Source organism: Neopelma chrysocephalum, unplaced genomic scaffold (genome assembly GCF_003984885.1).
Source record: "Neopelma chrysocephalum unplaced genomic scaffold, ASM398488v2 Primary Assembly neopelma1_69, whole genome shotgun sequence".
In the NCBI taxonomy this organism is placed as follows: domain Eukaryota; kingdom Metazoa; phylum Chordata; class Aves; order Passeriformes; family Pipridae; genus Neopelma; species Neopelma chrysocephalum.
In genome coordinates this window covers 10,528-154,706 of record NW_020897729.1, presented here as the reverse complement: position 1 = coordinate 154,706, position 144,179 = coordinate 10,528, and the positions used below count along the sequence as shown (strand labels likewise).

Genomic DNA, 144,179 nt, shown 5'->3' with positions numbered 1-144,179 from the left:
TTTCTTCATTCTTACAACATACCTGCAGGTGCTAAGTGTCAAATTAATATTAAAGGTTTGGCTTAGAAGCATCTGATTTTAACTTGCAAGCAATTCCTGCATCTCTGTATTCTATACACTGGGAAGATGTCAGTGTTTTCATGTGCCTGCTGCATCAACAAAGATATTTGGGGACCATTGTAAGTGCTCTCTACCGCAGGCATCATCCAAAAGTTCAGAACATTTCATAAACACTAACTAAGCCTTTCAGGCATCCACAGTGAAGTATTATGACCTCCATGTCACAGATGGAAACACTGAGGTTGTGACTTGCCAATGGACAACATTATTTCTATTTCTGCTTCTGGCACCAGTTTATAGAGTGTCCTGGCACTGGTCCCTGCACCAAGCACCTCCCTGGTGTGGGCAACACTTTTCCACATGCTTCCCAAACCTTGCACCAGGCCTGCTCCCAACAGGAGACAAAGACACAGGACTCATCACATCAGGAAAGGAGCACAGCTCTGGCAGCTCATGTGATGCCTTTTCTGAGAGGCTGGCAGCCTTCAGGGCTTCTACTGGAAGCCTGGAGTCCAGGGCTGTACCTGTTCTTCAAAGAGGAAAGTGTCAAAGAGGAAAGTTTAAATCCCAGCCCACAGGGAACACAGGCGTATCTATGCAGAAATACAGCAGAACCTCCTTGAATTAGCTTTTAAGCCTTTTTAAAAACACTTCTCCCCACTTTTCTCCATGTTAACCAGTCTAGCAGCACTGCTAGCACCAATTTAGAGCTATGAGAAACATTTATCAGCAGCCATTCTTCCAATAACTAAGTGAAAGGCTGTATGAAGCCATGCTGTTACCAAAGAGAGGCACTTACCCCAACTCAAAGCTTATTTTATGCTCATGAGCTTATACGCTGATTTCCTCCTCTGCTACAAGCTGTTTAAAGGGTTTCTAACTTAAAATGGAAAACGGCTTTTTACAGCTTTAAAGTCACAACAGAAAGCTCCACATGCCCAGCATGTCTAGCCAACACACACAGAGCAAGACAACCAGAATGCAGCATCTTCTTATGCAGCTTCATAACACCTTCCTGCCTGAGGAGAGTCTTCCTTCATTCCTTACTTTCCCCTCCTGCCTGGCTTAGCTTTTCTAAGTCCCTCAAGCATTATCTCAGCATTGCTGCTTCATTCTGGTGGGCAAGGATGCTTCTAGAGGTGCTCAAGGGCTTTAGCATCCCCAGAGCTCTGCGCAACTAACCTGTAGCCTGCAGCCTTCCTTTTCCCAGGCAGACAGATGTTGAGTTCAGCTGAAGCTATTAGGGAAGACAAACCAGGTTTCCATGGTTATGGGAGCCTGAGCTACTCATCTCAGAGAAAAATGCAATGCACGAACCACTGTTAGGAAGAAGCAGAAACAAGGCCAGACTTATGGGCAGCTGCATAGTACAGCTTCTTGATGTTTTACATGTGAGCAAAAAAAACCCAACCAACCAAAAACCTACTTTCTTTACAATCTGGATATATGTGGACTTAGATAGCAACAGTGTCTTCTACACGTTCCACTGCACTTCTGCTGTGACAGTATCTGCAGTACAGATGGGCAGGGTTTTGTTTCTGGCCCTTGCTCACCTGATGGGGGAGCCTTACTATCCCCTAAAGGAGGTCCGTGCTGCAGGATGAGGCATTTTTTTATTACCAGAGAGAGTAAACTATCTACAGATCTGAGCTGCTGGTCTCTCAGGCAAGATGAAGCAGGTGCAGGCTGCTCTCCGGCTGGGAAGGCAAAATCTGCAGGTGTGAATTTGCAAATCTGTCCCATTAAGTCAGAAGATTTGAGCTCAGTGTGCTGTAAAAATACACACACAAAGCCACAGACCTCTCTCTCCCCTCCTCTAAGCAAAGCATAACATCCTTTCCTTCATGTTGTCCTGAAAGTAAAATAGTTCATGATCAAAAGCCTGTGCTGCTTCAAACTGAAACACTGATGAGGCTGAGGATGCAGATACAATGTGGAAGTGACAACTGCAGAGCCCCAGCAGATTTCTGAGGCAGTGACTCTCCAGGGCAGAGAACATCACAGCCTCAATCCCATTTATGGTGCTAGAATAGCATCACAGCCATGTTAATTCCCAGGCAAGGAACTTATTCTTTCGGAGCAGAATAAAACAGATTTCAGGCTTATTTGAGGAGTTCAAATCAGGGACAGTTGATCACCTTTCCCCATTCCCCTCCTATATTTCTCTCTACAGCTACGCAGTGCTTGCCTGTCCTGACACCAGAGCAGCCCAGGCTTAGCAACACCTATGCCTGGTAATCACACTCCTCTAAACAACACCTTGGAAATGTGTGAATCCTGCACTGGCAAAGCCTGTCTGAACAAGCAGCCACCCAACACCGAAGCTCATGACCTCTTGCCAGGGCAGGTACCATGTGCTCCATCAGCAGTGGGCACTGCCCACGCACACTCCCAGCTTGTTTCATTCCCCGAAGCCACTGTCCCACTGCATAGCACAGGGGTACCAGCAGCTAATGAATGCTGGAACAGAGACACTTACCCAATATGAAAACAGATCAAGATAAGCCCAATTACTTTTCCATAGTGTTTGACCCTGATCTGCAATTAACAAATCAATTAAAATACCATTTTCCCTTCTTCTGAAGAGAGCCTAGCTGTCACCATCAATAATGCTATACCATAGTCTCTAGGACTTTCCAGAAGAGCACAAAACAAGGTTTGAGGGGAAGAAATTCAAAAGCATGCAAGAATGAGGACATTCTTCTCCTATTTCAGGGCAGCTTGAGCTGTATCAACCACTCAGGGATGACTTCACTTTCTAAAGAGTCACCCATGGGACACTAATTTGTTTGACAAATGAGACTCTGTGGGGTGCAAAAGTATAAACACACATAAGATGCCAAGACAGTGCTCAGATCCACACTAAAACTTCTGCAAAGTGCCTTGCCAGAAAATAGGCTTTCAAAGATCCATATTCTGTAGGACAAACAATGATTTTGTAATTTCTTTGGCCACACTGTACTGTATATTGCAGCAGACCTAAGCAGTCTCATCATAACCACACAAAAGAATTACTGGAGCTCAGCACCTGCCTATCAGGGTGTCTTAGGCAAATTGCTTGCAGAGGCAGACATTTGAGACTCTGCTTAAAATATATTTGCCTTAGCAAGGGTTATTCCTAAACAATTAGTGCCTCTCTCCTCAAAGCTGTACATTATTCATTTAGTTTCTCTGAGGCACCTGAGAAGGATGCAAGGTATGTGCATACAAGTCTTAGGCAATTCAAATTTGGGGTAGGGATTTGATGCTGTTCTTTCTCCAGTTATCTCAAGAGTGGATAGAAAGTCATCGCTAAAACTCTGCTGGCCAAAGGCATTCGACTTGCTTGTGAACTGCTCAAGCTACGCAGCATCAAATACATGGGGGTTTTAATTTTGTCTAGTCTGCCATTAACTGCAATGGCTTATGTGCCATTAAGTCTTATCTGCTTGACCTTCTCACACTCAAATCCCTGCAATAAAAAAATACAGTAGTTCCTGCCACTTGCAACTAAACTTGATCCCTCTTCTCTGTGCATTCCAACCAAGTACGTTGTAACAACTCAACGGGAACGCCTCAGGATACTCAGGTGTATCTGCGGATGTTTCTTTTCTTCTCTTAGCAGAAAGTCCAGGAAAGCCACGTGCACAGAGAGCACTGCTGCTCTGTGAGGAGCTGCAGGTCCTCACCAAAGGAAATGCCCCTTCTCCTACTGGTTACAACCCTCAACTCAGCTTGGTTTTGGTCAGTGACCTCCAGGTCTCTCTCAAATATCCAAAGGGCTCTGGCTCTCCCAACCCTTGATAAAGCTGGAATAGGGAATAAACTCTCCTGGTCTGGACAGATAGGGATACCAAATGTCCCTGTCCCACTGGGCATTCCTGCTACTGCCTGGCACGATAGCAAGCAGGATGGCCTACAGATGAGTGAAGGTTTGGGTTGTCATGCCTGTTTCCTCAAATGATTGTGCAGAGACTGAAAGGAGAGAAACTCTAAATCTATCAGATACTTCTCAATATAATCCTTCCATATAATATGCTAATAAGTAGTAGTTCAAAATAAATCAATGAACCCAAGTAACCAACAGAGGAAGTGATTTCTTGAAACATCCATTAATGTCTTGTTGCTTGAGCTGCAGAGAAGACCTGGCAAATGCATAAATATATAAATGTATAAACAGCTATACGTAGTGTTTCCTATTCAAAAATAAGCATGAAGGATGAAGTGCAGCAGCGAGCTAGCCTGTAATGCTAGTACTCAGTGACTGGGAGTGCTGGCACCCTCTTTTCTGTCATTCACACAGGGCCAGAGAGTAAGTCAGTCTCTACATGGTTAAACAGTTTTCCAGAAGCAGTGCTGGCACAGGGCAAGGCAGCAATAGAAGCACAACTCTCCTGTCCCACAGCACATATCACAGAGCTGACACTTTTGATAGCTTTTCTCCCGAGGCTCTGTACATCAGCCAGGGTTTGTCTCAGCAGGGCTGCAGATCTGGGAGGAGGCAAGCCCCTCACAGCATGGCCCTGCATCCAGCTCGAACCCAAACAAGAGCTAGGCAACTCCAAAACCCACCCAGCATCCCACTCTCCATCTGCACACCCCAACCTTTGCTGGAGAGGTTCCCAACCAGGTACTCCCACAAGCAATGAGGGGTTGCCACAATGCAATACACTTACAGAGCAGCCAAGTACAGACCATTGTTCCACGAGACCCTGGGCTAGGAAAAGCCTGTGAAAAAACTGAGATTGCACCAGCTGTATGACTAGTTCATACAGCAGCAGGAGCACCCGGGAGCCCTGTACAGGCTCAGGTATCCCAGTTTTTAGCCCAGGATAAACTTGCTTTTCATTTGTCCCTGTGGAGCAAGGACCACCACCCACACTCCAACTGGAGCACAGTCCTTTGGTTTTGAGATACAAAGAAAGCATCCAGAACTTAAACTAATACTCCATGGTCCTGACAACCTACAGTTCACACAAGGAATATAACTACAATAGCATTCTCATGTCTACCCTGAGCTTCTGCCTAGTTTCTAAGCAGAACTTAACACAACCAGGCTTTTTGGACTTACACAAGAAACAGATTGGCACTTGAATGCAATCCCTGAAGATAACCAGCCAGCAGGACAGATTTACACAAATTTAAGAAGTCATTTCTGCTGGCATACATTGCTTTTTGAAGAAAGCACACACTATAAAACAGTCCTTATCTTGAACCTTTTCCTTCAAGTTTTGAGAAGTGTCTTCCCATTTGTTTGTTGCTTTTCGATACTATCTGAGCAGAAATTAGACAGCAGCTGATGTTGTGAACACTGTGCATAGATCTTTGAGAAATATCCATCTTCCATACAGAGCAATCAACCATGAGACACTGAACCACAGAGTGAACAGTTTCAATTTAGAGTAAAAGCAAAAACTAAATCTGCCTACATGTTCCTTTTATTTTCTAGATTAAGTCTAGGCTTTCTAACAAATTATTGAATTGCTACAGTTCAAAAAAACTGGGGGACCAGGAAAGCTGTATTATCTTTTTGCAAAGTATATCCTTATGTGTAGGCTACAGAAATAAACACTGTAATTTGATAAATCCTTTTCCATAACAGAGAGCAATATCACCTACATATAGATACTTCTACTGGTATCCCTTTCTATTAATTTCTTGGGATGCCAGGTCCTACCTACTGAAAGGCACATCCTAATGAACATGCACTCACCTCTGAATTGCTGAGCAGTTCACACCCATCTCTGGGAAGAACACACATTTAAGTCTGCATTATGTAACCATTTTCCAGCAGGTAGGTTGGTTTTGAAGTTGCAGTTCAAAGGCTGGCTTTGAAGGATGGGTTATGCCTCCAAAAGCACAACCTCCATGCTTGCTACCCTGACCAAAGGCACAGCTCTGTCCTCAGCGTACTCCTCTTCTGTGTCAGTGCTACTCCTTCGGGGAGGCTGATGCTTGGAGGCAGTCAAGACCTTTGCAGGTACTAAACTCCAGTCTATAAGGACCACAGTACTCCTAGGGGAGTGGTCAGGATGCTGCAGGTGGAGGAAGAAATTGAACACCCTAGAGACGTAGGTTTCTCTTAACTCAAGAAAAATCTTCATTTAAAACTAAGAACTGCATCCTGTAATCTCTTTCTATATACACTGAGATATTTACATAGCTGGGTCAAAATCAGAGAACATTTCCTCCAAGCCCCTAAACCCCAGGAATCATAAGTGCTAGAGGCATGTGCTGACGTGCTGTTGTTCTATTTCTTTATGCCAAAGGAGGGCAATAATATCCTCACTCAGAGAAATCATCTGCTTATGAACCAGGTCCAGAGATGCTTCCTCAACAAGCCCTCAGACTTTCTGTATTATTGAGAATTGTCTTTTGGACCTCTACCCCCAACCTGCCCCTCCAATTATGCAAGACCAACCCTGCATTTTCCAACAATGAGACAGTCTCATCAGGGTAACTGCAGTGAAGTGTCATACAGGGCCAAATAAGAATGTTCTGACATCTTCAACTAACCCAAAAATAGTTGAAGAATACTTTTAATAAATTCAGCTGCCTTTCCCTACTAACACACTGCTTCTAACTTGTGGTTCACAGCCCCATTCTCTTATTCAGGGAAAATCCCTGAAGAACTACATCTTTCACATTGCAATAAGGAGTCTCCCTGTCGTTCATTAAAGATATGAATTTTCTGATGTTCTAGCTCAGAGTATCATGGAAAAGATGTTTTATTCCTGTCCTAGAATGAGTTATCCTAGCACTTTCAAGGGTGACCTTGAGCAAGTTACTTCTACTCTGTGCCTCATTTTCCTTTGTAACACTGATAAAGCTCTTGGCTTCCTTTTTGTAGCACTGACACCCATGAATGCGAAGAGCTGTGCAACAATTTAGTGCTGCATGTCACAAAGGCTGGTGTTTCACCAGGCAGACTGATTTGAGGGGAAGACAGAATGGATTCCAGCTGCCAGACTCAGCTCCAGAAGCCATGTGTCATTAGGAAAAAATATTGAAGTCGATGAGAATGAAGCTTTTGACCTCTTTTGGCAAAACATTAAATGTCATATGAACATATGTCACCTGAACATCCTTGAGATACTGAGCTGCTTTTGAACAGAAGTATCAAAACAAAGCAATTCAATGTTGAATTGACTTCATGTCCCACAAATTTCCTATTCCATCTTTTCTTACTCTGGAGAGCTGCTAGTACTGAAAGATTTGAACTTTTCAGGAAATGGGTCTTTCAAATGTTATTCAAGTCTACACCAGACCTGAAAGGCTCTGCCTATGCTAACATTTCTAGTTGACTTCTGGGACAGTTGTTGAATATACAAGGTGAGCTGCATTACCCCAAATGTGCTCTTACACCATAAGGAGCTGACATCGCTTGTTCCTGACTGGGCTTTGCAACAGAACAAAATGCACCATTTTCAGAAAAGGATTTTTGTTTCTTGGGGTTCTACCCTATACTGGTGAAATGGCTACATTATTCAAACAGACAATATCATGTATAGAGCATTAGAGGCTTTACCTTTGCTTGAGCACCAGCAGTGTAAGATGCATTAAATTCCTGAGATGTTGACTTGAGAGGTGCCAGTTCTATTGCTGGCACAGGTAGGTGTGCCAGGACAGGTGTGACAGCAGAAGTCAAAGGGAACATGACAAGGCAAATACAGGAAAAGCATCCACTGATACAGGTACTTATTGGTTTGAGCCCCTTGTTTCTCAATGGCAAATGTACACTTCTATGTAACTAACTAACTAGTGGTGTGCCCTCAGCAGGGTTTGGTGAGATGGACTCATTGATCTCTCTGGAACAGTCCCAAATGCATCTATCACCCACAAAACTAGTACCTGAGAGACCTCAAACAATAAAAATCTCTCCCAAACCTATAATTCAAAATTCCTAATCCTCTCCCCTCATGGAAAGGTGATTAAAACTAGCCACCTGTTAGAAGCACACACATCCACACACAGCCCTGGATATCTTCCTCCAGTGATGAGCCATAAGGAAAAAAAAGGAAAAAATCATCCAAAGAATAATATTCTTTAACATCATTTCACTATGTTGCCTTTTCTATTACTGCAAATATTTGTCTTTGAAGATCTTTTTCTGCATGAAAAATTAGATTTACTGTGCGTGGAAACTTTGCAGATTAGACCAAACCAACTACACTATTTTAAACTTAAAATAAGGTCACTATAATAATTTTATAAAATGTGTAGATTTTAAAATTAAGAGTTGGATTATATGCACGATTCATAACATTTTCATAGCTCTATAAAGATTCTTTGACATTTAAAAGTACAAAATGTTTTATGTTACAGAAATGTTATACTGAAGGATTTCAGTCCCACCAGGAACTGCCTACCAATCAGATCTTATTAGCAGGAAAAAAATTAATATTATCTTTTACACAGAAGTCTAGTGTACCCTGCAAAATGGTGCAAATGAACGAACAAGTCCTTCAGTCCCAGTTAATGGAAACATTACACATGCAGCACAAAACGTGAAGAGGGCAGTGACGCACACCACCATTCGATCACATGCACTTGTAACTTCATTTACCATTCAAGGTAATTTTCATCCACCAGGCTCACAGCAAACCAACTATAAAGCAATTATGGGATCGCAATCTTCTGCCATCCCAATCATTGCAAGATGGTACAGCAGGTATTGGAGCTGACAGCACAGGAGGAGAAAAAGGTGTTATGAAATGCCAGGTGATTAGCAATCGTAACAAAAAAGGGACAATTATGTAGACTGCTACTTCAATCCCTTCGTCTGTGTTTCTGTAAGGATGTGCCTCTGGGATACAGTATATAGATCAACCTCTGGAATACATCAAACTTACAGAAACACTTCTCAGACCCCACGTTTTTCTAGTGTCTTCTGCATCACTATCTTTGCTAGGAACAAGATCAGGGCTGAGGCAAAGAAGGAACGTTACCATATCAGACTCACATCAGAATAATGCTGAAACACACAGGCCTCACAACAGCTAGGGGGAAAAAACAAAAAACGTAGATGCAACATGATACAATGATGCTACAACAGTAATCACCAGAAGAGAAAAAAAAGGTGGAACAGAGGTTTCCTTGTGTTCTTGTCTATCTTGTCAAGCAGGTCAGATGCACTTTCATCCTTCTATAATCTTTGACCACCATTTAGGCTGCTGCACCACTAATGCATCCCTCCAGGCCTGACACTATGATCTTACCTACTATTATTAAACACTGCTGCTTTATTTATTGCTGAAGTGTTGAAAAACTATTAGGATTCATGATCCAAAAAAACCCTAGTAAACTTCACCTTTTCTAGTTATGATGGCAGCTAGCATGGGATGCATGTCTCCAGTTAAAAGTCATCTGAGGTGTTTCAGGAACACCTTTGAGCTATGAACTTCAGAAAAAGATAGAGAGAGAAGCTAATATCACCCCTAACTAAGCTAGAGGTGCTTTAGTAGTAAAATGGTTCCAAACCTTTTGGATTAGCTGGAGAAAACAAAATATCAGTGCCTTGGTTTCAGGGCTGTGTTACCCACCAATCTTCATTCCATTCAGCAGCACAGAGGATTTAAAACCAATTTCAACACATGAAAATTCAGAGGTAGGATTTAACCGAGGAGTTATGCTACTCTGTACTGTCCTCTTCCTTATCACCAACAAGCCCTCCTTCCAAAGCTCCCTGAGCTCTCAGGCCAACAACACATCAGCTACTGGGTAACCCTGAGATTAGCTCAGCTGGTTGCAGCGTGGTGCTATCAATGCCAAGGTTGTGAGTTCAATCCCCCTTTAAGAGCTGGACTTGATGATCCTCGTGGGTTGCTTCCAACTCAGAATATTCTGTGATTCTGTGATCCAACCACTCCCAAACTGCAAATGCTACCCAGGCAAGGTCTCAGATCAGCAGGGTAAGGTGCTGAAGCCATACTGGGTTCCTAATAAAACTCCTACCTAAGGTAATAAAGACCTCAACCCCAGAGCACACACATAAACACGTACTGTCCAGACACCAGCCTCCCATTTAACATAAAGTACAGAGACACACGGACACACAGCCCCCATGCACAGCAACTCCACTAAGCAGAGGTTTCTGTACCCATCCTCCCACTACAGAGTACAGACACAAGGGGCTGAACCCAGATGATTTACAAGCTGGTATATTGGACTTGGCACAGCTGTGTGAAACTCTGGCTCTCCATCCCCACACTCTTTTGCCAGCAGGGGTTGAGCTGACAGCCAAGGAAGGGGTTTCTTTTCCAGAAGAGCAGGAGGTGATTTATTGCCTCATGTAGCTGTGACTAGCCCCTCTAGGAACAGATGACACTTCAGTATGCCTTTCAGCAAAAAAGAAAGATGCAATACCAGATCCATTCAGGCTTGTCTTACATGAAGCGACTCCACTGCCTATGCTTTGATATTTCTGATTGCTCCATCACTATCTCAGGGCATTCAGCAGCCATTGGCTGATAGCCACCTTGGTCACTGTTTCTGGTACCATGCAACATCACTATAAATATATGTCATTCATAGCCATCAGTGCCAACTGGGGCTATTCTGGGACATGGGGCGAAAGCCACACAGTTCATAAACCAAGACAGTGTGATCTGGTTTGAATGATGCTTTTTTGGTAAAGCTACAAAATTATCCATCCAGAGAGGTCAGTTCTTCATGGAACTAAACAGTTTCATACGGCCTTGCACAACATTTGAGCCAATAACCACTGGCAAAGAAAGGGTAAAACATTTGTAGCTGACATCGTCTGCACAGAAATACTTGATATAGTAAATTGTAACACTTGCAATTTAGTGACCAGTTCTGTTGCTGTTTCCTAGGGAAAAAATAAGTTTTAAAGTTTTCAATGAAGCATTACTGTTTGTTAACAGAATATATAACAATAACATAACTAATTAATAATGGTATTATTCCCCAAAGAAATTATTTCAAAACAATTTCAAACTAAAACATGTTATTTAGGCTGATGTCCAGTGTTTTTGAAGAGAAGAACACACAAGATTTCCTGACAATGTGGCTCTCCTTTCTGGCAAACAGCACTGTTTCTCTTTTACAAAGGAAGCTAAAATGGAAACTTAGAAACAACTATTTTTCCCATCAACTTAACCTCCATACTTCAACAGATAGAAGAGCTATAAGGTTGATTAGAGAAATAGTACAAGAGCTAAAAGTACTGATAAAGCTTTATGCTCCCTATGTACCTCCACCTGGAAAGGCCTTAAAAGCATCCCATAAAATCCACAATCCCTCAGAAATCAGTAAGAGTTGGCTATTGTGATACCTTCTTACAAGAACAGCACACAGTAAAGTTGTTTAGCTTAAAAACATGAGTTTCTGCTCTCAGCTGTGCTGTTCATACCACCACGGGTGTTGACAAACTCTCATGAATCCAAGGCAGGATCCATCAGAAAGTGCAGAGTCTGGGAAGCTCTTGAGAGGCCCAAATGGTAAGAAAAATACTGGGTTCAATCCAGTTCAGCAGAGAAACTTCAGAAAATGGGATTTTCTGCAAAATAAGAGATCTGATTTTTAGTCAGCTCCATTGCAAACAAGAGAGAGAAGTGGTAGATGCTTCCTTCAGTGTTCCTGGTATGCAAAGAACTTTCATACATTATCCTGTGCTAGGTCACTGACTCCTCTGAGGCTCAAGACCTGATACTAAGGAGAGGGACTGTCCATAGGCAGGGAAACGGCAGAAGATGAAATCCTCACACATCTGAGGGGCCAGGATGAAGAACCAAGCACCAAGCACACCTGCTGGGTGCCACAGCCAGGCTCCAAGCCAAAGCCCAACTTACAGAACTGATATGAAGGTACAGGGGAGAGACAGAATTGAGACACATCCACCTACATGGTCCTAATATTCTCCAAGCCAATAACCCACCAAGCTACTTTCAAGATCAGTTGGAGCTGCATCCAGGACATGCTCTGTTTGGCTTGGATAACTAAATTACCATGCAGCTTCTGGGTAATAAAGATGACCTCAGGAATACAAGAGCAGCAAGGTAGCTATATACCAGCCTTGCCTTTGAGATTACTGAATATAAACTCATATTCCACAGGAGCATAAATGCATTACAGTGATGGTGATGCCAGCTTTAACAGTGCTCAGATCCAGTGAGACTCTTGTGTATTCACTGTTCCTGAAAACCTTTAAATGAAAAAGGAACTGCCTGTGTTTTCACATATACAGTGGTATGCCTATAACAGGCCATCAGTCAGAACATTCCCACCATTTGGTTGACTGGCACAGCACAGAGCACTGCTTGCACTAGAAGATTTCCATGCATGCAAAGCTCAGCATCAGCCTCAATTCCCTGTTCTCAATTTCACAGACAGTAGAACACAAGGCTAAATTCTGCACTCGGATCTCTGTCGTCAACCTTAGGGTGGTGCCACAGAAGGGACAATTTAATAAAAACCATTATTTTCTTACTATAAATAATTAAGATTTTAAACACATTCTGTTCTTTGTCTCTGCATACTGCCCACGGCTGTATGCTTCAGTATGTCAGGTTTATCCTCACTATTTCTGGGAAGCTTCTAATCAAAGGAGGTGGAAAATTCATCCCTAGTGCCTTTTTTTTTTCATTTTTAAACAAACAAATAAAAACTCAGAGTCTTGCTGTTCCTGGATGTTGGGGGTTTTTGACAGGGGAACGCGCTATAAACACAGTTTAGGTCGGAGAGAGCCTGAAATGCATGTTACTGAGAGATGAATCATACAAATAAAACTGACAGGTAAATCTAGATATCTGGCACTATGTTTAGTGGTAATGCCAAGACATGTCTCAGCATAGACCCACTTGTTAGACATGTAATTCATAGTCATTTTTAAGACAGGGTGGATGTTCCGACTTTTGAAGATATTATAAAGCAATTTTAATAGCAGTTGCTAACACAAAGCCCTCAAAGCTATATAATTTGTACCAATAAAGGAAATTGCCTTCAAAGTGGCAGGAAGAAAGTAAAATAAGCCGTAACTGTTTGTTATTTTAGTACCACCTTGAACCAATATAAAATTACTTCTCAAAACCTTTACTACTTCTTAAGTGGTTAATAATTGAGGTCTAAAGTCATTTAAATAGGTCTTACATCATATAATCAGCATTATTTCCATTGTGTTTTCAGTTCAGTAAGGCATTAGAGACCTGGCCTTTGCCTACCGACCAAATAATGCATTTATCTACACAAGTGCAAATCCAGAACAGCTCCACTAACTTCGTTGAAAATCTTGACTGGAAGAGGAGACTCAGGACAGTAATTTTTAAACTTCTCTGCTGATTTCTCCCTCACTTCTCATATTGGAACAAAATGGTTACAATTTGCAGTATGAAATTTCTCCGCTGGGGCACACTGATAGGAATAAAAAGTTTAAAAATTAACAGCTGGCTTTGTCAATGCAATTATTTGATAACGTATGGCACCGGTTAATGGGCAGTCTCAGAACACCAGGAGCGCTGGTCAATACTAAAAGGGAATATGAATTCAAGGCCAGAAATAATCTCAAAAGCTCATATGCAGCCTTCAAAGAGATCAAATAAGCTAGAAATATCATAAAAAGCAGGTCTTTCTACTGTCAACCCAGTTATGCTGCAATGGCTTGTTAGTATCAAAATAGGAAATCCATGTCTTTCTTCATCTATAATTAACTTTTTTTTCTATATATACTAGAAGGTGCTGGATTCTAAATTTTTCCTCATTTTGTTGGTTGTGCTGCTGTTTCCCTCCTGTTTACAGTATGGTGGAGTCACTAGCATGTATAAGACTGAATTTGAGGTTATTCTAAAGTGGCAGTGAAATGGACATTTTTGCATGATAGCGAGCATGGTGCATGCAAGGATTCTTAGATGGAGAATGAATTCATACTTATGTCTTCCAGACAAAGTTTCAGAAAACTAAACTGAATCCCAAAATAATACCGTCTATGATGAAACAGTAATTCTGGATATGTGGAATATTTTGATGTTTGTTCCTTACCTTTCTAAAGCCACTGCTGCAAAATATTCTCAACTGAAAGTCAGACAAGCTTTATACTCGCTGATGCGCTCCCATAAAACACACATTCAGGACTACACATCAATAAAGGATGAAATGCTGAGGGTGTTCTTCAAAGCAGAAGTTTATTCTACTGCTGAATTTCATACAGATTTGATCTTTCAAACTGCACAGACACCTGTAATTCCACCCCACTCCAAATAAAGCAGAGCTAAACAACAGCCACAACATCTGGATCCCACTCTTCAATGCCCCAAGTAATGATAAACACTCAGAAATGAGAAGGTAGTAGAGACCAGCATGCAAAAGGGAGTAGGAAGAGGCAGGATAAAGAATCTGGAACCAGATTTAGAGTTCAAGCTCCTCAGTAGGGTCATATCAGAGACCAGAGTCAGCTGGAAAATACCTCAAGGTTTCTAGTTCAACATTTGCTTGAGTAGTGATTATCCCAACACTTAACCATGCCCATCCTACCAATAACCTTGTCTGTGTGGATTTGGGGAGAAAAATACACAGTGATAGCACTTTACATTGGAATAAACATGGCATAAGAGACTTAGTGACCTGATGGGCTTCAGTCTTCCTGGAGAGGCCTTCATCCTTGTCAGCCTCTTCTGGAGATAGCATTAAATGCCAAGAAAGTGTTTTTGCATTAATAATACATTCTCAGCAACTGAGAAGGAAGGCAACTTTCCCTTATTATACCGATAAAACATTCAGCACTTCTGGAGGATTTATGAAGAAAATCCAAGTGGCTACATTCAGCAAATTAACCTTACCTATTGAAGGCTGATGGCAGATAAAGCCAGCCTTAAGCCAGTCTCCAACAGGGGGATGAAACGCAAGAGGAAGAAGCACAGCTCAAGAAGAGCCGTTTTCCAAATTAGAAATGCTATTCCATGCTCCCCTGATTTCTTGCTTTGCACATGCTATTAAAAATAGCAAGTAAAAACGCCTTACTTCTCAAAGTACACATCCTGATGCACACACAGCCCTCCCTCAGCCACGTGGCTCACGGCACGCCGCAGTATTGCTCCCGCACTCTATTGAGCAGCCATCATCTCAAGCCACAAGATCTCTACTGAAACATGACGACACCATAAATGGTTTAATTCAATCTGAAGGAAAAAGCCATAGCTTTCAATGTGTGTCCTGCGTAAGTATCAAATCATAAGGTTCATCCAAACCTGAGACCTGGGAGAAGAAACTCAATGAATTAGCACGATGATTTGTACTCTTATTGAGTATAAAGAACACTTTGAAAAAGCAGGGATATAGGAGATATATTAAAAGGAAACATCCTTGTATCACTGACAGGAAAATAGTAAACTCTTTCTTCAATCATTTTAGTATAACAGCATTATTAAAGCCTTTATACTTTGAGTGAAAGCATTAATTATTATGCCCATCAGGAATATTTTTCATTGTCAGTTTGCCTTTTACCATGCTAATAAACATGAAGCTTTGCATGTAAAAATTAATCATGTTACCTCATTTATAGGTTAAAAGACACAGACTAAAACAGTTTCTGCAATTCTTCCTAAATAACTAGCTTTTGCATATCAAGTTTTATGGCACATTAGAAATGAATGCAATTCACACAGGATTTGAATAGCTGAGTAGATAGAGAGGGAAAGACAAGAGCAGATAAGAAAAGTCTTGTGATAAGCTAAGCCCCCTTTTTTTTTTTTAAAAAAAAAAAAGCTTTAAAAAAATCAAGGTTTTTTTTTAAATTACTGGACCCCAAATGACATAAGGATGAAACAGCTGTATCCAAGTCATTACTCAAAGTATCCACAGATTATGCTTCCAGCCACTATATGAATAAATGATACGTCAGAACAACTTAAAGCATTAAAAACAAACAAACAAACAAAACATTTTCAATTTCTCCAGCATTTCATTCAGCCCAAAAGCAGCATCCACACCTCCCACATAACTTGTGGAAGTGGATTAGAGGACTTGCTCCTTGGGTATTTTCGTAAGAGCCAGATGACCAAGTCCTCCACCAATTTTTTTAAGATTTTAGACTATTATTAGAGTCCTCTTTCCCCTTTGTTTAGTAACATGGTGGGTTTGTAGGTATGAAGGAACATGAGCATGGCCACTTACTTTTCCCTCCTCATTATGAGGCCCATTAGAGCACACACACTTTCTGGGTACCATGTCTACTTCCCCCGGCATCAGATAGTCTTGGGTCACCCTTCTCATTCAGAAGCTGCAGGTGCCCATCCAGATTATTTCAGCAGCTACCAAATAATGGTTAATAAAGGTATTAGACCATTATCTGCTCTTCTAGGTGGCAGCATATAGCCAAGGTTTGCTCATTTGCAAGTACCACATAGCAACCTTAGCTCTTACCATCTTAGAGCACTTCCAGGACAGTCATGTTTGTGTTGAGTTTAACATGATTTCTAAAGTGAGGAGAACAGACATTTCTCTCCCTTTCTGAAATGCATTAAAGAAAAGTATGAAAGCAGAGTTAGCTCAGTGCTTTACACTCTCCTCCCTCATCTTTCAGCAGAGATCTAATGTGAGGCACAGGACCAAAGTAACCTTTCACAGCACCCCACTCCAGCCTCAGGGATAAGGTCAGACAATTAAAGTGTTCCCCTGCTATACAGAAAACTGATACCCATATTGAAATGCATGGCATAGGGGAGATACTAAAGAAAAGATCAGGCCATTTATTTACATCCCCAAACTTGCTACCCTATGTCAAACTTCAAGCAGCCAGTTTGAGAACGGTAAGACTCAGTAATATGCCCTGGATCTCACACGGCACATCTCTGTGAAAGGCTGAGAGCACAGAGCTGCCTCCTCTACAGAAAATGTGCTGCCTCTGACCATCCTGACATAAATGAAAGTATTCCCCTAGCAAAGTAAACAGTTTCATAGCAAAAGTAACTGTGTCACTACTTTGTTTCCATTACAAACAAGTATGCAAGATGAATTGTGTGACCCAGACTTTACCAAAGCAATCTGCATTACTCCAACACACATGCAACAGTAAATCCTGCAGACTCACCTCTAACAAATACAGGACGTGTCAGGAAGATGCATTATGAGGTACATTTTGACGTGGGCATTCCAAACAACTTCAGGACATGAGCCATGGCTGGGATCTCTAAGATCTTTTCTTTGATCATTGAAGAAAGCCATGAAGGTGGGAACAGTGCACAGCAATCTCCAGAACTCCATGTTCTTACTTGCCACCCTCTCTCACCTTGTCCACAAAGCCCGTCTTCAATCCTACCACTCCTCAGCTCTTGTTGGGTTTTGATCACAAGTTCTTCAAGGTGAAGATTCTGCCCTTTACAGGCATAGTGTGAAGGCAGCTGCACAGAGAAAGCTGGTTCACAATTCTGGGGCTGGACAAGGAGACTTCAGAGCAGCTCCAGTGGGGAGGGATGGATCAAACCACATTGCTGATTCCCATATCCACAAGATGGCAAGATGCAAAAAGCTCAGACCAGTTTGACAGACCCAGGAAGAGTAACTATGCCCTAGGTAAATGGAATCTTACTGCTGGTTTACAAGATCTCACTTACAGGCCTGAACATCACACATCTATGAACAGCAGCATTATGGCTTTTCCACAAAAGCAAAAATCCTGCTCCCAGCTTTGTGACTGAGAAGAGAACATGACTCAGGCAGCACTTCTGTGGCAGCATCTGCCTAGGACAGTCACACTGCAGAGATGTCCTCTGCAGACATCTCCTCCAAGGCCTGCTGCTTTGGGACCCTCAGAAGAAGAGAGCTATAAGGCCAGGTCCCCTGGCTGCTACCACACAGCCTTCTGAGCACGAGGATGGGGTTCCTGTGGAAAGACCCACTGCATGAAGAATGTCTCTCCAACCTGAGATTACTGTCCAACAGGGAAGGACCAGGGCTCAGAGAACTGACAAGAGCACCTCCACGTCTCAGTCAACAGTGTGCTTTAGATTTGCTGTCCCCGTAGACCAGCTGACAAGAACAAGCCCTGCTGTATTTCCTAGCTAACAGAATGCATTCTACGCTGTCAGCAGCCCGCCCTGCACCCAGGCAGTGCAACTGCCCCAGAGCCACCAGCACCCAGCACTGACTTCCAGGGAGACCAGAGAGCACCAAAAACTGGCTGGGCCCCTGAAGAAGGTTCAGTCAGACAGCTTTATCCTGCCCCCCATACAATACAGACAGATCAAGACCCCAATCCCCACCTCAGCTAAGATAAAAGTAGTAATATGTGTTTTCTGGCAGTGAGGGAGAAAGGGATTTCCCTGTGTCTTCAGGAGAACAGGCAAAGGTATAGCACTGTCAGAGGAAAGGAGTCCTCCCTGCAGCAAGGCTAGCCCTGCAGTCCCTCTCTACTCCATCCAGAAGCCCAGGGATACATTCCACACTGTGCAGCTTGACTCTTGCTCGGCTGATTTCTTTCGCAGCCTCTGAGTCTGAACATCCCTGCGTGACGTTCCTTCCTCTGCTAAGCATCTTTCTAGCTGTGACTGAAGAACCTGGCAAGTGACCAAGTATTCTTTAACCTCCACATTAACTATTGTTAGCTTTGGCAAAGCCCAGCTCCTGGGATGCCTGGTGTGGTATCGCTTACTGCTGCAGCCTACAGGAACTGCTGTAGTGGCGAGATTCAAGAACAGGGATCAGGTAGCAGATGCAAAACAGAGCTCTCACCCACAGTGCCCTCCATTCCCCCATTGCCTAATGAGCTTTGGGAACAGCTACAACTTTTAAGCTTCTTACTTGTGGAAAAGGTTTGGAGACAGTGAATGTGCAGAACAGAGTAAATCAAAGAAGCTGTAAGTTAGATGAGGCCAAATGCTACTTTTAGACCACCAAGATGCGTTGGTAACATGGCAGTTCCAGAGAGTGCTATTTATCTTTTAGGAGCCCTGAAGAGATAAAGATGTTCAGCTCCAGCCAGCTTTGACTGTTGGAAGATGGCACAGGCTGCACCACCTCCTCAGCCCACATCAGAACTCTCTTGGCTTGCATTCTTACTGCTACAGTTCTAACAGTAAAGTCCTCAGTCCTGCATCCCACTGCACAAAAACTAGAATATGTCCTTCCCTCTTTCTCATGAATAATTCCAACCAGTGAAATCAGTTATGGTTGCTCTGGGCAGCACCAGAGATGGTTCTCTAGCCCCGTTTTTACAGAGGACTGCAGGCTTTGCAAAGCATCAGCACCAGCCACATTTGGACAACCAAGTTGTACCAGGATGGCAAATCCTAGGCACAAATGTCCACAGCAGTCATCAGGGACAGCTGAATTCAGGGACCAGAAGGCAGGTTTTCTTAAACAGACTATGTTGCTTAATATAGCACACACTCTTCCCCAGTATCTGCACAACGCTGAGTTTGAGATGTTCTAAGATCTGCACCAAGGAAGACTGGAGGGGTGGGAGAAAGACTGCAGGAGAAAGCATTTAAAAAGTGAGATGATTTTGGAGAAACATTGTATGCAAGCAGCAATCTCATAACATAGGACTCGCAATGCAGAGGCCTGGTTAGTAATGAAAATAAAACGTAAACAAGTGCTTAGTAAGGCAATGCAGTTGCAAGTCCATCTAGGATTAGTCACAAAAAATGAAAACGTGAGTTTAGGCTGGCTCATACCTTCCCTCTGGGGAGACATCCTGCATTGTGCTTCACTATACATGTACACAAAATTAGTCTGCTAGACCTGTGCACCACAGGCCTTCTCATGCTTCTCCAACATTATGTGAGTTTCAAAAATTACTTCAGTGCCAACACAATTGGATCCCTGCCGTGAGAAGTCTTCTGCCTTCTCATTTTTTCATTGAGATGCCAAAGTTCCTTGTGTACTTCCTTTAAGGTCATCTCTGTTTGGGACCTGTCCCACTTTGGTGCCTTGATTTCTGTGGGGTTTGCTCTCGACAGCCCTTCTTTTTACACAGATAGGGGAAACCCAGAGAGTATTTGTTCCCTACCTCTACCTCATGAAAGAAAATCTCTAGCAACAGAAAACCGCTGAGAATTTTTTGCACAAAATTCTCAGAGTAGGGACTCTTGGGGTCTTCTCACTCCTGCTATCTCCTCCACCAAAGCCAAGCAAAAGGAAACATGGATTGCTGTGGAGCCCATCTTGCAACTAATAAACACAAGTTCCAGTGGTCTGACAAGCTGCCTCATTCAGATGCTCATTGCCGACTCCAGCAGCAACTGCATCATAACAGTTTCTGTTTGCACAACATGGGAATTGGGTGACGGTCTCTCTGGGGGTACTTTTGACACCAGCTAGCTGGACCTTTCTTATTTTATTGCAGATGTTTTCTTTCTGCCCCTTGTACAACTCCTCCAGCTACATAAGCTCCATCAGAAGTTCCATGGAGAGTCTTTTACCTGCTTGTGTAGTGCATGACAAGGCACGTAATGTGTTATACTAAAGTCACAGTCCATTTGTTTCGCATCAAGACATGTTCTAGTAGGACATTCAAAAGGCAAAGGTGGCCCATCTCAGGTTAACTGTGAAAACAGCATGGATAATAAAAAAAAAATATTTGAGGCTAACATGACTGCTGTGAGCTTTTTAATTTAAGTAAAGTTTTTGCAGATACACTTTTTTAAGAGGTACTTACCTGTCCTCATGCCCTGGAAATTCTATCGATCACTGCCCACAAGAAACTGTACTTTATAGGACATACTGCCTCCTTATGATTGAAATAGCTTCCTTCCTTAATCAGCATATAATCAGATATTCCCACACAGGAGAACTATAGCCGTGATTGACAAGATAGTTACAAAAATAAACCTGAGGTTTAAATATAGCTTGCTCGTCTCCCTGGAAGGTATGTAGTATTGTGTTATACAAGTCTACCATAATTTTCCTTGAATTAATGTAGTCCATATTGTCCCACCGCCTTGATCGCTATCAATTAAACAGCTACCAGATTTGTGTTATACAGGAGAACAGGCAGCTATGTTGAGTGGGAATGGCAACTCGCCTTTCTTCTGCATGGACTGACTTACCATCAATATTTCATTGGCAATTAAGATGATGATGAACATGTACAGATTTTGAGTTCACGTACCAGTTGAATGTGTGATTTCCAAAGCAATTGTAGAGGTAGATAGGTAAATAAGCACGCAGGACTACATAGCTATGTATGGAAACAAAATACATATGCTCAACCTGAAGGGATATACGTGGATGAGGTATCTCTGTATGCGAACACACGAGCTAGGCAGGCAATATTTAATGATCTCGTCTTTCCAGGATGGACAGTTCAACAGCACAATACTCATTGCATTTCTCCCAATCTATCATTATGTTCTGATGTGATAAATATGCAATGTAACGAGGGCAGAGCTCTATAGCCCTGTTCTCGTTTCAGAAAAAAAAAAAATTTTTAAACCCATTCTAATCATGAAATGCTTTTCATCTGTTAAAAACCTCTCCATTGCTGACTGGCTAAAAAAACACGGGACAGACCTCATATTTATTATGCAAATCCTTAGCATTAAGAAAACAAATCACCAACTAACATCTGTCTCGCCCTAAAGGAAAATAAATAAATTAAAGAAAAAAAAACAGCCACCCCTTTCCCTCACTCCCTACGCAGCGGGCCGAGCACCCCGCGGGATCGGCAGGGACGCGCCTCCCGCCCGCTCCCCGCCGGTGCTGCAATGTCCCCAGCACAGCGGCAGCCTCGGCCGCCCGGCCCCGCACCAGCCCGGCCACTGCGGTCCTTTCGCCGCCGCCCCCCCTGCGCCCGACCCACCTTTCCCTTCCATCGCGGAGCCTTGCGAGCGCCGGGAAGTTGCGGGAAGACGCGCTCCCTCCTCAGCCGAGAGCCCGGCGGGCAGAGCCGGCCGCCGCTGCCTGCTCCGCGGTGGGAGACGGCGCTGTCACAGCCCCGGAGCTGCAAGCAAGCAACCGGCGGGGGGGAGACGGCGTGAGCCGCCGGGCCCCCCCCGCAGCCCCGCGGGGCGCGGGCGGAGCGGGGCGCGGCCGCGGGGGGAGCGCGTTACCTGTGCGCCGGCGGGAGCTGTCCCTGGCCGAGCGGTGCTGCGGGGGCGAGTGGCTCCGCGGCCCGCCGCGCTGCCTGGCACCGCCCGCATGCGCGCCCCGCCCGCGCCCCGCCCCCGCACCGCGGCACCGCCGGGCCCCCGGTGCGGGATCCGCTGCGAGCGAGAGAGCGAGCGAGGGAAGGAGGAGCAGCGGCCGCGCGGCGGGACCGGCCGCGCCGCGTCCCCCTCCCCCGTCCCGTACCCCGGAGAGCGGGAGCGCTGCGTTACACAACGCGGTGGTGCCGGCGGGAGTCCCGCTGGAGCATCCTCCCCGCGCCGGGCGCACCGGCCGTGGCCCGCGTACCGGGAGGCGGCATCGGCGCCGCACAGCTCCGCGCACGGCCCGGCGGCTGCGGGAGAACCGGCCGGTGCCCGCGGGTGCTGTGCGAACCCCCAGACCGCAACTCCCGCACCGATCAGGTCAGGGGGATCGCTGCGCTCGCCCCCAGCCCTGTATCCTGCAAGCCAAGCTGAGCCCACGCACCTGCAGACACGGAGAGGAGCTCTCAGTAGTTGCTCAGTCTCAGGTTCAGGCCTTCTCTGGATATGTTGTTTCAAGATTAATTATGCTGATTCATAAAACATCCACCTCACGGCAAGTTTATGCTTTTCTGATTTCACATCCAGCCACTAGATTTCACTCACCCTCTAACTCATTAATAATGTAAGGAGTGCCCTGCTAATAAGTTATTAAAACATTCATACCAGGATCAAGCCACTTTTTTGGAGAACAAAGAGTTCGTCCTTAAGTTAATCCCTGTAAGAAAGTTTCTCCACACCAGTATTATTCCTGTACCTCTTAGGAGTTTTTGAAGATTTGTAACTTTGGTGCAATGGGGATGGTAAAACCCAGTTTTGTGCTCATTTTTATAATTTGTGCTACTGAAAAAGCAGCTCAAGGCATCCACTGTGCTGAGAGCTGCACACACAGAGGATATATGGCTCTGGCACTATGTAAGTTTCTAAGTACAGGAACAGTAATTCCTCTCTCCTACTGTTCCTTTATACATCCTGGTGTTTATGTTCTCCTCCTCACCTACAGCTCGGGACTAGCAAACCAGTCAGTGGTTATATACTCTCTCATGCTTTTCATTCTAAACCACTGCAATCCATCCTGCAGACACTACTCACGGGCACCCCCATCCCTAAGCAGAACCCTGAGTTTGGGTATGGAAGTGAACATTGCACATGTGATCCCACGTTAGCACATGGTCCAGCCAGTTCCGAGCAACACCTGCTCAAATCTCAGCTGCCACCCCACAAGTCAGAGATGGCATACTAGTGCAGGAACAGGCCCCTAAAAATCAACTAGAAACAGTCCAGGATGAAGACTCAGCACATAAAATTCTCATTTCAACTGGCTCCTACCCATTTACTAGGTCCTATGTTATTGTGAAGAATAAGATTAGGGTTTTTTAATTTTAGGTACTGTAGGTGAGTTGCAAGTCAAACTTCACTACAGAACTTATGAAGCAGACTTAGAATTTATGATTTGTCTAGAAGGTCAAAGTAAATGTCTATTGTTTCTTCAGTTCCTTCACTGACTGATGGAATCCTATTTCCTCATTGCTATGCCTTTACCTACCATCAATGCTAAATTGACCAGACTGCACTTCCAGGGTCAACTTGTGTGCTTTTTCTGAAAAACAACACAACAATGACTCTTTCAAGGTCTGTCAGTCCTCACTGATGTTCCAAAACACAATCAAAATATACGCCAGAGTTCTCAGTCAGTTTCCTAAAACTCTTGGACTCAAGTTACCAACTTGCATAGGTTAAAGGCAGATTCCTCTGAGGCAAACTCTCAGAGGACATTAAGGTTCCTGGCATCCAAGTTCAAGAACAACTTTCAACAGAAAGAAGAGAGGGCAAAGAAAACTTTTAAGGTACAGCTGGGCTGATTACCAAGAACGCAATCTGAGATATCATTTGTAATAGCAGGCACTGGACCAATGAACCAAGAGCCTCCTTTCAAAGCTGTGTGCTCCTCAGAAAGCTAACAGCCATCAATAATTCAGCTTCACAGAAAAATCTGGGAAACAGTTCCTAGCTGCAGGCATCAGACTGAGCTCCACTGCCATGAGAATACATGAAGACCAAGTTTCCCAAATACTGAAAATATATTTTTCCAATGTCCTAAAATGGATAGCCATAACATTGGCAAATGTAAGTAGAGGTTTGTTTTCCTTGTGGAGGAGAAAATGAATTAGTTCACAGGGCCCACCCTTGGAGAGCAAGGTAAAATTAACATTTCTGTTATTTTTTTGTTTTGCTTCTGAGCTGTGAAGCATTTCTTCCTTTAAGGTAACAGTGGTAGAAACATAGTTCAAGCAAAACACCCAAACCCATTAATCCACACACATTCATCTTCAAACATAGTTTATCAGAGATCTTTCCGGGTCTCATCTGGGACATCATGATTTCCCTTCCAGATCATGAAACCATCACAAGGCCTTAACATACATGTTCTTAAAAAGCCATCTTAAAGAGAGAAGTCCCTCCCTATACTCCTTCAAGGCTTCTTTCCTCAGTGCAAAGAAGTAAATTAAAGGGAACAAATCCAGTGAATATTTTCCCTCTCTTGCCATTTACAGGTCACCTTTCAAATTATTTATCAGTAGAAAGTAACATTATATTGCCTGTGCTCTACTCTACATTTCAACTGTGCATCCTGCATTAAAATACCAGCTCAAGTTAGATCACTGTTTCTCCTCTAGTCTCTCAGGAAAGTCAGATCTGTGCCTACTCAGGCTTTACAAGTATCACACATCAAATAACAACACACATTAATGGCATCTCGGTAGCACATCAAGTTCTCCTCCAAACCACAGCAAGAGAAAGCATTGCAGTGCTCAGGAGATGCAGATGTGCTGAGCCTGGACTCCTTCCCACCCACACCTTTTAAGCCAAGGTGGAAGGACAACATTTGAAGCACCATACCAAGTCCACAGAGTTGCCAAGGTTGCTTCCTTTATGTGTTCAATCTTCAGGAGTAAGCTGAAATCACAGTACAAATAAGAAGGTGGCTCAATCCAAGTACAAACCAGCCCATGCAGACCCTGCTCTTCATAATGCCTCAGCATATCCTTAGCCCCTGTCATGGCAAGGAGATGGCTATTTGGGAAAGGCAGAGTTATTCTGTCTGGATGTTAGTCCCGAGTGGTTTCTGTGGGGCTGTAAACATAGGGCTTCTTCATGGCCCCCTGCATTGCTGTTTGATCAGCAGGGCTTTTGCTCAGCATGCTCTGCTGGAGACCTGCCCACCCCACCAGACCAACTCACACTGAACACCAGTTCTGGAGCTACTCCCTGACCCCAGTGGTAGCAGGGCAGTGTGTAAGGCTGTACTGGTGAGGTAAGGTTCTACTTGATGGGGAAGAGCTCAGCCCGTACAGGTGAGAGGGAACAGCAAGGGCTCAGCATGGCTGCTCTCACACAGTGCTCCAGACAGAAATAGAGATGGTAGCCTTCAGCCCTTGAGGAACTTGCTGCTTCCCTTCTTGATGGTGGATGCTGGGCAGAGCCCACTGCCTCCTGCACTCAGTGTTGCCTGCCCCCTTTCTGTACCCTGCCTCTGGAAGTAGTTAGGTTAGAAAGAGCCCTGAGCACAGACTTGATAAAGCCAAGTGGCCGTTTTGGCACTGCCGCAGACAGTAAGCCCACATGATAATCATACATGGTCTCCCAGCTGCTGCTGCTCCTGGCCATCTGCTACCCTGGCACAGCGCCTCCTTTTCTAAGAGGAAACCTCCATTCACGAGGGCAGAGACACCAGCCAGCCTGCAAGGCTGCGCACATTACCACACGTGCTGCCATGTCTACATGTGGTATTTCTGCATGAGACTGGAGGGAGTAGATCACCAGTGGTGGGATATCATCTGCCTAGTCCCAGTTGCTAGTGATGACCAGCCAAAATGGCAACAAACTCAACTTCAGCACCCAGAACAGAGCTCCCAGCTAGAGACAGAGCTGCTTTCACTGCATGTGACAGAATAGCATCTGTCCTGTCCAAAGTTTAAAGACAGACCATGTTTCTTAAAGACAATGAACAGCTCAATCAAAAAGAGCTGCACTGAGTTCTGACTACTAATCTTCATGTTCAGCATGGGTCTAACCTCCAACCAACTGCAATGGGGAGCAAGACTCAGCCAAGTGCTTCTGAAAGCCCTTTTGGACTCTGAAACATCTACTCCAAAAAAACCACTGAGCATCATTAGCTAGCTGCCATCAATAGCCAGAAGAACAGATTCCTTAAGAGAGAAAACAGCTCTGTACCACACCATGCTCAGATGTCAACATGCCGTGAGCTGTGCTCAGATAAGCACAAGCCAGAGCAGCAGGTTCCAAAAAAGTAGGCCATGACACAGCAGCAGCAGGAAGGACCTCTAACACTAGTGAGAAAGCAAAGAACACAGTGGGGGGAAAGAGGAGTAAACAGAGACTAGAAGCTTTTAACAATATAGGTAGGGTAAAATACAAAGAACATTCTACAAGCTGTAATCCATCACCTTGAGGATGATGTAGGTAGCTTCTGATTACGAACAAAACACCAATAACTACATCATCAGCTGATGTCACTTCCTTACATCACCCAAGTAGTTTCCGGAAGCATAGAGTAAGTGCATTAGAGCTGATGTGTGAAATAAAGACCAAAGTAAGCCACAACTTTTGAGCTAGCACAGACAGTTAATTACGTAAAATTATTGATTAAATGTTGTTGAGATTAATCAGTCAGTATTATATTAATAAAGGAAAAAGCACTAATGTCACAAAAGTACCAAAACAAGGGAGGTTTTGCAATCACTTACTACTAAGTCAAAAATTAGTATGGAAGAAAATCATGGATGGAGGGTACCATCATTGTATTGACACAGAGGAATTGTGTGTCAATACAAGGAAGGTCCTTCTGAACACAAGCATCAGGCTGGTAGGAACACCAGCTTCCTTGTGCTACTATTCTTCATAAATATCCATATACATCCATTTACGTTAACAAGAGTCTTGATGTTGATTTTAATGGTAGTTGAATCTGACACAGACAGCTCAACTCCCAGTTTTAGTTTTCTGTGGGATCCTGAGCACCCCAAGCTCCTCGAAGGCCATAGAAGATGGAGGTTGTTCTCAGTCCTTGCAGGAAAATGTTTGTCTTTTCACAGACCCTCTGAACTCCACCACAGGCTTCTAGTTATTCAGTATAATAAATGACTTTGTCACCTCCTCATCCAGATGGGGACAGAGAGGAAGGTGTCTGAAATCAGGTTGCTATACCATTATAAAAGCTTAAAACTTGCATGAAAGTAGATAAAATATGAAAATAAGCTGCAAAATGGAGCTACTTAAACACTAGCCCCTTTTTGACTTGATTAGAAAAGGTAATTACATGCATGTGGAATACTTTATGCAAGGCAAAAAAATTTTACAGGGCAGAGGCAGGAAAGAGCTTCCTGCTGACAGCTCAGCCCTCCTAAGAGCCAGGTGTCTGAATTCTTGCAGAGAATAGACTATTTACCTTAAAATCCTATTTGCCTATGCCTATTTCCCACAATTAGAAAAAAATCTATTAGCTCATTGCTACTCTACAGCCATCAGGGTTGAGTAACATTCATATTCTTTTATCTTCTATGTCAAGAACTCATAGCAAGCTGACCCCTGCTGAGGCCCAAATCCCAGGAGGCAACTTCTTTGCTTTATTCCTACCTGGTAAGAGCCACTTCTAGAACACTGATCTCTTCCCTCAAACACCACAGTTCTTTGAGACACCACTAAGGTGGCTATTTAATGCCAGCCGACACACCCCAAAATGCGAAGCACATGCCAGACTGCTCCAGTGACCCTAAGGTAGGGGACAACAGAGCCTTAGGCACAAAGAATCATTTTCTATCCAGCTCTAACATCTTTTTCTACTTGTCTGTGTTTACTCAGTTCATTTTAATGCTGTGTTTTCCAGAACGTTAGAAAATAACAAATGCAATAAAACCTGCAGAGCCAAGACCATTATCATCAGCGTATTCATAGTAGAGCTTTCCCATGCCTCAGGGACTTGGATCTCTCTGTGATATTTCAAGCTGAAACTCAGAGTTTGTTCAAATACAAGGGACAGATAAGCACTGCTTGATACCAGCACCACTGACAGCCTTTTGGCTGGACCAGTTCAGAGCTTAAGCTCCTCTTGGCATGTATCATGAAAAATACTGAGAAATTAAATTCAAATGCAACAGAAAACAAGGGGAAGAGAAGTGAAGAAGGGAGAATGACAAAAGCAGAGGGCAATCCTACTTGAACTAGCTCAAACTGAACAGCTGCAAAAGTGGGAAGACCAGTGTGTGAAGCTGCTCACCTTCACACTAGATGTTACATCAGTCAGTGACACAAATTTTAAGCACTTGAACAGTCATGATAAAGGCAAGAAACATTCACATGCTTAACCTGAAATTATCTGTATGATCCACAGAGCATCTTCATCCCTGACAGAAAAGGCTGCAGGCCAAGGAGACTGTTCTTCATGCTTGCAGGAGAAATTTGGTTTCTGAAGTATTTAACCTTGCCTGGGTGAAGCCTGATCCCTCAAGCCATTTTGACCCACACCAGATTCCAGCAGCTCTGCAGTGCAAAGAGGTGATGCTGCTTTATGCTCCAGCATCTTAAGTGGTATATAAGCTATTTAGTGAAAATACTAATCCTTGTGGCCACCTTGATGACATTTCCCTTGGAGGTAGAGGGGTCTGGCACAGACAGGAAAGCCCAGAATATTCATGGCTGTAATTTAAAGTTCAGAGAACCCTATTTTCCAACCATCACAGTATCCAGAGATGCACTTGACTTGCCACCTGTTCCCAAGTCTGCTGAACACTAGGCAGAGGCAGTCTTCAATGCCTTATTTACTAGGACTGCCAAGATACTGCCTGCCTCTGCTCTACTCTGCTGATATTTCGCTTTTAGGAAAGCTTGGTTGGTTGGTTTGATTTGCTTATATACAGAAATAGCAATTTATTAAGCCTTTCCTTCCTTGATTGATGAAGTCTCATTGAGCCTATCTCAGAAGTTTGGGCTCCAACTAAGCCAAACAGTATGAAAATCAACATGCCTGGCCCTGAAAGGATGAACACCATTTGGAGGCTCTTGCTTGCTCACCCCTTTGCAGTTGTGGCCACAGCATGGCCAAAAGGGGCAGAGGAGTTCAGCTGCATCACCCATCTGCACAACCCAACCACACGACTTTAACCCAGGCCTTGCAAAGCATGACTGCTTAGAAGGAGCTCATCTGATGAGAGCAACCCTCCTTCTTGACACAGGTGGAATAAACATAGCAACCTATATATTTTCTAAACTTTGCAGTGGCATCTTCAAAGTTAAATATAAATGTAGAAAATAGTGGAGATTCAAGAAAGAATCTAGGATTACACTCAGTGTAGCCAGCAAGTTACTTCAATCCTGTTCACTCTATAGCAGTTCTCCATCTCTGCTCTGTTGCAGACCTTTGAGCAAAGGATGAAGCAAGACTGAGATCATGGGCAGCATTTGTAACATGCTGCCTGTTAGATGTTCAAATAGACCGCAGCCAGTGTAGCCCTGAGTTGGAAGAACCACATGTTTCTGCAGAGAGTCTCCCTTTATTCTACTGAGGCCAACACATGTTAAGTATGAGAGGCTGATTTTCTATGAAGGAGAGATGCCCAGAATGGGTCTTTTAAAGAGCCAAGGCCAGAAAACACTCAACTTACTGCCTAGACAAGATCAGAAAGACTCATGTTTCTCTGCTCATCTTCCAGCCCTGCCCTTGAAGATCCTGCTGTGGCCCAGGAGCCAGGCAATAGCAGAGCTTTTGTCAGGACAGGAGTCATGTTGAATTGAAACACCCTGGGTCAGTGCTGCACACATCTGCCATGCAGACCACAGCTGGCCATGACAGCCAGCTAAGAGGTTATGTCAAGGAGCACAGTCCTGCTGCTGCTCAACCCAGCCATGTCTAAAGCTGATCTCCATGGGCTCCAGGAGGATCAGATTGGAATCCCTATTGCCCTTTCCCTTCATCTCACTTTCTACTGCATATAAAATTTGCCTTTCCTGCCCAGCATTTCTATAACTTTCTTCTCAGCTCAGTGATGGGGAAAAAGTCTATTTCTGTTTCTTAGTCAAAGTGGTTACCTTTCAAAATTAAAATACCAGAACTAAGCAACAGCTTTAGCAAACAGTGCTAAGAGGACATTCCTCTCTTGTCAGAGGACCAACTGCACAGAGAATGGTGGGAAAACAAAAAAAAAACCAGCTCCTTGGGCATTTTTTACAGTATTTACTGCATAAGGAGTTGCCTTTGAAGAAACACCAACTCCAAGTGACATTTTTTCTGAGCTAGGAAAAGTATCGCCATGAAAGCAACTTCATCTTAGACAGAAGGAGTCTGTGATCCCTCTCATCGAGCGGGGAAAAAACCGTGTTGGTAACAGAAAAGATGCCAGTGAAAGTTTGTGTGGTGTGGGAGAAGGAACCTTACACAGCAGTATGCATTAAAATAGCTGTGACCTGAGAATCCAGTGCCATATTAAAGGCAAATGACATGCAAGTTGAGGGTCTGACAGTGTCACTTGTCAATGGAAAGCAGGAATGGTCTGGAAGTGAGGAGACACTGAAAAGCTCTGCTCTAGACTGATTGAAACAAATAGCTGGACCTACACAGAGATCTTCACAACATACCTCTCTCCTCCTGCTTTCATACTGAGGAGAGGGGACAAGGCAACCACAAAGGCAATTTACTGCTTGGATGAGATCGGTCAAATAAGATGTAAAGGGAGGAAAGAGTCCAAGGACAGAGTAATAAGGGACACATGGGACACATGAACAAATTTAGATTGGAAAAGGCCAAAGGGAAGAACAGCATCCTCCAGGGAACACTGTGGAAGACACTCTAGAGAGGAAAGGGAAGAACAGAGCAGTAACATCCCAGGTGACGAGAGTAAGGACACGAGAGGAAAGAAGGGCTGACCTATGAAGGCACTTTGCAAGTCAAGGTGCAGAGATGGGATGTATTTAGAGAAACATGTGGGGGCTTGAACAGCAAGTTTGTTTTTTTAAGGAATAGCTGCCAGAAGAGAGGGTGGGATGAAGGGGAAGAATAACAGCATGGATAGGAATAGATACAGGGAGTCTGGGAGACAGGAGAAGGTGCTGGCGTTCATATTGGAGACAAGGACATGAAAGGAGAGCACATCAACTTGCATTTCTTTTTAAACTTAGAAGAAGTAGAAGAGATTTTGGTCAGAAAAAGAAATTAAAGCAGAGGAGGAAGGTTTGGACTGACTCAAGGTGGCAGGGAGCCAGTTGTGACAGAATACCATGCCAGCAAGAAAGCTAGAGAAGCAAAACTATTTAGTCAGCAAGGTGGCAAAACTGAAAAAGTTTAGCACACTCAGCATGGCAATACGGTTTGAGACCCTCCAAGTAACAGGAACAGAAGCCAAGGCTAGAGTGAATCAGGACTGGGAATCAACATATGCAGTGGGATGAGAAGGCAAGAGGTTCAGGATGAGGAGATCAGCTGTAGCAAACAAGAGACAGACAGCAAGAAAACAAGAAGATGCAATGTCAAGGCTGAGAGCACTAGAAACACCAAGTGATGGGATGTGCAGCCAACTGCCAGCAGAAAAAAAAAAGCCAGCAAGAGGGAAAAGCAATGGGGTTGCTTTCCAGCAGGAAGATGTTTTCCTGTTTGCACCAAGAAACACCAACTGTCAAAGGACTCCAAAATAAAAGATTTGCTGGAAACACTGCTTGATCCTGAAGATTTCCCATGTTGCAAATATCTAAGCAACAAAATAACATCCTCAGTGCAGTGCTCAGAATGCCACCTCTAAGGCGACAGCATCAGGTAGGAGTCATGTTGAACTGAAACACCCTGGGCCAGTGTGTGCAGACTCCTTCCCAACGCAGAACTCAGACTGTGAGCTCCAGCTAAGCCATCTCCTCCGTTCCCTGGCTGCAGCCCTCCTACGTGCACGAAGCACTGCAATTCTGGCATCTGCCCAAAGACACGAGCTGCCTTTGCCACATGGAGGAAAGCTCATCTCCCTGCCCGTTGCCACCTGCTATTCTTCCCCTTCCTGCAGCACCCATTCTTTCCTTGTTATTTTTCACTCCTCCCCCTTCCCTCCTTCTCCTACGAGGCGCCAGGACGAGCCTCCTTCCCCAGACATAGCAGAGCATCGTTGTCTCGCAGCTGCCCCACGGCTCCGCAGTGTCCTGGTCCAGCAGGGAGCCCAGCTGGGAGCGCGCAGCCCCTTGGCAGGAACCGACAGCCTCCCGAGGCTGTGCGTGAGCCTCCGCCCTCTCCTGGTTGGAACAGGAATTCCCGAGCTCGGCTTCGCCCACCCCCTGCGCTGTGCCCAGGAGAGTGCTTCACAAGAGTTAATGTTATCCTTAGTTTAACAGTTCTTGTGAAGCTGCAGGTCTGCACAGGATACAGATTTTACACCTTTTTGAGTATGTATATTGTAAATGCATATTAGCATTTCTCAAATGCCTTTCCGGTAGATCACATATAGGCACTGTGATAAAAGCCCATTGTAAATTGAGACGCTCAGCTATGCGTGGAGCTGCTCCAAGCACACCCATTATCCTCCAGCCTGTATCCCAAATCCTAAAATACAATTATCCTTAAATAAGTCTCTCCTTAGCTACTGGAGCCAGGTTTGTGCAGTACATGGAGAATGCTGCCTCTTTATTTTCCCTTTAGCAGTTCTTATTCTCATGTGCATGTTTAGGTGGGTCTCACAATAAAGTCTTAGTTCATCTCAGGTTTGGGGAAGCTAGATAAACTGGGTAACAGTTTTTCTTTAGGACCCGGTGCTCCAAATGTCAGATAGCCTAAAATCCCTGCCTTTTGGACCAAATTAGGTAACAAGCACATAGCCCCCTTTTAGGCACTACTGCAAACACATGCACAGGCAGCTTCATTCCCATCCCACACTAGGGGAGCTTTTGCCAGAGATGGGATATTCACAGAATATTTTGAGTTGGAAGGGACCCACAAAGATCATCAGGATCTTAAGCCCACATGGGGATTGAATCCACAACTTTGGCAATATTAGCACCATGCTCCAACCAACTGAGCCATCCCACTCCCCCAAGTACTGAATTTTCAGGACATGGACTGCTTCACCCAGCTCTCCCATAGCAGTACACAAGGAGTCCTGTCACAGTTGACACTATCTATTTCTCTTACTGGACTGGATCATTCTCTTTACCATCCCAATTTGCTTAAATTGGCATCACATAACAGTTCACTCACATGCAGTCTGTGAGAATTCAAAGAAAGCAAATGCAGGAATCCAGGTCACGCCAAACCACTCGATAACCAACTTCTCACTTACAAACAGTGAAAACACCAGAAGACTCCTGTTGCAATGTCAGCGGCAACACAGCACTACCACACATGTATATTTATTTAAAAGCATTACAGATATTGCCACAAACAAGGAGTTCCAAGTGTTACATATGCGCAAGGGGGCAATCGCCCATTATTTCTGCCTGATCCTGGCCTCAAAATCCCTATCCTGATTAAATTACTGAGGGTAGGATTATCAGCAGGATAATCAGATGCAGTGTCTAATCTGGATAACCCCGCATTACTGGGCCTCACAACACAAGATTTCACTGACCACACAGCCAGGGCATTCCAGAGCATTACATCTCATTTCCACCACTTAAAAGATTCAAACACCCTAGAGACTTGAGCAGAGGGGAAGGCTAAGGAACATACTCACAATTTCAGTCAAACGCAATAGAATTTGCATAACTGCTGGGATTCCAAGAGCCCTCAGACTCAGCACAACCAGGACTTCAGAGCAATCACTTATCTGAGCATCTCATTGCATGTATACAGGCTCCAGAATCTACACCTTTGGTTTTTTTAATAAAGCCTCAAGATCTCAACCCATCTGTCAGGAGCAGCTACATGCAGTTTCATCTGACTGAAAGCAATGGCACTGTCCAAACAGCTTTTTTTGGTCTGGGTACCTCCCTTGACCCTCCTTCATTTCCTTGGCCTTAGCCTTGCCAGATAACATACACTTTTGTAGGCAGCCATGAAAATTCCAACAGGGAGAACCTGAGGTTAGGGACAAGATCTAGAAGTAAGAATTATCTTACAGTTGGAGGACTTCAGTATCTCAATTGTCAAAATTTCTTGCCTATCACCTGCATGTAATTGCTCATCCCCAGTCTAGCTTCCTCTCAGCCGAGACTTTCCTCCCCATATTTATACAAGTTTCTCAATCTGGAACAGAAGGTAGGAGCTTAGTGATGCTCTGAAAAGAAGATACAGCTTTGGGAATCTGAACTTGGCTAGCTCTCATCACACAGCAAGCAGGGCTTTTGTTCAGTGACAAAATGGCCTGGATAGGGCACAAAGACAGAAAATGAACCTGATCTTTCACCAAGTCCTCCATTGTTCCCAGACAGCATGAGAGAGTATTTTAAAATCTTTTCTGCAGAGCTGCACAGTCTGAACTCCTGTTCTGCTCAAAAAATGAATCACTTAGAGGCTTTCATCACCTTATCAAAGTCTCTAGTGGCCCCTACCTGCCCTCCTATGAAGAGTTTGATCTCCTTTTAGGAAAGAAGATAAAGCTGTCCTTGAGCAAAGCTGCTTTTCAGTGAAGTATTGTGCTGTTTTTGTGAGAACCGACACATCCAGGTGTCCCTCAAACACGTATCTCTCAATAGTTGCAGATCAGATTTTTTCCAAGCAGCTCACAGAAAATAGATTGTAGGCATTTGATGTCTCTTTGAAGGGCACATTAGAAACGTGATTCATGATGTAGATGTCTAGATGACATTTCTGATGCTTCATAACTGTGTGGGTCCATCTTATCTTCAATTACAAGGGCAAACAGGGAAAAGACAAGTGGTAAGGAAGAAGTTGAGCTGAGAAAAAATGAAAACATTGCTGGCTGCCTTCAGTTCCTACTCATTGCCAAAAGCAAGGTCGTGCAATACTATCTTCCTGCATTGTTAAAAATCTCAAAGGTAAAAGGGCACTATCATTTCAAGAATAAAAATGGCTGCATGAAACAATCTTATCTCCCACTAGTGATGATGGCTTTTTACCCAGGATAGCCACATCATCCAGCAATTATGAAAATCCACAAGATCTGGAGCATCACTGCTGATTTAGCTCATCTCCATATAGAAATCAACAGCCCTTATTCACTAAGTATCAGTGATGGGAAACAGGAACAGCAGCTGGCTGGAGTTAAACACCAAGAAGTGAGCACATTTATAATGAGAACGTTCATCATGCATTTTATACACCTTAGGTAAAACAAGAGCAGATTAAAAAAACACCTTTCCTGTTAGATTTTCAGATTCAACCGGAGGTGGGAATTCAGAAAAGAGAAACTCCCATTCTACCACCTGTAATGGAAACTGGTAGTTTGGAGAAATATGTCGAAGGAAGAATAAACATTCAATTAAAAAAAAATGTCTAAAGGCAGTTGCTAGAGCCTCATAGAAGGCATAGCACAGGAGAAAGAAGGAGGTGGCTTTGCTTTTCATGCTCTATCATTAAAACACCAAAATGAGAACTAATTTCTGCCTATTTCCACTGATGTGCTACTCAGGCCATGCAGAGAGCAATGACAATGAATCTACCACCTGCCTGAGAGACCTGCCTAAAACTCTTTTTTAGGACCGACAGAATGAGCCTCTCCAGAACTCAGTGGATTTAATTCTTTGGAGCTTCGTTTGCATTTTTAACAAGTCACCCATAGGGAAACTCTCCCTTGGTTCCACAGCCTCAAGACAGTTCACAAAAGGACTTCACTAAGAAATCAGACAGCAACTGCTCTCATGCTCTCATCTCCGTGTCTAGAGTCAGCAAAGACGGACAGGATAATCACACTGCTTAGCAATGCTCACAGGTGAGGAGAGATGTAATGACAGGAGAGAAACTGTGGTCCAAGCAATAATCCTTCTCCAGAACAGAACTTTGCTTTTCCAGGCCATACTTCTTTCTTTAAGAAAGTTAAAGAAATGAGGCAGTGTAGCATGGTGAGGAATTGGTCTTTAAAACACAAGAAGCCCAAATCAGGCTGTACTGGGTGGGGACTCACTGATAGTGATACACTGGAGAGCATATTGTTGCACAGTTTCAGCTTTTAAAAAGATGGAGACTGTGGAGGCAATAAGGACTTTGAGAATACAGCCTGGGACACTTGTGCATTAGCATTAAAAAGTACACCTGTGCTCTGCTGATGATTCTCACACTACTTGGGTCAGTGAAGTCATTACTGCAAGCATTTCAGGCAGGGATAATCCAAAGTCAACCCACAGACAACGTGCTCCTCAGGATCTCTAACCAAGCCACAGAATTGGTTTGTGTTCCCAGCTGGGGCAACCTCCCAGCATCACAGCAGGCACCTCTACAAGGCAACCCTGAAGCACCCAGCTAACAGAAACAGGGCTCACACACATACTTGCACACAAACTGTGTTCAGGTGAGCACCCTGTAGGACAAACACAAAGCACATGGACCACAAGACTTTGCAGGCTTATGCTCCCTCAGCTTGCAGCATAAAAGAATGCACCTTTCCTAGCAATCTGAAACATAAGCCAAGAGAACACTCTGCCTTCCTTCCATGACATCTCACAAGGGTTTACAACCACCTGCTAGCACCCAGCTTACTAGTGATATTATTCAGCTGACTGTGTGCTAGGATATGCCCTTTCTTTTCACTCTGAGCACACAATTCCTCACAGAGAGATGTGTGCAGGTGGTGTCAGCTGTGCAGTGTTACCACATACAGAACCAATACCTTCAGACAACTTAAGCCCAGCAGCATTTCCAAGACTCTTCGGCTTCAAGATCTCCTGCTCAGCTCCAGAAACCAGACTCCTCCAGACAGCACTTCTGCAAGGCATTCACACTAACTTCTCCTTGTTTTGCTTCCTTGATGCTTTCCTAGGGAAGGAGCAGGCAGCAGGACAGTTGCCGCTTCAAATTCCCAGAACATTGCCTCAGGCTCTCTAGGCACCCCAGCTCCTGGCATACATAAGCAAACCCTGTCCTTTCATCTTAGCTCACAAGGCTGCTTGCAGCTCTGCTGTTATCTCTAGATGATAAGAAGAAATGGTAATGCGAGAAAGGTGAGCACAGACATCCATCCAAATGAGGGTTTGCCTTTTCCACCATTTCACAGCTCCAGATCTATCCCTTTCCTGACCACAGGGTCTGCCCAAAGCTCCCCAGGGGCCAGACCCGAGACACAGAGCTGTTTTTTACACCATACACAGATCCAGATTAGTACTATATAAAGGTTCACCTACTTCTCAGTCCATCGCTGACCTTCCTCCGACTGCAGCCTCAATCCAGTCACCCCTAGAGCACAGAGACACACCAGCATGAATTTCCTAATGCTCCCTTTCCTTCTTTATAACCTTGCTCTGTCTCATGGCTGCTAACACAAATCCCCCTCACCTGGGCTGCTGCTGTGCCCAGCCTTGCTGAGCAGTCAGTTTGCTGTGCTGGGACCAGCTGGGGAGGGTAAACCTTCCCAGGCACAGCGATGGCCAGGTGTGCCATGAAGGTCAGGGCTGCCCTGCAGAATGAAATAAGAAAACTAAGGGGTTTTTTTCTCCTATTTCACTTTTCTGTATATGACAGAGGGGGAAGGAGGTCAGTACTGTGATGAAGTTCAGTCATCACTGCAACTGCTCCAGCTTGCAGACGGAATAAGAAGGTGATCCCAGACCCTCAGGGCCTGCCTGTCATAACAGTGGTCTCACTCCATGTGTCAGAACAGACGAATTGGCTTTTAGCATGAGCACATTCCAGGTCTGATCACTGGAGGTCCTGAGGACATGTAGCTCTTGTTAATCTGGTGTGAGCAGCAGGTTCTTAGCTACCAGGGCAGTCAGCTTCAGGCTGGTAAGCAGCTGGTTAGTGCCTGAGAATGTTGGATGGAGCATGGGAGTGCTCAGGAGCTACGCAGGAAGATGTAACAACCACATGGTTCTGCCTGAGAGCTGACTAAGGGCCATGTACCTTCTCTGGTCTGAATCAAATCAGGAATTGGTAGGCACTAAGCAGATGAGGGGGGCAGAACCCAGTAAGCTGGGCTTGGAGATAGCCCAGGATAGCCCACCTGTCCTTGAGTATGTGGGCAACACACATTTATCTGCAAAAGAGAGGTACTCTTTTCTTAATTTTGGCTGCTACTACCCTCTGCAGTTTCAGCAACTTTTTTTTCATAATATATGCTAACCACAAAAAAAATACAGAAAATATTAGGAATAATAGAGGAGTCAATCCTGTTTCTTTGCTGTTTGAGCAGGTGTGCTCTCTGGTGAGCATTAAGGTTTGCATAAGGAACATTAGAGCTGCACTTAGCAGTTTCAACCACTGCATTTCCCACTATCGATTGCCACCATTCAAGCCCAGCTTTAATGCCTGACAGCAGACATAAGCTATGAGGCAGCTATGTCCCCACTGGGAGCAATGATATATTATCACTCTCTTCAAATGAACCTGGAGAAATACTATATATATTTAACAGAAGTTTCTATCTCTAACTGACTGCAAAGGAATTTCAGTGGTTGCAGAAGTGCAAACCAACATAATCTCTCTGTGACTAGACTGAAAATCAGGTACTAAAAATGAGCTATGCATACAAGAGATTATTTCGCGAACACATTCATTAATTTGTGTTGCTATTCTGTCCTCATGCCCTTCTCTTGATCTTTTGAATTCAGGTTGGCGAGCACGGACATTTGCTGAAGTACTGGGTGTAAAATTGACAACAGCAGATATCTTCCCCCTCATCACCCTCACCTCAAAATAGTGTTTTCAGCATATATCTTCCTCATCATCACCCTGACCTCAAAATAATGTTTATTCTTGCCATACATGTGAAGGGACAAGGCCATGGGCAAATGAGACCACAAGGCTATTTCCAGTAAGAACTGGGAGGCTGTAATACTGCTGTGAGACTTTACTAGCTTTGTAAGCAGAGTGGATGTTTCCCATCTGGCAAATTCCATGCAGCTGAGTGATACCTGACCTGGCTCTAAAAGAGCTCTTCGCAGAAATGGGAGCTGCATGCGGTCCCCTTTAGTGCCATGGAATGAAAGAGCAGATCAGCTCATGTACAGGGCTGCCTCACCTGGGAGTGCTGGGCTGGTCCTGCGTGGGGCTGTGCTGTTCAGGTGTTGAATATCCCCAGGAAAAGACCCAGGTCTTATTTCCAAGCCAAGCACAGAGCATTGGGAGAGCGAGACAGATACACCTCATCTCCTCCCAGCTGGCAATGGCCCTTGGCTCCCAGCCAGAGTTCTTCAGGCTCACAGGGTGCCTTGTTGAGGGAAGTGCTCAGTGAGAGAGTGGCAGCTATTGAAGAAGAAATGGCATTTGGATCTTAGAAACCTTTTTACAGTCAGGTCAGAGGCTGACCGGGCCCAGGCAGCTGTTGGGGTGAGTTATTATATGACAATGACATTAAACAAGTATTTGAGGGACCAGGTCTGTGCCAGCAAGCACCAGCGATGCTGGACGGGCATGACTCAGATGTCTAAATGCCTCGCTGGTCCCTTAGACATCAGATCTGGTTGCACAAATAGTCATGTTAACTCAGTTCTTTATGATAAATAAATCCCATTCCCAGTCATAAACTTCAGCAATTCATAATCCCTCAGCTTTGTGCAAAGATGTTTCATTCTTCAAGGCATGTGAAGCTGTACAGCTGCACATTCATGCCTGAAATGTAAAGTGAGCAGTCATTGATTTGGTCACTGAGACAGCTGGACTCCAAAGAGACACAACCACCCCGACCTACCAACTGCTCTGCTGGGCTGAAACCAGAGCCCCTCAGCCAAGGAGGGGCAGCTGTGTCTGTCCCCAGCACCTCCAGACCACACCTCAAATCTCTCCTGTGTGTGCCCAGGTATGAAGGCTCAGAGGGGCAGGAAAAGCAAACCAGGCAGGACCCTGTTCCACAAACACCATGAAGATCCCATGGCATATTTTATGGGAGTTACTAAACATGCCTCATCCTTCCACTGTTGCTGTACTGACTTCTTTTTAATTTGAGAAAAAAGTATGAAGGTGAGAAACACTTCAGAGAGTCCTTCGCTGTTCAGGAGAATTTTTAAAACACTAATATAGCAAGAAACTGGAAGACTAAAAGTTCAAGGATTTTACATATGCACCCACATACAAACCACTGCTGTGCCTGGTGCTCAGTGGAGCAGTTAGACACGGGTTTGCATTTGCCTCCAAGACTGCATCTTTCCAAAGTTATCACAGCTGTATAGCCAGAACAAAACCCCTTCCAAACAGAGCACAACAAAGTAAGATTCCTTATGAGTTGGCAGCTGGGCAGGAAATCCGAGTCTACCACAACGTTAAAACTGATCATGTGAAGCTTCTTTTCAGTCTCAGCCCTGCTCTGTGGAAGGGCTGTGCATGATGTACTGCTTTTTAGGTGGTTTTGGGTTTTTCCCCACTCTTTTTCTCTTGATCTGTTATTCAGAAATGGCTTTCAAACTCAAGCACTGACTGTATTCAATCAGTCTCACAACAGTGCACAGTAGAGAAACTGCAGGTTGCAGGTACAACAGCAGGTACAACAGCACCTGCTGAAGAGTCCATCAGCCTGCTCACACTTACACTGCTCCCGCACCCTGCAGCATCACTCCAGCTCTCCACACAGCCACACTACTGAGTTTCCACCTGCTCAATGAGCTGGAAAGTTAACAATCTGGAGGGTTCACTCAGTTTCCTCCATATCTTGCTTTTACTTGGGAGAGCGTGATTTCTGTGCGTGCTGGACCAGTATGCCCTGGCAGCCTGGGTAGCACTGTGTATCAGAACAACAACCAGTGCCTCTGAATTATTTACTCCAACTCATGTGAACTTGCATTTCTCTTCCTTTTTTGCCCAGTCACCATGGTGCTTGCTGCTCCACAAGTAAGCTGGAGAGACAGGTGACACAGATGATAAGGTTGCTCTAGGTGATTATAACAAAATACGACAAGGCATTTATGCAGCTCCATTCAGCAGCATTTAATTTAATTTCATTTGAGTTCATTACTGTGTAGCAGAACACCTCTGGAGAATTTTTTAAAGATGCTTTGGGGCAGGCTGGGTGCAGTGGTGAAACAGACTGGAGGAACCATTTGAGCCACACTTCTTTCCTTATCTCCTGGTGTGCTGAATTTCACATTTTGCCTTCAGTGGGTTTTGATGCTGAAAAGAGCCATGCCTTGGGGAAAGAACAAGTGACGAACTAGTTGTGTACTACTGACCTGGTAACATATGCCTTGGTGGACTTACCAGTCCTTAGACACAATAGGCTGGTGGGATTCAGGACAGTTGGGCTCCAGTTCTAGAGTCTCCTTTAAGTGATGGGTTCGTGCTTTTTTCTAGAAACTTTCTGTAATGACTTTCCACCATTGTTCCCTCCTTTTAACTAGTAGCAGAGATGATGTTAGTGCAACCAGTTGAAGTATTCCACAAGATAACGTGCATATGTGCCCATAGCAGTCCAGTGGTTAAAGACAAGACTTGTCAATCCCAGTTTTACCACCAGTGATTAACAAAATAATGTAATAAATACAGCACTGTGTACATCAAGCAAGAGCTGCCAGAACCATTAGCAAATAGAGGAAACCTGTGGGAGAAGCTAAATGAAAGTTGCAGCTTTGAGGGTTTTTTCTTATAACAGCCCATTTGCCTGTTATAGGGTGTTAGAAAGTGTGGGTCTGGGGGTAGGTCAGACATGCTCTGGAGCCTAAACGTCAAAAGCACCAGTGTTGGTGATTTTGACTGTAGTGGTGGCTGAAATGCACAACAAAAGTGGCTCCTCAAATCCTGTATCAATAATTAATAGGAGAGGATCCTCACAGGACAATCACAGCTGAATGCACGTGTACTGAAAACGATGGGAGGTAGAGAGGAAACGTCCTTTGCAGAGACACTGTTGCTGGTCCTTGTTCCTCATTCCCCCAACTCTTGTGTAACTTAATATGGCTGCAAAGGAGGTGTAAGATACGTTGAAGGGCCTTGCAGGCACTGAGTGTTTCCCTAAGCAATTATGGAGTGCCATGAATCACTGGACTCACTGCAGGCTTTCCCTAAGGGCCATCTTTGCCAGGCAAGATCCAGCCTCACTTCCTGATAGCTCCACAAATGGTTTCTTGTCATAGAAGCTGCAACCAGTTGCTGCAGCTGTGGTGATGCTGCAGAGATTGGGGTCAGTGCAAGGGGAGAGTGTGTTCCAACCACTCCAGCTCTGCCATCTTTGCCAGGCTAGTCCTAAGACAGTTCTGGTCTCCATCCCTCATAGTGGTGGAAGGCAGAAGAGCCCCAGCAGCTGTCAGGGACAGTGGCTGCTGCATGACACGCATGATACAAGACACAAGAGTGCCTTTATGGTAGCACTAGTCATGGAGATTTCTCCTAGTCACTTCACAAGTCACCATGCTGGTAGGGCAGGTTAGACTTCGCAGTGGCCTCCCTGCAGGAAGGATTTTCTTCTTCATGCTGTTTCAGAGTAGCCAAGTGAAGTTCTCTCTTGAAGTGTCAGTTGTAGGAAGCTGTCCCCTGGCCTGCCATCATCGGCATATGCAGACCCAGCCAGCACCCTTCACACACAACCAGCCAAAGTCTGCTCTGAGAGCACTGACTTCAGACAGGAGCAGACTAACCCCGCAAGAGATGCTGAAGGCTGGTTTGCGCAGAAGCACCTTGGCGTTTGTTCTCTGATCAGCTGAAGCCCTCAGAAGTGGCAATTATTATACCAGGTGCATAAGCCTTAGCATGCAGGAGGCAGAAGAACACAAAGGTCTCTAGCGCTTCAGGAAATATGCCCATTCCTTTCTTCTCCACAGTTCTGTGGTGAATTGGCTGAATAAATCATAAGGTCCTCTCCTTGTCCCATCAATATCATGATAGGGTGTAAAGCAATAGGGAGACCTGGGGACAAAGCCATTTGAATGAAGTGCTTAACATCCTAGGCCAAAGCTATGATTTGCAGCCACTGAAGTGGTCAAAAGCAGCTCATCTCTTTCCTCTCCACCTCCCCAAAAGAAAGCTAAAAGTAAGGGGTCAGAGGGGATTGAGAATCAGGGAGAAAAGTGGCTGTTTGGGCTAAATGTTCACTTTGCACTAGAGCTTGCTTGACTTCAGAATCACATATCATGTCTTCTCTGTGCCTAGCAAGACCTCACTCATATTGATATTGATATATTGATATTGATATTCCATATTGATATATCCATATTGATATTCCTAACACAAAAAAACTGAGAGGAAAAGACAGGGCTGAGTCAGTTTAAAAGAGATCCTGATGCTCCCGATATGCACCCACATCTCTGCTCGGCAAATCAGGCTGTCTGGAGACTGAATGAGAGCGCGTTCCTCTACCACAGAAGGCCAGCAAGATAAAAATAACCCCCAAAAGCATACATTCAGCTTGGAAGCACATTGCTGAGCCAGGGACAACGATAATAGGAAAACACAATAGTTCCTCAGAGCAGCCCCAAAATAATAGATTATAAATGGCAAAGGGGGAGGAGAAGGGAGTGAGGGCTATTGTATCACTATTCTAAAAGCATTCAGAGGAAATAAATTGGGATTCACTTGACAGACAGCCAAAATGTGCTAAATATAATGCTGAAATTCCCTAAATACAAAACGTGTCAGCAAGAGTCCCTTGGTCAGTAACTTTTCAATCTCTGTGCTCTTTTGCCCCCCTCCCCTTGTTTAGCCTTTGCCCCATGATGGTTATTTGCCTTTCTGGAGAGCCTAATCAGGAGCTATTAGAGACAGTCGCTCTCCAAGCTGTATAATGTTAAAAGTCCATTAGCTCACCCCAAGCAAGGTTGGCAGGAGGGAGATGATGTACTTGCTGAAGTTGAACAAGCTATTTGCATGCTGAATCACTGAGCAATGCCAGCAGAACGTGAACATTATTACACTCAGCTGTCCAGTGACCTTTCGAACACGCTCACTTTAATACAAACCAAAGTGGCAAAAATGTAGCCAGCACTGAACCTGCAAAAAGTGACAGATGTTTTTAAGCAATTCTAGGCACCAACTACGCACACCTTTTAACAATTTTTTTCTAAGAAATAGTCATTAGCAAAGTCTACCTTCCTTTCCCTCTGCCACATTCACTTGTATTATGCATGGGTTAGTAAAATATGGTAGATGCCTGCTTACTTTTGGTCTGATCACAATCAGCTTGGTCCAGAAAAGTGCACATGCTTCACGTTAAGCATATTTTCAAGTCTCCCAATGGAGTCTAATGGGATCTGGGTCCTGTCCTGTGACCCTCCAGCCCCAGCCACCATCTCCTGGACACTTGGTGTGATTACCCAGCTGCCATGTGCATTTATCACTATACAGAAACCAAAGTGGCAAGACGCCTAAACAAACCTTTGTTACAGGCGAGTTTTCAGAGGCTGCAGCTGTGTGGAGTTGGGTAAAGGCCCCAGTTAGAGCCTTTGGAGAGTGGAGCAATTCAGGAATCTCTAGCTTTCTAAGGCTTTTATGTAGTCATTTTCCCCTGTATCCCCAGATTTACCAGAAAATGTAAACAACTGCTTGGAGACCACTAGCTTTGGTGGATTCTTGGCACTGGGACAGCATCTTGCTCAAAGTCAGCCACCTTGTACTTGTTTTCGAACACAGTGCCTGCAGGAAGTATGGAGATCATTTCATATGTCCCACAGTGCTGGCCATCTCATGTCAAGAGTGACTGCCATCTTTCAGTGCTTGTTTCAGTCACTGACTTGTCAATTTGGAGCAGACACAAACCTATCTCACAGCGTACTACGAGACCAAGCAGTGGAAGGCCACAGAGCTCGGGTGTCCCTGCCGAGCCTAGAACCACCATAGCTGCCAAAAGAAGGTCGCTCTCCACCGCAACAAGGCAATCAAGGGAAGTCCAAGCATTTAGATCAAAATTAGCACGATTTCTAACAGTGACAGAAGGACAACAGAAAAGAAAGAACACTAAAAAACAGCTCTTTCAGAGGCTTTTGAAGACCATCTTCTATTTTGGGCACTGCATGGTTAAAGTCCTGCTGGTATTTTGCTGCAAAGAGTGACTCTGATGCTCAGTTGTAGTTTTCTGGTTAGAGCACCAACAGTTCTGCAGGCTAAAGTATTGGAAAATGTGGAGAAAATCATTTATCACAGCCAGACAAAAGTGACTGAGGCTTCACATAACATGCTTGAAGGAGCAGAGACTGCAGCTTTTCACAAAGCTCTTGGCCTGTTGTTTCCTTCTGTTCTAAAATGAGTTCTCCCAATGCAGCAGAGAGAGTAACCCCCCACTGGCTGGTGGTTTTGTCACCTCTGCAGCAGCTTAGGGGTTCCCCTGAAGAAGTGACAGGTTTTCCAGGGTCTCACAGAAGTTACAACAATTGGAACCAGCCAAATTAGCTGCTTCTCATATTGTGCTATTGGCCAGAAGCAAAAAGAGCGAGCAAAAGCTTTCTCCAAGAGTAGGACCAGAGCCAGGATGCCCAAGAAGGTTCACACTGACAAGTGGAAGTGGAGCCTCTGAAGGGTACTTTTTCTTCCTCCCCACTTTTCTGATGCCTCAAGGCCAGACCCTCTTGGCTGGGACTCTCCCTTTTAACAGTGTAGGAGTCAGTAATATGCAGACTCACAAATGAGACCTCCTACATCTTTAGACATGCAGCCAGCCCCTCACTAACTGTCCCAGTCCTTTTGCAACATCACTCACCACAGCGAGAAGCCAGCAGGAAGCCATTAGGAAGTTAATGGGCAAAAGCAAAGCAAAAAAGAATATTATCCACCATAGCAGTGGCTGAAGAACTGAAGCCCACATGGAGACACGGGCTCACAGCACTGATTGTCTCCTCTTGACATCAGTAGGGAAGATGCCCACATTGCTAGTTTAAAGCAAGTCCCCACTTATTCCAGTGCTTGTCAGATTGGCCAAGTCTCTAACCCCATGGGGCTGAGTGCTCTAAAATGCTTCTGTGAATGACATGGTCCCCTTGAAACTTTCAAGAAGGAATAAAGAATAACACATCATTTGTATCTAAACCCACTGACTACTTTGAAATCCCACATACAGACCTATGCACTTTGCAAGTCTGTTCCAGCATATACTCAAAGGCAAGAAGGGACCATAGGAGAGGAAGAAAACAAAATCTTCAGTGTTTTCTGATATACAAAGCACACATCACCTCTCTGGGCTGGCAGCCTGCCTCATTAAGTTGAACTATACTACATGGAGAGAACAAATCCTACACGGACATAAACCTACCAGAGATTAGGATTCTGCCTCCCTGGGAGACAGATGGTCCAGGTAGAGGATATAACATTCTCACAGACCTACCTGGAAAATTACTTTTCAGCCCAGTAAAAAGCCAAGCCTCCTCTCCCCCACAAAAACCCCCCTAACACACACAAAGCAGGAAGAACAAGATGGATACTTTTCAAAATGTTTTTTAATTAAAACCAAAAAAAGGAGCACACACCAGAGCTTGGCATGGGCTAGTCAAACTGCTGGTCACTGGGACGTTGAACTGGCATGAGGAAGGCTGTGTTTCTGCATATCTCAGGAGCAGGGACTCCCAGGAAAGTACTCTGCCTGCCAGGATACTGTTGCTTTGTGCTGAGCAGATTTCTCAGGTGGTGATGGGAAACTTCATCCTGAAGCCCAGACTCTTCTCTCAATAAACAGAAGTCCCAGAGACTGGGGAAAAGTTTGTTTCAACAAATTTGCATGATCCAAGCACTTCTGGAGAGGATTCCCAGTTGTTTCTCCTGCCTCCCCTGGCAGGTTACACAGGTTTACATGGAGACTCATCTTTGGCAATAGCCACACAGTTAGGACCTGGTTCTGATTCCACTGAAGTCAATCCATATCCTTCCCAGGACCATAACTGCAGCTGCACTGGGGCTCATGATCACTAGCCAGTTGTGCTTTAAAGTTAAATCCTCATCCAATTCATCTAGCCAGCAACTTCTGAGAGCTTCTTGTGAGTGTGTACCAGTAAATTCAGGTAAATGTGAACATTTTGGCTACAGCAATGGTGTGAAGTTTGCAAATATGCCCAAGAGATGGAGGAGCCAAAGTTTGTTTTAAGACATGACTTGGGCACTAGATCAGGTATTGAAACCTCCCTGCCATCTAATAAAGCAGTTTCCAAAGCTGTTGGTGTGTTGCTCCACCAGCCTGGTTTCTTTACCAGAAAGGCTGGGCTAAAAAAGTGACACATTTTTCATACACAATTTTTATCAGTTAGAATTTACTAGATATGCACCTCATTTGTCTGTCAAATATTTAAAAAATACTTCAACCTGCTCTAATAATCACATTTTAACACATGCATCAAGTTTGGATCAGAACAGCATCTCTGGGATAATCTGTAAGCCCAAATTGCTGATTTAAGGCCTAAATATCAGTCACTGGCCAGCCAGCCACAATAAGTCACTCTATCCTTGAACTCTTGGAATTATTTTTGGCTCAGACTAACCCTTGTTACCATACATCTTATCCTACACACAGAAGAAAAGCGTTTGTGTTTTTCAAGGCTACTGTTGCACCACAAGTTTACATACAAACACAACTTTTGCAAACATGAGACCAGAGTAAGATCTCACGTGTCCCAGGGTAAGTCAGAAAGTCCTCAGGAGTCCACGGAATGGTAACTGCCATAAAGGATCAGGCCTAATACATGCATTACAGAAGCAAGGTAGCTCCTTTGCTCGAGGTCTGGCTGATTCATTTTGCACATACCACTGCTTTAGCATTACATCCTTATCTAATGGTAAACCTGTTTCAACAACATGCAATACATATTAATGCAATATGCACTGCAACACACAATATGCATCCAAAGAAATATGCCAATGCAAAACTCTGATTGCTCACACATAGCCAGGCTAACAAGGAAGAGTCTTTTGTAAGAGACAATCAAGAAATCACCTGAAACCATGAGACCTGAGGGGTCTCAAGCAATCAGCAATACTGAGACCTAATAACAGATGCTTATTCATGAAACAAACACAAACAGTGGGACTGAGGTAATGGCAGAGATTTCATTAGTGCAATTACATTTAAAATGGTATGTTCTTTAATAGAATTTAAATAAGGCTTTGAATAATTACACGCACTAAAACTAACATTCCATAACCTTATTCCGCATGGAAAAGCAGCAGAAACAACCCTCTGGACTGTACAAGGTCCAATTAATGAACAATTACATTCAAAAAGTAGATCAAAACAGAAACAACTCTTTTCCCCAAACGCTGCATCATCTTTAAAGTCAACTTTCTCCCCTAGTGTGAGAAGTGTGAAGAACAGATGAACTGGGCTTCAGCCCAGCAGATTTGGCCTCATCAAATTACCAGTAGTACTTTCCAACCCAGTCTCTCCTCATTTCTTTAGGGTGATGGAAGCTCATGGAAAAAAAAGTGAATTTCCAAAGCAACGGAAGATGAGTTGTCCTTTCTCCAGGCTCAACCATGTACATAAATTATGGAAGCTTGAAAAAAACTCCTACATTACACTGTGGCATGTGTTTATGATGCATGTTCTCCTTTAGAAACTACTCACAGACAATGGGGCAGGGTGGGTGAAAAAAATCAAAGCAGCATATGAAATATACTGTTTCAAAATCTGCACCGCCCTGCAGAACCAGGATTTATAATTTATTCAGATTGTTCTCAACAGATTAAATCTACGCTGGATATGTAAAAACCAAGAGACTAAGTCATCAAGGAAAACGAAACAAAAAAACCTGCACACTGCAAGAGTTTTTAAAAAGAAACAAATTAAAAAATCCCAAGAAACACTGACGAAAGCTCAGAAAAATTTATCATCAATTCTGAAGTGGGGCCTTGTGACATCATCTGGGTTAATAAAGACAGAGATGGACTTCCCGGGGTTCTCAGTCACTAGCTGTTGCAACTTTTTGGCTAATCGGTCATCAGGCTGGTTGGTGTCCCCTCCGTCTGACTGTGGGGAGGGGATGCTGGTGGTGCTGCCCCGCCGCTGGAGCTCAAGTGTCAGTCGGTTGGCTGCTTTGACATGTTCTATGGCAGTTCGAAGGTGCTCAGCAGGGTCTGAGCGGACCGAGGACAACTTCCGTGCATGCAGCATGACGGTCTCTTCAGAGAGGTGCTCCAGCATATTGCACTGGGGGATGAAATAGTTAGGGCACATCTTGTTGACCAAGCAGTGCTGGAGATCGTCAATGAGACCCAGGAGGAAATGGGCTGCGTAATCCTCCTGGGCCAAGTAGCTGGCTGGCAGCCTGTCACAAGCCCACAGCATCATGCTCCGCAAGTGATATGGACTAATGGCTTTGGGGCGGGACAGCAATTTGATGATGATAGCTTTGCAGGCCTGATAGGCTTGCATGAGGCTGCTGGAGATGCACTTTTTCAGCTGCACTTCACTCCTAGCAAATGACAACCTCCATTCATTGTCCTTCTTCCCCTTGTAGGAACATGCAGGCACTAAGTAAAACCCACTTATGACTTCCTCCTCTGTGATCTTCCCATCCCAGAAGTGGTTCTCCATCAGCCAGCTCTGTGCCACAGCGGGCCAGCCTTTGAAGGACACCACAGGAACAATGTCATACAGCATGCGGCTGCTGCCCACTCCCAAAATGATGGATATGATAGTCCCATTCTTTTCTACCTTCTCCACCTTGGGCATCCCTCGTTGGGGCTTTTTCTGGATCTCGGAGAGGACAATGCTAATGGAGTCATAGAACCAGTCTGCAACTTTTGTTGGAGAGAAGAAGTAATTGGTAGCTCCATTGATATGGTCCACGATGGTGCAGCAGTCCTTCCATTTGCTGATGGTTCCTTCATCAAACAGACGCAGGCTCAGCCAGGAGTGGCACAGAGCCGAGTGGCGCATGTCCAGCGTGACTGGTTGGTTGCGGTCGTGCAGCTTCAGCGCAGGCACAAGCAGAGTGAAGTCCATGTCATAGTCTGTGCCTCGTGCATAAACATTCAGCTCATCAAGGTCAATGTCCACCACACCTTCCCGCACACCGCCTGAAAGCAGCAGATACTCGTTGGCTACAGGCAGCTTCTGGTCAAGTTTCTGAACCATGCCTGCAGAAGACAGAAAGAGAAGTCCTTTCAGAAAAAGGCAAACAGATCTAGGATACAGGATTTAACCAGGATTAAAACCCATTCCATACCCAGCAGGAAAGAAAGGCAACCAGAGGTATCCATCACTGTTTGTGTGACACAAACATACATCAGGCCCAGCACTCAGACAACTTTTAGTCCCACCTGACTCATGGTAGGGCCTTTCCTGCATTCCTGGGAATGGGTGAAGTCCACCCTAAACATCATACTGAGAGCAATGGGAAAAAGCCGAAGCCTCTGGTAAAACACAGCAAAGCTACTTCCAGGACTAAATTTAACTTCTTAAACACCTTCTAAACTGGTTTTTCACCATATTGACACTCATTTCCATGAGTGTCATCAAAATGTTCCACCAACAGTTCAAAAAGAAAGGAGAATATTAATTCTTATTTTCTCTCTGATATAATAAAAGAGCTGGACCACCAAATGAATAGCTACAAATGTTAGTTCAAGCAGGTCTAATTCTACAATCTGCTTTACATTTACTGATTAACAAGGCAATATGAACGAAGGCAATGCATCCTCCTCTTATGGGCGAATGGAGACAGGTTAAGGGACCAGGCAGCTAGAGAAGCCAGCTCTGAAATTGGTTCTTCAAGCTGCAATGACGGTATCATGCCATAAAATATCTGATCAGCTCCCCAGAACACAGAAATGAAGACAGATTTCTATTTTCATCACCAAAAGCAGACACTTCCCTTCACCCTGCGCTGCCCTCACCAGTTGCACAAAGCTGACTTTTCACTGGATATTCTATATATACCCCTATACTGTGTTCATAGAACACGAACAGCAGACTGAGAAGAGACTCCACACAGTAGCTGAGATATTAGCACCTCATTCAGTGCTCAAATTAGGTTTAAAATTGTGCTCTGCACTTCAAATGCTCTGTAGTCTGCTCCTGCTGTCTGGCCTGTTTCAATCCTGGTGTTTGTCTTGCGGTTAAATGCTCTTGGTTCCTTCCCAGCCTCAGTTCAGCCAGCACACCCAGGCCACGAGGGAACAAAGGCCAGCAACTCTGAATGGAGATGCTGAAGCTGTTATAAGCACTGCAAAAGGCACAGACCATTATTTCTTACAAGCACAAACGTATTCGTTTCTGTTGGCATGCATTACTGACTCGAGCTTTTGAAAGGCAATATAGCTTGTTTTTATCAAGGGTGGTCAAATGGAGACCTTCCACTACAAGGAAGCCAGTCTTAGAGAGACATCAGTGGGAATAACTAGCCAGAGGCATAATGGAGTGAGCCAGAAAGCTGCCAATCACACTGCCAGCCCAGGAACCACAAACAAACACATTAGGAATGTTTTTCACTGAAACACAAATGATCAGAGCTACAGTTTAAGGACCCATCCTGGCGTAGCCCCAGGGACTGCATTTCCTGAGGCAATGCATCCCCATGGCATCACAGATACTGCCTGAACTGAGTGGGTCTCCCTAGCAGAGTGCAGCAGCAGCAGCAGTAGCACCACAAGGCACTGAGGGCTGCACTAGGCTGAGTGGCACCGCAGTGCTTTGGGAGAGGCTCACCTGTCCTTTCCTGCTTGATAGGACAGGAAAAAGGAAATGCTATCGGCAGGCACAGAGGTAAGCCATGACCAGAGCAAAATCTAAAGCTATGCAGACACTGATTCCTTGGAAAAGCCAAGGAGACTGTAGGAAGAGGCCTGTGTGTGAAGCAGAATGTGTCTTGGGGCAATATTCAGTGTAACTATGCAAACCCCCATGTGAAATTCATGGTTAAATACACTTTACCTGTTTCATTCCTTCCAAGAGCACTGGACCCAGTCCATTTTGCTACACTGAGCTGGGATGATTTTCCTGCCAGGAAGGCAGGAACATAACCCTTTCCATTTCATGCAGCTGCAGGGGCTGCAAGAGAAGGAAATAGCTCTGAAGGAGTGCTAAGAAACTCTTCCTGTTAAATCCTGAGCTAATCCCATTCTGTGATCTTGCCACATGCTGCCCTGTTCATCCTCAAAGGGTAATAACCAGGAAAAGCTTCTGTCAACCACAAAAACCTTCTCTGAGGCTTAGATACACAGTGAGCTACGTTACCCTGATTGTGGAGTGGCAAAGCCTTGCACAGGCTTCTCTATCCCAGAGGCGAAATAAGTAGCAGTCACTCCTTCGTTGTACCCAGAAGGGGTTTTCTAACAGGTACCTAAATTGATGTGACTTTAGCGGCCACTACTGACACGCTGCTTCTGAATCCTGTCCTTGAAACAGTGCAAGCAGCCTTAGTGCTTTACAGCCCACCTGTAAGTTGAGTTCAAGACCCATGAAGTAAAATCTGGGTCAATCACATCACAGAGACAGGGAGCAATTGCTTTTACTTCCTAAGTCTCTACTGGCCCTGACTGTGGGGCAGCAGAGCTATTCAGGATATGTAGGGTTCTGATGGCCAATCCTGCCTCTACACTGAGCCCAGAATTTTCCACTCAGGACTGTTCCTGAGATAGGCATACAGAATGTAACTATCCTACAGAAGAAACTGTTCAGACCTATAGGACTCAATAAAGTATGCACTTTTCTAAATATTTTTAAACTTGAAGGATGAAAAATGTTCTGTGAAGTTCTGCAGTTTGCCCTTTGCACCAAAACTTCTATCCTCTGGTACAGCCAGAGCCTTTCACTGAAAAAGAATATCATATGATTTTTCTAAAAGGTAGAGATTCTCCACTATGGAATCTACCATGGGATGAATTGCTTTCCTTGGCCTGAAGAGATCCTTTGTCCTTACATGGGAGCAAAATGAGTCTGACCCTATTCAACCAATAGCAAGACGGGCTCAAGTCTTGCCTTCTAAACAGCCCATACTCATCTGCATGGAAAATAACAGTGAACACACATGATCCACCTCCAAAGCCAATTGAGAACAGGAGCCACTCCTGAAATGTCAGTTCTACACCATCTTATAGCACTCCTGCCTCCACTAACACAAAGCAAAGCTTGCACTGGACAAAACCTGCACTGCCTGCTGTACTGCCAGAGGGGTCACAAAATACCAGCTAGCAAATAAGAGACTTCTGCTCCTGGTGAGTAGCAAACACTACAGGAAGAAGCATCCCATAGAGTCAGAGGCACAGCTCTCCAAGCACTGTCAGGTGGGTACTCCCACCAAAGAGATACTTTTCCCCACAGCAGAGAAAGAAAAAGACCAATTTCAAGCATCCTTGCAATAAAAAAATGCTTTCTGCCCACAGATCACTCTTTACACTCCCTCTAGAAAGAAAATGTTTTGAGTGCTAACCATTAAGCCTAGTTTGCAAGGCTGAAGACTCCTGACAGGGAAAGGTGTTGTACTTTGCCAATAATTCTCTTGATTTTTCCTCTCCAGAACTCTAGAACTTCCAGCAGAAGAGGAATATGAAAAAATAGTACAGGAAATGGTCCAATATATCATCAATATCTCTCTAACTGGCTGGCTGCAGTTTAAATCCAATCCTTGAGCTCTGCCTGGCATATAATTTCCCCTTCAAGGCCTGAACCAAAAACATCTGCAGCTCTGCCACAGAACTAGAGAAGGAATTTTTGCTAACAGATCACAACAGCATTGCTGATCCAACTGAAGAGGTGGAGCAGGGAGTTGAGATGAGGTCTCCTTGAAGAAAATATATTTAGAACAGGCATAGAGTGTTCTATAAATAGTTGAGATGGCCAAATTCAGGATTCACTAAGGCTTTTGGGGTTTGCAATGTCTTCAGACTGCCCCTCCTTACTGAAAAATTTATTTGACATGTGAAGGGATTTCAAGGAATCCTATTAGCCAACACTGTATGACATACACTGCCCTGGCACAAGCTTTTATCCCAAGTTTCTAGAGCCCAAATGCCAGCTGAAAGAATCACATGAAGGTACAACAGAATTAGGCACTCCAGTTCAGCAAGCATGTAAGTGAAAACACAAAGAAGGAAAAATATCAAGATTGGTACTTGACCCAAGTACTTAAGATAATAGCACCAGTGGGCCATTTGAGTTCTTTCCATCTCAGTACCAGGACCACCTGGGAGGAGGAGGGAACAGAGGTTACAGATAACCTTATGAAATTTATAGAAGTCCCATGAAATTGTCTGTAATAACCAAACTCGGAATTTGTAGGGTCAAACACAAAAAAAATTATTTTAGCTGAAGGATCAGTTCTCATGGCATCAAAGTAGGTTCACAGATACTTAAGAAGCCTGCTGCTGCTACCAGGCAAAACACATAATTTGCAGTTGCACCTTGTGTGACACGTTCTTTTGAAAAGGTTGTTTGGCAAAGCTGGTATTTTTCTAAGTAAGAGACTGGTATTCAGTTACCACTTTCATCTAAAGCACCTTAAAGGACTTATGTTTTCCTAGACTTTTAACTTAGTCTAGGACCTTCCCAAGCTATTAAATTTGGCATCCTAACAGCTAAGTATGCTTACAATCATGAGAAAGGCAGGGAATGTAAGAAGCAGGAGCAGCATCTGCAGGCCAAGCTTGATGGTTAGTTTACTAAGCATCAATTCAGAGTAACACAGGTGAGCAATTGAGTTCTACCAACAGAATTTCATTCCATTGTTGCTTCTTCAGCATCAGGAAAAAAGGATTTGTTTCTACTGCAAGCACTGTGACACAATGAGAATAAAGACAGAGAAAAGAAATTTTAGTTTTATATAACACCTACATTTGGGACACATCCTTGAATGAACTGTGACTCTGGTGCAGATGACACAGACTACTCTTCCCATTTAAAAAAAAAAAAAAAGGCAAAAAAGCAACGCAAAGATGCTCTCTATCTTTGGAAATTACAGAATTTCAGATGAACTGATTTCAGGACCATTGCAGTGTGTGCTGGGATCTGCTACTATTTAATGACTAGCTTTGTGTAAATAAGGATGAACACAGATTTGTCTTTGAAGAAACTGACCACAAGAAAAAAATTACATAAAAACTTACTTATAACACATGCATTTCCTAACTTTGGGTTCCTTCTTGAAGCCTTCCTTCCTAATGGCTTAGATATGCAACCATTGCAACCAAAAGGAAATATAAGCAAAAAAAGATGCTGTTCTGTTAGTCTAACTTGGTCTTATCAAACTGAATGGGGTGATATTCAGGGCAGTCACTGAATTCAGGGAGACTTCTGCTGCATGGGAACAAGAGAGAGGTCAAACAAGCAGTGGGATGCTCAGAGAGGCTCCACAAAGGAGAATCTGCAGAACTTTGCACACAGAAGAAGCCTATCATGGGAGTTCTTCTGGGAGCCAAGCCAGACCCAGGCACTAGCTCTGCACTGCTCCTGTTCTCCAATTTAGACCTCAGCGTCTGCAGTAGCCTTGATTGTGTTTCACATCACCCTGCTGGCGAGGAGACAGTCCACTCAGGGCACAGCCTCAATTTTCTTCCTTGACCCCTGCATCACGCACTCCTTCTGCACAGCCTGCAGGGCTTCCTGTAAGCTGCTGGGACCACAAGTTATGGTAACATCCCTGTCCTTACAGACTTTCTGTGCCAGGAAGGGTTTGCAACCTGGCCCAGAAAGCTATCTTAGTCCCTCACAGATCATCTTCAGCTTCTTAAGATCACAAATGTATTCTATACATTACCTGCACAGGAGGCAAGTGAACCATAAAAAATACTGTGGACAAGCTGCCGAAGACCTTTAGGGGCACAGTGATCCCTAGACGTGTAAACAATATGCACAAGCTTATCTGTGGATAAGCCAGGAGCTTGCCTCTTCTCTCCAGGAAGAAAATACTGCATGTTAACAGTGAGGGGCTGGCTGCAGCCCTCAGGCAGCTGTGCTGTGCAATTCAGCAAGCAGAGGTGATGTTTGCTACTACGCTGCTCACCTCTTGACTTTGCCATCTAATCTGAGAAGAAGCACAAGTCTGTGTAACATCAGCTGTTAAAAATAGCTGCAGCACAAAATAAACATGCCTGGTACCTGCCCTTCAGCCCCACACTGGAGTTCTGAAGCACCAGAGTACCCTCTCAAAGAGTACCCTGCTCAAAGACCCAAAGCCCTGTGAATTCAGCATAGGCAGAGTGCTGTCTGTGAGGGATCACAAGAACTGGGACGCTCAGATGCTTTACACACTTCAACACATCCACCTGGACAGAAGGGAGGGAAAGGAGAACTGGAAAAAATTACAAATGTCCTTCTCCCAGCTTCTCTCTCTCCCTCACACACCAGGAGAAAGCCTACAGAATTAAAATTGAGATTTTCTCTAGAGAAACCCAATACCTGAGCTAGCATTCTCATTGATATCTTCTTCCCCCTTTTCTTTCTTTGCAGGTAACTTGATCTCCACAAAACAAAGGTTTGGATGATCATCTCCTCAATCGATAGCCATGATGTGGTGTTCTGGCACTGATCATTGGCTGACCTTACATTTCAAGTGTGCCCTCTTCAAACCATTAGCTTGTGCTCTAGCAGGAGCCTCCCGTCAATTGCAGCCAGTCTTGCACAGACCTGACTATTGTCTTAACCAATGTTTTTTTAGTAATCATATTGAAGGAAAGTGAGTATAATGCTGCTACTATTGCAACCCCAGCAAGGGGGAAGAAACATGGGTGGCCACCCCCGACAAAAGCAATCAGGAAGTCCCCACTGACATTTATAGGGCTGTATGTTTAAATTCCCCCATAGACCCAGCCAAGGCTCTGGGCAAGTGAACTCCCACACAGGAAAGGCCTCCAGAAGGGTTCCAGGAAGCAAACATTTCTGAGGAGACAGTGCTAGAAATTGCTTTTGATTCAGCAGATGTGATTTGCTCTCATTGGTTCAGCGCTTTCAGCAAGAAGCAGCCCAGAGCCCTTGTAGGGAAGCTTGCCCTGTGACCCTGCATGCCCCAGCTCTAGGCATGTTTTCTGGGACATGCAGAAATGTGTCACTGTGAAACTAACCACACTTTGTGGGAATGTAGAGCCTGAGCTCAGGATCTAAGCCAAGCTTAGGTTTGCAGGGAGTTGACATACTTGCTGTCAAAGGCAGGGGTAGTGCCTATTCATTTTACTAGGGTGGACAAAAAACACTGTGCTGGGTGTATGCCCCCCTTGTGCTCCCTGACAAAAGGGAGAAAGGAAAGAGAAGACATATAGAAGGGTTCTTCCTTATATATGTGATCTCTTTTCTAGGGAAAGCTAGGGATTATCCACATATACCACTGCCTCCCTCTTTTCTTCTGCTTAATCCTTCCATAGGACCCAGCAGTCAGGGCTCTTGATTTTTCCTCCCAAGTCTACCCAGTCTGATGCATATCCTTGGGAAAGCCTTTTTTTCTTCTATATGAAATCATTACCATCTTGTAAGCCCCAAAAGCTAAGGAAGTCTGACCTTCTGGATGATCAGAAAGTGCTTGGAATTGCTCAGACAGCACTAATCACACACCAGATGCTATTAGCAGAGAACCAATTTGTAAGCTCAGGATCTTCCACACTGGCCAGGCAATTCTTACTCTTGACTGCTATAAGAAATACATGAAACCCCAGGCTAGTCAAAAAACAAAAAGCTTTTGTCATTTTCTGTAAAGACACTAGATAGGGACTCTGCAGTTCCTTGACAATTCTGCTGCAAGCAGCAGATCCTGCAGAATAGGAATGCTGCTCAAAGGAAGGATCTCTGCAGAGGTCTCCCAGCTATGCCCAAGCAATGCGTGTTGAATTTCAGAGGCTTCTTTAAGACAGGATGGGAGGCCACTCTGATACATCTGGACTGCACAGATTCTTCTGTTTCCTTCAGTAATTGCAAATCTATTTATGAGCAGCACGAGTTTTTGTTAGAAGAAGAACTGAAAGAGTCAGCTCTTTAGGGGAGTCTTTAGTTACAAAGCACATTTGGAGAGGACTGCTGGCAGAAGCAGGCAGGGGGTGGGAGAAGAGTGGGGAGACTGAATCCTGTGATATCAGTTTAGTCAAATATGGGAGGTAAGTGAAGGAAGCTGCTCCTTGCAGAGTGATACACCAGTGTCCTACTGATTCTGCTCCTTTTAGAAATCTTGTGACATGGTGACAGAACACACTGCAGGGAGACAGCACCCCCTCGTAAAAGAAATCAGCTTCTTTCTCCAAAGTCTTCTTTAAAAACAATCTTAAAAGTAGCGTCCTAGTTTTTTTTCCAGTTCTTACGTGTCCTGGTGGAAGCCACCCACCCAGCTGAAATCCTGTTTGCCAACGGGAGATGGGTGTTTCATGGTGCAAGCAGAAAAAAGGGGGGGGGGGGGAAAAAAGAAAGAGCCCAGATTGAAAGGGTGAGCCTGTACAGCAAAGAGTGGTACTGTCACAAACACCCAAACCCACCCTGGCACCAAAACCGGCAGCAGTGGTACTGTAGTGACCTGCTTGGCTAAACCAGGTCTCAGAGACCACAAAAGCAGGATTAGATTGCTTCCAGAGTTGGAAACAGCATTTTCAGAGGGAGCACCCCTTCACTCCTGTGTACCTCTGCTTTGGGCCGAGAAGAGTTTGAGAGTCGTGTTCCAAAACGATACTGGGTTTCCAGCCTGCCAGTCTGCTTATCCAGTGGACTTACTCCAGAGTCATATTAGCCAAACTAAGGTAAGAGTGATGAAAGCTGAAAGCCTACATAGAAAATAAAGTGCAAGTCAAAGAGGTGCTCTAGGGTCTGAAGAATATGGCTGATGAGGTCTGAGAGCAGCTGACAAGCAGAACAGAAGGAAGAGGGGACAGAAAGGATACTTATAAGAACAGCTTGCTGCTACACTCTGCTTAACACTGTACACTGTGTCCATACGGTGTCCATATTTTCAAGTGTGCATAAGACATAAAATTCCCTTTGGAAATGGCACAAGATGCCATCTACCCTGGAACTGCAATCCCAGAGACAAAATATGCCAGGGTACAGACTGCTTTAACAGTTCCACCCTCTGGGAGGCAAGGGCTACACAGGGTCTAGATGGGCCACTTCTGCTCACACCCTCAGAGAGCACTGCCAAGTATTCAGCACGATGTTACTTTGAGGGAGGCTTGCCAGGATTCCTCTCTTGGATCTGCTTACAAGGTAACAGCAATGAGCACAAACCAGGTTGAGCATCTTGAGTGCAAATATGCAGCTCCTTGCAGGAGAGGCTGTTCTGCCCTTGTTTTCCTAGTCCCTTCATTGTTACTGAGATCTTTACAAGAGCACAACAACCTCAGTGAGATACATAACACGTCTATCTACCCTAGAATCCTGTCTCAGACAACTGCTGCTAAGTGCTTTCAGGGGAAGAACATAAGAGTGAGGAAAATACAGCATAATAATTTTCCCTCTGCAATCTTCAAGCCGTCTCTGGCTTTGCGATTTCCCAAACCAGACGCAGTATTTGCAGTTTTAACAGCACCGACAGACTTATCTGCTGAGAATGTCTCTCATTGCTTTCTAAATCAGTTATATTTTTGTTATAGTCAATGCCTTGCAGCACTGTCTTTCACAAAGCACATGTTGTGTCAAAAGGACTTCCTTTTGCTGGCTTGCTAGGAAATGAAGAAACTTACCTAACCATGGCACCTTCCACAGATCACTGAAGATTTTACATGACTCCATCAGTCATCTTTCCATGTTGAAAAGGACAACTTATTTAAACTTTGTATAGTTTACTGTCCTTCTCTGCATTTGCATGGGTCCCTGTACTGCTACACTCCATGTAAAACGAGGTGGTCAACACATGAGAAGGTGACTTCTGGGTGGATGTCTTCCCAGTCCTCTGGGAAATACTTCAGCAGCCCTGCTTGCTAAATTAGCCCCACTCCACTGCAGTTTTGCTCAGTGTAATGGAGTCTTCCTCCCCAAAATTGAATTTCACCTTCAGGATATTCCCCTTGAAAAAGCCAACACCAATCCCATCACTTTACAGGGGATGTTGCTGACACTGGAAAAGAACAGTAGAAGTAGGACAGGGTAAGGTTTTGGAGGCTGCATAGGAGAACAAAGTCCCCAGCCTCCCTCAAGCTCTCATCCCAATCTGACTAGTCAGCGCCAGGTGCCTCTCACAGAAAACACGTGGCAGCTCTCCAGTGATGAGCAAAGCCATTCCCTTCCAGACCTGGGAACACATTCTCCTCTTGCTCCAGTCAGCCAGAGACACATGAGTACATATAGGGCAGAACTTGACTCCAAGGTTGCAAAAGCACTTTGGGCTTTTCTGGGATGGTTTTCTGTTCTCAGTTACTGTCTGGTATCTCTTTGCCCACCCTGAAAGGGCTAAGTTGCTACACCACTTTATGTTCTGGTGCCAGGCAGAGAACTGTGTCCAGAGGAGTGCCACCACACCCTCATATCCTCTAAATAACACAAGAGCCTCCACTGTAAGTGCACTTTGAGCTGTTCTGCCAAGCCTCCTGCTTACAGTTATCCAACACCCCAGAAATTCTCTCCCCAGCCGCTAAATTACCAGCTTGCTTTCTGTTTCTTTAGCAGTTGTTTTCTACAAAGATAAGTCACAGCCAGAGCAAATCACAGCGCTATTCTTTATGAATTGGGCCTGAACTAACATTGCCCATCCTCAGTACCTGCCTATTCTGTAATAACAGCTCTACTTCACTGCAGAGTAGCAGGAGATTTGTCCTTGACTCAACAATTCTTCACTAAACTTACATGTGGAGTATACATGGCAACTAACAGCAACCAGAAGGCTGATGAATAACCACAGCTGTAATTCATCTAATGTTCTTGACTTTCTCTTAAAATCAATCAAACTTGGCTCCTGGGGTCAATGACATGATTGGAATGGCATCCCCTTCAATCACTTTCATTCTCTTCATCTACCAATGACTAAATCCATTTAGGTTTATACCACAGGACAGATCAGAAAAAGAGGGAATGAAGGATGATTCCAGAAAACCAGCCAAGCGCCAGAAGAGTGCTGGACACAGAGGAAATCTGTCCTCTGAGTACAGAAAGAAAGCAGGTGCCTTCAGAAGCTTTTCTGAGGTATTTGGTGAAGAAGAAAACATGAAGCGAATCCTCTCTCCAGCCCCCAGAATTCACTGGACTCCATTCATAGAGACCTAACCCAGCCCCTTTGACAAATCCTGTATCCAAACACTGGGAGAAGCCGACAGATAGGCCAAATACACCTGAGACAGTCAATGCCAGAACCACAATATGATTTTTCTCTGTCCTTGCACATGAGCATGGATAGGACTAGTAAAATGAGGCAGGGGATGCAGATCATTGTCAGAGAGTGCTGAAATGAAAAAGGCTTAAACAACACAGCTGTTTCTGAGATCATAAAGAGCAAGTTTTTCTGCAGTATTAACCGATTTCCCACCCACCAAGAACATTGCCAAAGCCATGTGGAGCTGGATCAAGTCACCTATATGAAATACTTCTGTCAAGGCCCCATGTACAGCATCAGCTGTATGAAAAGTGCTGGTTGGCTTTGACATTCATGTAGAATTCCTCTTCATCCACATCACCAGGAGAAGTTGTTGCAGGCCAAATTTGCTGTTGGTAGAAAACAGAGCAGCTTCTCTGAAATGAATGGAAACACCTGGCAGAAATTTCAAAGGCATTCCTTCCCGCTTTCACTGGGAAACAAGCAGAGGAAAACCTAAGCCCTCCAAAACTTGCCTGTCCATGTCCCATTGCTCCTACTGTCCTACCCCAGCTTCACCTTGCAGAGGTCATATTTGACAGCACACAAAAGCCAGCAGAAGTTTCTAATGGTGACTGTCAGTCTCAAATTTTCAGATTTTATAGTCATTTATGTGCAGCTGAGCACCGTCATCTGTTAAAGAGCGTAACAGGAAGCACTGTGTGTATTTGATCTTCATTGAGCATCAAGCCCACAGCCCCAGCAGCTGTCAAGGATTTCTTATCCCTGCAGGACAGACAGCACTTCTCTGTTATCTTCCCTGTTACCAGAAACAGGGCTTGAAATGCCCTTTGCACAGTTCTTTCATCCCATTTTGCCTGCTCTCCTCACTCGGGAGAAATTCCAGGGGACCAGTCACATTTGTTGCAAAGCCTTTTTGTTCTTACCTGGAATGAAATAAAGCCTCACACACATATTTATTTAAAGCAGGCCTGGTGATCTCTAAGCTCATCAGGATTACAGCTACATTGTGAGGTGAAGGAGAGAAGAGAAAGCAAAATTGTTGCTGATCAAACAGAAAATTCACAAAGAATGTTTCAGGAAGCCATCCCCTCCAATAGCCTATCCCAAAGTAATGCCTCATCTAAAAATCTAGTGGAATATGGACATAAGCAAGATTTGGGTCCAGAAAACTGTCAGAAACTTATGTAAAAGACCTTGTGAAGTAGTATCTTCAAGTCTCTTGTAATGGAAAGCTGATGACAATCAAAGCTCATTCTTCAATTCTCATCTCCTATCAGGGCTGCTTCACCTTGCTGACTCTGAAAGCTCAGATGAACAGAATCCCATTCACCAATCCCCCCAAGTTTTAGGAAGCAGTGTTCCCAGCCCAAACATACATGAAGAGACAGGCCATGAAATCACAGCAATGCCTTCCCAGTTTCATTTTTTTCCAGACATTTTTGCAAGGAGGACAAAGGAAAGGCAGCTATCGCTCAAAATTCAAGCTCAACAATACAGTAAATTCAGTTAGTTCACTTAGCTTTCCCCTGAGAATATGAGAACAAGAAATGCTCTGTTTACTTCATCTAACAGAGAACCTCACATCACTTCAGTAATAAGCCTTAAGGAAAACCACAGTGTACAGGTAGAATTTTCATAGCAGGTCTGTTGCATTTGAAGTTTCTTTCAAAAATTAATCTGCCTTCTTTATTGTCTTCCATAGTGCATAATCCTGAATTTTAATCCTACAGATTCTCTAATATATCTGTAGCAATAATGAAATATGCTAAAAAGCTTCGTTCACAAATGCTGATACAGAAATCATGCTTAGAAGAGGCAGGCACATGGAGAACACAGATCCTTCAAATGAATTCAGTAATTAGAAATATCACCTGTATTTTATAGACATTGCTGTGAAAATACCTTGTAAAATTTTCCCATGGATGCTCAGCTCCTGCAACGCTTGCTATCCCTTGCATGGAAACACTTCCCAGCACAATGGGGATGGATATTGTTTCAATACAGTCCTGCTACACAGAAAGCAACGACTAACACAATCCTTGCTAGTTTCCCACTGACAGCTGGTCCCCACCCTGTGATTAACAGACAAAGAAAGAAGATTACAGACCTCCTAAATTTGCTAACACAGTCTGCAGAATTAATTGCATGAGGTAGAAGTTGAAATATGAGGGTGTGAGCTGGTCCTGTAACAAGGATGTTCATCCCTGAAGTCAGACAAAGCTGATGTACACCTCATACCCAGAAGATACCTGAGCACAATCCTACTTGTTTGTTCCTGGCTGCACTTGAGGAAGGGGCTGGCTGGGGTTGTTCTACTTGTGCCCATGTAGACCTGCCTTGTGTGACAGCTGGGCCAAGAGCTCTTCTACCCAAATACATGTTCCTCTTCTCTCCCTGGCTCACAAATAACCCACTGGGAGGAGTGCAAAAAGACCTTTCAGATTTCTGTCCCCACCAGGGATGGAAGGTGTCATGCTGAATGGGATTTGGGGCACTTCCTTGCTAAGCTCAGACATCAGCCAGGCTTATCTACAGGCATAGCCCAGAGGAGGGCAAAAGTATGCTGATTCCCAAAAAGGCAACATTTGCTTGTGCTCAGACGTGTCACTGGCATCCTCTGCCTATAGACAGGAGCACCACTAGGAGGACCCTGTAAATTAAAATTGGTTGCTAAACCGCAGCTCCCTTCCCCAAATTACATTGTGAACACTCAGCAATTAAGCAAGAAATGTTCCACGGAACTTTGTGGTTGAGGAAGAAGCAGCATTTTATGCCTTCCCAGAAAGATGTCTAATGAAATCACGGTGCTGCTAAAACATCTCTGTGCTTTCCCACATTCTGTTTTGCTGCTGGTCCTTTAGATCATCATATTGAGCTTCAAATCTTACTTCAAACTTTACTGTCGGTTACTCAGTCACCTTAACATGAAGAGAGGAAACATTCCGCCTTGCTGTGGGCATGGTCATTGTCCTTCCGTGTAGGAGATCCCACAGCTGCGAAAACTCCCGGAAAACTGGTGCGTGCAGTGCTCCGTTTCGCCAGCAGATGGCAGGAGTGCACCGGGATCAGGGAGCCCAGGGAGACCCGGATCCCGGCAGGACAACGGGAATGCTTTCCCACTGCTGTGGGGAAAGAGCCTCATTCAGGCACACAAACATCTTTCCCCGCCACCTGCTAGGGTTTACAGTGAAGAGGAAGCCAGCTCTGACACAATTATTGGTGAGAGAGAAAGAGACCTTCAGCGCCAGGCTACCAGCTACCAACCCACATTCGCTGCATCTGGTGTGTGCCAGAAGTTCTCTGGTAGCAAACAACGTACAGAGACACATCTTTAAGAGGGGATAAACCAGAAGACAGACACCCAACCTGTCTACAAATCCTATTTAATGCCAGATTTCCAGCTTGTGACGACTGAAGGAAAAGGCCAGCATTTTGTCCAAGCCATCTGTACAGGGCTCCTTTTGTGTTGTTTCTCTTGGAGTATTTATGCCACTTTGCACAGCAGCACAACTCAGCAGGCATTGAGCATCACAGCTTCAAAGCAGAACAATTGCTGTTTATAGAAGCACTGTCAAAAATTTATTGCTTACGTATTTTGCTAAGTTATGAAAATAGCAGTGCTCTGGATGAGTCATTGCAGGTAAATTTAGTTCAAAATTTAGATTTCCTATTTCTTCATTGAAAAGCAAGCAAACTCACAGCAAGCACACGCCTGCACAGGAGCTGTTCCTGTGTTCAATGGAAGCAGGTACTTCGCTTTAAGGACAGAGCCCTCCAGAGAGTCGGACTAAAGGTGAAATCAACATCTAACTAATCAGTTTCCCTTTTTTATTTTCATCCTCAGAACAGAGTGAATACAACAAAAGTAATCTAGAAGCATTCAAAATTAAATGCAAAGGGGATCATCTAGGAATGCACATACACCCATGTGTATTTGAAGAGCAGAACTGGGGTTTTGGAACTGCTTCAAGGCAATAAATGGAGAGTCTACCCAGAGATGGGGGAGGAGGAGAAAGCATTAAGAAAGAAACAACAAAAACAGTGTTCTTGAAAGGTCATGTTTGCAGTATAAAATTTGTGAACTAAATAAATTTAAAATGCACCTAAATAGCAGAGAGAAAGGAAACCAAAAAAAGCATCTTAGTCAAGGAAATTTTATGCCTAATTGTCAGTGTGACTCCTCAGAGATTCAAGATACAGACCCTCTTCCGTGAATAATGTAGATGTGCTGTGAGCTGCAGAACAGGTAGGAGGTTACAGCATGACTCCACCTGTAGTACCAAAATCCAACAAACTTCCCATGTGTCAGCTGAGTTATGGACCAGCAAAGGAACAAAGAGTGGGAAGTGGGTGCATCTAATGCAGCCTCAGATGTGTTTGCTCTAACAGACAGTTATGAACATCTGGCAATGTATAACACATCTGGGATGAGGGAGCATCAAAGGAACAAAACCAAGCATCCTTTGAGTTTGCAGAAATAGCAAACTAGCTACCACAAGCACTGTGTTAGTAACGCTGCCACTGCACACACTACAGCACCGTGCCCAGCAACAGCATCAGCTCCCAGGGGGGCTGGGTATCTCCTACAGACACCTCTGAAGCTGCATTTAAATAGCTATTGTCACACCCACACAGTAGCTGTAAGGCAGCACAAACCTTAATGGATGACACAAACACATATTTCTCCACTCCAGAACACTCCCCACCCTGTGAGCACTGCTCAGACACTGTCATAGGAGATACTGCTGGGATATAACCCACCAGCAAGCCCATTTCAAGCTCCAGAATTGATTTCCAAGTATTGAAACATAATCCCCAGACAGTACACTGATGCTCCAGGGCAGGATGCAGAATGTCCTGTCATGTTCTTGTTCCCCCCATAACCCATCTTCAGTCAGGAGTCTGGATAACAGGGAGGTGGATGGATAACTCTAAATCTTCATACTCATTTTCCTATTCCACTCCAGTTAAAAGGAAAGGGGTGGTGTGTAGGGCACGTCTGCCCAGCCCCAGCAGTCAGTGTGAGGGGCAGATCTCTTGTTGCAAGGGGGCTGGGTGGAGGGCTCGTTTAAAGACCACAGGAGGAAATCCTCTCTTTTGAGGAAGCCAGGGTAGCAGGAACAACAAAGGTCCTGAGGACCTGGAGCACAACCAGAAAATAGCAGAGGAAGCAGGAAAAGTGAATGAAGTAGCAAACAGAGCCCTCACATGGTTACAAAGCTTGCAGATTCCATGAGGAATAATTATTGAATCCAATGGAATGTGGTCTGGGTTTAAAGCAAAATTGTGGCAAACGCATCCGGGTTTTAAGCATTGAACAGCAACACTCACTAGAGCTCCTTGATTTTGTTGCTCACTCTGCCAAGAGTAAGATGAGCTGGGCATGCAGCAGAGAGGAGGCAGAGACTCTGCAACTCAGTCATGCTTCTGAAAGCCCAAAGTACTTCAGCTCAGAGGCCTGAAACCAGAGTTTGTGTAACAGAAGAAACAAATGTGGAAACACGTAAAGCAAAGGCCACTTAAGGCAGGGAGGAAATGCAGGCATTGGGCTTTGGGGGAACCTGGGTTGCTAAAGAGCAATCGCTTGATTGCATGAAGGACGAATGCTGGGACATGGATGGTTCTCTTGCCTGCTTGAGATGCTCAGCACATAAATAGCCCTGGTTCAGTGAGGCCCAAACCACAGCTGCACTCCCCACACCAGTGGCTGAAGTGAGCGCAGCCTCTCTCACCTACTTCCCCTTCTGCTCAGCTGAGCACACCTGAATACATGACCATCACGCAAGCCTTGTATCCCTTGCAAGTTGAAGCACCTTTCCTGCTTTTCCCAACAAGTCAGCTAGATCAGAGCTTGGCTTCTCTGCCAACCCTTATGTTCAAAACCTGGAACATGGACTTGGCCCATGGAAACACGGAAGCAACATGGGGTCCATTACTTGCTCCCAAGCTACAAGCTGCCAGACTCCCTTCTTGACTTCCTTCCCCTGCTCAGACACAAAGCTGGGATTCTCACAGCATCATCTACTGGCTCAGAAGCTGGAGTTTTAACGACAGCATAAAATTTAAAATCACTCTTGTTTAAAAACACACAAAAAAAATGCAATTATGAGTTGGCACCATTGCAAGGCACTCAGCTGGTATTTTGCCCCCTGCACTGGAGAATGGCAGGGGCATGGCCCAACTGCTAGAGGCTTGGACCAGCTCTGGTGTAAACCCTCTTGGCCCCTGACTGCTCAGGGCAGAGTTGGTGTGTGATGGTGGAGAACCAGCCCCTCTGCTGCCATGGCAGTGGCATGGCATGCCAGCAGCCTCCAGGGTAACAGGGGAAGGCATGTTTTACCTCTTCTCTGTTCCTTCAAATGTGTGTCTCCACACACCACTCCACTGACTGCCCTGTGGTCACCCTGCAAGGTCACACACGCACCAACCAGGCAAGGGCTGGGACAGACAGCCACACACTGCCGGCAGCATTCACGCTCTTCCCATTTTACTGTCTTTTAAAAGCTGTTAACCTGAAGCAGGGAGAAAAAGAATCAATAAACTGAGGAGTTGCAATCTCTTTTGAGCATCTTAAGAGCCTGGCTTTTGGCTATTTTCAGCAAATTAGTGTGGGGCTCTTATGCACTTATTTCTGCTCCCTGCGAGGGGAAAGCAGGACTGCCGCCAGCTCTGTGACTCACACAAACACAGGGAAGGAAATATAAACCAAGCTGCCTGCTTGCTCTTTCCCAGGGCTTATTCACACCCTTTGTAACTATTTGATGTGCCTGCTCCAGCACATCCTAAGTTGCAGAATGAGAATAAGCAGGGCTGGGGCTAGGCTTAGACAGCTTTTGCACTAAATTGCTGCCAGAGCCAGATCTCAAACTTCCCAGTGAACAGAGAGAGGAAAATGGAGACCTATCTGCACTTTTGAGACAGTAGTTCTCAATAGTCCCTGCCAGCTGGACAGAAATAACTGTTATGTTCTGTTACAAACCATTTTTGGCTATGACACACAAGATCCATTCTCATCCATCACCTCCATGTACCAACCTGACACCTACAGACCCATTCTTCTCAAAACCTCCAAATCCTGAGCCACAGACAAATGTTTGCATTGCATTAAGGTCCAGGCCTTCAGCAAAGATGTGCTGGAGGTGCCTGACAAGTGTTCAATATTCAGCATTTGGCCATATAACCAATTCTTTCTTACCTGTCTTCTGTCTTTTTCTGAAGACCCCAGTTTCTAGAGTCTTAAGATGGGACAAAAGTCTCAGCTTAAATTTATGAAAAGAAATGGGCAATTCCTATCCATCATCACAGCTGCAAATAACCAAAAATACCATGAAGGAGATGAGGCTCACTTAAAAAGCTGAAGAAAACAGAACAGAAATAAAAATACACCAAGACCTTTTAATTTTAGAGTCCAACTCAGCTTCTGAGTGCCTCAAGTTTAGCAAACCAGCTCACTGCTCTTCTCTTTGAGGTTCCCTTTGGATGTCTGGCATCAGCTCTCTCTATAAATTTATTGAATAAAAGAATAGCAAAGTAAAACACACTGGGTCTTATACAGGGATGTGGAGAGATGGCACTGCTAGGAAAGGGACAGAAGGATCTCATGTATTATCCCCTGGGACAGTGACATCCCAGAAAAAACACTCCAAAAAGGGATCTGCCTGCAGCCCTAGAGATGGCAAGGATAAGGGTATATTCTTTCCAAGACAGAGACCTTCCTTCTGTGGAGCGCAGGAATGCAGTGCATCTTTACTCAGCACCTAATGGTCCTTGCCTTGCTGTGATCTTCTAGGTGCCCACTTTCACATCAAAAACTCTGATGGATTTTCTATTATCCCCTTCACAGTTCTTCCACGCAGCCAAACTCTCTTCAGACTCAAAGCAAAACAGCAGCAATGTACACTTGTACTGGAAAAGTTAGAAACGCCACAGTGAGCAGGGAAGAAAGGCTCTACTCTGCCTTCCTGCCAGGTCCTGCAGTGCAGCACAGTTTGGGTGCCTCTGCCAGGGACAGTAGCAAGCGACTTCCAGGAGCCTAAAGAGCCCTCACTTGCTCACCAGCTTTACTGCTGGGCTCCTCGTTTGCTTCCCTGCTCAGCCTGAGTTAATCCTTCCCACCAGAGTGCCCCGCTTGCCGCACTGGGGCACCTGGAAGAAGCATTCTGGCAGGGCTGAGTACTGTGACTTGGAGTAAAGAGGAACAGAAATTCAAGTTGAGTTCAGCAGTTATTCTAACACAACGCACACCAGCACACCAGCTCCTGCCTTCCCTTCCAGCTACTGCCATAGCTCTCACAGCCCCAGACATGCCAGGCGAGGCGAGGCTCTGCCCAGGGCTCTGCACACCTCCAGGCTCCTCCACCTTCAGCTGAATGTCCCAGAACATCCCCTGGGACACTGACCAAAGGAAGGACACAAGCCTGTCAGCACCCCACTTCACCCAGCTCCCAGGGCTAGCAGACTTCAGCTGATACCCACAGCATAGCAGCAGAAAACCTCTGCAATGCCATGCTCTAACACCAACAGCTGCAGCCTTCATGCTGCTTGAGGATTATCCTCCTGTGACCCCCCCCTCCAGCTCCTCTTCTGCGATCTGCCCCCCCCCCACTCCACAGGCTGGCACAAGGCCAGGCTCCCCCGCCTCCAATCTCCGTTACTCCATCTGTCCAAGTCCTGGCCTTTTTCAGCACTCATCTGATGCATCAGGGGCACAGCAGCTCAGCACCAGAGCCCAGAACCTTCCACCCTTCAGACCCCTCACAAAGGGTTCCCTCGGGGGCTCACAGTCTGTGACAAGACAAAGTTTTGAATGCAATGCTCCTTGAGACCACTCATTTTTCCTTCCCGTGCCCCATCTACATGAACATAGGGAGCCCAGAGCCTCACTCCCTCACTATTTCTGAATGTGGCCAGACCCCCTCTGCCTCTGCCATTGAAGATGTCAGACATAGCAGACAGGCCAGCTCCTGGCATTTGGTTACCTTCCAGGCTCTGTTTAGCTTCCATCCAGAGATAACAAATCCCTGCCAAGAAACTTAGTTGTCAAGGAGACTTCTTTCAAACAACAGTTTGGTAAAAACTATGTTATTATCTAGGGTAGCACGTCTCCAAGGTAGAACTCTCAGGGTAACTGCCTGCTAGCTCTGCTTCAGCTAAAATACAGCCTCAGAGGCAGAGGAGAAAACCAAAATGAAGTTGGCAGCATAACCAAGTCCCAGAGTTCATAATTTTACATACAAAAAGGATGCTCTGGAGGCAATGCAGAGGTCACCAAAGAGTGCTGTGCTCCTCCTAGTGCCATGGCTCAGCCTCCCCCACACTCTCCTACACTGATTTTATATTCAACCCAAAATGCAAAGAAACAGATCCTAGCCTTTCACTAACATTGACTGAGTCTCCTCTGGGAACTGCATATTTCAGGTGGCAATATTTAACCTAGAATTAGATGAAAGCAGAAGCCTCTATGCAGAGAGAGCACAAGAGCAGACAGGTGGGTCGAGATCCATGCTCAGCAGAGGGCTGGCAGGCGCTTCTTAATGAAAGATGTAGCCGAAGGGCATGCAAAGAGTTTCGCTCTATGGATGCAGTTCTCTAGCTCCTGCTGCATGTTTCCTCCCAGTCCTAGTGGAGGACAGATCTCTAGAGCAATAAAAGCTCCTTTTTTATTTGCCTCTGCCTTCAGCAACAACAATTTCTATCTTCTCTGTTTCCTTCTTCAGAGGCTGGGTTAACTAAGAAGGAGAAATCTGCCACTTCCACCCCTCTTACACTACAAATAAAGCTATCTCACAGCGGCCTTACTAGCTACCAATAACTTCACCAACAGTGAAAAAGCAGGCAGAGAATAGCAGCCAGGAACAAAGACAGCATGTGGGTAATAAGGAAGGGTTACCCTGCATGCCATCTTCAAAACCAGCCAGAAATGAAGCAGTTGCAGGAAAGCGAGATATTTGCAAAACTACCGGGTGTCAGCTGCTCTATTTCTAATTGCCTGAAATGACAGCTCCTGACAGCATAAAGCTAATCTTTCATCTCTCAAGAGGAGTTTTGAAGGTGGGAGACATTTCCTGGCATGGGGAAAAAGCTGAGCTGGGATTCAGGATATAAGGCACACAACAGAGTGGGAGCCATTTTAAGGTCTTCAAGCACTTACTACAACACAGAGCTTTATTTGGTGCAGGCTCTTCCATACAAAACATGTAAAAATAGCAACTGGTGAGACACGAAAATCAGAGATAGTGAGCTTGTGCCAGAGACATTTAAAGGGAATGATGATCTGCTGTTACAGCTTCACGCAGTGATTTAAGACTCCATAATTAATTATTTGCTCTACACTGGCCATGAATGAGGGGGGAAGTACCCAGGTTTATAGTTCCATCCTCAAGATAAAACAAGCCTGAAAGTGCATTGCATGTAAAGGAACAAAATTCAGCAAAGAACTCAGAATGTGAAGTTGAGAGTGTTTTATTCTCATACCAAGTTTTTGCTCAGTCTCCTACTATCACAAAGACCTAGACAGTTAAGCTTCTTATATGGTTTGTCTAGAGATGAAATTCAGCACCAGTTTATTACATGGCAAGGTCTTCTCTGAAGAACCTTCCACTAAAAGAGCAGAAAGTATTAGCAGGTAAATTGGTAAATCCTTTTTACTAGACACATTTATTGAAATCTGAATTCAACCAACAGGGTCAAACCACTGAAGAGTACAGTAAAATTTTAAGTCCCCAATTTCTTTTTTTTTTTTCAGGAAAGACTGGTCACTACATCTTCACACTTTCCTTCCAGTAATGTGCATTTAGGATCTCTGTCAATTTGTATAAACTCTACCAGTTATCACACTGAGAGGCACTTTACGTCTCAGCACCATGTTGAATGCATGGTGACTTCCTTTAACCAAAGTGGTATGTTCTTACCCTGGGAAAACAGGTTCACAGTCCAGCACCAAAGATCATTTGGTCCATTGGTGGGCCACTGGAGGCCCCTAGAATTAGTGCTGAATGGAGGGAGAAAGTAACCTTAGAGTGGAAACAGCAACTCCAGAATTGTGACTCCTGTGAAACAGCAGATCTTAGAAAAAATTTGGAAACAAAAGGTAAAATTTATCCTCCTCTGTACTGAACTCTGTGTTTGTTAAATATCAAACAAATCCACAGAGTAGTACAGAAGACAGAAATCCATTATGACTAAAATTTAAACATTCTAAAATTTTACTTCCTTTGGAGTTGAAACAAAGGACATAAAACCTCTGAAATTATTCACAAGAGGAAGAATCCAAAAATATTTCAGACATAAGGGTACAGGAACAACAAATAGAAAATATGCAAAACATTTCAAAAACTTCAAGTGCTCTGTTCCAGAAAAGAAACATCAAATCTTGTTATTTTTCCTTTACAATGGAAAATTGAGGCAATGCAGTTTTGTGAGTTACTCCCTTCAGATGAAAAATGATCAAAAGTTTTTGCAACAGCTCTGCTTATCAGGTGTTTAAAACAGCTCCACTCAAGACCTTCTGCCTTCCATAGGGGGCCGCTCTTGACTTAAAGGCCAAACTGTTGGCCAAGGGCAGCAGAGGGAAGCTTTTCCCTCTTGGTAACCAGCAGAGGACACGTGTGTAGCTTCCTCTTCCCTTGCTTTTACACAGGGGAGAGGTCATGCCCATGCAGACGGACAGGAGGGGGATCCCATCCGACAATACTGGAAACCCACAGCCAGGCTTGGCTGCCCCAACACACCCAGGACAAAGGCGAACAAGCTGGAACACAGCCCGGAGCACTCTGCCAAAGCTGTTTGCCAAAGGGAAATCCCAAAAGACTATGGCCTGGAGCCAAGGATGTGGGGAGAGAGAATTAAAGAAGTCCATCTGAAGTTGACTGAATTTCCCCCTCATCCAATTGCTATGCAGTGTCCTCAGGACTGATGGGGAGTAGGTACAGGTCTTTCTGTGGAACAGGTATCAGGACAAGGAATAGACCTCCTTTGGAAAAACCCAGGAGAATGGGCAGAAATATTTTTGAAAGTGCCTTACCCTCAATGCAATCCACTCCCTGCTTTCATGCCAGAATGACCACACAAACCACTGCTTCCACATGAACAAACATCAGTGTCTTGTGTACCTAAATGACATAAACGAGCAGGCAGCACCACAATAGGACTTTGGTAAGATTGGGTGCCAAGATAGACACCAGGCAGCTGGTTCAGGACCACAAAACAGGACTGGATTTTCAACAGAGCAAGAAAGGACCCAGACAATCCAAGTAATTTCTAATCCTGGAAAGTGCAACAAACCCAGAGAGTTTGGTATCCACAGTTCATATCAGGACTTGGCCCCCTCTGCTCAAAAAAAAAAAAAAGCCCTAGAGATACTCAAACAGAAAGAAATGAGACAGGGAGATCAACCAAAACCAATTAGCAGACTCCAGCCAGAAGGCAGAATTATCCTAGCCATCACTGGCATGCTGAATGTCAGCTGCAGATGAAGGCTGCAAACTTTTGACAGTGGGAGAAAATCAGCTTCAGGGCTTCCAACAGGCTGCTCCCAAACCACATAGTTAGGTTTATTTAGCAAACAAATACACTATAACTAGCATTTTCTCTTATCACTCTCAACTGGGGATTTTCCAGGTTGTTTTTCTTTAACTCTTTGTGGTTTCCTAAAAAATTCCAGGGGAGGCACTGATTTTTTTGTGAATATATAGCCTCCAGTAAGCTTGTTTCTCCCATCCACCTTTCACAAGCCCTGGAGCAGTTGAACATTCTTTTTCTTTAAAGTTACTTGAGTTTGTCTGAATAAGCAAGATGTCAATCAGCAAAGCATCAGCATGTTCTTAGGGCTCAAAGATCCCGCAGAGTGGGGTAGAAATGAAGATCTGAAAAGGATGTGACATATGCACCCCCAGGACTCAACAGATCATTTTGGTGAGATCCCGCTGGCCTTTCTTTACATGGCCAGTTGTCCATGCTCACGTATATGTGTGGGCAGGCACCAATCCCCTTTCTGAGGATGGCAGAGCAAGTAGTAATCCCAAAATAGCTCTACTGACATCCAAAAGATTTCTCCAAGAGTAAGGTACAACTCAGTGAGAGCAAGGACACCAAAGATAGCCTATAGCAAGTCTGTAGTTTTCCTTCCCTGGGTCGATTTATTAATTTCTTCTGTGCTGGTGATTATAAAGAGGGGGAAGGGGGTGAGGAGACAGAGACAAGGCCCCTGTGTGCAATGAAATTAAATGCACAGCAGCAGCCATCATTAATGATGCATTATGGAGTAACAAAGGGAGCCTAGTTGATTGACACTCCCTAACAAGTTGTGTATAATAAACACTTCTCTCTAGACAGAAGGTTCCTGATTATGGGATATGTTCCCCCTCATGTTAATGATGGATCCATTGTCATAGACGCACCCCACTTGAAAGGAGAGAGGCACCCAAAATAAAAGGAGGATTGACTGGGAGATGCTTGACTGAAGAAGCCACAAGGCCACCTTGCTGAGATCTGTACAGAGCAAAATGCAGAAGGCTGAGAAGTCATCCAGGAAAATAAATGGCTGCAAAACAAGTATGAAGTTCAGGGGTATGGATGCTCTGGATTTAGCTTCCTCAGAACAAGATCTGGACAGTATTTTTACAGTCTTCTCTAAACGGATGAGTATTAGTGCAGAACCTTGGTTCCTCACACTGCACATCAGAAGCTGCCTGGGGAGCCTGCTTGGAGGTACAGGCAGCCCTGCATACCCATATGCTAAGAGGAGCACCCCAACAGAGGAGACAGGCTCATTTCCTTCTCTCAGCAACAGCCTGGCTCAGGGGTTCACAGACCAGGTCTGGAGCTTCAGCACTTAACCAGGACAACCCACTCCGAACTGGTGGGGATCCCGCCAGTTCATGCTGACACACTCTTGGCCCCCAGGATCTCACTTGCACTCAACAGCTCCTCCTTCTCTCCTCTGACACCCCTCAGTCCCATCACCATTATCCCCTTCCTGTACCCCTGTAGCAGTACTCTCTTACCCTTTCCATTTGACCCTAGTGATTAGAGGCTGCATAGAGGGTCCACAGGTGACAGACTACAAGCTACTACTGACTGGGTTCAAGCCACAGCCCCTGAAGTAGGTAGAGTTTAAGACAAGGACTGTGGGTTCCTCACAGGACTGGGACAGATCACAAGCCACTCGAACCATACAGAACTGCACCAGTTCAGACTTCCAGAACGCTTTCTCACCAGCAAAGGGGACATCTCCAACAGAAACAGGCTCACCTAGTGGGGGACAGAATTCTCTTAAAGGGAGGGTTAACTTCACTGTGGGTTTTAAACACTTTTTGCTCCTCAAGATTGAATCTGAAGTGAAATGGGATGAAAGGATGCAATCTCAAGAGAAGCACAGGGATCATTCCTAACAAGAAGTGTTCACATTCAGAAAGGCATCTGAGCAAGCACCCCAACCAAGCCCATTTCCAGGCAATGCTATAAGCCAGAGGTTAGGCCCTGTAGCATGTCATAAGGAAGTTTGCTGGCAGACATTAAACAGAGAGTGTAAACTCTGAGTTTCCCAGAGAGCGATTAAAAGGGAAAGGCAGGACATTTGCAGCTCTGTAATTAATGCCAGTGAGAAGTCAGAACAGAGGGTGACATCACCACAGCTAATTACAACTAGGGAGAAGGGTAGGACTAATCATTATCCTGACCCTGTGATCCATATCTGACTTGATTCAATTGTGCTCCTGGCTAGACTTCTCAGGATGAGCGTTATTCCCATGGCATGTTTCTGGCTCTGTTTGTGCCAAGCACGTGTGAGGCCAGACCCCACGTATTTTACATGGATGTTAAAAAAGGAGAGTAGTTAGGAGTGGGTCTGGGTACAGATCATAGGGTGTTGCCCATGGGTGTTGCAGCAAGACACTCAGCCCCTTAAGGCTTCTGCTGTAAGAAGATCCTGTAAGGCACTGAGGAGCAGCCAGGCCTGACCTCTCTTACCCTTCCCGCATTTAACTGCCCAAATCCCTTTTTCCACACCCACCCCAGAGCTGGCATTACTCCAGTAGCCAGAAATAAGCAGACATCTGGCACCAAAAGTGAGTGAAGCACTTCTGCACTCCTTATGCCAAGACAATTCTCCCCAGGCTGTCACCATCAGTGGCCTGGAAGCTGCTATTTCCACATCCACACAGAGGATGGATGGCAGGGCTCTATAGCTCATTGCCATTGCTGCATAGATAGGTCACTCAGAGCAATAAAAGACAGGAAAAGCAGGAATTGCTTTAGGAAGGTCTGCTCTCACCTGCCAGTCAGGCCTCAGAAGACACTATTGATACATCTTGTCCTGATGCTATCAGTGTTTGGGGATGAGCCCCTGAAAGGAGCTCTTTGTCACCATGGAATTAAGTCAAAGGATGTCCCCTTCTGAAAAGCAACTGTATTGCTGCACATGGTCACTAAGATTTCAGGGTACCAAATTTTCAGCCAAGGGCTTCATCTGCCCCATTCAGCCATTGCAGCTGATCCTCACAATCTGTTTAAACCAGTGTCATTCAGCTCTCCCACTGCCATGCAAAAGGATACCAGAAGATTGACAAGTGGTCTGCAGAAATGCGACGCTACAACAAAAAACCTCTCTGAAACAGGAACCAAAACAAGGCAGCCAGCATACTGCAGCTTGTGCCCTTCACCACCCTAAAGGAACATGCATCCACTCTGCCGTGTAAAGAAAATGATTTGCAAAGTTGTTTCACAGAAATGGCATATCAGTAGCAAGAGCTGTCAGTTCTAAGGAAAACTAAATAAGGTTAAAAATTAACCAGATAGAAAAAGCAAAGCTATATCCAGAGGAAAGGGAAGGGGAAGTTGCATGGTCTTGGTTTTATAAGGATTGTTCTTTGTAGAAGATGTGACGTTAGTATCTGGAATCACTATTTTGGCACTGCATGAAAGCAACAAGCTCAGTGCAGAAGCAGAGAAAGTAGCCCGTTTCTGATGAACTCTTCCCAATGAATCCCAGTGCAGCAAGTTAAACCTGACAGCATAAAGAAAGAAAACCCACCACACAGAATTCTACTTTGAATCTCGATACAGGAGATGTTAGTAACACACAAAAATTATTTTTAAACGCTTTTCTAAATCGCTGTGTATATGCAGTACACCTGCCAGAAATATTTTACTATTATATCGAAACATTGTCAGAGACTGCACAGATTATAAGTTAGTGAAAATTTCTTGGTAGCATTTAGATATGCTTCAATAGTGCTACAAAAATTAAAAACATGATGGAAATCTACAGCATGGCTTCAAAGTAAGACATCAGTCAGTTTATACAGAAAACCACAGTAACAGACCTGTAATACCTAATAGCTAGTCTGCAAAGGTTCATTACAAATTCCTTTTAAAATCTTTCTCACATCCTCCTCCCCTTTCCCGATGCTTGTTTTCACAAAGATTGTAGGAATCCCCTGGATTAAGGGAGAACTCACAGTCCAGTAGCATGCAATATTCAGTCAGTCCTAAGGCTATTACAGCACGCTGCTCCCATGCAGAGATAAGCAATGGTTTAGAAAAATATCTGAGCAGTTCCAAACATCAAGATGATTTCACACCCCAATGGAAAATATGCAGGCTAGTATTGCAGCAGTCATTATGGCATTCAGCATACAGTCATGCTAAAATCCACAGAAGAATACAGCTACATTCCTTCATAGGATTAGAAGACTGATCCATATACCACTGAAACCAATAAGATTTTTTTCCATGAAGTGGGAACTAGGTTGGATCCTATAAAACATTTACTCAGTGAGCTTTCACAAGACATGAAAGTGCAGAACAGCTACACTGTCAATGCCGAGATACACCAGCGTGCAGTGATTTGTAATGCAAACTGCATGGGCTTATTTTCTTTCCTAGCAGATGTGAAGAACTGATTACAGAATGGGGTAAGCAATGAGGTTACATAGCTGGGCATTGCAAATAATAAAATAAACAGGAATAAATAAATGAACTCATGACCAGTTAAGGAATAAAGCTAAGGTAAAACCAACAGCACCTATTTTGCATATGCCAGAAAGGCAGCTTTTGAGAACAGAGTCACATTTTAATGTGATGTTTTGAGAAGAGAGTTTAGATGAAACATGCAAGTAGTCCTAAAGGAATACAATAGTTCTTCTTAAAGAGCTTTAAGTCGCAAATTTTTGTAGCATATAAACTAGTGTTGTATGATCTCACATCATACATATGATGTGTTGTATGAGCACACATAGGCTTCTAAAGTCTTAGAAACGCAGTAAGGAAACCTAACACATATGCATGGCCTTAAAAATCAACCCAGCCATCTGTCTAACCTGCTGTTGGAGTTGGAGAAGCTGACCCAGTGTGGGTTTGAAAGTCTCACTCGAAGCCCCATGGTGGGTGCTAAGGTGACAGGGGCAGAGCAAGAGTTGGGAAAAAGAGGTGCATGCATCAGAAATAAAACTGGAATAGAAACACAGCAACATTAGTGTGTGTGTGTGCACGAAGAGTTTGGTATGAGGAAAAAGGCTAACACTGAACATTGTCAGGATGCCTCTTCCTAATAATCCTGGCCAAAAGGTATCCAACTGCAGCAGATACAGGCCAACAGCCCAGCATTTCCAACATGGAAAGTCTCTTTCCATCCTGAAGTTTTGCAGAAAAAACACCAGAGCCTGAATCCCCACCTAGGAAAAAGCCATCTCAACAGAGATTTAATGAAAGGCTGACGATATTCCTGTCTACTACGAAATATCAGATAAATTTGATGAAAAGCAATTAGCAGAGGGGATAGTGGGTAGAAGAAGGAAGGCAGAGAAACACACAACCAATCAGGCCCACAGATAAGAGCTGTTTACATTTGGTCAAAATGTTTGTTCCAGCAAAACAATCTTTGTGAATTACATGTTCTGGATAAAAATCCTTAAGAAAGCCTGTGACCCACAGTCTGCTACAGAGCATGTTCCTAGCTGGTCCCAGAGAGAAGGATCTGTGGTGTACAAATCACCCATCCAGACACTAGTTAAACAAGCAGCAGCATCACCTTCCCAGCAGCAGAACTCTTGAGTTTCATATCCAAACCCCTTGAAACAGAGGGTCTGAAAAGGGGGTTGGATAATATACTTTAAATTCCACTGCTATGAGTGAAGATAGTTAAGATGCCAGAAAACATGCATTTATCTCTTCAACATTTCTCTCTTTAACATACTTGGAGATCCTTGTAGTCAAAGTGTCAGAGACAAGGGCTCAACAAATGAAAAAGGAAGGTATTGAGCTGCAAAATACAATGGCGGGCACACCAAAGAAGTTCACACAGGTGAAAAGAGCCAAACAGTTGATCTATCTGCACAACTGAACTGCTCTGCCATTTATTTTTAAACACCTTTATTGCTCATGATACTTGTGTCTACTTTTCCTCTCTCACCCACACTGGAGCAGCTGCCCTACTTGTGTGAAAAGGGAACTTGTGGCTCCAGCGCTCATTAGGGCGACGCCTCACGCAAGCAGGCTCTGACTGGGATGCCTGTGTGACAAGTGGGTGGGAGAGAGATCGTGGCAAAGCAACAGTCAGTGTTCAACAACACTAGAAAAACAATCCTAGGTCAATTCCTCAACCATGGACTCTCTGACAGAGACCTGGAGTAGAAACTTCAGGGAAAAGTGTGAAAGGGTAGAGTAGCCTACAATAATGCCTCCTCTGGCACAAGCTTCCCCAGCTTTCAGCAGTGCATGGCTTTGAGGTTTCTGCATGAAGACTTGTAAATGTTAAAGAGTCACTGGCAGACAAATTCTCTATGAATTTGCACAACTCCTTTTAAATTCATTTGTATTTAGCCTTCATGTGTCATGGGGCAACAAGCTCTGTGCTGCAACTATGGGTCAAGGGAAATGCTTGCTAAGTTTATTGGTGCCTGTAATTCTTCTGCAGCACGGAAGACAACAAAAATTCATACCATATCATCCTTTTTACCCCACTATCGTTCCCATCAGAGGGAAAAGGAGTTTAACACATAGAGGAGACTTCTCCTAGATTGCAGTAGCAAATGCCATGGATCATTTCATTATTTTAAGCTGTTTCCTCCCTAAAGAAGTATCTTAACACTTTGGGCTGCTGTATGGCTGCTTTACAAGGAAGAGAAAGATTATATCCCAGCCCAGGCCTGATGATCAGAAAAAAACCTTCTCTACCAGGCAATGACAGGTCTGGGCAGACTGCTTCTCTAAGTGGTATGAGTATTATCAGTCCAGACAAATCACTGCATAACAGAGACTGGGGCAAAGAGAAAGGGCACCAGGGCACGCACATCCCTCCTGGCACTGCTGGCTAACAAACTCTGCTCCAGGGGAAGGAACTGACAAACTTTGTCTGGCTTGTTCATTGCTAAATTAAAGCTGATATATGAGAGATTAGTAAGAAGAGCTGTACTAGAAGAATGCTGTCAGAATGAAAGGGAAGATATGGGGATTTGTTAGCCAAAAACCCTTTCTCTGTCCATGCCACCCTGCTGACATGTATCAGTCAGACTAGAGCTACAACCACCCCAGAGAAGAAGCAACTGCCTACTGAGTCCATCACTGCCTGCAAAGCCAGCTGTCTGGTTCTTTCAGGAGAGGAGGAAAGACCACGAGGTTTCTTTTAACTGTACTACCCCAAGACACCAGAAAATGATTAATCCTTGCAGCCTGTGGGGTGACACTCCCCAGAGCCTGCTTCCATCCTGGATTCCAGGATGGCAGCACAGAGTATCAACATCCTACAAAGTGGGGCCTACAAAGTGGGAGCTTTGTGGTTCCCTACCCAGTGGCTGGGACCTTATGCTTTGTGGAGGTCAGCAGCTACTCGCATTCCTAAGGAGCCATCTGACACGGGTCTGGCTGGGAATCTGTGTGCAGGCTCCTAAGGGTAGACTCTACTCCTAACTAGAGAGAAATCTGTGGGCCAAGCAGTGGCTTCCAGGGCACTGCAACCCCTTGTTTGCGCTTCCCAGGAGCACTACATGGATCTGCACTAAGCTCTGTCTTGAAAGGCAGGGTGAAGAGAGAGCAGTGCTGCATAGACATTTCATTTCCATGAAGCCAACAGCATCATGGGTTATTGGAAGCAATTTTTCAATCCAGGACATTTCAGGCCCAGGGCTAGCACTTCACAAAAGGACAAAGGAGAATAATACTTCACAGGTTCTGCTTTCCAGCCTTTTCTTTCAAGTGTCCTCTAAGTCCCAGTACACAGTAGAGTCCATACTTACTAGCGTTGCATACAAATACAACTATCAACTCAGTACTGTCTAGAGACTGATAGAGAAAAGAAAGAACAAGCCTGGCCTGTTCTGAGACAAACTCTCAGTATGGGTTGCATTTCTGGTGTTCACAGAATCACTGAATCATTTGGATTGTAAAAGACCTTTAAGATTATCAAGTACAATCATTAACCTGTCACTGCCAAGTCCATCACTAACTCATGTTCCTAAATACCACATATGCACATATTTTAATTACCTTCAGGGATGGTGATTCAACCACTTCCCTAGCCAGTCTATTGCAATGCTTGACAAACCTTTCTGCAAAGAAATTTTTCCATTATCCCATCTAAATCTCCCTTCATGCAACCTGAGGCCATTTCCTCTTGGACTATCACTTGTTACCTGGGAGAAGAGACCGACCTCCACCTTTAGTGGAGAAAATCAAATCACTTCTTTAGTGAAGAAAATCAAATAATTTATTCAAGCTATCTTGCAGTGTAAAAACCCCCATAAAGATGATTGGGCAGTAACCTCTGTTAGGTAGTGTTGTAACCTCCTCTAAATACAGTTGTAAAGTCTGATACCATCTAGTGTTCTGACGGATGAGAAAAATTGGCTAAGTTTTGCATTTTTGTGTTCACACTTACTCCAGATGTTTTTTAAGGACAAGGAAAGAGCCTGAAATTAGCATCTATGATCCAACCTTTCTCAGACATCCCAGTAGAGTGTAACAGCCTGAATTCCTGCTCATTGGGTAGACAGAGTATTGCTTTTTATCTAACCTGTCCTTTACCCTGCTCTGTTTTCTATCTGTTAAAACTAACTCAGCCTAGGAAATGTGCTGCCACTTATTACTGAGAGATCTGCCACCCTTTAACCACCTTAATGCATTTACTGTAAAGGAACTTATTTTTACCTTAATTTCCTTCCTTCCTTCCTGTTTGTCCCTGCTTATAGCTTTGCTTTTGAAACTAAGCAAACATACTGCTGGAGTAGCCATCTGCATAATCAGATCAGCTTGTGGTACTATCAGGTATTTAATGATAGATCAGCTCCATCCCCAGCTTCAGGAGGTTTTCTTGAAGTGACATTCTCCCGCTCAGCTGCTCACTTCACCCACAGACTAGTACACACATAACATTTTTGAGGGCCATCTCCCATCAACTACATCCTTGTCTTTGTATTCCTCACCCTTGGTAAGCTCTCACAGGTATTACACACTTTTGTGCTGCCATCAAGCAGTCTTCTGCTGTTTAGAGGCACTTGTTGCTTCGTGATGTAGGAGTGCTGGGTTTTCCCACCTATTCCTGTTGCTAAGAGTGAATTTGTCTCCAAAGGCTCTTTGCATTACCTCAAGATGCTCCATGCCATAAGTGAGAGAAAGGGGATCAAAACACTGAGTGGAGAAACACAGGGTTCTTTCTGGTGATAATTTTTTTCAGTCTTGCAATCAGAGGGTCCCTGGGGTGCAGGACAATTGTGCCTATTAGGGACACTGTGTTTAACACCTTACCAGTCTCTATTGCTTAATATTTCAAGTGATTGATTCTGGAACAAACTCCCATTTAGCTCACAAGATTAATTCAGTACCAACCTCTGCTCTTGCCTAGTGCTTTACCAGCCTCACTTGCCTTTCTTCTGTCCCTGTTTGGCTAATTCTTTTTCCAGGCCCCTGGAGCAACCTTGCCCTGCTACCTTGCTCAACTTCACAGACCACATTAAATGCATTGTTACATTGTGGTGCTGTCTCTTACCTTCATATTGTGTCACCCATTACAGTTTAGGAAGGCATTTGGGCAGCTCCTTTAACCCTTTCTCACCTCTATTATATATGTTCCTATGGTTTATAGCCACAAATTAAAGAACCCTGTAACTTTAAATCACATCATCATGCTTCAGTGCAACCCACGATAACAAAGTCCCTATTTCTCCTCCATTGTGTGGGTTTGGCAAATTTGCACCTTGCATCACTGCAGAAAGCCATCTTTCTTCTCCCTAGCAGCTGCCTTCTTTTTACCTTTGCTTAAGGCAGAGCCATTACCGCTCTGAAAAAAATTCCCAGATAGCCATTTATCTGACAGCTCCTCACTAGCTAAGGGAGAATGTAATGTAATACACAGGAAACTTGAAATCCACAACTGAAGAATGCCCCCCATCAACCTTACTGGTGCCAGTGTGTGCCACAACCATTGGTTTATGACTGAAGACACTTTTAAGGGCCTGGGAAAGCCCTTAAGAGACCATCTGCTCCTGTCTTCTGTGGCTGAGCTCATAGAAGGTTTGTTGGCCACATTTTATTAGTCTGAGATCAATGTATCCCCCCCTTGGCATTTTTTAACGTGCTGGTTACTGCACTGCTTTTGTTTCCAGATATGATACTTAGAGGGAAACCTAATCTTCATGCAGGCACCTGCTGACACCCCAGGAGGACTCCCAGGCAGTAGATGTGTGCAAGCTGACCTCTTACTTACACCAACAGTTCCAGGCTGGACATAAAGCACAACACACCCAGCCAGGAGCAGGGCCACCTAAACCCATTAGAAGGGTCTTGGCTGTGACTAAGCAGCACAATGAGATTAGGCAGGAGGAGGGGGGGATGGGGAGGGCCCTGCAGCCCTGTGCTTACAGCCAGAAGATTTTAAGCTCTACACATAACAGGAGCAAAGAGTGGATGGGAGACAGGGCATGCTTTGAGTCCAGGGGATAGGATAATTTTGGGGTTTTCCTGCAGGACTCCCGCTTAGTTTGCTGCAGCCCTGATCATGGTGGTACACTGGCAGTGAAGGGCTCCTCCAAGAGAGAAGAGTGCAGCATCTGGGTCAGTACAGCTGAGGCACCTACCCTGAGGCAGAGGAGAGAGCGTGGCTACCACAGAGATTTGCCTCCTCTTTGAAAGGGGCACAAAGGGATTCTGAATCTTCTAGATTTAAATCCTGGCAGAGGTCAGTGCCAGCTTCTTTTCAATATCCCCTAAGAAGGTCAACTTGATAAAACCTCACCCCCTCCGTAGTCAAAGCGATTAGCAAACACTTGAACAGCACCAACAGCTTCTCCTCCTCTCCCCTAGTTTTATTACTAAGCAAGGCTGTGAGTGGGTTCAAAGGAACAGATGTCTTCATTGTGCCTTCCCCCTCCTTTTGCTCACAGGAAGAGGTGGAGCAGAGAGAAATTAATTTCCTTCAAATAATATTTTTTGCCTACTGTATCCTCCCCACTATTCAATGGTTACAGAGCTAGGGGAGGAACTGCAAACTTCTGATATTTCAGCAACTTAATCAGAGTGTGACTAAAAACTTTTACACTTTGAATACACAAAACAGTCTCTTTATCCAAAAAGCACCCACGCTTCCATTCAAAATCCTTGTGGTGAAAGTAAATAAAAACTTGGTAAATACATTTTTTTTCATCTTTGCATCCACTTGGGCTTGGGTTTTTGGTTACTGGGCGGTTTTTTGCCTACCAAGGCACATCTCAGTCTTCAATACGCAGCATTTTACTGCTTACTACCAAAGCATGCATGGAGTTCTGAGTGAAATTCCAGGGGCCACAAAGTACACTATCATTAAAAAGAACTTGGTAGCAACAGAAAAGCGCTATTAACCCAGCCTCTACTGAAAGCTCTTCTGTCAGCATTGCCAAAAAGTGCAAGAGATGCTATTCATGATTAGCTGAGTGTTGCCATTGAAACCCTGCAGTATGAGCCCAGTCTGTTTGCCACTTGGTGACGCCTTTTGCTCAGACACAGGCAAAGGTAGGAAAGAGTCTTCCTGGGAAAAAGCACAAGCATCTTGGAAAGATTTGCTGACAGAGCCTGCCCTTACTAACCTGAAAGGACATTGAGCCTCCTGCTTTGAAAGCACCAGCCCCTGCACTTTGAGGTGCACGAAAATCTCCAGTGGCTGGATAGAGAACAGACAACCTAAACACAAAAGAAACCACAGAAGCACAGCTGGGCCCCCAACTGCCTTATTTAATAATTACATAGGAAGAGACAAGCCAGAGTGTGCAAACACTGCTCTCTCCCCAGGCAGCCGGACTCTAGAGGCACAGAGTGTGGGGAGCACCACCATTTAAAGGACCACCATCTCCCACAGAATACCAAGGTTACATAAAACAGTATGCAGTAGCCCAAGTATACCACACTTGACCTCTTCCAAATTAGCAGGAGCTGTACCAGTGGCATTGAGTAGAGACTGGTTGCTCTACTCACTGGCACAGGAGATCTGTTTATAGACCACAGCCCAGAAACAAGTAGCAATAGGGAGGTATCCTGATTTCTAAGGGAAGGCAGGTAGGGTTGCTAAACCACAGAGTGAGCTCCCAGAGGACAGATACTGAGAGTAACTATTGTGCCAAGCTGTGAACTGCTTTCCCATGGGAACAGAATGACAACCCTGAGTTTCTCATCTCCACCCCCTCCTGACTCAGCAGTTGCAGAAAAAAATCCACAGTTCCTATAGTCAGTTCTCTTTATTAAGGCAGAATGTCATACATATTTCAGCAGAAGACTAACGGAGCTTAAGGTTTTCTGGGAACATAGAGAGGAGACAATCCCCACTACCACTTGTAGACATTTCTTTCCTTTGATGCACCCATGAGTGAGGCGACTAGTACCCCGTGTTCTGGCTGCTGGTACCCTGCAATCATTTTGCATAAATGTATTTTCTGACAGTCATAGACACCACACTATAGAATCCACATTCTCCAGTGCCAAGACTTGCTACTCGGTATTCACCATAAATGCCCTCTGTGCAGTAAAAGCAGTGCCTGGTTCAGCAGCTGAGATTAAGATTTCCCTATTATGGGTTAAAAAACAGTCAGTTTCTGTGCTTTGGGCTGTATTCCCCAGGCCCAACCACCAGCACACTTCCCTTGGACTTCACCCACATATAAACGTTTAACCTGATTTAGGGTTAAAGTGCTCCAATGTGTATCAGCAGTAAAGTCCAAAGAGCTGTGTTGTTAAGACATACTGACTGAATTTGATCACGCACTTCAGCTCATTCTCCTCAGTCTAAATACATATAAGTTTTAAACAAACAAGTGGGCTTTAACAGTGCCAGACTTTCAGGCAACTGCCCAGTCCCATCTGTGGCATGAGTCTATATATACTTATAGCCTCAGAAAAGCTCATTTCAGTGGCTTTCTGAGAAACTGCCAGGTGTGACTGCAAAGGGAAAAACGGGTGAGCTAATCACATTCCTATTAATCAAAACAGAATTTTCTCCATCTCAGCAGAAGGTGGAAGGAAATACATTTGGCCAAGAAGGCCCCAGTGATCTCTATGCTGATGGTATTTGACTGTAAAGGAACACTTGGAGGGAGAGAAGCAATGTGTAGTTTGGCCACAGGCTGTGTATAAGCACCTCCACACATTAACCAAGCCTATTGCAAAGGTACTTCTGTATTCCTTTCAGGCTCCCAGGCTGGAGCACCCGGTTCTGGACACACATCTCCCATGTTTCCCTGGCCTCATGGCACAAGACCTCTGTGTGCACCCCTCATCCCATCACTCTGTTAGACCTTTGCTACATCAAAGGGAACTGTACCTGACATGGCTGCAGTTACAGACACGGATGGCAGAGCCAGCCCAGCATTTCTATCAAGTTATTTCTCTACCTGACTGCCAGCTAAGAGTTCTGGAAAACGTTTTGGCACCAGTCTTAGCTGAATCATCTAGTAATATAAGATACATCTGTCCCACACACATGATCTGGAAAGCATCTTTTCTTTAGCTCCTCACAGGAAGAGAAGGTAAAATTGATAGCAGCTTGGCTTGTGGCCTTGAGCACACAGCAGACCAAGGGAATCAGCTTTTCTAGTCCAGACTGCAAAAGGGAAATCAATCCAGTTTATTCTCCATAACTCACTAAACCACCTCATTTATTACTAGAGACAGTGAGCAAACCCCGGCCAAACTCCTCAGCAGGGGAACTTCCAGAAACAAATAAGACAAATCCTGAGGGATGATCAGCAGGGATTTTTGCTGAGATGCAAAGAGAAACAAAAAACCAAGCAACTGCAAGAAGTCCACTCAATGGTTAATACAATGCAGTGAAAGTGAACAAAGTAGCAGAAGGCACAGGACTACTTAAAATGCTGCTGTTACTTATATCTTGAAAACATCTTCAAAGCAAGATTGCAGTTTTCCATTAATCTTTTCACAGACTTGAGTACTACGGGGCTCTGTTCCCAACCAAGAACTCCTAGAGGTACTAGCAATATAAACCAAAAAGTCTCTGTTTCAACATGAAAAGGTGGTTTAGAGTATTACTGCCACCATTAACCTGACCCTTGTGGGATGGCTTTGCTGGATGCATATGAGACGAACCAGTACTGCTGGATCATTCCCTACCAAGACATCACCAAGGCAGTGTGGGTGCCTCTCTGGCCACAGCACCAGGAGCTACATGAAGATGTCCGTCTGCAGGACATTCTTCTGGGACAGAAATTTTGGGTAGCAAAGCCAGCTATCATGTTGCCTCTTTTCTGAAGTGTGACATGTGGCAATCTGGCATGTACGACCTCGCCTACAGTAATCATAACACGTACGCATCTTCTGGCATCCCGAAGAAAAGACTAAGGGATGGAGGAATCCGAGCTCCTTGCAGGGTGCTCAGCACCACCAGGCACAGCACACCGTTTCAGATCAGTGACTGAGCTCTCAGCTCTACAAAAGGCAGATTAAAACTCCTTGCTGCATTGGGACAGAAAGAAAAAATAAATTTAAAGAAGAGAAAGATTTAATAGCTTTACTCTCTCACAGTCCTCCTTGATGAAAAGCTGCAAAGAGTTAAGGCAGAGACTGACCAAAACTTAAGTGTTACCCTCATCAACCTTTGCTGCATATTTTCAATGCCAACAAAGACCAGAGTTGGAAGAAAAATAAAGTGAGAACAGGCAGATAAGAGGATTTCACAATGAGCCAAGCCAAGCACTGCTGTCTTATACTGTCCTTGAAAAGGGAAGGGAGAGGTCTTTTTGGAGAGAGCATTAGAAGCACAAAAGTGTTATGTCTAGGAGCATTTTAGGTTGTAAAGGCCACATTATGACCTCAATAATTAAAAAAATCATCCTTCCTTTTCTCTTAGGCACTACAATCAACTAAGCCAACTTGCAAAAAAAGAGTGAAACCTTCCATGTTCTTTCCTTCTCTCTCCTCAAATGCCATTTCATTATATCCTAGATCTAGTCTTCCCTCATGACAAATTACCACAAAGAAGGTTTGGTCTTGTTTTTTTTTCTCATTTAGATACTGCTTAAATATAGAAAAAACTGAGCCAGTCTGGACTGGAAACAAAATGTGCTATAAACTGCTGTGAGTGAATAAAATTACTTCAAGATTGGTCTTAAAAATAAAATGGTGGGGGGGAAAAAAGGAATAAACACCTTTCTAGGCAATTAACAGGACATAACACAACTAGTTTCAGAGTTAATCTGCAAATGAGTTCAAGGTGACAAAGATCCACATTAAGAAGACTGTGGTGACTTGGTCAGGCCCTCTGTTGTGTGCATCTGTCTTCTCAACTCTATACTATTAAATGCAGAGACTTAAGTTTGTCTCAGTACTTGGAAAAGTACACTTCACAAACCTACAACCTGTCAAGAAATGCAAGAACCATTGCTCCATTTACTATTAATCTTCCCCAGGGAGAACCATGTATAAATCAAGATGCTGAGGACAGGAAAAGATGAATCAAATATTGACAAAACACCATACATTACAATGATTCAGGAGAAGAAAAAGTCCAATCCAAACCTCACAGACTACAGTGGAAAGAACTGCATCAGAACATGTGTAAAAGGAGACATACATCTTTCTGTTACAAACTGGAGCTAAATCTAAAGCACTGGAAACCCCAGTGCTCCCTCCTTGTTTCCAAATAAATGTTCCTCTTTTGAATGTCTACTGTTGTTAGTTCAAGATTCTGTATATAATGGTAGAGGCTAGAAACTAATTTTATTTTTTCTTAAAAGACTAAAACTAAAAGTAAACATTCCCAAAAGCCCCAAGTTTACCTTCTCTCCAGGAATTAGGAATTTGTACAAAGTGTCCTTGACCTGACAAAAATCACAGTTTAGAAGAAGGCTACACAGCAGCAAAGGGGGACAAATAAGTCTCTATACGTGTTGTATGCCTTATGATACAGTGCCATGTACATACCATGAATCACAGTCAGACAAATGTTTTCATAACTAAACTTGTATATCCGTGTCAAATTACTGCACATTAATTAGCCATCCTTTCCCAATAGCCAAATACAATAGTTTATACAATAGTTAGTTTATGGCTAAAGACATTTTGTTTCAAAACAGTCGAATGCAAAATTTACAACACTGAAGCAAAGCAACAAGATACTAGTTTGCAAGTAATCCCGCTGGTCTAGGAGATTAGCATTCCTGAATTATTATCATTATATTATCAGAAAGAAAAGAGCTTTGCTTTTACAGAAAACAATCATCATGTAGTTTGGACAGAAAGTGATTACACCTCCAGAGGGATGGAGAAAAAGGAGGAGGGAGGATCAGAGAGAGGGTGAAGCTTGAGGGCAAACCCAACCCTGCCTATGAAACGGAAACAACTGGTGCGTTTTCACGGTGGCTGGACAAGCAAATATGTACCTCCTTGGTCTGTGCAAACAGATGCCACCAGGGAAGAGAAGCTATCTCTGTGTGGCAGAACATGCTTGTGGAGTGACAGCCTGGTGGCTCTGTCAGCTGTAAATACACTTCCAAGTGTTCACAGAATTTCACCTCCAAAGCAGACTGTAGTCTGGGTTTGTACTGCACATGTACCTTATTTAGGAGTGCTTCTGGTAATTTACAGGTAAGGAAAATATGGGTGCTGGGAAAAACAGGTCATAAAAAACCAAGACTATTTAACTATAAAATAAAATGCAGCAAAGTGCACTTTGTGGCCACCATAAGTCCCCTAGGAATCCTGAGAAACTTCCTGACAGATCACGAGTAAGCACAGACTATTTCTCCCTCTCTTAGACAGCTAACAGGATCCAGCCCTTCCCACCACTTAAAATTCAATATTGCAAGAGACTGCCGACTCCTCTGTACATCGGAAGCAATGGGGGAAGCGAACAAAGCTGCTTTACTTTCTCTAATCTTTCTCCCTTGTGTGCCTGCACCAGATGGTGCCGAGCTGCAGGTTGGAGAGAGATAATAAACCCAGAGGAAAAAAAAAAATGGTAATATTAGGTTATAAAACAGTTGACCTTCAAATATGACGTCAGCTCCTGTTTAATTGATGGGACAAGTCCAGGCAGACAGACGCATGCACACTGGGATGTCCATATTCAGCGCCTTCCTTTCTAATATGGGAAGAGGCCATACGGCAGCGCTGTTAAAATGGTCTCCTCAACCTTTACAGGTCTGAGAATAAGCAGAGAAAAAGTCAGAGTCTCCTTTTAACTTAAGAGAGGCAGAACCACTTGTGGAAAGCACTCTTGCTGAAAGTGGTTTTGCTTAAACCTCTGCTCCAGGATCACCAGTCCCTACTGATGATAGCCTGCCTCTCCCACCATAGTGGAAGTGGAATATCCCCAGAGTTAGAGAGCACAGATCTTCCAGAAGATGAAAATTATCAAACACAAGATAGTGTTAAGTTTCTGGCTACTTTGGTTGAGAAGATTGCTTCTAGTTGCCATAACTGCAGGCACTGCTGTGAACAGTGGTTTAAAACACCATATTAAGGACTGGACTTATCCTGCTTTGGTAAAGCACAAGCTCTGGAAAACTCTGCCACAGCATACTGTAATTTTTCACAGCCTTCTTTGATATGCTGATGTCAAACAATTCCAACCAGCCTAGTCTTGGATCACTATTTTTTATGATGTCCAGCCTTGAGTTACAGCAAAACACACTAAATAGTACTGAGTTGATGAAATGGAAAGCCCCACGCTAGGTTAGTGTGAGGAAGATGGAGCTGTGCAAAATGCATAGACCTGAGAGTGGGAAGCCCTGAGTGGCTCTCCGCCTCCCCTGCAAACATATGCAGCAGAGAGGGCATCTCCCTCTCCTTGGCAAGGAAGCCATCTCCTGCCCACCTGCCACAGCTGTCTTTGCATGTTGATGAAAAGGACTTTAAGACTATTAATTGATTTGAGAAACATCAAATTCTGTTTTAGTGCTTCCAGTACTCTCTAGGCAAAGGTGACAAACAAGTCTCAGCTAGAACAGTGTGCATCTCATGCCATACCAGAGGAAGCAGCCAGCATTGTACAGAGTCGCAGGACTTCATGGCCACATTTTGCCAGTCTCAAGAGAAATCTACACAGAGGCTCCCAGCAGCAAGGGACAAAGCCACATTGAGTAACAACACTGAACAGTTCAGTATTTATTAGACATGCACAAAAATAAAATAGCTTGTTGTAAGCAGCTCTGTGCTGAAACACTGAATTTCAGTTTTCTTGCTGTGTCAAAGATACTTCAATCAGAGGAATAAAGCCAAGGGCAGAGACACTCAGTCACTGTGTCCCAGCAGAGTGTCTGCACCCAGACACCAATACAAACATCTCTCGGTCACATCACAGCCGTACCAGGTCTGCCTGGCTCTGCTCTCTGCAGCCAGACAGATGCCTGGATGTTGGCCAGTACACAGGTCCCTCACCAAACTAGTGTTTCATCATCCTGTGAACGAACTTGCTGTTGTCCTTCTCAGAAACCAAAGGTTGCTGGCAAGGAAAATGCCTTCCTAGGAATTCAGAAATTCTGCACAGAGTTGGAATTGGGGCAGCAGTGATTTAACATCTACCATTAAAAGCAGTTTAAAATTTTATGGTCAGAGCATAAAAAATCCTATCCAGACATTTGCAGCTTGCAAGCCAGGCCATAAGCAGGGCAGAAATAGATTTACTGCAAGATGACCAGGAACAATTTTAAGTGTATTTTATAGAGAACAGAAGCCCTGGATTGCCTCAAACCACAGCTTTGTCCAGCACCTAGATGAGAAGACACAGAGTCAGGAAAGGAGGTGCTCAAGCAACCAAGATCTGCCTGTTAAAATAGATGGGACCAAGAAATGAGGAATGAAGCAGAACAACGCTGAACCATAGTGCAAAACTGGAGCATTATCTTCCTTGGAGCACAAGAGAATAAAAACAACCCCAAAAATAACCTTGTATTTTCCTCCAGAATCACGCTGAGTTCTCATTTAGGTCCAGGTTGTTTCTTGTACTTAGCCTCTCAAATAACTTAAACCACTGCCTAGTTATCAAGTGTGGCACTGAATGCCTGCATGTGTACAAACTCTGTGCTGAGTATGGATGAGACTCCAAGATGCACTGTTGGGATCTTTCAGAGATGCTGGTCACATGGTTGTTCTGCCATGCTGAGGACACAAATTGCTTTGCCTTCCTTTGTCTCCTTTGCTGCTTTTCAAAGCAAATAGGAGGACTTTCAACTATTCACCAGAATCAGAGCCAGGGATTGACCACGGAGTGTACTCCTTCACCCCCGGTTACCATATCTGCCAAAAAACAAATCCACAGACTCGAGCTGCTTTGTGTGCGAGACACACGCACAGCAAAGACACAGTTCACAGAGCTGTGAACAAAGCCAAGCAGGTGGTGGGGCCTGTATGACCAACTTCCTATCTTCCTCCCATATGGGGCAACAGCAGACCTCCCACATCCTCCAACTGGAACAGTTTAAGTAGCTGGAGGCTAAAGATGAGATTGCTTCAGCATGGAGGGGACATCAAAAGAGAGAAGTTTGCATCAGTGATACCAGCTCCATCCACCCACAGGCTTTCTCCTCTTACCTCCTTAGATCAATTGCCCCTGTAATTTGGAGCAATACAACACTAACTATAGTCTCTTCACTATTCCGGTCACTAAAGTTGTAATGCCTTAAAAACAAAGGGATTGGGAGAGGGGATGGTAAAGGGAGAGGGGTGTGTGTCAGGGAAAGGGAAGAGGCCTCTTTCCAGTTCTTTGATGTTGACTCCTGCTGTTCTAAATGGAACCTTACCCAGGAAAATAAATCTTTAGTTAAATAATGCTGCAAACAACCACAATGGGGCTTTATTATGGCAACAGCAACCCCATGTCACATTCTAAGGCTCGGCTGAACAGAGGGTGAGCAGCAGCAACACTGTGCTGAAGTCCACATTCCTAAAATTCCCCAGTGCATGCAGGCGTGCTCAGAGAAGGCAGCTGAGAGTTCAGGTTCAGTTTGTGCCAAAAGGCAGAGTTCAGGGCATTGATACAGCCCCTTGTCTCTCCTGGACTTTCATTTGAAGATCTTCAAGCATTCTCAGTGTAGCACTCTCGGTGTCCTCTTGCTACCCACTACTGCACAAAGCAGTTTTTGCCTGTGTTCCTCCTCTCATTACAGCCTGAGGACGTGCTGTAAGTCTCTGGGGCCGGAGATCCACACTGCAGCAGCCTCCTGGGAGGTCTCATGAAAACAGCAGCAAGCAGCTTCCACCCTACCCCCCGATAACCACGACATCAGCGTGAGGGAGGAGGAGAGTGTTAATGCAGCAGGAATCAACAAGCCTGCTTGTTTCTAATTCCAAAGCGAAGACAAAGGTGGGGTTTGTTCAGCTAGGGAGAACAGCCATTTCTTGCAAGGAAGGTGGAAAAAAAATGTGGGCATATTTGATTTTAGTTTGGACCGAGTACCTTGAAACAGGATGGGCATAGGAGTATTTTATGAAGAAAAGTTACGAATTTGAAATGCAGAACAAAAATATTTCTAAGTGCTCTATACCTGAACAGTAACACTGCTCCTCTGGAGACAAAGAGGACTGAAAGGAGGGGATAAAAGAGGGAGAAAAAAATCTAATGCTTCAAGCTTTTCTTTTCCTAACTTTAGAACAGAGCAGAGTCACTAAACCTTTCTGAGTTTTAGAGCAGAAGAGAAATGGCAACAAACATTTGATTTTTGGGTATATTTTAGAAAAAATATGGCCCACTAACACTAAAAAAGCAGAGTTGAAAGGTAGCAGAGAAGTCTGGACATAGAACAACAAAGTATTAGAGTGAAAGAAGGTCCTTAAATTCCACATATAAAAACTGGAGAAAAAAAACGGAAGGTAGGGATTTAATTCCAATTATTTTGTAGAAGCTCTCTGATGAATCAGTTTGCTAGTTAAATAACACAATTCTTTTTTTTTTTTTTTGGAAGTTATTCATTTGCAGTGTTTAATAGGAACATTCTCAGCCTTAGACTCTGAGCTGCATTTGCCAGCTACAGTGCTAATAATAAACTGTTAAAATATCTTGCTCCTTCAGCTCACCAGCTCCCTTAGAATGTCTTGTGGAAGAAGCCAATGTGCTGTTTGACCAGGAAATTAGTTGTCTTGGAGACATCTTCACATACTACAGCAGCTCAGTCAGTCACTTTGAGTGACGCCACCCAGCAATCTGCACATTACCTTCAAACACAAAATGAGGATATCAAAGCCACTGAAAGAGAAATCATCACCTGCAAGAAACATGCTGTTTTTCTCCCATGCACTGTTAGCTGAAGGGAGAGCTGTAGCAAGATGAGAGTTTTGATCTCAAAATGTTCTGCTACCTCCCTGCATAATTAGGTCACTAAGAGGATAATGGTGTTCCTGTTCATACAATCATTTATAGGGAAATTATAATCTATGCTGTTCTTGCAGAATCAGTTTCAGGTCAGACCTGCAGGCACCACTTCTAAACCAGAAAGTTACCAAACGGTTAGACAAAGAGGCAATCCAGAAGTGCAACCACTTAGTTAGAACTAAACCTCATGGATTAGAAAAAGGGTTGTAACTGCAAAGCCGTTCTGAAGTACCAGGCATCAGTTTACAAAGACTACAAAATAATTATTTCTAAGGTAAATCAGTAATCCCACGTTATATGACCTGATTAAATAAGATGCTTAACTTCTAGGCACCCTAAAGGAATGCTAAAAAGGTGCTATTCTTCCAAACAAAATGTGGAACCAACCCTACCCAGATTAAAGATACAGACAGTAATGCCTCAAACTCCCTCTCATCAGCTCTATACACATACACAAAATGCCAAGGCAGAAAGTGAATCAAATGCCAGACAGATTAGATTCATGTCAGTGCATGTTTGGAATCCCAAACAACACGTCCGGAGTTTAGGATTACGAACAACAGGGCATAATGTCTTTAATTGCCCTCAAAACACCTCTTACCTGGCAATATGCCTCTGTTGAGCTTTGTCCTGCCCCAAATAACAGTTGGTGGCCTGGCAGGTGCTGGATCTAGTGGACCAGAGACACTAAGCATCCTCAATTCTCTTAAGCACATGGTGTGATGATCTAACATGGTCAAACCTGACAGATGCTTATTCCCCTCCTGACTCTTGAGGTTCACTGAGATGGTGTTCCCTGAAGGCCTTATGCAAGCACAGAAGGATGCACTTAATGTAGCCACATCTTTGCTAACTCAATGGCTTCTGAAACCACAAATCTATTAACTGTATGTCTGCATATTTGCAGCACAGAACATACAGGCAAGTCTCCTGCATAATTTTGTTAATAGTACCAGATATGACTTGGGAGTAGTCCGATTCCTATGAAAACACGGGTACATGCAAAGGCTTAAAACCTTCAGGAAGAAAGACACAGTCCCTATATAGAACATTCCTGTCAAGAGCTCCAGTTATGGGGAAAAAGAAAAGCCTTGTCCCAGCTGTAATGAAAAGTTCCCCTGGGCAGCAAGAAGAGTAGCTTTGCTCACAGAGTATGTACATCTCAGCTGAATTAGTTAATGTGTGCTGAACACTCTGAAAATTGTGAAGTGGTATATAAATGCTAAGGATTGTTATTTATTATTGTCTTGGTGCACAACAGCGGAAACCAGTGCCATTTACAGACACGAATTAAGAACAACAGGAGGTCTATCAGCATGCTGTGGGTCTGAAGATTTTGTTCATTTGTCTCCCTCACTCCTGTCTTCCTCAGACAGAAATCTCTTCCATAGAACTCCTACAGTCCTTGCTGAACAGTGCTGGCTGGCTTTGGCCCAGTGAAGCCTGTCACACTGGAACAGCTCTGCCGGGGGGGGATGAGACCTCCACCTCCACACCCACGTTATAGCACTTCTCAACAGCACTCTCTACACTCCAAAGCACTGTCATCACCGCCCTTGAACAGCAGATATTTCCCACGTAAATTAACTGTTTGGGGAAAAGTAAGACGTAAAATAAAATAAAATAAAGGCAGATACACGTTTTAATGTAAAGAAAGGTTTAGTTTAAAAAAGTAGAGAATACAGTGACATACACAACACAGTAGAGTGATTCATATACACAAGCAATGTCTTACAAGACTGGTCTCAGCATAAGAGCAGATTTTTAGACACTGATTTCTTTAGCTGCACTGTTAAGAAGCAGCCTAGATAAAAAGATTATTCTAAATCTCCTGTATGTGGCTTGGGTGAAGGAGTGAGAGGGATTGTCTAGTTTTTGAAGTAACTCAGGAATGCCCAAGTTCAGAACCAGAACTCAGGTTTAAGAAGATCAAAATAACTTTTTTTAACTTCAGTTTTCTTGACTAACCTGTAACTTAACTCTGCAGTTTTGATAATGTGCAAATAGTTTTACTAAGTGCTCATATAGCACATATGAACCCCTCCTCAAGACAATTAAAATAACTGTACAGACACAGTCATTCTTTGATCTTTCAAGCCTTTGTCAACGGGGTTCTTTTCACTGTAACATTGCTGCTTCAACTGCATACTTTACACATTCAGAAAATCCACAGGATATTGGGAAAAATGGGGTTCAGGATCAAGCTTTTACAGACAATTTAGTAGATAAAACCAAGTCTCTGATAGATGCTAAATCAAATTGTAATAGCTCTTTTTCTCCATAATGCACTTAGATGTGCATTACAGCTTGCACATTGGAAAAAAAAAACACAGGCATTTAATTCAGCTTGTCAGAGACATGCTGCGCTGGCAGAGAGACTTGCATTCCCCTTATTTTCCTCAAGTTGCTGATTGCTTAGCACATGGTTGTCCTACTGTCTATGAAATACAGACATTTCAGCAGCTCAGGTTTTAAGGGCCTTATATCAAGGGGCCAATATCAATACCTGATCTGCCATTCAGCACACTGTATGCAACTTTCAACAAGCAAATTCCAGAGACAGAAAGCAACAGAGCCCCTGAAGTGTTGTTACAGTGACATTCCCTTCTCTGTTTGCAGAGCTGCACTTTTTTTTTCTAAAAAATTCACAGTCCATGCTGGACTAGAAGCAGGCTCTGCTGGTTGTATCACAGGAACCAACTACTGCAGAGTAGTTGCACAGCTATCCCTGCGTACCGATCTGCATCCATACCCAGGCTTCAGACTCACATAGAACAAAGAGCAGTAGGTTTAGGCACCTTTGAATCAGTATAACCACACCACTCTGAATGCTGGCAAAGCAGGATGTGTATTTAGAAGGCAAGGGTATTTCCCCCCTCCTCACGAGACAAGCTGTATTTTATTTGGATGCAGTCAGTTAGCTCTTTGTTTGCACTCAGCCCCAGATTTCTCAGTGCACCCGGCAATCCTGTAATCACATTCAAGAGTAACGATGTACAAAAAACGTTTACATGAATTGGTCACAAAGTACCTACAAGAGCTTGCAAGATCCTGCAAAATGCCCTCTAGAACAGGTTCCTGTCACACTGAGCTAGGGACAGAGATTAGAGTTATCAGCTTTGACACTCAGCAGGAATGTGTCACAAAGGATTAAATCATTATATCATGAAGTGTCAGCAAATGCAGCTTTCCTGCTGTTCTACCAATAAGTTATACATTAATTAGTGAGGTACAAAACAAACATGAAATATCTCCAAGCATGTGCCTGTGGGTCGGACACAGCCAGAGCTATTAGCACAGGATTCATTTCCAAGAGGAGTCACCCAAAGCATCTCTAGCTCTTCAAGAGATCTATTAAAATGCAAAGAGTAGAAGTGCTGAAGGGAAAAGTGCTGAAGCTAATTGCAATGCTTGTCTTAGCATTTTTGATAACTCTTTAATACAACTCCTTCCTCACAACCTCAGCACCTGATTTTCTAAATCAGATCAAATATGCACCACTGAATAAAAACATCCTTCCTTGAGAGAGTTGTGGAGCAGTGTCAAAAGATCCTACAACAGGAGCAGGAGAGTTAAGATATTTTAGAACAAAATAAGCATATGGCCTAACACACTATGCAGTAAAGCAAGAACTGACTTTGTTATTTCCAGATGCAATGGTGAGTGTTTTCTAGCTGCTCAGCAGTTCTGGACCAAATCATTTATGAATTTTCACTCCATCAGTGGGTGGAAGAAATTCTGCATGGTCTGACTGCAAGCCACAGTAGAGAAGATCTAGGCAGACCAATGACATCCCACACATAAATCTCTACTTTTCTTCTAAATCATTATTTTAGAAAAGTCATTGGACAAAAAAAAAATAAAATTTTTAAAAAATTCTCTGCCAATTCCTTATGGCTATCCTGGCAGGATTTCTAGCTTTGGCTGTCATGTATTTTACCCTTGCTTTCTGTCCCTAACTGCTGCCTTCTCCTGATTGGCATTGCCTGACTCTGACAAATTACATCAGTATGAACACTATGGACAGGATGCATTCTTAAACTAATTTGTCCCAATTTTTCTTTGGGATCCTTTCAGTATAAAATAAGATTACTTGCTAGAACTGGGTCAGGTTGTAATCTCTCTCACAGAGGCTGAATTGTACTTGATCTCAAAGCCACTAGATCAACACCAAATGACAGAGCAACTACTTGCCTTCACTATTTAAATGCATTTTTGTAGCAAGACTCACAAGACCAGACTTCCCTTTCCGTCTTCAGTCTCAGAGGCTTGCGTGATTAAACCGTCCTATCATGAAGAACCTCACCACCACAATGTTCCACTATTCCAGTACCATCCCACCTTCCACACATTGCTGAAACACAGGAGATGAGGAAGGCTTCTGGTAGTACCAACACCCTACTACATAGAATTATATTCAGAAACTTGCACAGGTCTGTGTAAATTTGGGGGCAGTTCAGAACAGAACAGTGGTCTAGGGTGTCCTGACTCAGTGTTTCACCTATAGAGTAATTTTCTTAGGTTGCCACCACCTCCTGTTCTACAAGCTGGAGCCATCCAGTGCTGTGCAAATGTCTGCCCACAGCCCTAAACATGAGTGGGTGGCAGTAGCTACCACTGCTGTTTCAAAGACATGGATATTATGAGCCTTAGAGTAACTAATCACCCCACTCAACAGTATGCAAATTGGACTTTTGACACCAACCTGCTTGTAACAAAATGCATTAACAATCTTCTAATTAAATGCTTTAAATTAGGTTAAAATCATATGGTCTGAGAGTTGAAATACAACGCATTAACAGGATTGTTGTAACTTAGCATCAAGTGTTTATTAAAAGCTCAAAAGTCAATATGTTGGGGAGCAGGGAATCTATCTTCTTCAAACTGTATTCTACGGCACACACTGATTCCCTTAAAAACCAGAGAGTCACTGAAACACTGCTTCGAAAGAGCTGCAGAAAGTTTATCTAATTGAGAAGCACATGATTCAGGGACCTGTCAAGTTGGCTGAAGTACTAAGGCACAGATTAATCCACTCAGTCCAGGACAATTGCTATTTACAGTAAAAGGGAATGCAACACAACAATAGAAATGAAAGCAAACAGTGGAGTTCTCTTAATGAAACAGAGCAAAATCCATAGCAGCATCTGTCAATTGCAACATCAGCTACTGCTGAAAAATTTATTTTGAATATCTCATAAGCTGCCTTCAGGCTGCATTGGGGGGGTGAAGCCAACCCCCATATTTTTGTTAGTCAGACAGCAAGAGAGGTTTGTGCTAACAGAAGTCATAAACCTTCACTGGATATAAAATCCATAGTTAAGATTGGGAGCCTTTGAGGTATGGTCGTAAGTTCCAATAAAGCTACAGTTCAGCTCCTGAACTCACATCACACTACGAGTGATCAGGACAAGGCTTGGGCAAATAACTTGAGACATCCATCTAAAGGTCATTTTTCAGCTCTCTCACCCTTTCTCCCACGCAGGCAGACTGGTCTTTTCTCAATAAAGGACGTTCTGTGAATACAACATCCAAAGCTCCCTTCTGCTTTAGCTCTCATAGTAGGTCCTCTGCTTTTCCAAGGGAAAACAACAGGGCAGATACCCTTCTTTGCTCCCCCGGAACTCCACCTACTCTACTGCTTTTTTCATACACCAAAGACAGGCAAATTAAAGACAGACTAAAGGTAATACAGTATGTTGTACACATGAACAGACTGTCACTCTCAAGGAATTTTCTCCTTGTTCACAGGAGAGCAGGTCAAGCTACCAATGGGCAGAATTAATGGCTTTCTTTTAGGACATGGAACTTAACCCATCCCCGCTGTTGCTAAGGAAAAACCTGGCTCAGAAGGTATGTCACCCTTCATAATGCATTCAACGCTTAAGCTTCTCTTTTCATAGCAAATGAGCTGCAGCTCTTGCTTCTCAAGTGAGTTTCATACGCGCAGAAAAAGGTAAATGGACTCCATGGTGGTTCATTTTTCCTAAACTCAGAGAGCGTTGAGAAGTCTATGGCAGAGCCTCTACCTGCAGCTGCACCACAGGGTCTCACACAGACATGCTTGGAGTTACAATTTGCCACCTCAATCACTGCCCACAGTGTCATGCTGAAGCAGCCCTTGCAACTGAAGACCCCTTGACTGGAGCTGATAGCTAATCTCTTGGCCTTAACCACATTTCTTCCTGGCACCTTCTCACCTAACCAATCTTTCAGAGTACAAACAGGGTCTGACCTGGGGAGAAAAAGGTTTCAGAGGTGTGCCTGGGAAAACCATTTTTGCAGCAAAAGGACTGGGACATGCACTTAAAGGTGCCCCTAGATGCAAAAGTGTGCATGTCAAGGCCCAAGAAAAGATGCAAAAGTGACAGCTGTACAGGAGACAGACAAAGCAGAAACCTGGCATTTGTCAAATAAAAATTACAACAGACAATCCCCACTGCCCAAAAAACTTGCACAGCTTGGAGATTCCCTTTGAGAAGTCCAAGCAAGACTTTTATATCTGAGTCTCCTCCACACTGGACATTGCCTGTGGGCTACTCTGGGTCTCTGAGTACACATCTGTCCTGGAGATTACCAAAGCTATAATAAAACATGTCCTGCAGCCTTCCTGAGCAATGTTAGAGTTGTCTTTAATTAAGCTTCATCTATAAAAGTACCCAGCTGCCTAAATGAAAGTTGAACGACTGGTTTTCTGAGTAGAATTGCTCCAAGTATTTTAGCATTCATTCAAAGTCATGTGGAAAAAAAAAAAGTCAAAACCCCAACAACTCTTGTATCTTGGTTACCATCCTCCACTATAATTATAAAATTGTCCTTAAAACATAATTGCATAATTAGGCTTGGCAAGTATTCACCCAAATCTTTTACAAATATTTCCACAGACTGAAGGAACAGGCGGTGGGCAGTCTGACAAGCCTGCCATGAGAATTTGTGCCCTTAGGACATGTTCCTAGCTATTACACTAAATACTTTGCATCACAGACTAATGTTTCAAAACAGTAGTTGAGCAAGTGAAATACCAGCATCTCAAAACAAATTGAGACAAAGATTTTCAAGCTATTTTCACTGACACATATATGGACCAGCAATCCCTTTAAACAAAGAGACAGAGGAGGGTACCGAACCTTTTTAACTAGTTACACAGACAGAATTCCCAGTGAGATGAAATTGGTTGATTTCTGGCTAACAATGCCTTGCTAGGGTTACTTTACCAGTCTAGCACACTGTCCCATAAGAAAAAAACAAAACAAAACAAAACAACAACAACAACAAAAAACCAAAACAAAACACCAAGAAACACCCACAGCCTCAAATTCAAATACGGAAACATGTGGTCTGCAGGGAGAGGAGACACAAGCGAAGCCAGAAATGAAATCTGCAATACAGTAAGGTTGTTTCTAACAGCTGTGCATTATGCATTCAGCAGCACAGGGAATGCCAGCAGGGAGCCTTTATTAACATAGGCCTCAGAGTACAGTGTGCTCCTATCATGATTGGCCTCTCTTGAGAGAAGGCGAACACACATAAAAGACTTAACCCTAGAGAGATCACTCCAACCCTGTTGCTATTTCATCAGCTCAACACTGCAACAGAAACCAGAGAATTTCCATGATGTATCATAGACAAACAGGCAACACTTCCAACAATGCCTGAAATCTAATCTACAATAGGTTTCATCAGCAAGTTATGACAGGTAGGGAAAGGGAGAAAAAAATGCCACATAAACCCACGCAACAGTCACACTGTCAACGTTGTTCTGCTACACAGACCTCGGGTACAGGGGAGGACTGTAAAATTCTTCTCTTGTAGAAGATGCTGATAAAAGCAAGCTATTGTCAGGACACCTGTGTTCTCAGCACAGCAATCTGAACCTCAACTGCACGTATTTTAGGGGTCCATCAGTCCAAGAAACAGCTGGAAGCCTTGCTACAGATGCAGGGGCTCAGCAGGGTAACTCACTCCATTTGGGAAGCTGGTATCGGCAGCAGAAATAATTTGCTGATGCCAGCTCTGCCTCCACTCTGAGACTTGCCTCTATCACAAACACTTGCTAGCACAGCCAACACAGTACCGGGCAGACACCAGAGAAAAAGGAAATGCTCTCAGAATAGGCTCACCACCTCTCCTGTATCAGGTGCTGAGACAAGCTCTCTAGAGGTCTTGTCAACAGCTCTAAGTTGCAGCTGGCTGCAGATTCTCAAAGTGTGTCCTGTCCTGGTGGGCAGTTCCCGCAGAAATGAGATGTAACCAGGGAAGTGAAGAAAAGATACACTAGAGGCCTTGAAAAAAGAAAAGGCCACTTTAGCACTGGTTTAAACCAGTCCTTTCCCTGACCTGGGGGAGAAAGGGCAATGAGAGGAAGGAGAATGGCATGAAATGTCCTAAGCATTCCTCTTCTGACTCTAAAGAGAACTCTCTTGATAGGAAAAGGAAACAAAATACCAACCTGAAGAGCTTGAGAACTGCTCTAGATGACTGAACACTGATGTGTACCTGAAGTGGAGGAAATAGCTCTATAAAGTCTGTACTTATTCATATCTCCTTGCTCTTTTCTCTTGTTAATAAACAAAATGCTAAGGTCAGTATCTCTAATAATATGAGCTGGTTTGAGGCAGCAGTAGCACTAGAAATTTTAAGGAGTTTTTTAATATGCAGTGTTCGAGTTCCCAAGAGCATCATACATGACTTTTTTAAGCATAGCACATCTATGCATTAAAGCATTTTTTACTTAGGTGCTGAACAGAAAGAGAGAGGTAGTGTTTATTAAAGAAGTTTTCTGAAAGTACTTGTACTGCAGGAACAATACTCTCAGGGTTAGGTACCCCTAAAAGGTTTTTAATATGACTGCTATGCACCTCTCATCACAATAGCAGCAAGTGCTTTAAAAATTAAAATATCATTGACTGTAATATCTTTACTTGATAGAAATATTCCTTTATCACTCTTTAAGCACAGAAAAAAAAACAAAAACCCCAAAATCGAGTCCTGGGGATAATAAGTGATTAGCTCCTTTCATGACTGGCAGGCAGAGCCTTGGTCTCTCAGCCAGTCTGCTGCCCAGAAAACAAGACTGTCTTTTGTCCACTCTTCTTCTTGATTAATTCCCCTCCTTTGAAGCTCAGTTATACCTGAGTCAAAGAGACAAGTATTTATCAGGCACAGCTCAGTGTGAATACAGACAGTTACCCAGCAAAGGCAACAAAAGACACCTGTTGTTTCAGTGTAGGGTGTTGGCAAGACCATATGGTCTTGGTGACTGTAAATGGGACTGTGAATGCCCAGGAACTGCCCACATTCAGAAAATACTCACTTCCCCCACCAGAGAGGTAGCTCATTTGCAGTCGTGTTCTAATGCTTGGGCACAAGATTTTGGACAAAGGCACAACAAGTAGTACCTCATCCTAATTTTCTCATAGCCCAGCTCTTTAGATCTTCCTACGTTCAGCTGCTAACAGCCAGGGCAAGACAACACAGATGAAAAAGAGTTAATACAAATAGAAAGCAAAGATCTGACCTAGAGGGCAAGTCATGCAGAGTACAAATATCTGAGATTCTGCACAAGGCCTCCTCACCTATCATTCATCCACCAATTACACACCAATGTAATTAAATCAGAAAAGGTACGTTTAATTTTCCTGTTATCACCCGATTAGATAAGAGCAGTATGTATGGGAGGGATGAGGCACAGGGGAAAGAACTATTTATTAATAAGTTAAATCCTTTTAGATTTAAGAGCCTCTCTGGCTAAGAAGGATCTGATCCACAAACACAACTTCTGGGTCTAATGCAGACAAATCAGACATCCCATCTCCATTTTTGTCCTGGGCTTGGTCATTAAGTCTCTTCTTTTATTCAGAAACAAGACTTATTGAAAATTACCATGCATAACTTAGACAGACATATAGCCTTTACTTAAACCACAGGTTTAGCCTATACATTTAAAATTGAAGAAGGCTCATCTCCCAGTCATTATATTAACAAAGACAACCACATTAATTTATGTTATATCTAAACAGCCTAAGGCTCCCTGTTTCATGAACAGCAAGGCATTAGGGTGCATTTGCAGAAACACAAGGCATGCTCCAGTTCATTCTTCTGTCTTCTATTGCCTTCTCTGGCATGAGGCAGAAAGAAATGCTGTAACCTGCAAAGACTATTAATGCTTAAACAGGATCATACAAAGCTGTCTCTACTTGCTAGCCACACACCCCAGACTGCTGCTACGGCTGTTTTCTCTCCACTCTGCTTCATCCCATCCAGCCATGCTTCCTGAGCCAGTTATTTAAAGCCCTGACTGAAAAATGTATCAGATCATAATAGTGGATGACTTCCACTGGATCAGGTTTTCAATAACAAAAGTCCTACAGGCTTTGATGCAACCACAGCTTCACCACATCATTTTTTTTTTTAACTGGGAAGGGAAAAATATTTATAACAGCAACTATAAATATAAATGCTACTGACTTTTCAACTTGTTGTCCTTGTTCTCAAGCTAAATTTAGTCTGCTATATCCTGTCCAGCCCTCGGTGAAAAAGCAGTACACACATAAAATTGTGCAAATCCCATACAGCAGGCAATTATACTTATCCAGGTACCTTACAAGATAGCCAGCTGGACACGTAGATTCTCATTTGAGTATAGGTATGTCCCTGGCTATAGAGGAAGTGGTCTATTATAGTGACTATCCTTTAATACAGAAAATAATAATTACTGCAATAGGAGAGCTCTGTGTTTCTGGATGAGAAAAGTGATGTAGGTTATTCACAGTGGACATGTAGACCATACACTTGGTTTGTGTCAAATAAGCTTTAAGGGTGTATGTGCACCTCTGGGCTACAAAGAACCATTCACTGGCCACAGCAGCTGTGTTTTTTTACATGCAAAAATATTTCAGATAATGTTTGTGATAATGATTCAGACTTGGATGACTGATTTCAAGGTCTAATCTACACGTTAAAGAGCATCCTTTTGTGTACTGAAGGCTCTCGTGTGAGTGATTTCTTAGTCAATTCAAGGTAAGTATTTATCAGAAACTGACTACCTAGAGAATCAGAGCTGTTAGTCATTCCACGGTTACTCTTAAGAAGCCTTAGTCATGCCAGAGCCCAGGTGATTTCTGCAAGGGTCAACACATGTTTCACCCTGGTGTCTCTGCCCGCGATTCAAAGTTTCATGCAGATGAGGACTCCCCGCCACAATCTGACTTATTCTACTCGCAGCGAGTTTTGCAACCTAAGCAAGAAAGGCGGTTCAGAGGATGCTCCTGTTCAAGCATCAGCCGGTCTAATAACCAAAGTATGCCGTCCAGATAAAATATTCGGGTTTACTACAGCCTTGATAGTTGGGGAGAAAAACAATAATGAGCCCGGCTCGCCTTGCCTCCAGCCCTGCTGGCTCGGCGTGTTTCTCGGGCACCGGTCAGCTCTGCAACCCAGCCTTTCCTCTGTGCTTATAAATACATCGCTGCTAAAGGCTAGTTGGATAGAACAGGAAAAAATAGTTTCCTGGGGATAAGACCCGCCCTGTGACCGGGGAGCCCCCCAGCCCGGCGCGCTCACGGCGGAGAAAGGGTCCTCCGCTGCCGCACTGCTGGGAGCCCTGCCCGGGGGTTCCCGGCCGGCATCGCCCCATCCCCGCCCCGCTCGGTCCTTGCCCTACCCAGCATGGAGAAGATGAAGTCCTTCGCCGTGTGAATCTCCAGGGCTCGCTGGTCGTCGTACTCCCTCTGATCGTGCTTGGTGAATTCCTGGATGAGTTTATTCAATTCCTCCACCCTGGCTCCCGATCGGAAATCCAGCTCCGGGAAGGGAGGCTTGCTGGTGGTGCCGGCGGACCCTGCCTTGCTGGCGAGAGGCGCCGCCATCTTCATGCAAAAAAAAAAAAAAAAAAAAAAAAAAAAAGAAAGAAAGGGAGAGGAGGAAAAAAAAAAAAGAAAAGAAAGGAGGGGTTTGCAATGTTGCAATGGAAGGAGGCGAGCGGCGGCGAGCCCGGGCGCGGGGCGGCCGCGGGCGGAGCGGGGCCCGGAGCGATATCAACAAGCGGCCGCGCGGGCTGAGCCCCCGCCCGCGGCACCGCGGAGCCGCCCGGGGGGAGCGGAGCGGGGGCTGCTGCTGCTGCTGCTGCTGCGGGGCCGCGGCCGCGGGGGGGTTGCTTCGCTGCCGGCGTCACGGCGGGCGGGTGCTGAGGCTGGAGCCAGACTGCTGGCTCGGGATAGAATTCTTTTTTTTTTTTTTTTAATTTAGATTTAATTTTAAACTTCAGCGAAAGCCTTGTCGTGCAAGTGGATTAATAACCGGCTGGGAACTCTGCTCCTCCCACATGTTCCCTAGGCATTCTGTGTTTATTTTCTTTTTTGATTCTTAAGGTATCCGGAAAATTGTTTTATATATACACACTTATATATATGAAGTAATTTTACCGTATGTCTTAGGAGCAATGACCAAGTAAAGTATCTTTACTGCTGTGCTTGAGACCAGCCCTCCCTCGAAGCTCCTGGGAGCTACACAGACAAAGGGTAGGAAGGGAAATGGGATCTCAGAAGACTTGCCTGAGGTCAAGCAGCCTGTGGCAAGGAGCCCAGACTTCTGATCTCCATCCATTTCCCCCATCGACAAGACTGCATTCTTTTCTTCTATATGTATTTTTAATGCCTTCCAACTTTTCAACCTGGAGTGGTTTTCTTCTTTTCACCTGGTCTTCTGTGCCTTGTCCCATCATTGAACATATGTAGCACAGTCCATTATGTACCTTAGTGCATCCTGGAAGCACTAAGTCTTCCTGCCCTGGGAGCATACAAATATAATGTGTTTGTCTTCTATAGGGCATTTCAGATGCTATGGCACTTATGCAAACTGTTTGGCTATGTATTATCCTCTCAAAACACTTGGCAGGAAACAAAGCTTTCACCTCAGTCCCAGACTATGGTAAATTGTATCTTCCAAAATCAGGCATGAGCATTCAGAGAAATAACTGGAAGATGAAACTAAGCTCAGTGTGAAGAGGTTACAGGCTAGTTTCCCCGATACATAGTAAACACCAATGATAGTGTTCAGACCTGATCTTAGGGATGTGGCTTAGATCCTCTGAACCACCAATCTTGATCAGAAATGGGAGTTCAGCACCTCTTGCAGTGGGACCTTATCTGAAACAAGAATGAAAATCAAGGGTGGGTTTGGGTCCTGTAACAGAAAACACAGACTGCTCAAAGCAGAATGGCTGATGCCTCTGGCTTTGTCCTGTAACCACTTACACAGTTTTTGAGGGCTCTGATATGCTCATTATCTAAAGAAATGATGTCCCAGAGGTAAAAGTAGGAGTGTGGGTGTGTGTGTGTGTGTGTGTTTGCATATGCCCTCTGCTGGGTACACAGGCCCTGTTGTGTTCAGCCACTGCTCGACTTCATTCACCATTGGAGCTTTGGTGATCAGCTGCATTGTCACATGAACCTCTCACTAGCACAGTCTGATTTTGGCCAAGCATCTTTCCTTTTCCTCCTTCTCCAGAAAAGCCTACAAATAAAAACAATTAACAGATAGTGTTAACATAATGCAGGATCTGACTTGCAGAAGAGCAATTAACAGTGTGCAGTGTTGGTCGCCTGCCCTGCGGGATTAGTTCTGCTAACCCGGCTCAGCCCATGCCCTCCTAAACTAGCCTACTGTGACCACTGCCTGTCTGAGCACTCAGGACCTCTCGGCTCCTGCTCCTCTCAGGGTTTGAGAGCCCTGGTTCTCCTTCCCCGCGGTGTGTTTTTAGCTGGGGTGACAATCTCATACAGGCGGACAGCTCCCTCTTGTGATAATGCCGCTCCCACAGAAGTAGCTCCTGAACCCCAGCCAACTTCAAGACCTTCTGTTTTGCCCTGTTCATCTCTGAACACCTGTAAGTCCCCTGTGTACCTGCCATAACCATTTTTAGCTGTGTGGGTATCCTTGTTTCCCTTTCACGGCATGTAAAGCACTGGCAGTCATGCTATGTGCCTCGCTGGCACCACTTGGTAAAGCAGACAGATCTTTTTACACCAACTACACTTTTCATCCCCAACCCTCTTGCCTCATCTTTCTCAGGTTGATGTTCTCCACAGGCTTCATGGACTGTGTAGCTTTCTTTCCTAACCATATCTTATATGGTGCATCATATTTCAATACTGGAACTTCCAGTATGCTTCATGAGCATTTTGTCTCAGATTCTGTCTTTCAGTGGACTTCCAACTCTTCACCTACTCTCAACCATAGACTTACAGTATCATTTTCCTCCCTCTTCATTTAACAGGTTTAAATCCCTTTCAGTGACAACTTCAAGTCACTAAACGCCTATTGCAAACATGAAACTTCAGCAACAGCTAAAGCCAGAAGCAATGGCGATTTCAGTTTGATTTTCAGTCTTTTTTAATGGTACCTCTGCTTGAAGTTATAGTCACCTTCATATTTAGAGAAAGTTTCTGTTGGATCAGAGTGTTAACTGCTCCATTCTTCTTGCTCATCTGAGTTTATTTCATTTCTGGTACTACTCATTATTCAGAAATTGCTCAGAACTAAAAATATGCTTAATTGAGTGTCTGAGCTCAAACCAAGACTGTTCAACAAGAGCAGCATCGAGCAAGCAATTTTAATTTTCTTCAAGAGTCTCTGACAGGTACCACACCTCTCTGCCTCACCTCAGTGCTAAGGCAAATTCTCCTTCATGAAAAGCAGTTGTACTTGTAAAAGAAAGAGCCTTTATCCTATCTTCTCTGAAAATCTTTGAATGGGCTTGAGTTCCTCATTGGCAAGTGGGATCTGCCACACTGTCATATGCTTGTTAATACCCTTGAAACTGCATCAGCTTGCAATTTTACCTCATCACATCAGTGTAATTTAAGATCTCTGAATAAATACACAGTTAATTCGAGTCTTACATAAATCAAGCACTGGGGATTACTTGAGCAAATAAATGAGAATGAGATTGCAAGTATGGTTGGCCGGGAGTTTTCTACTAAATCTTTTTTCTTTCTGAAATGGAACTCTTTGTGGAAAAATTGCAGCATCAAAGCTCCTCTTGTGAGCATTATTTGGGACCTAGGAGGAGTCCATGGCCTCTGCCATACTGACCCCAAGACTTACCAATGAGGACATTCACCTTATTTGGGATAGGGATTGAACACCCAAACTACTAAGATGTTTCTCTCCTGCACTTGAGTCTGTGCCCTCCCTCTCACATGCACTCTTCCTTTCTCCCATGTGTTTTCTATTTCCTTCAAACAGTCTTCCTCTTTTCCCACTGCAAAATAGACTTCCACTTCTTTTTCTCCTGCAGAACAGTTATCCTCTTTTCTGCTCAGTGCGACGTCCAGCATTTAGAAATAGAATAGGCCACAGTGAAATGAAGTGAGAGAGAAGAAATAACTGTTCTCACTTCTGTAGCATGACCTGAGACCTCAAAATGCTTTTCACACTTGGCTCTCTCATAGGCTCTCTCAAAAAACTTCTGGATAGCAAGTGAGTATTAATACCACCATCCTAAGAGTGGCAAAATGGTTCTGCAGTAGCTATGAAGAACAAAAGGCCCAGGATATCAAGGATGAAAGACCAGGCAACCCAGGACCTAATGTTCAGTGCATCTCATTTAGATGCTCTAAACTGGTAGAGGGGATTAATTGGAACAAGATCCAGAAATAAGATGGAGCCTGAGATACATCATCTTGGAATATTTCACTGCAGCTGGTAATTAGAGCATGGAGCAAAATGAGCTAAATTAATCCCTCATTTCATAGAAATTGTACCTATTTTTTTGAGGTTAAAAGTAGACTCCAGAAACACCTTCCTTTTCTGTACTTGGCATTGAAGCAGCTGTAGCTCAAAGCTTCTTGTGGCATGGGGCTTCACCAGGAACAAAATTGCTGACCGGAAGTGCTCTATTTTTCCAACCTGATGGCTGCAATTTCTGCTTCATATTATTGCAGTACCTTCTAAGCTGTTCAAGGGTCCTTTGTGTGTTGTGCTGCAGAAACCTGGTCCTGCCCTATAGAACAGGCTGTCTGTGCAGATAAGAAGAGTGACAGAGCAGGGAAGTGAGCTATGCACAGAGTCACTCAGTGGCAGACCAAGGATCCTGCTGTGCCATCATCCTCCCTCTCCTTCACTGGCTCTGCACTCAGCTCTGCTCTTCCCACTGACAGCTGAATCCTGGCCAAGATTTCTCCCTTTTTTCCTCCCTGAGCACTTTCTCTGTGTGGCCTCAGTTCTCAGATATGCACCAGTCCCAGTAGGAAGGAGCCCAGGGAAGCACCAACTTAGTTTCACATTCATCAGGACCTCACTTTCATTTGGCTGCCCTGGTGATATCCATCCTTGTGTCCTTCAGCTGCTTGTTGCTCTTCAGGTCTTTCCCTCCACTAGCAGTCCCTGGTCTGGTTCTGGAGTGAGGCATTTTGGGACTTCTGGGCAGGACTGGAATGTAACGTCATGCCGTGATGTCACCAAAGCATTCCTTGTGCTTGCTTGGATCAGGTCTTCCCCCCTTTCTAATGCCAGCAACTTTGCCTCTATTTCACATACATGAAAAATATCTTCAAAATAGCACTTACAGGTAGCAGTCTTCCGGCTCCACAAGGCTGGGATTTACAGAGGCTCAGTTTAGTGCAGACTCAGGGCAAACTGAGCCTTTCAGAAGAAGTCTGGACTCATGATCTCTCCCTGGTTCTGCTAGTCAAGTTGCATGCTTCAAAGGGGAAGACTTGAAGGAATGCCAGTGAACATTAAGTCGTACAGCCCCACCAGAGCACTCCCAAACTCTGGAGATCTGGAACTGACAAAGAATCAGGCTCCTGCTCTGTATCCAGGGCTCCCTCTTCACTTTCCCCATTTCTAGGGAAAAGTCAGTAACATTCTGACCCAGGGACCCCATTAATTTCACCAGCTGAAGCTGTCTCCACATGGCACATGTGTGGTCCAAACTGAGAAATTTACCAGCCAAAGCAGCACGGATTATACTCCACAGTGTCCCTCTCCAAACACCTACTGTCCTCCACATGTCTCCCAGAGACCATGAGAAGCTCTGACCCTCCCACCCCCAATTTCCCCTCCAGGCACCACTTTGTCTAAGCTAGTGTCTGTAAATAAAAATTTGGGTAATTTACAGGCACAATTTCAGTATGCAAAAATTATGACAAACTGATGGCATCCAGCACACACCACAGTTTTGAGACAGTTTTAAAAAGGGGGGTGTTGCTCCCTTGAGACTTAAAATTTTCCTCCAGATTAAAAAATTGCCTTCCCCTGTGAAGAGTTGTGCTCTCCTACATCCTGTCAGTAGGACACAGCATCGAGCCATCCACATGGCAGTAGAGCTGTGCTCATTAAAATCTTTTGAAACAATAGCATGGCATGTCGTAGCCAGGCTCAAAGAACCCATACTCAGGATGCTTAAAGCATTTTCCGAAAGGATAGTAGATGCTTTTAAGTAAGGTTCTAAGAAGCAAACTCCTTATTCTCAACCCGCTTCAGACACTACTGAAAGTCCTCAGATGGATCATTTACTATTCTTCCCTCAGTGTCTTTTTTGTGTGTGTGAAAATATACTGGTGATCTGTTTATCTTGTTATTGTTAAGTGTCATTAGATTGTACCCAGACACCTTAAAGTTGATCTGATAAACTTCAATGTCTCTAAGTGGGTTGTCTCAGGGCTTCTGTAAGAATTGTTTGGATATATTTCTGCTGCTCATTTCCTGGGTTTATGTTAATTTTCTGTCATTAGTTTTATTTTTAAATTGGGATTATCTCAAGCAGTAAAATTAGGATTCAGATCTGAGCAGTTGCAGTGCTGCAATGGAGCTCTGGTGCAGGGATATGGCCAGAGCATTAAATCCCAGATGTATGTGCACATTCCCCCTCCATGGAGAGGATATAGGTTTGTGTTTGGGTTTTGTTCCATATGTAATAAATAAATTCTGGTGGGGCAGATTGGAGAACACAAACATCCAGACATGCTCCTTTACACATCTACATACATTATGTATAGCTTGACACTCATTGCTGTTGTTCATTTGTAGCTAATTGCTTATATTACAGTAATATCAAAAGCCACAAATGAGAATCAGGGCCCTATTGTACTGGAAACCAGATATAAACATAATGAAAAAGTGGTCATTAGCACTTTGTTTCATTTCACTGTGAGCTCAGAGACCTCATTCAGCAACTCTCTTCCTATCCAGGAGCTTAGAAACGTTACTGGTGGGTCTGTGCCTGCAGTGGTGTACAGATCTAGGATGAGAAGAACCAATTACACCACTTCTCTTGAGCCAACCCTCTGCTCACAAGGTGACTACCAGCAGCAGTTTAACCCTTACATCATATTCTGCAGCTCTTGAGCGGATTTCAACAAGCACTTTACATGCAAACTCAGTAAAATAGCAACTGTCCTTGTGATTTAGACATACCTCCTACTTCTTTGGAGCCTCATAATGTACCAGTCTCAGCATAATTTCTTGTTTAAAATCCCACCTTGAGTTCACAGGTGACTCAGTTCTCCAGACCGTTGTGTAGTGGCTGTAGCTGTAAAAGGGCTGTAAAAGACTGATATTTTTCCAAGTTCGAAAACAAGAAACACTCCAGCACCCAGACTCTTTCCTATGGAGAGCTTCTTACTTGTTGTCATAAAGGTGTGGGACAATGGAGGTTTGCAGGAAATGCTACAATTCCCTGTGGCAGCATCCACACAAAGAAAAAACACAGTCTCTTTGTCACATATTGAAAGCCAGTAATCCCTTTCCTCTGCCTTTCCCTACATTCTGCTTCCTATTAGACTACCCCAGTCTGTATCTGATTATCAAACCACTGACTTCTATATCAATTTCGTTTTCATTAGCATGAAGATCTAAGAGCTTTCTGAGTGTCTTTCTATAAAAATACATTAACATAAAATGAAATCCAGGAGACATGAGCTCTGTACTGGATTTAACTGCCCTACTTCACTAAAAACCTTTCTGCATTTGGCTACTACTGACAGATTTTTAAGAATTCATTTTTTGTATTGCTGAGAAGCAGCATTCAGCACAGCTCTGACTGGTAGACAGGTTCATATCTGAGGAAGTGAAAACCTGAGGCAGATAAACAAAAGGAAGCAACGATCTATGATAATAAAAAAAATCTCCTGTAATGGTTGTGACAGCCTGAAAACGTGTCAGATAAAACATTTTTGTGATAATAAGGAGTAGGAGTTTGTGTCCTGAACACAGAACTTGTCTATCTGCCAAGACAGACGGTTGCAAATGAAAAATAATTAGAAAAATGGGGAAGGGAGGTGGGGAGAGAAAGGAAAATTGTTGAAAATCCAGGGAGTTCTGTTTTTCACAAAAGAAAGATATTACTGAGCAAGGACTTGGTCAGAACTGCAACATACATGAATGGTTTTTCAAGCATTAGTTCAACTTATAAGTCTAATAATTAAATTTGTTTTCTACGTCTAGTACTGAGCATGCTGTTTTCTGCTTTCTGGAATGGTCTGTATTTACTGTTAAATGTTTTGTGCTAGCAGCTGCAATACAAATACCTGCAAAATAAACGGGTCCCTGGGAAATGAAAAGCATCCTTTAGTCTGAGATTATCAAACACCTTTTGTCATGTGGACTTTCAATGCATGGCTATGCAGTGTTGGGACACCTGCCACAGAATGACCTTTGTAACATTTTCCTAATTTAATTTTTCTCAAAAAAAGCCACAGTATCCTTTGATGCTAGAATCCCTCTGTGACTCCTGTTGTGAAAGCTTGACATGTTGTCACCTGGAAAGACAGTCACATAAAGTCACTGTGTTTCCTCTTCCCTCCTCAGCACTTTTGCAGAAACAGGCAAATCCTGAAGTTGCTGCTGTCATGTTTCTTCCATTTTCCCTGTTGTGAACTTGCAAGAGGTGAATGAGAATAGATGCCTAGACATTTGCTATGACTTCTCTTGTTCTCAGCCCTGCAAACACTTGCATCTGGCAGCCTTACTGTACAGCTTAAACTCAGGGCAACTCTGGCAGCGTGTGCTGGTGTCAGGCACCATTCAGCATGTTCCCCATCAGGTGGTGAAATAACAAATCTGTTGAAAAGCACCCAACTACACTCAGCAAGGTCTTTTCCTTCAAGGTTCTGTAAGAATAGAGCAAAAGCAGTTAGCATAAACAAAAAAAGGAACAGAAATGCCCATCAGAAATGGAAAAGTCCCAAAGTAGATGTTGTGTGGCCATTACTCAAAGCAAGCCTGTCGACCAGGGGGTTTGGAAGTGGAGCTTAGCCTTGCCCCTAAATACACAAAGCATGTGATAGTGCTCTACACACTTGGATTGCAAGCATTCCTCAGAGTCCTAAACATGTTGACAGTGAGGATGGATCTGTGTAGGAAATGATTGCACAACCATGACGCAGCTTTCCCTGGAGTTATGTGTCAGTATTGATGCCTGTGAGGTGGAAGTGAGGGCAGAGAAAGGTTGAGGGAGTCCTTTTCTGTTGGTGCAACAAGAACTAGGGGAGTAAGAAACAGGCTGTGTACAGCACAGTCTGCTCAGGAGGGATCCGTGATTGCAGTTGAAAGACCAGGCTGCTCAGCTAAAGGAAGTAAATTACTGAAGGAAGGAATTGATCAGTTATTGCTACATTACATAGGTAATCATGGTTTCTTTCAGGCAAGCTTCCAGGGTATGATCAAACTCCATAATCAATTTGCAGTATTTATGAAGCTGTAATCCAAAGTAAAGCTTTTTGCACCTCCCTAGAGCTGCAGAGTTAAGGTGGGAACAAGGGTCTGCCAGCACTCACTCCACACAGGATCAAAACCTTAGCTCTTTTTCTGCATTTCTTCTATGTGATGTATTTTCATGGGATTAGGAAAATGGTATTCTGGGATTTCATGCTGTCCTTTTTCCCAGAAACCAGATCATTGGTCTCTGCTATCTGTTTTTGCTTTTCTGACTCTAATGAGTGTGCATTATAAACAAAGGTGTATGGCATAATAAAACCCCCTGGAAATAGTCGTAAATAAAAGGCTTTTATAGGGAAGCCCTATAGACATTAATAGATAGTGAAAACTTTTCTATAGGTATTGTTTTTCCACTAGTCTATACAATTCAATGGCGAATTAAATTCCTGCTATCAAATCCCAAAGGATGATTCAGAAAACCATTAGAAAGGATCTAATTCTCTGTAATTTTCTGCAGTAATTAAGATAAAAGCCTTTCAGGGTCTCCTCTATTACAGTGCATGGGATTTTTCCACAGGAAAACAAATGATGAGTTTAAATTCTCCTTGATTACTTAAGCAAAGTAAATACTGAAGGTTTATTAAGATAAAATTTCCTTTCATTTCTGTGGGAAATTTGCTTAGTTTCAGGAGACAGTGAGGGCAAGGATTAGGCTCCCTGTCTGTGATTTTTATAATAGAACATCAAACTCCACTGTCTGCTAGAGCCAAATGGTTTCAGTGATTTTGCCACATCTTCTCTCTGGACTGGTAGGGAATGTGTCCTTTGTGGAGGCATTGCACACAGCAGCAGGTGCCATTCCATTAACACATGGAGGCTCAGCGTAGCAGTGAACTCAGCGCTCTGAGAACCATGGCATGTCTGGAGAGCTGCAGAGTGCTAATTGAAACACCACTAGTGTTTTTCCCATCATGTGCTTGGAAAGCCATCTGAGGACAAAGAAAATGTTTCTAGAATGTTGGGCTGAGCTCCTGTAAAACCCGTGTATTTCTTTGCCCCTTGTCTCCACATTTGCTGCCCCAGGAGAGGCACTAATGACCTCTGCAGGGAACTCTGCAGAGCCTTAGGAAGAGGTCACAATATGAAGGAAGAGTGGATCATAAAAGCCACGGTGACATCTCGAAATGCTTAAAAGCAAAAATCACTCCTGTGCCATGCTTTGTTGGAGCTCCCCTTGTGAGGCTGCAACCTCTACTTTGGACTACATAAAGCTGAGGTCAGACCTTTGTGAAATCTTGACCTCGCTGACAACAGTGAGAGCTTTTTCATTGACTTTTCTGGTTTTCTGGTGTGCAAGATTTGTCCATAGCCCTATCATAAGTCTGCTCCGGGTAGTGCCCTCTCTGCCCATCCTAATGACTTTTCCTCCAGCCTCCTCCACTCCACCCTTCTCCTCCACCACTCTTTGAGGCTGACAGTGAACTGCCCACGGTAAAACGACAACAGTAATAGCTTCTAGTGTGTGGCATTTCTCATTCCCAGGTCTCTTCAGAGCCAAGTGCTTTAATACTACTGACCTCTTACTTGCAGCTTATAGCTGGTTCTTCCTTGGAGAAACCAGAGTCCAAGCTGGGTACAGAATACAGCACTCTGCATTTAGTTGTCTTCACTAATTCTTGTACCTGTATCTTGCCCTTTCTCATTACCTTCCTCCCAGACACAGTGTGAAAGGAAGCTATTCCTGTTTCCAGGAGTGTAGACGGCAGACCCCAGCTGATAATGCAAGAAGGTCATAGGGGCTAGTAGGGCTGTGAGAAACCACCCCTTACCTTAACAAAGAATGAAAGCCTGCAGAAAATGGCTTATCAAAGATATTTATCACTTCTGCTTCTCAGGGGTGTTTTGGAGGTGTTGAATACGCTCATCAGTTGCAAGACTTCCTGCTGAAATTGCTGCATCAATTAGCCATATGAAAACTGTGCTCTCTCCACTTTAAACAGATCCTTCCTCTCAGTACCTGATGTGTCCTTCATCTTTATTCCACACTGATTTATTTCATCTGGTGGCACATTGCAAAATTTCCTGGCCAAGCATTGATACCAGAGACTTATTTTGCCTCCATGTACCAAAGTGTGACTTTGATTACGTCGCTGTCCCAGCCACTCTAAATCCCAGCCACTTAGTAGCAAACTTAAAGTAGGTCACAATGAGTTCAGAAACAAATGACTTACACAGATAAATCTTCACTCCAAAACATCAGTGCCATTACTATAGAAGTAAGTAAACCAGAAATCCTCACAGCACCACTACAGAATGTCATTGTACTACTCCAGAGACCAAAGGTAAGAGTCCACTCTCTGTGTTAGCTGTTTCTGCTTTTGTTAATTTTAATGGCTTTTGCTTGATGCTTTATAAGATTACTGTAACTCATGAGTGGTGCTCCTTCATTTGACACTGTAAGAGTGGGGGAAAGAGCACAACTCAAGGGGTTTTCATTTTGCTCTAGACTAAGTAGTTCTGTAACCTTAGGCAAGCCCCTCCACTGTGTGTGCCCATTTCCCCACTTGCCCAGCAGGAACATATGTGATACAGGTGAGTTGAGTGCCACTGAACTTCATTCATCAAGTGCCTTAACAGGCTGCCTACCTTTTGAGTCTGTGTGGCAGTCCTTGGGGGAATTTTGCAGTGGCTGATGACCACAGTGGACTTTATGTGGACCTCCCCTAAACTGGAGGACTCAGTCCATTAGAAAGTTCACTGTGGCCAAAACCCACAACTAGTAATTCCTTCTCTAATTAATTTTTGTTAGGAGTTTGCACAAGGCTACAAAGTCTTCATTTCACATGAATATTTTTTTATGTCCAGAGTGACAGAAGTCAGATTGCACCAGTGTCTCTTTTGCAAAGTTTCCAGGGGGCTTGTTTTATCTATCTGTACAAATAATCATTCAGCTGTAGCCAAACCATTATAAATCATTTCCTGCTATTTTTACAGACAGCTATTTTGTCCCTACGTGACATTGAGTCCCCACATTTTCAAAAGCCTTCTGCCCAAAGGTGATTTTTGCCTTAGTGTAAACATATAAAAACACACTGTAAACATAAAAAAGCTCCCACGATACTTTTTGGTGGCATTTTTGCTGCACACAAGTCTTTCAGCAGCCCCTTTACATGAATGAATTTCATACACACGAACGCAAAATAGTTTCAAGATTTTGAGCTGAAAAGCACTGTGTAAGTGCCTAGGGTTATTTTCAATTAACAATATCTAATTCCAAGCACACCATGAATCACATTTTTCTTCTCTCTTTAGAGCCAACAAGTTAATCCTTTGAAACAAAAATGGCTGCATTTTAATGAGAGTTTAAAAGGGTGAAAGTTCTGATCTAGTACACTGAGCATAATAGAATATTTTTGTGATGTATATCTTCCATCCACTCACTTTAATTTTCAGAATAATATCTGGAGAGCAGCCTGTTTTATCTCTAGTCTCTCCTCATTCACTCCACTTAGCTTTCAGTGTGTGTATCACAGTTAATTTGAAGTTGATATTTGCCATTTCTTATGGGCAATAGGTTACAATAACACCAAAAAGATTACAGCGTTGTCCTCTCCAGGTTGGCTTGCACAACGTATCTCAGAGAAGTATTAATTTTAACTGGTTTTTTACACACTATTTTCTGGCACTAGAGCATAAAGATTTCCTTGTTCGATTAAGTCCTGAGCTGAAGACATGGGTTATTAGCACAGAAAAGCCTTCCACTGTCTGGCACAGACCCCATGTGGGTCTGCAGTGGATTGGCCCATGTCTGTCCTTCAGTGACAGCTCAAGTCATATGATGTAGTTTGGGGAAGAAGGAATAACCTTGTCCACCTGTGAAACGCTGTAAACCAGCAGTATCCAATAAGGGTAGGAGAAAAGTTGCAAGCTAAGAAGGAAATTTCCTATCCCATTCATGCAAGGCACCAAGCCCAATACCTTGTCCACAGCTCCTCTGCAGTTTTAATTTGTCCCTTTCATAGCCTGGTTCTCTGTTGGTTTAGCCAGTATCTGGGTCAGTAGTATGGGGGAAAAAGGGGTGTCTAACAATACCTCTGTATGCTCTTTTGCCACTTTGTGCTCTACTACAGTGCTGAGAAGTCTAGGTAGGTGTTTATGCTGCAGATGGGGAGGAGCGGAGATGCCCATGGAGGAGGTATTTTTCATCCACAGAGCTCTGCACTGAAGTAGATGAAGCAGGTGGATGACACTAGGCACTGTCCTTGAGCCCAGTGTGATAGCAATTCAGTGCAGATGTTTGCATTTTCCACTGATGTATAGACAGCTGCAAACAGCATTTTGAGCTGGGCAAAACTGACTTCTTTATTTTGTGGGAAAAGGGAGATTTGAGCAAGTCTGTACCTTACTCCAAGGTTTAAAAAAAGCCTGCCTTTATGCAGAAAATCAACTGAACCAGGCAAGTTTCTCTGATTGTTCCCATCAGGGCATGTGAAAAAAAAAAGCTGCTAGAGAAGAAGAAAATAAACACTTTAAGTATGAAGAAGGAAGACTCTAACAGCCACTAATGCAAGAGTAAAATAGAGACACAAAAACGGTTTGCAAAATGTTATGGATAAACTACAACACATTGTCCCTTGAGCCAGGCCAGCCCACTGCATTTTGTGTAAGAGGCAAGCAAAGGTGGGCAGATCCATAATGCAGAGGTTTATGGAGCTGGATAGATGGCTGGCTGACCAATATTTTTGGCTGCAATACACAGTGGCTGGTGACTATGATACTCTCTGATCTGTGTGTCTCTACCTATCCATGCTCTCCCCAGGTAATTTAGCTCCCAACTCCTCAAGCTATCCTGTTTTTCCTTTCTCACTTCTTTTTGGTTATTGTCAATGAACTGTGACTTTTTAGTTTGCTTTGTTTTAAGTATATTTACTCAATTTCCAGCAGGAAAACTGTAATAGAAGCTGTGCCTCGAAGCATGTTGAGGAGCTGGCACTGTTTGCTGTGTATTAAAGTCAAAAGGTTGGTCAGGCAGTCAGCTTGTGTCCAACTCTGTAACAACATGATTTACTGTAAAATTTGGGTAGCTGTAATCAGTTCTCCCTATATAGCCCCCTACAATGAAGATGCCATGGGTAAGTTAAATTTCATTTTCTTGCTGGCAGGTTTCTCTAACTACATCAGCTCGCCTTTTCTAGCCAGTCTACAGTGTGTTGGGACATTCCATGCACTGTGGCTTCCTCAACCAGATCTGTGTGAGCCTGCAAGAGTAAAGAGAGACATTTCAAAGTTGTTTATCTGGGTACTTGAGGGTCTAGCAACTCAGAAGGGAGTATAGTCAGCAACTATGCGCTCTCCAGTGAAAGCAGAGGGTGAAAAGAGGCCTCCAAATTTCAAATACAATTTTGTGTGTGAAAATCCTTCTAGATGCAAGAATTCATACCTGCCCAGTTTTAAGGATGGGATGGAACTGTAACTATAAGGATGAAGCAGACAATGACAACAGAAGAACACCTGTCAATTTTATTCATACACAGAAGCCCTCAGATGATCTGTTGTCTTATGTGAGGTGAGACATATCCTCCACTAACAGTCTGCTGAAATTTTTAGTCCATTTTGGATTATAGATGAAGTTACAGTCCCTTGCATTACAAGGGACACCATAAAATCACATCGCTTCTTCCATTAGATTTGCAGATGGACACAGTTCTCTCCTGGACTGATTCACACAGTCTCCCCCTGCTTCTCTGCCGGATCAGGTCCTCCTGCAATTTCCTTTCTCTGCCACATCCACTTACCCTGGCTGCAATTGCTCTGGATGTGACTGATGTCACTTGTGTCCAAATCAACTCAGGACAGGAGAGAAGCAGTAGACAGGAAAGGACAATGCTAGCAGTGTTGGCATGCTTATTTGTAATGATGGCTGGATTCTCATGGCTCATTTAGACAGAAACAAATGAAAATTAGTTTGCTAATGGAAATTAACTCCATAGGCATAACAGAGACAAGACCTGATCCTGTTATCACTCTGAAGGATTTCAGATGCAATTTTTACTGAGTTCAATAGAATTTCCCTGGTTTTAGCAAGGAAGATCAGTCCTTGCTTTCAGCATGCTGTTTAAAATATACATGAGAATTCTCCTCTCCATTGTGGCAGAACAAAAGCCATTCTCACAGCTCTGGCTGGAGAGGCTTTGGGGCAAAATGCATGTCAGCATGTTACCTCAACTGACTGATTTCTTTGTTGCACAGATGAGTAAACTAGCTCAACTTCAGCTCATCACAGGCATCAGAGCACCTGTCCACTTGCATTCTGTGCTCTGAATGAGATGAAAGAAAATCAAGTAGATCAGTGCTTGTGGAGCAGCCAAGTGTGGCACTGAAATGGTCTTTCAACACCCCTGGCCTGGCCTGGCCTGGCCTAACCAGTCCCTCTTGAACCAGATTTACACCTCTGACCATTCAGATAATGAGGATCAGTTCAGTGCTCCTACCGTCTCCTAACCAACATATTCCCTCAGAGTAGACACAGCTGGCTCTTAATAAGCAGGCAGGAGGTTTTATTATTTTAGTAGAGTGAAAGAGAAACTGGAAGAAAGACAAGACTTCAGAGCATCACTTCCAGACCGTGTTTCATCATATCAAGTGTTTAGCAGTCATATTGGTTCCCACACTCAGTCTAGTAGTACTGCTCACTCCCATTCACTTGCTGCAATGAACAATCTTGGTTGTATAAGGGTCTGGGACTTTGCTTAAGGGACCAGAAGTAAGTATACAATTTCATTATTTAGCCATTTTTTTCTTCAAAAAGTTGTATCAGTTCTCTATTCTGGTTCTCATCATGAGCCTCAGAAAGAGTTACACTGATACAACTCGGTGGGTAGGTGGGGTGAGATGAAAGCCATGAATATTCCCTAGTTCACTGACTTTGCCACGTCTTTGGAACATAAAACCCTGCTCCATACTGAGATCTCAAAGGGTGGAATTCACCTGTACACAGAAGCCTAGCACAAGAGCAAGTTTTAAAACACAGTTTTAAAAGTCTGATTTGTTCTTAAATATTGCTCATGTCAGAAATGTTTTACGCTGGCTCACAAGAGCTGGTTATGAATTCAAACCTTACTGTGTCAGATGCTGTGCCAAAGAAAAAAAAAAGAAAAAAAAAAGTAGGATCTCTGCTTCAGAGAGCTCTCACACAAGCATAAATCTGTGAAGAAACACAGAAGCGAGGCAATACTGGCCAGCATGACAGATGGAGAGTCCTGCACCCACATTCACCCAGCATCACATTCCTCTTGGTGTTGCAGAAAAGGAGACTTTAAAAAAAAGTGAAAATCACAAGTTTATTTTATTTTTCTCCCCTCACACAGAAGTCCTGTGGAAATCTCAGGTTTGTATCATCTGTCCAGGTGGATTGACACGGTTTCAGTGGCCTTCAACATCTCTGAACCTTTTATTGTGAGACTCAAGACATCCGGGACCTGATAGGAATTGTCCTGTAGCCTCACCATATTTGAGTGTGATTGCCCTTGACCAAGCTGGATAACTTTGCAGATATTTTTTCATCTCTTCTCGAAGACAGATACTGAAAGCTACAGAAACAGAGCCAAGCTTTGTCCACAGATGGTGAAAACACACATGTACACACAAGAGTGAAAACCCTAGGAAGTCTTCCAGAGTTGCAAAAGGCCAATATTTGCCTTGCTGTATTTCTGTCATGAAATGCTTCACTTACATTGTAGAGCAGAAGTAAGTATTGAGATTAGGGGCACTAATTATGCATTTATTCACAGGTCTATCACCCATAAATAAAATACAACCTTTTCTTATACTACAGACAGCAAACTTCGTCTCAAAACTTCTATTCCTGCTGCAAAACAAATTCAGACCAACAGTTTCCTGCTCCAAACAAAATGTGTATTTTGGCATTTTGGAGGCATGGCTGCAGTGTCACTAATGTCAGTCAGCTAAAGCTCTCATAAGTCTCTGGCACTTCAGCTAGATGCCAAAAGGAGGGTTTAGAAGACTAACTCTAAGCAGAGGCACTTGGAAAGTTGCCTGGCAAAGTTAAAACACATGCCATTTAAGAAGAGCCACCAGTACATTTTTGAGCTGATATGACACCCACTGAAGACCTCCAGGTAAATCCATTTATTGACTGCACTTTGCCAGGGATGGCTTCTTATGAGACAGAGCCCACGATGAAGTAACAGAGTATTATTATTGAGAAAGCATAACAGATGGGGATACATGGGGCTTCTGGAAATCACTGGAAATTCTGGAAATCAAGGCAGGATAGCCTTGAGCAATGTAGCAGCCATTTCCTACAGCCTTGTGGCCAAGCAGTTTCACAGGACTCTTTCCTGCTCTGGATCTTTGCCTTTATTCTGGTACTGATGTATTGTATAACCTCAGGGACTGCTAATCAGGGAGATTTTGAAAGGCAGCCTGCAAGACAGTTAAGTTGCAGAGTGAAAATGGAAAAGCCTTTCTTGATTCACTGCAGGGGGAAGTGCTAGTAACTCAAAAGCAGAGTGTTTCCCTCAGAGCAACTCTGAACCTTTCTCTGAAACCAAATCAAAGGATACCTACAGAAATCACCTGAGTTTCAAGAGGTGCTGCTCCCATGGACAGCCAAAGATTAATGGATTTAAGAAGGTAAATGTCAGTACATCTTGGGTGAGCAGAAATGCCTAGACTAAGAGACAGGCTTTGGTAAAGTGTGAATTCAGCACTGAATCAATATTTCAGTCCCTCAACCATCAAGAAGGCTCCTGCTTCTCTTTCCAACAGATTAGGCAATGAGGTGAAATACTGGGCTCAAGGGTAACTGTTATTCACAGATATATCCTGTGTGTCTGTGCATTCAGAAGCAATTTTATTCATCTGTCAAGAGAAACAGGTCAAGATAAATTTCAAAGCCATGTGGGAGGATGCAGTCATGAAGCTCACGGCAACAAGACCCCAGCACGAGCACCTTGTGCTGGCCTAAGAAGATGGCAAAGGGGGAGTAACATACTGGGGACTGGCTGGACAGGAACACGACTTTGTTTCCTGCCCCAAGATCTGTGTCAATCATGCTGCAACACTGGCTGTAGAAATTTAATTTTGGGAATTTCCCCTACAAGTCTGACCTAACGAGATATAGCAATGTCTGTATGTTGCTTCTGCAGCTGCCTCGTCATTAGAGGTTCTCATTTCCCAGGTGGGCATGTGACTTCCCATTTCTCTGGGTTAGGAAAACAGTGCAATTATACTTTGAATTCAAACCTGGTCTGTTTTAAGGAGAGGCAGTGTCTGATATGCATAAGTTTTAAACAGATGTCACATTGCCATTGCATAGGCGACACTATCAGTTTGTCTTCTATATGAATTTTTTCTTCAACATTTCAAGAGTTACTTTCACTTATACTTAAAGTCCAGAATGAATCAGTGTTAACATGAACTTCGAAAAAAAAAAAGGCATGTCCAGTAGAAATGAATAGATAATTGACCATCTAGTTTCCTGACTTCTTTTCAAGGACTCAGACTAGTAGCACGGGTGACCACGGGAACATAATCATAATCTGTCAACAGATCTTCACTTTCATGCAGATATTTTTTTCATTTAATTTTAATTTTCTTTTCTCTTTTTAATTTAGTCACTTTGTACTTGACTGTGATTTTGCACAGTGTATATCTCATATTTAAAACATAAATCCGTGATTTTACTGTAAAATCATGCAGAACTCTCTTTTTTATATAGCTCCCCCATTAAAATTTCACACATCAGATATTCAAGCACTGGACTCATGCAGACCTGAGCCATAAACAAACCCTCTGGACTGGAAAGGCCCTGATTTTCACAGACACTTTACTCAGAAAGGCTTTGGGCTTAAAATGCCCATGGTTGAGAAATGGAAATTAGGTTGTAAGTTGCTGGTTGGAGATATGCCAGCTCTGCTCTGCTTTGCTTCCCTTTTGCTGGGCTAGAGGATCGTTGACCCAGGCTGGCCTTGAATTTGGATCGAGAGCTCTCTTCAGCACTTCACTGTAGCCTGCTGTTCATGTGAAAGGGTACTGTGTTTTATGGATGTGTAGTAGTCCAAAGGTTGGGCTAAGGTTGAAGAATACCCACTTTTAAGGGACCAGGTCCCATTTGCGAAGACAGGATGAGCTCCACAACTCACATTCCTCTCTCCAAATTCTGCTTACATCCCAGCCAAGCTGCTTTCCTTCCCTACTCCCTTAGGGCAGCACTGCTTCTCCTGTCTCCAGAGAGCAGAGTATGTCCTCTTCCCAGCAGCACCCCACACTTCTGCCCCATATGCAACTTCAAGGATGTTCTGATTGCCTCCTTCATTAGGAAAGAATGAAAGTCTCCTCCCTGTGCCCTAGAAACAGTGAGTCCCTGCTGGCCTTACATGCTGCCATGATACTGAGGGCCATCAGTCCTGCCGGTTCTGTGGGTGACAGAGCTCTGCAGACATTCCCTAAGGCCTTTCCTGCTGTCCCCTCTATGCTAATATGTTATCTGGACTCCTCTAGCTCTAAGGAGATCATTTCCTCTGTCATTTGTCTCATCTCATAGAACCCTGGAGGTTCGCTCACATTTATTTTTGGCTCTGGTGGAGCTGATTTCCCTGTTTCAGTTTGATTTATCTTCAGTCACAGACAATTATATTTCCTCTTCCTAGAGAGACCAGTTCTTGGAATAAAATAAAACCAACTCATTCTTACTGGTATAACTTTTCTAATCAGCATTTTTCTCCTTATTCACTGGGATGCTGGATACCCTGTCTGCACCAGTAAACTACCACTGGCTGAAAGGGCACCCTAACTGTGCAGTCACACATGCTGTGAGGGCAGCTCCCTGTGCCACTCAAGTCTGGATTGAAGTCTCCTATACTTAAGCTGAAGGATGGATTTCAAGCAGCAGCAAAGCCAACAGCTCTGCCTTCAAGCAGGGAGCAGACAGTGTGGGCAAGGGATGTTTGCCCTGGCATGGAAGGAGTGCCTGGAGAGCCACTGAGGGTAGTTCCCCTGGGACTACGGGGTGGTACTGAGACAGACTCCACACAGTACAGTTTGAGGTCTCCTGGGTGAAAACCCCCTCTCTGTCTCCCACCTACTCAGGTTCCTTTGACAACCCAATGTGGTGACTGGTTTAGGGGGTCTCCAGACCATTCTCATATCCCCACAGGAGCAGATACCTGTAGGATTTCTCCTTTAGAGAGCTCAGCTGCTGGCCTTTTGCCCACACTTCCTACATGGCACTGGAGGTGCTTGGCTGCTGGTAGCAGTTGGATAATGGGAGCTACATGCACAGCCTGGGAGAAGGGCACGTGCTCATGAGGGTGGAACTGCCATGGGGTGGGCAATCAGCATAGACAAGCACAACCTTCTCTCCCAGCTCTCAGAACATGGTCTGAGCCCTTTGGACAGAAGTTCACGGCAAGTCAGTGCAAGGAATAGTAGATCAAATGGGAGACACAAATGTGCTCCTTAGGCTGCTACAGAGACATCAGAGGGGGAATCCTTACTCCATTTGGACTGAAGTCAATGCAACTTGGACAGACATGGACATTATCCTTCATCCTCTAAGATACATCTCTAGGATCCATGGACTGGGCTGGGCTTTTTAACCATGGGGGATAACATGCTTTGCTCCCACAGGTGGAAGGCACAGCTCGAGCCCTGCAGACAGAGAGAGTGAGCTGAATATTATCCCCTACATCCGGCTATATAATATAAAGAGCAAGGAGAGCTGCTCCCTCCCCCATGCTTCAGGATAGGGATTATGATGTCTAAGGAACCATGAAGGAGAAACTGTCTCGACAGTATTTCTAGTCTTTTCTGCAGCCTGTTCTTGCCACTGTCCTGACAAGTGTAAATCATGTTTTAGTGTAAATATATACCCAGTACATCTGTCACATCCAGGTGGCAATATTGGCTACACTGTTTGTAAATCCACTGAGAATAATGTATTTGTGCTTTGGGATGACATCCCATAATGAGATTGTGATATTCCATAGCCCAAGATTTGCTATTTGTGACAAAGATGGATTTCATGAACAGAAAGGCTGCTGAGAAATCTGCTGGACTTAGGGGATGTTCATAAGCTGGGGATCCTTCTAACCTACTCAGCCATAACTCAGATAGAGGGGAGACAGTTTCTGTTGCTTTAAAGAGCAACAAATAAACACCATTACCTACATATCTGGCCATATATTTGTATTCAAAACACCACAAAGTACAAGATAACTAAATGTAGAAAAGCACAGTCAAGAACCACGTATATTTACAGCCAGCCTATCACATCAATCCAAATACACTTAACATAGTGAGCATAATAGTAAAAAAAATCATTTCCATGTCTAAAACAACTCAATTTTTTTCTCCTCGGAGATTTAGAAAATGAATCCTTTTTGTAATGACATTCTGCTTTTTTTTCTTTGTTCCTAGTTGTAGTTTATTTAGGGAAAGCTTAAAAAAATTTCTTCATCCTTATTTGTGGAAATACACATATACCACACCCTTCCCTTCTGCATAGTGAGCAGAAGTTGTATGTGTATGTATTTATGCACATGTACAAATCTGCATGTAAATTCATGCCACCTCTCTTAGCAGTGAAATAACTTACACCTCACTTGTTTCCTCTGCCTCATTGGAAATTAATCATCCTGCATTTAGTAAAGTAGGTGAATTAATACATTTATTAATCATTTTTAAAGAAGCAGCCTTGGAAATGCTGTCTTGTTCAAGGCTAAACAGTAAGAGAAAAATTATTAAAAACACAACCTCTGTATAGAGCTCAGTAGAATTAGGAACTCAGCCTAAGCCTCTTGAGTCTCAGACTTGTTTCTCTGAGACCAGCTGTTTCGTCTTCATTTAAAGGCACAGTTCTTTGAAATTACTATTTTATGCTACTACACTTCCTGTTCTTCACTTACATCAGCGCAAGTACAAATATGGAATATAGTTTTGTGTGAGTTGATTAAATAAAAGAGAAACCAGGGTATAACGCAAACTCTAAATCCCCTATCCATGCAGCAACGGGGTCACAGACATCCCATTTTGCAGGTGGGCAAAAATATGAAAAAGCAAAGTGAAGCAATCTGTCTGTGGCAATACAACATGTCTGTGGCAATGCAGGTCAGGTCTCAGGATCTGTCCTGTCAGTCCCTGCAGCTGAAGCTGCATGGACTCCTCATATGCTGGGTAGTCTATGTGCAGATGTGTAAGTAAATGTATTTCTGTTGGTTATTTGCTCTGCTGCCCATCTCCACACGTCTCTTAGCATAACAGCTGACCAGGGCTGCAGATGGGTAACAGATGCTTACACATGAATCAGTACATATTTGAAAGTTGCCACCTTACAGGACCATCCTACAGATCAGGGCCAAAACTTGCACTGAGGAGGAGTGGGCAGGGTTTCCCTGACATCATCAGTGTTGTGTCTCCTGAGCCTCAGTGCGTGCTTGGCTCAATCTCTATGGTCTCAATCAGGCAAAGAGCTTGTAAAGTGACGTAAAAGAAGCACTGATGGGGTTTAACATAAAAGCTAGAATCAGGCCACTAAAGCTGACCATTTAAATCCAGCAGGTCACTGATTCTTTTGTGCTGATCTGAACTGGAACAATGAAAACCTGGCTGGGTTCCCCTTGCAGTCTCTCCATCACATGTTACTTACCATCTGAATTTCCCTGCATTCAGAGAATACTCCCACCCCCTCCTGTCCTGCTCTCTGATGGAACAGTTAGTTTGAATTGTAAGATCCTTTTTAACAACATTCTCTCAGAAATCCCAAATGCCACAGACTGCACATCAATCTGTAAAATCTCAGCCATTTACATGCACACATCAGTGATTTTTTCCCATCTCTTATATGTCAATGCTGTTCACAAAGTAATATTTACATATATATTTCTGCCCTTTAAAAACTGTAGCAAGGTGTGACCGCAGTGACAGTCCCACATGACTGCAGAGGTTGTGTTCTAGAGATATCGCTGCCAAGGGGTGAGCTTGCCTGTAAACAAGAGGCTCGTGCAGCCCATGGGCGTGGTTTCTAGCTCGTGTTTGCATGAGAAGTCCCTTAGGTTTTGTAAAGCAGGTAGTGGAAGGGCTTTTTTTTCTATGTTTTGTGCCCCATATTTCAGGCTTATTATTACCAAAGGACAGAAAACTCCCCTTGCATTACTCATCTTTGTCGTGGGAGAGTGGAAGGCTTAGACAAAGTTTTGAAAAGCAAAGCCTTGCCGGTGAATCTCGAGGTGCAGGAAGGACTCCCTTGCTTTCTAAACTCCTTCTCAGTGAAGGGTTTAGGTGAGGCTGAATCCTATCTTAGCCTCAGGCTGTGTCAACGGTTTACATTTAAAGGAATTATAGAGATACGATTAAACCACTTTGTCCCATGGTTTTTAATGATGGCAAAACAGATATATTTATATAAATGAATTATTTATTATGACAAATTAACAAACAGGCGAACAGACAAAATATCCTAATCAGAATTACTTGATACACACTGTAAAAGCTAAAAAATCTACTAGCAGAGTATTATATAACAAAGTAATATAGTGCACTGTAACAAAGCAATTATATTAAAGCAATTGTATCAAAGCTGGCAAAAGAAATAATTATTAAGTAGAGATTGATGTAACTCATCATACGAGATAACAGGCAGATCTCTCTCTTTCTCTTAACCCTTGGGGAGTAACCATGAAGAGGTGTCACTGCTTCATGGGAGAAGCTCCACACTTCAAGGAAGTATGTGGAACAATCTGCCATAGGGGAGCTGGGCTGGGCTTTTAGAGTTATGAAGTGGTGGACTGGTAGTCACAGATTTACAAGCTCGCAGACTAGCTTATCTGTCACATCTTGTTTCAAAAAAAAAGGATATATATTTGAAGTCTGGTGAACCAGGATGGTCTTAGCATAATCTAACATCAAGACAGCGCCCTGGCGCCAGCACCTGAAATTGCATGATAGCTTGCATGGTGGCCTGCATGATGGCTTGCACAGTTTGCATTATTGGATTTTAGGTCTGTTCAGGGCGGACTATCCTGCCACAGTATCTGTGCTAAATGTGTTTATTTATTTATTTAAAATCACATTTCACTGCATTCTACTCCACACATTCAGCTCCAAGTGTTCTGATTTCCATGCTGGTAGCTCAGCATGGGACTGCAGAAGCTGTTCCAGTTGGAGATGGTGGGAACAGTGGGAAGGTAAGGCAATGAGGCTGCCACAGAAGGCAATTTGGGATGATAAGTAAATTAGCTGCATGGTTCTGTAATATGATCAGTGGCAAAATGGAACTGAAAAATGCACTGTTATGGTAGCAACAGTAGTAACTCTGTTGTAATAACTGCATAGGGATGTCTCAAAACTGGTTTCCCACACTGTTTGCCATATCAGGAAAATATTATTTTATCAGTGGCATATTTCTCTTAAATTTCTGAGGTTTTCCCCACAGCTATAAGCACTTGTGATATTTGTCCTCAACAATATCTCCCCCTGCAGAGGAATGTCATGTGGCAAGAAACACTGAAGGATTTGGCTGGTCCTAGAGCAGAGCAGTACAGAATAGGCAGGCCTGAGTCTCTCAAAAGACTGCTGCCAACAGCAGTGGGACCTGCGCCTGCTTGCATCAGCACTGAATTCACACTGCAAAAAAGCCTAGTGGTGGGCTGGGATTGTTCTCAGTACAACTCTCTTGACTTCAGTGGATTTTCCCTTGCAGTGAACTTGTCCTGACACACTCACATTGTGCAGTCAAGCAAAGCAGCAGAGGCTCTGGCTGGCAGGCCATAATCAAATTCCACTTCAAGTAATCCAGTCAGCCTGCTGCCAGGGGTTTGGAGCAAGGAGAGAGGCAGTGTGTCAAAGCCATCTCCTACAGAACTCTAATCTTCCCTATTATATAGTTATACTGATGCTGACAAATGTATTTTCACAGACTAATAGAAAGACTTGGGTTGGAAGGGACCTTAAAGATCATCATTCCAATCCCACTGCCATGGGCAGGGATGCCACCCCCTAGACCAGGTTGGTTAGGGCCCCATCAAACCTGGCCTTGAACACTGTCAGGGATGGGGCATCCACAACTTCTCTGGGCCACCTGTGCCACTGTCTCACCAGCCTCTGAGTAAAGAACTTCTTCCTAAAATCTAATCTAAATCTCTAGTCTTTTAGTTTAAAATCATCCCCCCTTGTCCTATCACTATCTGCCCATGTAAAAAATTGCTCTTTCTCTTTTTTATAAGTCCTCTTTAAGTACTGGAATGCTGTAATAAGGTCTCCCCAGAGCCTTCTCTTCTCCCAGATGAACAAGCCCAGCTCTCTTAGCCTGTTTCCATAGGAGAGGTGCTCCAGTCCTATATTTTCTACTGTATGGGGATATCTCACCAGTGTTCAAAGGTTAGGATGGCTCCTGAATAAACAGTCAGACCACCATCCATGAAGCTCAGCGTTCAGTCTCCTGCAGTGTTTGCTGTGGTCCTAACCCACACCAGGAGTTTGTGCTGGCTCCTCTCCAGGTGCCATTTGCTCTTGTGGCTTTGGGAGGCACTATTGCTCCCCTCTGCACGGGCAGAATAAGTTCCTATTGCTGAGTCTGGCAGTTCCTGCCTTAGTAACAGGAGGACAAGCAGAGTCTGTTCCAGGTTGCCAAGCAGAAACTGAGTAAGAGATGCAAATTACTTCTTCAGAAAACAGCAGCACGAGAAAGAAAAATAAAGCTAAGCCCTTTTGGGATGAGCATGTTTATTTCTCAAGGCATGGGACCAGAATGCTAGAATGACTAGAGTCATTACCCATTTTTACCTCAAATTCCTGTAGGATCTTGTCGGGAAGAAATAAATGTATAATGCATGATATTATGCCTTGTGACAGGAGATTCTGTGTAGGAACTGTTGGGAACAGACAGGCACAAGTCTACTGTAGGGCTGGTATGAATTTCCCTATTTCTTTTAAAATGCTGGAAAAAGTCATCTCACTGTGATTTGTAAGAGCTGAGAAATGAGACCACTTCACTTTCACACAGAAATTCTCTTCACAATTTCCGATGAATAAGGTTCTTCCTTTCCTCCGTCAAATTGTGACCAGTTCTCTCCTTACCCTTAAGAAAGGGAATCTGGCCATTGCCAAAGTCACCAGCAGATAATCCTTTCCACACACTGAAGATATTTGTGGGAAGTTTTACCTTCCCGCTGCAAGGAAAAAGGCCTCCCCTGTTGCTTCTCCCTCGCCTTTCCAAATTAGTACCAATGGCAAAAATTAACAACAAAGTATCATAGAATTCTCTTGACAGCCCAAGTGGTGCCCAAGTCAGAGGCAACAGACTTGGTTGAATGAGGTTCCTCTTTGAGGAAAAAGTGATTCCTTTCCTTGTTTCCTAACAGAGGTGGACTCAGACACTGGTATCTCAATGGTTGCTTAGTTGCTGTGAATGCAGGGACTGGGTTTGGTCACTTTGGAGCTCCCTCCCCACCTGTGTTCCTTTGTCTGTTGCTGAGAAATAACAAGATTTGGGAAACTGAAGCTAGACTTCCAGAATTGTAGCACTGGGTATCCAAAACCTATTCCTGCATTCTTGACAACATTCTACAAATACTCTATCTTGCATGAACCGCAAGTTTGGACTGAGACACCATTCAATCTTTGCTGTGTCTGACTTGCATTCAGATTTTTTTGTGCTCTCTTTGTTTCTCATGAGTGCAGTAGTCAGTGTGCATCCCAGGGCAGTGTACTGGAAGCTGTATCTTGGAGCCTGTGACTTAGAAAAAGCCAGCAAAATACCTTTTGTTCACTGGACTGAGCTGAGATCTGTTTTGCTCTAACAAAAGGTCCTTAAATTTTTAAGTATTTCCATTTTTTTATTATTTAAAATTAATTTAGCTGTGGCTGAATAGACTGACTTTATAGCTGCTAGAAATGTCACTCTCTGGTATTGCAGGTGCAAAGGTGAAGGTGTACGGTAGCTTAGCAATACCGTTATCTTCTAGATAAATGCAATTGTGATTTATGAGCTTGTAAAGCTCAGAAATTCTTATAACAAAAGGTTATTCATGGGTTCGTTGTTGATGCTGTGGGAGTGGCCTTATGAACTCCAGGGCTGGCTACTTCTCATGGCAGCCCCACAGCCCCCACTGGTTGCCAGTCCCAGCCCGGTGAGCAAGGATTACACACTGTCATCTCCCGGTGCAGCTGAGCAGGAGCCACGATTTGATTGCTCCTGGAAGTCCTGGGGGAAAGACTTCAGTCCTTCTTAATTTAAAATCGTAGATAATGGAGGCAAAAAAAATATGTACGAGAACATTAAAATCACCTTGTCTAAATGAGCTCCAATGGAAAGGTTTTTTCCTTTGTCTAAAATTACAATTAGAAAGAGAAATGGCAACAGGCTTTACAGGGTAACAAATGTGCTTTGTTGCAGCCTGAGGTGAACGGAAATAATGACTACATCTACCACAGAATTAGAATCACAGAATGATTGAGGTTGGAAGGGACCACTGGAGATCATCTAGTCCAACTTCCCTGCTCAAGTAGGGTCACCTGGAACATATTACACAGACCTGTGTCCAGTTTTTTAATATCTCTAGAGACTGAGACCCACAACCTTGCTGTGCAGCCTATGAGCAATTTTTCTGTTGAGTGGTTTCCCACAAAAGGACTCTAAGAACTCTTACAGATCTGAGCTGGTGGAAAATGTGCTGGCCTGCTGCAAACTGGCAACAGTTTGAACTCCTTTCTTTTTCCATCCCTCCATCAGCATTTTCAAGAGACATTCCTGTTGGGTCAGTCCAGGATGTGGGGAAACCAGAGCCCAGTCAGTAGTGGGCTGTGGTCGTTAGTCCCTTTCACATCAGTGTTACTATGAGACTTCATCTTACTCTCCTCTTACTATGCGACTATTCATCTCTACTAATGCAGAGTAGGTTGCTGGTTCAGTGCATCTCCATTTCTCTGCTGTGAGTGAATGAATCCCACTGGCCTTTTATCCTCCACAGTGATACAGAGGGAATCAATCCACCATCATACATCTGAACTGCAACATCAGTAGGCCCAGATGAAGCTGGGAGGGTCACATGCCATGTTTACGTAATGGTGTGCTTTTGCTATCTCATTATTACATAATAGTTGTTAATTGGAATGCTGTAGAATAGGGGTTATTTGAGAGAGATGACATGTCCCACTAGGGACCCAAAAGGGAGAAGATTTCCTGTCTACACAAATGCATCCTCTGCCAAAGGCTTATACAGCCAGCACTTTCTTATGATTACAATTTTTTTTTAGAGAAAAATATATTCTAACAAGGTACTCTTATTCCTTCAACTACTGCTACAAAGAAGCCTTAGAATAAGAGTTCCTGCAGAATAACACTTTGGAAATGTATGTGCCAGAAGTGATAAAAAACTCTTTTATACTTGGAAAACAAATCTGTTTCAGTTGGGTGCACTCAGACATTCCTTCTGATTTGTTTAACATGCATCTTCTGTCCAGTCCATCTGAAAAGAGACCAACTTAATGAAGCCCAAAGATGTAAGGCTTTTAGATCTTTTTGCGATATTGTGGACAAAGGAAAAACAAAACTGCTGTAGAGTAGTGAGCATCAGAGAACAGAAATAACATCAATATGTGCCTTGATTTATTTTATAGCAGCCATATGGCAAAGTTTTTAGTTTCTGAATAGATAGCAGAATTCTCTCAGAAGTTGCCACACAGGAAATCCCTGAGGAATCCTCTCAGCAGAGAGACAGGTGGCCAAGAGCTGCCCTACCACACATGCTGTTGTCGGAATGGAAATACACCTGTAACAGAGCTGCAGCTCCCTGCCCCACAGTAGTAACCAGTTCCTGCCTGCCTCATCTGGCATTGCTTCCTTTAGGAAAGAACTGCTCTTTCTGCTGTGCCTTCCTGCTCTCTGGTTTGGGTCAGCTCCAGGGCAGAGAGGAATTTGTAGAAGCTGGCAACATTGTCAGCTGCAATCACTGAATACCTTCCTCATCTTAAGGCAATGAGTTTTGTCATCTCATCCTTTCCTGTTGGCATCCTTTCTTGATGGACACTGCAAATTTATTGAGTCATCTTATGAATAGAACATTTTCATGTTCATGAAACAAGATAAACCCAATTTAAATATTAACATTTATTTGGCTGCAATAACCTGTGCTTTATCCCACCCACAGACAGATGCCTCACCCAAAATATAATTCATGTTCATTGTCCTGTCAATCTAGACAGTCTCATTCGATTGGGGGAGGATTTGATGGTCAAAGGCAGAGCTCTCATCAAAATTCTTTCGTCTCCCCAATAGGCAGGTCTAGTGGAGGCACAGTGCTTGATCTCTGCTATGATGACACACTGACAGAGAAATGCTCTGTAAGCTAGAATGGGTCTGGACCTGATGGCTTCTTAGATTGAAGTCAGTGAGTAATCTGCTAGCAGAATGGAAACCGATGCATTTTATTGAGCCATGACACGGTACAGGAAAATTATGTTAATTAGACAAGGTTTTATTGCCACTCACAGACTGTGTGTCCCTGCCAAGATCAGGCTTCACGTCAGAAAAGGTGTAGTACAGAAGCATTAATAGATGGGCAGTGCCTGAAAGACCTTGAGTCCTAACAGATGAAGATGAGAAAAAGAAATAATTTTTGTCTCTATGCTATAAGCAGACTATGGAGGATCTCCAAACTGCTGCTCAGGGCTCTGGACCAGCTGATAACACCTGGTATTACTAAAAATCACCATTTGGAAAGGCAAGGGTAGCACCCTACAACATCACCTTGAGTTAGCACACCTCTCATCCCATCTTCATAGAATTGTAGAATGGCCAGGGAAGAAAGGGGCCTTAAAGATCATCTAGTCACAGCCCACCTGCCGTGGATAGGGACATCTTTCACTAGACCAGATGCTCAGAGCTTCATCCTGGCCTTGAACACTCCACAGCTTTTCTGGGAAAGCTGTGTGCCAGTGCCTCACCACACTCAGTAAAGAATTTCTTCCAAATGTCTTATCTAAACCTACTCTCAGTTTGAAGCCATTCCCCCTTGTCCTGTCACTACATGCTCTTGTAAAGAGTCTCCCTCCATCTTTTTTTTAGACTCCTTTTAGGTACCGGAAGGGCACAATTAGATCACCCCTAAACCTACCCTTTTTCAGACTGAATAAACTTACCATATCTGTGCACTGTGAGTATGGCTAGATTGTTTCCAGACTAGGCTGGTGATTACAGAGCCACTCTGACTCTCCAACACCCAATTTCCTTCCGTTTCTTTGCATCAGAGTTACTGTGGCCAAGTCAGCATCTGGATGTACAGTAGAACATCTACCCACCACTCTGTAAACAGGCTGTAAGAACCAGCGTTTAACCATGGGTCTTCTGTCCAGTTTCTAACTGAAAAGAAACTTTCAAGTTGACCTCCAGTAAAGGGGCATGGACTTCAAAGTTGAAAAGTTGACAGAGGGCAATACTTAGTTGCCCACATTTCACCATCAGCTTGTTCTAGTCAGAGGAAGATTCAAATTTCCTGCTGGCACTAGCTGGGCAATAAAACTGTGATCTTTCTTTAGCAATCACTGCAATAAGATCAGAAAAAAAGACTTCATTGTTCAGCTCCATTCCTCACCGCATAAGTCACTCAAAGAATCCTGATATAGAGAGATGATGAAACATCCTAGAAGAAAAAGTTGATTTTCCTCAAAGTTGAAAACCTTTTCAGAAATTTGAGGAAATTTCCTAAATGATCTTTTATAGATCTCTTTTATATTCCTAAAGAATCTTTTTTGTACCATCTTTCTTCCATATATACCTCAGAGTATGTCTCTTCTATATTGAGACTAGTTTTTACTAGGGCTCACGATTTAGGATGCTCCTATGCTAAGGACTCTACCTTGGCACACCTGGAAATGTTGAAAAATATTTAAGCTGTCTAAGCTGCACCATCCATTACTTTCAAATTGGAATGACCACAGGCCGTTTGTTCAGCCCCTACTCTGCAATATTAACCTGAGAGCCAGACAACTCCTAAGCTTTCATTTACACTCTGCTCTCAGTCATGCAATGTCAAAGTGCACCAGTTGGAGGATTCTTTTAATCTTTGTACTCTCTACAGCTCCACTATGAGGCAATTAAAGAACATGACTCAGGATATGTCTACACAAGGCAGTGCAATGCAGAGATTTTCAGTTACCGCTGATTCATCAGATAGTGGAAGTTCCTCTGACCCACAGGAGTCATTGAAGAAATTGCGCTATGCACAGCTTCCAGAGTTGAGACTTCTGTTTCAATGGTTTAGATCTTTCAGTGCCTTCAAAATACCAGGGATTATGTTAGGTAACTGAAAAGAGTTAAAATATTTTCGTGTTTGGACAAACATTTAAAAGGCGCCCTTTTGTAGTCAAAGGCTGCCTAAAAGACCAACAGATACCTGGTAGAAACTGACAGCCTTCCATTTTCAAGTGTTGGGTCTTCAAGATACTTCACTTCTCCTGCCCAGCTTAAAAATACCCTGAATAAGCTCGGTTTTCAGATGCCATCAGGAGCTTAGCAGCTGAATGTCTTGAAATGGAGACAGTCAGAACAAATACCCCCTTTTGAGAATTTGAGCAAATAAAAGTAGAACTCTGCTGCTGTCTTCAGTTACTAATTATATAGCCAAACTGAATAGTTTGGGAAAACATTGTCTAAAGTATTATCAGCCTCAGGTTTGCTTTTTCTGGTGTACCCCAAGCAGAACACCAGTCATTTAAAAGAGACACCCTCAAAAGGAGACAAAAATTCTATTTGGTTCGTATTTTAAAATTCTAGTGGCCTTCTCCTCGTTAGAGGCTATGTTCTGTAGGTTATAGCTCCCATAGCTGACTTGGCATTCCCCTCCCCAAATCAGACCTGCCCTTCCATTTATGATATTGAATTATGCTGATTTTACCCTGTGAACACCCAGTTCTTTTGCCCTGTCACCTTTCTGTAAGTACAGCCTGTACTTCAGTAACAAACAGACAACTGTGTATTTCCCTTAAGTGAACATGGCATGTATATTACAGGCACTACAGATCTCTCTACCACCATTCTATAGGTTTCCTTATCCAATAAATCCATAAATCTATCTCACTTGCACACCCCATTAGTCATGATTTTATGGTTTCTTCCACATCACTGCTCAGAATATTTAGCATCATACACCCAAGAACTGAGCCTAAGCTACATACCCAGACTGAGATAATCCCTTGTTTATAGTTACCCCCTGGGGTTTAGTAAATAATTGTTGTGGAAAAGGAACTCCTCAAGAATTAAAACGTTCTCACAAAAACATTTTGCACAGTGCATAGGATGTGGTTTTGCTAGAGGAATGCATTTGTTTCAAACTCTACTGGCTTCCAGGTAGAGACCACGTAAAAATATTTTTACTCACAATGTTTAGTCAGGTATTCACAGCATGTGAATGACCATGCACAGGAATCTTGTCAGACCTACAGAAGCAGGACATCTCTTTGAAGACATCCTTAGACATCTCTACAGCCTAAAGGATCAGCAAGTCTTTAATTAAAGGACCACAGCACAGTTTGACCACAGCCACCCTCTACAGTTCTGGGAGTATCCAGTCACTATTGCAGACTGGCCCTAACAGATGCCCCTTCCCCATAGTCTTACCATTACTTCATTTTAGGCAGCTTCCTCAGTTTCTAGTGGTCTCTGGAGATAGCAGAGGTGACAAAAATTAACAGGAATAGCATCAAACAAGTAAACTAAAGAAATTACTGTCTTTCTTCTGTTACTGTCCACACTTTTGATGCCAGGGTGTCTGACTCCATGAATTTTGCTTCAGTCTATTGAAGAGAGAATTATTTGTGAAATCCAGCCCAAAAGTTCAGAGGAAAAGGAAGAGAGGACTGTACCTAAAGTGCAGAAACAAAAGTGTCTGCCAAACATTGAGGAGGTTCAGCCCCAGTTTCACAGAATTCCAGGTCTGGAATCTGCAAACTGTTCAAGAAAGCTCAAAAGGCTTGAAGCCTTGGCTAGGCTTACTGAGATCAATAGGGCAAAACACAGGCCTGCCAGAAGATGTTCTTAAATCTCTTATTGAACTGGTCTGAGAGACTGAATCTGCTCTTATTCAATCTCAGGAAATTAATCAAAAGGCAAAGGCTGTGGTAGCTGGATATTTGACTTAACCTTTGAAAATTTCCCAAGCATTTCAGGCCTGGCAAACATAACACCAACATTAAAATCTAGAGGGATAACTGAAACAATTCTTTTCTTGTTTTACTCACTTTGTCTGCAGATATCAAAGCAGTTGACAACTTTGTACAGACATCAAGGTGGGGTGGCTTGAAATGAAGAGGTAATTCTGCAGATGCACAAACAGGAACTGGACTCCAGCCAGTTACGTGCTGGGCTGTGCTGTCACAGTGCACATCAGAGCTCGCTTTTTTAAATGCCAGGTATTGTGAAAATGAAGTTTGGACTCAAGCAAGAAGTCAACAAGCCATGAGGTTGCTCAACACCTGAATCCCACATATTCAAATTAGACCAGACATCAGAAAACAAAATAAAGAGTGACTCTAGCATGAACGAAAAATCGCTATGGCGTTACTGCAGGATGCCCTGAGTTTATAAGTCCCATAGGGGACTGTGTAGAAGGTAAAACCAACTCAACCTGGAGAATCTCCTCCTGTGAGGAGGCAGGTGGTGCAAGACTCTGGGGTCCTGCACACCATGGCTTCCATCCATGTACCAGCCTCTTCCTCTTCCCTGGTGGGGGAACCACATCACCAGCCCCCCAGCCAGCTGCAGCACAGACCCCTCATGTGCCAGCTCTGACCAGCCCAGGCAGTTCCTGACCCCTGGGCTGAGGCATGAGCCATCCTCAGGGAGGGGAGTTGGGCTCAGAGGCAGCCTGGGATGGCTGGGCTCTGGGATCAGCCAGGACCCAGCCTGCAGGGCTCACAGATGGGCAGGGCCAGGCTACAGCAAGCTCAAAGAGTGGTGCTAGGCTGGGCTGCTTTTTAGTTCAGGCTTTAAATACCAAAATTAACTCCCTACTGCTGTTAGCACCTGTTACCACATCTCTGGCATGTGCCTCGGGCCACTGGCAGGTGGAGGAAATGTCCCAAGCAAGGCCAGCTGTCCCAGGGGCTTCAGTGGTGTCACCCACAAGTGATGGGCCATCCTCTCACCCAAAGCTCATTGGTACTTACCAAAGCAAGGGAAGCAGTGCCTCAGCCACTTGCCTTATGGGGAGAAGCCTCACCTTTCACTGCATTTTCCAATGCATAGTTTTTATTTTCCTAGATGGCTGACACGATGTAATTTGGCCACCTTCATGCCTTAAGGGCTGCTGATCTGCTCATGTGCCCATAGTCTCCATCACTGCCACTGTTTCACTTTGGTGGAGCTTGGGTGTTTTACAAATCATATGAATGCTCTAATCCCTGAGCTAACCAGGTAATTTCACTCATGTTTTTCTTCTTTGGACTTGCTCATTTTCTGTGAAAAATTAAATATCCCCAGGCCAGAAAGCCAGGCTTGCTCACACGGGATGTGGGAGACTAAGGTACAAGAATTCACCCTGCAGAACAGACAGCTGATAAAGGAGAGGCTGGGCTTCCTTTTCAAGCTGTGACCTCTGGCAAGTCCTGTCGTCTCATGCTGTTCCACCCTGAAAAATGAGAACAAACCAGTAGCTCTAAAACTTAAGCCTGAGGGAAAAAATAATCAGAAATAAGGAGCAAACCCATGTGGTTTCACTGAGTGAATCCAACTACAGTAATTTATTGCACCTGGTCCCTTGAGCACAGTGGTTTGGAGATCTGTTCCTGAATGTCAGCATGCAAAGAGAGCCCAGAGTAATGTTTTACAGCTCATGGTTGCTTAAAAGATTTTTCTAAGTATATTATTGTATTATTTTCTTGGTTTTATTCCTCATCTGGATTTACATGTTAGCATAAAACAATAGATAAACTGTGGGATAAAATGAAAGCTATTTTCTATAACAAAATCTTAACTGATTAGTATACTTTATTTAGATGGGTTTTTTTAATAAAGCTTTTCTCACAGATTATCCTCTGCTATACTTCTGTAGAAGGCCTGGAATAAAGGGAACTTGCTGGGACTTGGGGGTGTCACACAGTCCTTCTCTAAAAGGCCTGTTCAAAACTACAGGGAAGATTTATGGGTTTGTCTTTTTTAGAAGCCCTGTACTTTAGCAGTGAGAAGGGAATTGCCTCTGCTCCCATTTCTGAGCTTTACTGGATGTTTCTCTATCATTGCTAAGTCTCCCATTTTGATGCTAGCTGTAAGAAATTGTTTTCATAAAGTGAAACTTGTGGAGTGAAGTGAATATTTTTGACTCAGGTGGTGTTATGCTTTAAAAAAAAAAAAAGGAGAGAAGCATTCTACTTCTTTGAAAATCTGAAAATATAACCTGATGGTGAGCTGGAGGCTCAGAGCTTAGGGCAGCAAAGAAAATGCAGAGATGTGGGCTTTGTGATCGTTAAGCCATCACAAGATGACTTGTGAAGCACAACAAAAAATTTTGAAATGGACAGTTTTAAGTCCTTCTCGTGGCACAGATGCACTATGTACTAGCCAGGTAAATCTCATGTTCTCTCTTGTCTGGTTTGGTTATCAGAGAAAGGTCTGTCTGCTCTGTATTGTGTTATTCCTGACTATAGCACATTTATAGGCACTTTTGCATGCATTTCTGAATGCAGGTGTGAAGAGAAGCTCATTTCATGATGGGTGTATATTACTTATTATATTTAAAAGTCTTCATAATGGAAGTGATCAAACAGAGGAATCAGTGAGAGTCTCACCCAGGTCATGGCATTTCCATCTCAATTGGACAAGGCCCAGACCAACTTAATGTAATTTTGAAGCTACTTGGACTTTTAGCAGGGTGTGAACCAGGTAACTTTCAGAGTTTCCCTCTTCTAATGATTCTGCAATTTGTATGCACTGCCATGGACCTGTCCAACTGGGGAATGATGGCCAATACAATTCCAGATGAGTCAAAACATTACCACAGTTTTACTCATACATTTAGATACATGGGCATACTATCCTGAAATAAGGGTAAAATATTCTGATATTATTGATCTGCTTTGCAAACTATGATATTATTGTTCTATTTTCTTATGCACAAGAAAAGAGGGAAGAAGGAAGATTGTATGTGACAGATATATCTGTTTTCAATGAGGCATCACTGCAGGTGCCTAGTGAGAGAGTTTTCAAACACTGCATTGTTAAGTATTTGAAGTTTGCTTATTTCTGTAGCAGCTTTCTGAGGTCATATTTGATTTTAGCATAATGACAATACATTTTATCTTTTCCAAGAACTATTTGCTTCCTTGCTTGGTGTTCTTTTCCCAGGTCATGTCCTCCACCCAGTCTTTTTCTTTCAGCAGCAAGAGGCTACGTTGCCACCCTCTTCTACCTACTAAATGCTAAAATAACGTATCCAAGGGCTTTCCTCTTGAGTTGGTATTCACTGCTGTGGGCACCCTTTCTTGACAGATTATATAATATTTAAAGGTTGAAAGATAGTTTCTTAATTTAGATCTTAAAAGCAATTTATATGCATGTGTTCTGTTTGATAATTGACATTTCACTTTGCAGCATAATGGTAGCTGATATTCTTCATCTTTTATCTATATGCATTTGACTCCAATTTTAAGATTCAGTGGAAATGTGTAAAGTTTGAATTTTGACCAGCAGAACCCAAACTGAAACATTTTAGCTTGATCAAAATATAGTTATATTTTCTAGAATGTCCCACATTGAGTGGACTCAATATGTTCGAAAATGCTATCCAAAATATAGTTATGTTTTCTAGAATGTCCCACATTGAGTGGACTCAATATGTTAGAAAATGCTATCCAACTGTCTTTGGTTTCTGGAAATGGAAATCACAGTCATTTACTTAAAGAAAAAAATCATCCCTTTTGGTCAGCTTAATTTCCAAAACTTTATTCATATAAATTTTTATATATATGTAAATATGCAAACACACCCAACTGTCATCTAGAGAAGTAAATGCTTTGCTGATAAGGAACCCTGAGTACCTCAAGAGACACAAGCCTTGTTTTCCTGCATAGCTCAAGTACTCTTGTGTAAATACAGTTCACTCCAAAGCAAACAGCAGAATTCTTATCCCTCTACTCTGAACCCATCAATGACACAAGTGATCTCCACTTCAGTTTCATTTACCTCAGATGTAGAACTTGTAGAACGAAGTGCAAATAGCAATGCATTTCACAATCTTCATACTTTGCTAGAGTCTGGAATGGGTTTGGCTTCTGATGAGGGGGCAGACTGAGCAACAGGTTAAGTTTCCTTCTCTCTCTGATTGTAAAAGCAGCAGGAGCTGCTAGACTGACACTTCTCTTAGCTCAATTCAGTCACCTCTCAGTGGGTTTTTCTGTAGAGCAAGCAGGGAGGTACCTGTGATCTAGGTAACGCAGAGCAGTGCACAGCTCCAGTAGTCATGGGAAGCATAGGATTT

At 43.8% G+C, this 144,179-nt stretch overlaps 2 protein-coding genes across 2 annotated transcripts in view; both read right to left on the bottom strand.

The window, feature by feature from the left end:
• FGF12 (fibroblast growth factor 12) overlaps positions 1–22,120 on the bottom strand; it is a 224,000-nt gene extending 201,880 nt beyond the window's left edge. The window contains exons 1-2 of the mRNA XM_027685483.1: positions 22,041–22,120; positions 21,791–21,931 (exon numbers count right to left, since the gene is read on the bottom strand). Of these exons, the coding sequence (XP_027541284.1) occupies positions 21,791–21,803 (13 nt within the window). The 5' untranslated portion in view covers positions 21,804–21,931; positions 22,041–22,120. The remainder of the gene's footprint in view (positions 1–21,790; positions 21,932–22,040) is intronic.
• Positions 22,121–46,538: 24,418 nt separating this feature from the next.
• MB21D2 (Mab-21 domain containing 2) lies at positions 46,539–106,920 on the bottom strand. The gene is made up of 2 exons (XM_027685821.1): positions 106,694–106,920; positions 46,539–50,184 (listed from the first exon to the last, which is right to left on the bottom strand). Exons 1-2 carry the CDS (start codon positions 106,902–106,904, stop codon positions 48,920–48,922), a joined length of 1,476 nt encoding a protein of 491 aa, XP_027541622.1. The 5' UTR covers positions 106,905–106,920; the 3' UTR covers positions 46,539–48,919.
• Between the last annotated feature and the right edge of the window lie 37,259 nt (positions 106,921–144,179).

Coding starts and splice junctions, on each gene's coding strand:
- MB21D2 (XM_027685821.1), bottom strand. CDS start 106,904: ATGAAGATGGCGGCGCCTCTCGCCAGCAAGGCAGGGTCCGCCGGCACC. Junction 50,185..106,693: donor CTTCATCTTCTCCATGCTGG/GTAGGGCAAGGA, acceptor TGTCTTCTGCAG/GCATGGTTCAGAAACTTGAC.